Raw genomic sequence first — 144,179 nt, forward strand, 5'->3', positions numbered from 1 at the left:
TATTTATTTTTATTTATTTATTTTTGCAGTACTGGGGATGTAACCCAGGAGCATTTTTCCTCTGAACTACACCTCCAGTCCTATTTTTTAGTCTTTTTTTATTTTTTATTTTATTTTTTGGCAATACTGGTGATGGAACTCAGGGGCATTCTACCTCCAAGTACACTGCCAGCCCTATTTTTTTATTCTTTAAGTTGAAACAGGGTCTCACTGAGTTGCAAAGAGCCTTGCTAAGGAGCTGAGGCTGTCGGCAAACCATGATCCTCTGGTCTCAGCCTCACAAATGCTGGGATCACAAGCCTAAGGCACCACACCAGGCTGAATTTCTTTGTTATTTAAATTTCCAGACTTCCGGGAGATGGCGACCAAGAAAAGCGGCATTTACGAGTTGCGCTAACAATTGATCTCTATTACCACAAAATACGCACTTTTCATAGTCAGAAAACATCACCAGCAGAGAAACAAAAACTTTAAATACAAGGGACAGAAAGAAGAAAGTCTAGAAGAATAGCCAGATGCCAGAGAGGAAACCAGCCCGCATTGCGGCGGCTGGGCTGTGCTGGCACCATCTTCCCTTGCAGTGCTGGGCTCCAGAGAGGAGGGGGACTCAGAATGGAGCTCAGAACCAGAGAGGAGATATGGCAGCCTCACCACTGAGAGAGCGGCAGCAGAGCCATACTGCCGGCGGAGGCAGAAAATTCACTGGATAGCTCGAGATCAGTGCGCTCAACAACCCACCAGGCTCCAGAGAGGAGGGGTGGACAAGGATCTGAGGTGAGCATCTGCGGAACAACCGAGTGGAATTCAGCACTTTTTTCAGCACAAGGAGCATCTAAAGCTCCCAGGGCCAGGCTCAGCACGCCCTCCAGGAACTCAGAGTGAAGCTCAAAACCAGAAAAGAAATACACCAGCCTCATGGCTAAAGGCATGGCGCGCTGCCATATTGCTAGCAGTGGTGGCAGTGAATTCACTGAGTCCACAACAGCTCCAGAAGAGCGCTCTCAACAACCGTGAGTCAAATTGCAGCCCCTAAATGAGAAATCCAAGTACTGCACCCCCAGGTACTTGAACAGCTTTTATAATCTCCCTGGGTCTGACATTTTGCAGTCCAACCCAGTGAAGGAGGAGTGGGGATACAGATAACACACCCTAGTTGCAGCTCCCTGTGTAAAAACACCCAGCCTGACATGCCCATGGTCTCACGCAGCCTCAATTAACACCCTGGGTCAGAGACTTTGTGATACAAGCCAGTAAAGGAGTAGTGGTGACTGAGATACCACAGACTCAAGATCCAGAGCACCCAAAGTGAAGTCATAGTGACCCAGGGAAGAACCCAGAGAAGGCACAAACTTATGAAATCATGGAATAGAGGAACAATAATGGAGCAATGAATGCCCACAACCCCACAACATCAAAACCTGATAACATAGAAATTCAGAGATATCTAGAAGATCAAATCAGGAAAATAATTGTAGAAATAATACAGGACTTTTGAAAAGAATTTAGAGAGAGTCTAAAAGAGATAACGAATGCAATCATTGAAATAAAGTCCTCAATTCAAAGTACAAACAATCAATTAGACCACATGGAGAATAGAATCTTGCTCCTAGAAGATGCTAACTCCAAAAATGAATGCATAGTTTATAATTTAGAAAAAAAATCCAACAGCAGGAATCTGACGTTGAAAAATATTGGCCCATTTTAAGAGACTTAACCTAAGAATAATTGGAATAGAGGAGAGAAAAGAAGGTTAAACCAAAGGGATCAATAATCTCTTCAAGGAAGTAATAGCAGAAAATTTTCCAAACATAGAGCAAGAGGTCAATACACAGGTCCAAGAAACTTATAGAACTCCCTTTAGACAGGATCAGAAAAGAGGTTCCCCACACCACATAATTTTTAAAATGACTAATGTGGAAGCCAAGGAGAGAATCTTAAAGGCAACAAAAACAAAAGACTAAGTGACATTCAGAGTCAAATGAATTAGGATCACTCCAGACTTCCCAAACCAAGTCATGAAACCAGAAGGGCTTGGAGTAACATATTCCAAACTCTGAAAGAAAACAACTTCCAGCCAAAAATTTCCTACCCAGCAAAACTATCTATCAAATTAGATGGGGAAATAAGAAGCTTCCATGACAAACAGAACTGAAGGAATTTATGTCTTCAAGACCAGCGCTAGGGAAAATACTCAAGGAGATGAACTACAAAGAAGAAACTTGTAATACATGCCAGAACCAAAGAAACAAGATTTCCCATCCAGCAGACAACTAAACAAAGAAGAATAAACAGTACCTCAAACAGAAATTGAATCTTAAGATGTTAGGAATTAAAAATTATCTCTCAATAATCACACTGAGTGTAAATGGCCTCGACTCCCCAATAAAAAGACATAAAGTGGCAAAATGGATTAAAAACCAGAATCCATCCATTTACTGCTTACAAGAAACACATCTTACAAGTAAAGATAGGAACAAACTCAAAGTAAAGGGCTGGAGCAAGGTAATTCATGCTAATGGAACTCGAAGGCAAGCAGGAGAAGCAACTATGATATCAGACAAGTTAGACTTCAAACCCAAACCTACTAGAAGAGACAAAGAAGGTCATATTTTACTGGTAAAAGGAATAATCCAGCAAGAGGAAATAACAATAATCAACATCTATGCCCCAAACATAAGTGCAGCTATACTGGGAGACTTCAAAACACCTCTCACAACCCTAGACCGATCTGCCAGACAAGGTCATTAAAGATACCTCAGAACTAAAGAACACCATTAATCAAATGCACCTATTGTATACATATAGAATATTTCACCCAACAACAGCGGAGTTTACATTTTTCTCAGCTGCTCATGGAACCTTCTCCAAAATATATCACATCCTGGGACACAAAATGAGCACTAGAAAATGTAAAAAATGTTATACACTTCCCTGTGTCAATTCAGACCATAATGGAATGAAACTAGAAATCAACTATAAGAAGACCCAGAGAAACAACAGAAACATGTGGAGACCGAACATCACACTTCTGAATGAAAAATGGGTCATAGAAGATGTAAAAGGTGAAATCAAGAAATTTCTAGAAACAATAAAAATAAAGATAAAACCTATCTAAACCTCTGGGACACTTCAAAGGAAGTATTAAGAGGAACATTTATAGCACTGAGTGCTTACATAAGAAAAACAGAAAATCTTCAAATAAATAACCTCAAACCCCTTGAAAAGCAGGAACAATTGAACCCCAAAGCCAGTAGAAAACAGGAAATTATTAAAATTAGAGCAGAAATTAACAAAATAGAGAATAAATATAATACAGAAAATCAACAAAACCAAAAGCTGGTTTCTTGAAAAAATTAACAACATAGATAAACCACTAGCCAACCTAACTAAAAAAAAGAGAGAACCCCAATTATGAAGATAAGAGACGAAATAGGAGACATTACTACTGACAGTTTAGAAATCCAGAGGATTATCAGGAACTACTTTGAAAAAATATACTCCAACAAAATGGAAAATCTGGAGGAAACTGACAACTTCCTAGATAAATACCACCTTCCTAAACTGAGTCAAGAAGATATTGAACACTTAAACTTACCAATAACAATCAAAGAGATTGAAACAGCAATAAAGAGCTTACAATCAAAGAAAAGCCCAGGACCAGATGGTTTCCCAAGTGAATTCTATAAAACCTTTATAGAAGAGCTAATCCTTATACTCCTCAAACTATTTTGCGAAATAGAAAAAAACGGGACTCTCCCAAATAATTCTATGAAGCCAACATCACACCAATACTCAAACTGAATAAGGACAGTTCAAGGAAGGAAAACTACAGGCCTCTATCTCTGATGATCTTGGATGCAAAACTATTAAACAAAATACTAGCAACACGCATTCAAAACCACATCAAGAAAATCATACACCATGACCAGGTAGGGTTCATCCCAGAGATGCAAGGCTGGTTCACCATCCAAAAATCAATCCATGTAATTAACCATATAAACAGAATTAAAGACAAAAAACACATGATCATTTCAATAGACGCTGAAAGGGCATTTGATAAAATCTGACATCCATTTATGATATAAATACTGCAGAGAATTATAATAGAAGGAACATATCTCAATATCATAAAGACAATCTACAATAAGCCTACTGCCAACATCATATTAAATGGGGAAAAACTTCAAGAATTTCCCCTAAAAACAGGAATGAGGCAAGGTGTCAATTATTACCACTTCTCTTCAATATAGTACTAGAGACCCTAGCCAGAGTAATAAGCCATGAAAAGGTAATCAAAGGAGTACAAATAGGAAAAGAAGAACTCAAACTTTCACTATTTGCAGATGACATGATACTATACTTAGAAAACCCAACAAACTCAACCAAAAGGCTTATAGAACTGATCAGTAAATTCAGCAAAGTATCTGGATACAAAATCAATCTTAAAAAATCAGAAGCTTTCCTTTACACCAACCATAAATCCACTGAAAAAGAAATTTAGAAAACACTTTAACTCAGGATCTCCCACAAAAAAAAAATACTTAGGAATAAACTTAACCAAGGAGGTAAAAGATCTCTACAAAGAAAATTATAAAACATTGAAAAAAGAAATTGAAGAAGATCTTAGAAGATGGAAAGATCTTCCATGTTCATGGATTGGCAGAATAAATATCATTAAAATGGCCATCCTTCCAAAAGCGATCTACACATTTAACGCAATGCCCATTAAACTACCAAGAACATTCCTCACAGACATAGAAAAGTCAGTCCTTAAATTCTTTTTGAATAACAAAAAGTCCAGAATAGCCAAAGTAGTTCTCAGCAACAAAAACCATGCAGGAGGAATCACAATACCTGACTTTAAACTATACTACAAAGCCATTGTAATAAAAACAGCTTAGTACTGGCACAAAAACAGATACATCGACCAATGGAGCAGAATAGAAGACCCAGAAACAAGTCTATACACTTTCAGCCAATTGATTTTTGACAGAGGGGCCAAAAACATACACTGGAAAAAAGATAGCCTGTTCAACAAATGTCTTGGCAAAACCAGTTAACTATATGCAGAAAATTGGAAATTAATCCCACTTTCTCACCCTGTACAAAAGTCAATTCAAGATGGATCAAAGACTTGGAAATCAAACCAAAGAGACCTTGAAGCTCCTTGAAGAAGGCATCGGTCCAACACTGCAACACATAGGCACAGATAAACACTTTCTCAACAAGACTCCAAAGGCACAAAAAATTAAAAGGTGAATCAATACATGAGATTGCATGAAACTGAAGAGCTTCTGTTCAGCAAAGGAAACTGTCAAGAACCTCAATCAAGAGCCAACAGAATGGGAGAAGATTTTTGCGACCTACACCACTGATAGAGGACTAATATCTAGAATATACAGAGAACTCAAGAAACTCAACACTAAGAAAACAAAGCATCCAATAACAAAATGGGCAAGTGAACTAAATAGACACTTCACAAAAGAAAAAATTCAAATGGCTAATAAATGCATGAAAAAATGCTCAACATCATTGGCAATCAGAGAGATGCAAATCAAAACTACCCTGAGATTTCACCTAACTCCAACTAGAATGCCAACCATTCAAAACACAAATAACAACTGATGCTGGCAAGGATGTGGAGAAGTGGAAAGTCTAAAACATTGTTGGTGGGATTGCAAATTAGTGCAACCACTTTGGAAAACAGTATGGAGAATCCTCAGAAGAATGGGAACAAATCTACCATTTGATCCAGCAATACCACTTCTGGGTATCTACCCAAAAGTTTGGAAACCAAGCTACCAAACTAATGCATGTGTATCTATGTTCATAGCTGCACAATTCACCATAGCCAAACTATGGAACCAGCCAAGATGTCCATCAACAGATGAATGGATTACAAAACTGTGGGATATCTACACAATGGAATTTTACTCAGCCATTAAAAAAACCTCAGTTATATAATTTTCAGGAAAATGGATGGAACTGGAGGACATTATGCTAAGTGAGATTAGTCAGTCACAAAAAATAAGAAATCAGAAGCTTTCTCTAATATGTGAAAGCTAAGGAGAAAAGGGTCATAGGGGTACTTTAGATGAAAAATAAAATCCTACAGAGGAGCAAACAAGACAATCTAAAGGAGGAGAAAGGAGGAGGAAAAAGGAAAATCTTTAAAACACACAATGTAGTTAAACATATCGAAGTCAACCACTAAGCCAAGCAAGGGAGGGAGGGATGGGGAGGGAATGGGGTGGGAATTGAGTAGGGGTTAAATCAGTGATGTACACACAAGTTTTTTACCCAATATAATGTATGAATGTAATGCACCAATAAAAAATTTAAAAATAAATAAATAAATAAATAAATAAATTTTCAATTGTTTGTTGTAGAATACTGACATAAATATAGTATAAAGGTTCTGTTATCTGTTTACTGTTATTCATATTTAAATCACAAAAATATTGGGGGTTTGGTTTCTATATTTGTGTGTGTTTGTGTGTTTGTGTGTGTGTATGTGTGTCTCTTTCTAGACATAAACTGGCTTATTTTCCAAAGTAAAGACATAGGCACCAGAAAAGCTAAGTAGCGTCCCCCAAGACTCCGACCCGCAGGGGCTTAGAGAACGACACAGACACCTTTTCAGCTGAAATATGGATCCTTAACATGTCTCTTAATATGTCTCTTCTAATATGTCTGACAATGCGTACAACAAGCACAATTTATATCAGCATCATAATCCCTCCTTCTATTCCCTACCAACCCCAAGCTTCCACAGCTAGGGCATGCACACTTCTGACTTTCTCATAGGCAGGCTGGTGGTAGGCGTCACTGATCATTCTGCAGGCACGTAGCATGGCACACTGCGCATGCTCAAGGAGACGTCCATCTTGTGAGTCTCATGACTTGGCTGCAAGCCTAGGCGCCATCTTGAATCCACGCTGGCAACAAGCCTGGGTGCCATCTCGGTCCAGCCGAGTGGGCCCCGACAGCTAAGAAAATCTTGCTAAAGAAAAATAAAGTTGGAAGAATCACTGCATAGCTACAGATATAAAGACTGTTGGATTGGCAAAATGATAGACACATAGGCCAATGAAGCAAAATAACAAATCCAGTAATAAAATCATACAAATGTACTCTACCAATTTTTGACAGTGGTATAAAGTCAGTTCAATAAAGGAAGAAAAACTTTTTCAAAAATTGATTTTTGAAGCAAAATAATGAACTTGAAGACAAATTTCATAAATTATTTAAAATTAATTCAAAATAAATCATGAACTTAATCACAAATTATAAAATTCTGGAACTTCTAGAAAAATACAGTAAGTATAGATAATCTGAGTCTTAAAACATTCTTAGTCTTAACACTAAAAAGCACTATCTATAAAATGAAAACTTGAACTCCACAGTAATTTATAACTTTTCCTCTAAGTCATCATAAAGAGAATGAAAAGACAAGCCACAGATGTGGAGAAGGTATTTGCAAACCACATAAGTAGGTTAAATAATGCCCCCCAAGAGTTTTTAAAAATCAATTTTAGCAATCTATTAATGTTACCTTATATAGCAAAAGGAAATTAGAAGATGTGGTAAAATTAAAGATCTTAACTTATGGAGGAGGGTTTTTAGGGGTAACTTAATCAAAGGTTTTTATTAAAAGAGGACAGGAAGACCAGACTGTAGGTAGAGAGTTTGATAATGGTGGTAGACATTGGAATGATGCAGCCACTGTGAAGTGTCAATTAACACAATTTTAAGACCCTACTATACATCGATCAAAATTCTTTCAAAGTAACATTTTCAAATGCTGTCAACTAGGTGCAGAAAATAGGTCACTCATATAATACTGGTGCAAATGTATAATTTCCACTCTAGTAAACATTTTGACAGTTTTTTTTATAAGGATAAACATGCAATTATCCAATAACCAAGCAATTTTATCTGTGGGCATTTGTATCAGAGAAAACATGGTTGAAGACAAAATCTATACATGAATATTTATGGCAAGTTCATATGTATTAGATAAAATCTGGAATTAGTCTAAATGTTCTTTAACCAATGAAATAATAAGCAATTTTTATGCATACATACAATTAAATATTACTTAGAAATAAAAATGAATTAACTATTGATACATGCTACAATTTGGATGCATCTTCAGGCAATTAACCTAAGTAAAATAAAGGATAACATACTGTATCATTTCATATATATGTATATTACATATACATATAAATTACATACATATATATACATTTCATATATATATTTTGGGTTTTTTTGGTGGTACTGGGGTTCCTGGAAACCCTTCTACTCCCAGGCTACACTCCCAGACCTATTTTTTTGTGTGTGTGAAGATTTAAAGAAGTTTATTAGAAAGATAGAAATAGAGAAAATAGAAATACAGCCCCATGCCAAAATGGCATAGGGGGGTGACTCGAAATGAATACACCCCAGGCCTATTTTTATACTTTTTTATTTGGAAACAGGATCTGCGTGATCCTCCTGTCTCTGCCTGCCAAGTGCAGGGATTACAAGCGTGAGCCACCACACCCGGCCATATATATTGTTTATATATAATTTTTGAAATGGCTACATTTTAAAAATGAAAGAGAAATTAGTAGTTGCCAATGGCTGGTGCCAATGGCTGGACAGAGGCAAAAAGTTAGCCATGACTGAAAAGGCAATCCAAATTATCCATGTGGTAATGGAACTGTTGAGTATCTTTACTGTGGTAGTAACAGAATGGTATGTATATATGCACAAAGACACATGAGAAAAAGAAAACTGGGGAACTCTTAAGATCATTCGATTGTATCAACATCAGTACCTGGTTGTTATGCTATAGGTTCCAAGAGAATCTATTTGAGGAACTAAGACCAATTGGCATATACACGAATCTGCTCTGTAATCTTTCATATAAATATGTGTGAGTCTGTAACAGAAATTTAAATTAAACATACTATGATAGTTTTAATGAATCCATGTGAGCTTCTTTGATATACTTCTTTAGGAATTATCATCTTTAATGAGAGTCCCACAATTTCAATTCCAAAACTTCAAGAAATACATCTTTTCTTATAAAAGTTGTAAATATTGTAATTTCAATTTTTAGCTTTTAGTGTGTGCTTATCTAGTTTACTCTTGTAAAGGATGTCTGTTTAATAAAATTTTGCTAGTGATTGTAAATATATTGTTTTTGGAAGGATAGAAAATGTATATGCTGATTGAGAATAAATTGGTACAAAATATTTAAATCATAGTGACCTAAACTTGGAATCAATCTTATGTTTAAGTCATTTATTCTTGCCATAGTAACATATATCTTGAGGATAAGCCATAATTAAGATCATTTCAATATCACATACTGCTGGGCACAATCCATGCAATCTTTGATGATAATAAATTATGAAATATGTATTTACTATTCAGGGGTTAATTAATCTGTCATATAAACTGCATGGTCATTAAAATATTGTGGGGGAGTTGAACACATAATTAAGCATTCCTTACAGACCATTTTATAAATTGCTATCTCAAAATTTCTGTCACAAAACAAGCTGCACATAAGGTATATGTGATATCAAAGGATGAAATAAGCCAAAGACATTTGAAGTACAGTTAAAATCAGTTAAACTACAACAAAATATCAAAAGCCCCCCTCCCTTAATATACAATTTTAAACTCAAAGTAAATGAATTATGCCATCCTATCAGTTTTATGATGATAGATGCAGTGCTTTATAAGAACACAATCCTTTCTTTTTCAGTGTAAATCATCATATTCATATTCATTTCTTAGATTCTGATTCAAAAATTTTAGGTATGATTTAAAGAAACATTGCACAATAATTGTACTTCATAGATATTACTCCAATCTGCTGGCCTGTATATTGTTATTAAATAGAAATAAACTTGACAATTTACTTCATATTTGTTTTCTGACTTGAATTATCTGAATAAATAAAACTGCTTAAATTCAGGTATATGTGCGTGTGAAAAATACCTATGTAAATTTCAATGTCCACATTAAAAAAGGGTATATTTGATCTGAAGGCCTAGTATAAATAAGGATTGCAATTACTGAACAGTCATTCTGCTTTCCTTTTTGTTGTTATCCTAATAATATTTTACCTTCATTACTGTAAATGCACATTATCTCACTTTCATACACATTTACAGATAGGAAATATTTTTAAATACTTGGATATATTATATATTGTTCTTGATATAAAAACAAGTCACTTGACAAAGAAGAATAGTAGGAGAGAGGCAAAAGTCTGTGTGTCTAAGTGGGAAAGAATTGCCAAAGCTGACCTGGCAGAACAGGTGGATACAGAGATCTCAAGGGTGCTGTGATTGTTAATATTAGTTACATCCAAAGATAGACTTAATCACTAAGCAAAATCTACTTTATTTTACATTGTTTCTTTATAAGCAGTAAGAAAGTAAAAGAAAAAGAAAAAAATGGTTATAGAATTATTTACAAATTTATTTATTTCCAAATCTATGGGTTAGTGAAACAATCATTTCACAAGGTAAAAATCTACTTTATATAGATCCTCACAACATGCAATATAGTAAACATGGAAAAAAGTACAAAAGAATATCATTTAGCTCAACTTGATTTCAAACTATAAGGTAATTATAGTTTTAGTGAATGCTTCTTCCTGGAAATAGAAAATATTTAGTAATTGTATTAATAAGAAATATTATGAAAATGATGTATGGCAGTTTGAGAAATACTATGAGGAAGGAAAGGAAATTCTTAATTATCAAAAAATATGATCATTTGTGATCAACAGTCTAATTAATAATTATTTATGGGTTCTGGGCTCATACCTACTGTATTCATATCCCAATTCACCACTTACTACCTGTGTGAACCTGCACAGGTACATGGCTATGATGTGTCTCAGTTTATTTCTTATAAAATAGAAATAACAATTTTAACACTTAGTTCATCAAATTGGTATGAGGATCATGCAAGATAATTTACACTAAGAAATTTAGAATAATGTGGTACTGAGTAGACTCACTAAGTGGTAGCTGCTATAACAAGTTAGTATTTGACAACAATATAAGGAAACAGAATTAAAAGGTAAAATTTTTTTAAAGATTTACCAAATATTGGAGAGGTAAACATATAAATAATAGACCAAAAACTAGTGCTAGGGAATGATTTGGAAGGAGCAAATCCTAATAAGATTGCTAAGGAAGGAAGATTTTAAAGAGCATATTTTAACCTCAAACTTAAAAGTTTAATAAGGTTTCAATATAAAAAATGTGGAAGATGAAAAATATTTCTAAGACAAGACAGACCTATCTCAGTAAATTGTGTTCCTGGGGGTGGGGGGAAAATAATGTAGTTAATGGAGCTTAAAGCTTATAAAGGGTGGGAATTGAAGCTATAAAATGAGACTGAGGAAATCTTGCTTTGAGATGGTTACTGTGCAGTTTTGTTGGTTGTGGAAGAAGTATCTATTTTGTAGTCACATTCTATATTATAGAGATAATTTAAGTATGGAAACTATATTTTTGCTGAACTTCACCTAAATGGGGCCATGGAACTAGTTCCTAACAATGGAATGATATTTGTACATCACTTCTGGTTCAACGATTACCAAGAGATGTTTTCTCCACTGTTATCTTCTGGAAAGAACTTTGAAGACCTAGAGGAAGCTGGTACCGAAGACAGAAGGACCCTGTGTTCCTGCTGGCCACTGAAACATGCATGTGTTAAATAGATCATGTTATCTTATCTAATAATAAAAATGTTTTATTTTATTGTTATAGTCCTCTGAATGTGTTCTAGGAAGGCAATTCAAATAACATCACTGGAGAAAGCTTATTCTGGTGTAAGGGGCTGACTATAGAGTCAAGTAGTTAAACATAGGGAGAGTCCTCAGGAACTATTCAACTAATTCTAAAAGAGTTGGGAAGTGTGAAATTGAGGAGGCAGTATAAGAATGAATCAAATTGAACTGTGGGAAGAAGGACTGACAGTATTTAGTGATGGGGGAGGGAGAGTCAATGAGAAACAAGAGTGGAAGCAACAAAAGAGATTCTTTTTTTCTATGACCAGATTTAAAAAGTCACAATATAGAAAACTGTTAGCAAAATACATGATGTTAAGTTATAAGTGCTATTAAGAATTGATGGGAAGCCCCAAGAACTGGGGAAAAAATGGCAAAGGAGCATTTTCTAAGCCTATTATAAAGGCTTTTTTTTTTCATAAGGAGTGGATTCTTGCAAAAATCTAATTTCTTAAAATTCAAATATTTCATAATTTGCCAATGATGTTAGCTATTAATTATGACATCTCAATATTTTGTAAGAAAAAATGAAGGCATGTTTCAAAGAAAAGTATTTATAGATAAATAGATCCTTTGTATTACTTTTGAAATATAGATTCTACTATAAAATGTTTGGAATTATATAAGAACTAAAAATATTCCAAATGACATTTAGCATTATTTGTATAATCTAATTAATAAAATGTTCTTATAAAGATATACAATTATAAATCTTAGATAAGGCATACATATTTTGTGCTACTTGTTTCTGAAATGATTATAGGTATGTTTTGCATTTTCGATTAAACGGACAGGTAGCATCTTTTTAATGTAACTTTCAATATTCCAAATTTAAGACAATATTTCTCCTTGCATGCTCTTCCCTACTCTTCCCAGGATCTTTGATTTCCCCTCCTGTGATATTTCATCTGATGCTGAACAGCATCGTCTCCACATCGGGAGCATTGGCAACTGCGTGAGTCTATGCATTGCTGTTTCTGAGTGCTTATTCCGTGTCCACTGCTGATTTGCATAGAGTCAGCTGTCACTTTGTGCTTCCTCTGTGGTTTCTGTGCGTTCTTGACAGCTGCTTCAATAGCACTTTACCACTGGATTGGCTGTGAGGAGGAGAATTTGTGACATGCTCAGATTCTGATGACACAGCAAACTGCAAATTACCCATTGGCAAAATGAAGTCTGTTGCTGGCAAATAGTCTCTGGAATTCTGTAATAGGCAATCTGGGCATTGCGGTACTCCAGCACGGCAGATGCTGTTGTGTAAAACAGTCCCATATTCTAGTAGTCAGAGTGGTAATCAGCCATAGCAAGGTATTAATGACTGCCCCCGTAAACACACACAGCCTTCCCTTCCTCCAAGTGACTCTGTGGGTCAGGAGCAAGCTAGCAGAGAGGCTGGTTTAAGGCTTGAGGCATTGTCATTATCCTTGCATATTCCTTGTTTATGTTCCTCTGATTACAGAGTTTCTCTAGTCTTGAGTATATATATATATATATAGTTATACCAGTTTTGAGCTAATGAAAGTGCTGATTTAATGAAATAAAATTAATATTATATAATTTCACTATTAAAATATAGTATAACTTAAGATGAAAGTGAGAAATATAGTCTTATACCCTAGCATGAAAGCTCTAAAGGCACGATAGAAATAGATGAAAGGTGCTTAAATCAAAATAAGTAAATTTTACTATGTCATTGACAATGTCTGTTGTAAGCTTCTTGAAGGCAAGAGAAGTGTCTTTCTCTATTTACTCAGCATACCATATCAAATATGCATATAATACAAAGCAAAGAATATTGATCTTACATAAAAATAAATTTTACAAAGAGTGCTTTCTTTTGTACTATAACATGTCCTGACCCTAGACAATTGTCCATTTCTAAACCTGAGAAAAATGCTTCTAAATGTGTAGGTTAAACAACATATAGGCTTCTTTCATGCTTATTCTTCCTTAAAATTAACTCAGATAAGAATAGCATCAGTTAAAAGCACTTTACAGATTCAGAAAACCAACAAAATTTTTTTGTTTATGCAACAGAGTTTAAAATTTAAAGGGCCAAGTAGTTGAGAGCATGGGTGACATTTTTTCACCAAAAGTAGCCTATTTAACATAATTGTGAACATTGAATAGGTTTATATTGAACTACACTTTAAAATTATTTATTCTATTTTAAGGTGTGTGTTTCCTTCTCACATGCCCTGACATCCAAAATGATAGTTATTTCAGCAATCCAAATTGTGGCTACTATACTGTAACCATTAATTAAAATTCACAAACAAGTTTGAAAAGAAACTTTTTTCTTGTTTTTCTTCACAACATATGCAAAGAGAAAAATGTATTGTGTACTGTGTGGTATTTATAAATAGATTGGTTGGAAATAAGTAAGTCTATATTAGAAAATAAACTGATAAATGTGTCGTTAACTAATTGGTCAATGAATCAATTTATCATTACAATCAAGTTTTAAAAATAGGATATAAAACTAAGGAAGTCCAAAGGAGAAAATACATTTCATTTTTCTTTTTCTTTTTTTTATTCTTCCTTTTTTTTTTTTTTTTTGGTAGTACTGGGGATGGAATCAGCAGCATTCTACCTCTAAACTACACCTCCTCAGCTATTTTTTTATTATTTATTTTGAAATAGGGTCTCAATGAGTTGCAAAGGGCCTCACTAAGTAGCTGAGGCTGGATGAGAATCTGTAAATCCTACTAGTTCAGCCTCCCAATTATTGGGATTACATGCATTCACCACCATGCCCAGCAACATTTCATTTTTCTTTAGTGAAATACAAACTCCTTAGACCAAAAATTCCAAAAAGATTAGAGCAGTAAATTTGCCTTTTTATACTTATTTACTTATTTTTTATTTTACTTACTGGCATGATTTTTTTATTGTTTTTGGGATTGTGTGTTTAGTGAATAAATTAATCAATCAAAGTGTTACAGCCAGGCATGGTGGTGCATGCTTATAATCCTCACACTTGGGAGGTTGAGACAGGAGGATTGCACAGGTTCGAAGCCAGCCTCAGCTACTTAGTGAAGCTCTCTGCAACTTAGTGAGACTGTTTCAAATAAAAAATATAAAATAGGTCTAGGAGTATAGCCCAGAGGTAGAAAGCCCTTGGGTTCCACACCAAGTACCACCAAAAAAAAAAAAAAGTGTTACATTAGGTTAATCATGTTACTTTAGAAATATCAGGTTAGTCTTTGTTACTGCATACATTAAATAAAAGAGATTTCAGTTAAATATCTGAATATATTGGAAGCTCTCAGAAATGAACCCCAGGATATCAAGAAGATAACATGAGAAGAAAAGGTAGTTGTCTCTGGTATTTGTAGGCAATGTGCACAGTTAAAGGATTATGCTGGGTTATGAGAAAATTGTATATAAGGAAAAACTTGAAGATAATGAAATGTTATATAATGTTGCATTAAAGTAGATAATAGGACAAAAAGTTTTATTTACTCAGTAATTTTTACTCAAGTTCATTTTTATTTAGAATTTTATATAGGTTTTAGTTCTATTAAATTTGAATGCCAGAGATCTTCTGCTTTCATGAAACATGAAAATCTAAAGATAAATAATAAATAAATAAGATGAATTATAACATACAGAAACAACATAAAATATTTATTTAAATTTTATACAATTATAGAAACATGAAACCAACTAAAACCATCATTCTTAAGACTGGGCTATATTATTCTTAAAAAAAAAACATGTTAGAAGTGTTGTTAATAAATGACTGTATTTTCCAGACTCACTGTGGGTACAGCTGGTTAACTGCTTTAGCTGAAATAAAATAAAAGTGAACAACAACAAACACTGCAGCAGAATGGGAGTCCTTTAGTCTGTTAAAGAAGTACAAGTCAGTAATCACTTGGGCATGTGAAGAAAGTACTCTATGTCTTGCAACTCTCATCCTTTTGCCATTAAAAAAATACCCTTTGAAAGCAAAGGCTGTATTTCTAAATGTGCTAAAATCTTTCAGATACTAATTGTGAAATGAAGAAGTTATAATAATCATTCTTCAAATTATAGCATCACAAATTCTAGCTGAGGAAAAATAAACATTCTTATAATGGAAACTCCTTGGAGTTCCAGAGCTGTAGTCTTATTAGTATACTGTAAACTTCAAATATTTATTAAAATGTATTTATAATTATAAAGTATATGAAATTGTGAAGTTAAGAGACAAAGACATGGATTCAAAATTCTTTCTGCAATATATTACCTGTGTGACTGTAAATTTTAAACCAGAGCTTTCTAAATTCATAGTAGAAACAATTATAGAACTTGTATTTTAGAACTATTTGGAACACTAAATTATATAATATAAAGCATCCAGCACACACCAATACACAAAAAAACTATTAAAAACAAAACATCAAAATTTTCTAAAGTGAATCAAAACTATGGCTAGACAAATAAAATGTGTAGCCATATTATATTTTTATATTGTTTTCACATAAATAATACAGATATTTTTGTATTTTGTATATATGATGTTTATAACTATATTCAAATTTTAGTATTTCAACATTTATTCTTTTTTTGTTGCTTCTGGAGGTCAAACCCAGGGCCTTACTCATGCTGAGCATCCTGTTTACCACTAAGCAATCCTCCAGCCCCATATAACATTTCAATCTTATGCTTAAAGTATATGTCTAAAACTATAGTAAATATTTCATTCCCTTGAAATCACTATTAACACCAAGTCTGTTAGATTAACCATTTTGATCTCATGAGAAAATCTCCTGTGCCTCTTACTTATAGAAACATTCCAGAAACAGAGATTATGAAAGAAACTCAGTGTATTTTACCAGTGGGGCTGTCTTTAGACTGCTCTTACTTTGTCAATATTTTTTTTGCAAATACTTTTTAAATTTGTCTTGAGGACTTGCAGGAAGATGGCAGCTGAGGAAAGTAGCATTATTCCAGCTCTGCTGACACCCAATCTACACTGCCTAAAAACAGCATTATAGGCAGGCATGGTGGCACATGCTGGTAATCACAGTACTCAGGAGGCTGAGACAGGAGGATCACGATTTTTAGACAGTCTCAGCTATTTAGTGAGGCCCTTTGCAACTCAATGAGACCCTGTTTCAAAATAAAGAATACAAAACCAGGCCTGGGGTATAGCTCAGAGGTATAATGCCCCTGTGTCCCATCCCCAGTTATACACACATACACACACATACACACACACACACACACACACACACAGCATTCTACAAAGCCAGAAAATACTATGAATAGAGGAATAAAATGATAGGTACAAGGCTGCAGGGGGAAAAAAAAATGGTTAGAAGACCAATCAGAGAGCAGAAAAGAAACCTGCCTGCCTTGCAGACACTGGAACCACAGTGGTGCTATCTTACCTCAGTGCACCTGACCAAAGACAACCAGGAAAACCTGAAGTGAGCAAACACAGACCCTAGGGAGTTGTAAGCCATCAGTTTTTCCTGTACAAATATTGGCTACAACTTCCAGCAGTGGCTGCTAGGCTCACTACACACTCCAGAGATCCAGAGCAGTGCTCAACACCAGAGAATAAACCATCCTGCCTTTTGGACATGTGTGCCACAACAGCACCATCTTGCCTCACTGTACCCAATTCCAAAGATGAACAGGTAAACAACCAAGGAGCTTAAGTAAGCAGCTACAGATCATCAGTATTGTAAGCCATCAGTTCCTCCTATGCAAACTTCTGCTACAACTTCCAGAAGTGTTGGCCAAGGTCACCATGCCCTCCAGAGGTTCAGACCAAGGCTCAACAAGACCTTAAGTGAAGCCATAGTCCCCATAGTAGAACTCCCAGCCAGCACAGCACGGCAAACCCAGAGACTCATGCAGCCGTGATAAACTTTCTGGGACACTTGGCTATTCAAACTGGAGAAGGTTGGGGTAGAGTCTGCTATTGAACATAGCACAGGCTCAGACAGACTCTGGCTCTGCATCAGTGGAAAGTGTGGGGGGAGACCTATGCTTAACACTAGACCCTACTAGTAAGATCTCCAGGATCACCACAGACAACTCAATCATGATGAATGGGGAGAGGTCAGACCATACCAGCCCTAGCTGTGAAAAAGAGACTCTAATATTGAGTTTGGTCTCGGAGGCATCTGCCACCTATGGAGGCAGGGAGAGATCTAGATTCCACATCTATGGGAAGCATAGACAGTTACCTGAGCTTAGCACTAGATCCAGCCCCATCAATACCAGCCATCTGCATAGACTGAGAAAGATTCAGAGAACTGGGCTTGCAGCAGGAATGGTGAAGGTGGCACTCAGTGTCTACACAGAGAAAGACTGCAGAGGCCCAGTTTGCTGAGTATTTGTATATTTGTAGAGTTGCATTAAGTTGTTGTTTTGTTTTGTTTATTTTGTTCTTTGTGTGTGTGTGTGTGTGTGTGTGTTTGCCTGTTCTTTTACACTCTCCCCAAACCATCTCACAAGCTTCTTCCATTATACATCCCTACTCTCTTCTCTCCATCTTTTATATTCTTTTCTCTCTCTTTTCTCTTTGTTGTCTCTTTTCTCTTTGTTGATATGAAGTAGATTTAACAAATAAATCTACTTCATATCACTGTATTAAAACCCTGCATTTGTTACTAGAATACGACTACATATTCACTATCTCTAATTTCTACTCTATACTACTTTACCAAACTCATAATTTTATTCTATTTGATCCTATCTATGGCTTTAGCTTATTCTTGCATTCACTCATCACTCAATCTTCACTATACAATACAACACAACTTGCCCTTGGAGATAACAGCTGACATATAGAGACTGAGAAAAACCCATCAAAAGCAACAGATACAAACTTCTGAAATCATGCGAAAGAGGAATAACAAGGAAGCAATGAGCTTCCACAACAACACAAGAACAGAACCTGACAACACAGAATTGCAGGAATCTCCAGAAGGTCAAATCAGGAATGTAACTATAGAGATAATACAGGACTTCTGAAAAGAATTTAGAGAGAGTCTGAAGGAAATAAAGGATGCAATCATTGAAATGAAGGCATCAATTCAAACTATAAACAATCAATTAGACCATATGGAGGAATAGAATCTCGCTCCTAGAAGATGATCAGTTAAAAAATGAACACATAGTATATAACTTAGAAAAAACAATTTGGCAACAGGAATTGGACATTGAAGAAATATGGGCCCATTTTAAGAAAGCTAACCAAAGAATAATTGGCGTAGAGGAGGGAAAAGAAGGTGAAAACAAAGGGATTAACAATCTCTTCAACAAAGTAATGGCAGAAAATTTTCCAAACATAGAGCAAGAGGTCAATACACAGGTACAGAAAACTTATACAACCGCTTTTACACAAGATCATATAAAAAGAACACCACACCACATAATAGTCAAACTTACCAATGTAGTAGCCAAAGAGAGGATCTTAAAGGCAACAAAAACAAAAGACCAAGTGACATTCAGAGGCAAACCAATTAGAATCACTCCAGACTTCCCAAACCAAGTCATGAAAGCCAGAAGAGCCCAGAGTAGCATATTTCGAACTATGAAAAAAACATCTTAAATCCAAAAATTTTGTACCCAGCAAAACTATTTCTCAAATTAGATGGAGATATAAAAATATTCCATGACAAACAGAAACTGAAGGAATTTCTGTCTTTCAAACCAGCACAAGAGAACATACTAAAAGAGATTAACTGCAAAGAAAAATAAGTAATACACATCGGAACTAGAGAAACAAGAATTTTCATCTATCAGTTAATTAAGCAAAAAAGAACAAACACTACCTCAAACAGAAATTATATCTCAATATGTTACCTGCTACAACATCTCATGCAGACCTTGAGAAAGCTCAGTCAGGGGACTCGCTAGGGCGTAAATCCCTCATGAAGTATGTCTAGCATTTCCTTCTTCAAAAATTATTTTAGGATCATTTGGATTAATATGTATAATTGGAATTTTATGTATAAGCATTATAACTAACATTGATGGGCAGCAGCTTGTGAGAGACTCAGGCAGCAAAGATTTTTTTTCCCAAGGATAAAGTTTGGGCCAAATATATAAGATTAAGTTCAAGCTGGCCTTGTGATGAGACAAAGCATACTTTCTATGATTATTTAAATGTCTGGCACTCTGCCATGAAGTCTGTTAAAGACTTTTTTTTGTTGTCCTTGAAGTTCCTGTTTGCATGACTATAAAGATTGTAACAAATCCTGAAAGGTAGTAGTAAGTACATAGTAAGAAGAGAAGTAAGAGAGAAGCTGGAGAAGCTTCCATCAGAATAAAGTTCGAGAAGCTGCCATCTGGTCTCGTGTTTCAGTGTCTTTCTCATGACCTTGACTCTCCTCTCACCAACACACGAACCTTGACTCTTGCTAGGGCTGGACCCCGGCAGTTACCAATTAAAAATAATCTCTCAATAATCACACTGAGCATAAATGGCCTCAACTCCTCAATAAAAAAGACATAAAGTGGCAAAATGGATTAAAAAACAGAATCCATCTATATGCTGCCTGCAAGAAACACACCTTACAAGTGAAGATAGTAACAAATGTAAGGTTAAGGGCTGGAGCAAGGTAATCCATGTCAACAGAAATCAAAGACAAGCAGGAGTAGCAAATATGCTATCAGACAAGTTAGACTTCAATTGCAAGCTTATTAAAAGAGACAAATCAGGTAATTATTTCATGGTAAAAGAAACAATAGAGCAAGATGAGATAATGATAGTGAATATTTATGCACCAAATATAGGTGCAGCTACTTTTATAAAACAAACTCTTTATGACATTAAGTCACACAGAAATCCCAATACAAAAATACTTGGAGACTTCAACACCCCTCTTATATCATTAGACTGATCTTTTGGACAAAAGGTCAGTAAAGATGCCTCAGACTTAAAGAACACTATTAACCAAATGGACCTATTAGACATATATAAATATCCCACCCAACTACAATAGAGTTTTCATTTTTCTCAGCTGCTCATGAAAGCTTCTCCAAAATAGATAAGGCCACAGAGTGAGCACCAACAAATTCAAAAAATGGGACATACTTCCCTGTGTCTTTTTAGACTGTAAAGAAATGAAACTAGAAATCAACTATAAGAAGACACAGATAAACCACATAAACATGAGGAGACTGACCACCACACTGCTGAATGAAGAATGGGTCATAGAAGAAGTAAGGGGTGGAATCAAGAAATTTCAAGAAACAAATGAAAATAGAAATGCAACATATCAAAACCTCTGACACTTTGAAGGTAGTATTAAGAGGAAAATTCATAACACTGAGTGCTCACATAATAACAGAAAATCACCAAATAAATGACCTAATGACACACCTTTGAAAAGCAGGAAGTCCTTCTTTGGTCTTGTGCATTTAATTAAGTAAAGAGCAAATGCATGGATATGGAAAATAAAGTCTCCTTTAGAATTATAATTCTAATAGGAGTTATGGACAAGAAGACAACTATAATGGAAAAATTTACTGGTCAAATTCATGGTGGTCTACAACCCAGACTGTAGGTATAGAGAGTAGGTAGTGAGTTAATGTTACCTAAAGAATGTAAAAATGACTATTCAAGCAAAGACATGAAGGATGACCTCACTGAGGATAAAGAGGGTTTAACCAACACTTAACATTTATTTATTTATTTATTTATTTATTTATTTATTTATTTGTGGTACTGGGGTTCCTGGAAACCCTTCTACCTCCAGGGTACATTCCCAGACCTATTTTATATATATTTTTTGAAACAGAGTCTCTTAAGCCAGCGAGGCTGGCTTTGAACCAGTGTGATCCTCCTGTCTCCACCTCCCAAGCATGGGGATTACAAGCGTGCGCCACCACGCCTGGCAACACTTAACATTTAAACTAACAGAAGTAATAACATTTAAACTAACAGAAGTAATGAAAATATGAGCAGGTTAGGTATGACTGGAATGAAGGGAACGCACATATATGGAAAAGAAAAGGCTGGTAGAGTGAACTGAGCTCTGGTTCTCCATCCACAGCTGCTGTAATAAAAGCTCCTTGCCCCACATTTTAGGTACCAGACATGGATGGCAATTTTCTAATTCTCAATGATTTTCAATTTTTTGAATTATACACTTTGGCCACAGTTACACAACTCTATTTGGTATAATCTACTAATCCATTGGTCCATCTATCTCTCTATATATATATCCATCTATCTATCTTTTGTGGATTGAATTGTGTCGCCAAAATTCTTAGGTTGAAGCCCTAGTCCCCAGTGCTGAGGATTTAGGTATTGGGTACACAATGAGGAAACTAGACTTACATCTCAGGATGTAAGAATTAAGAAAACAAAATCCAGGCTCCCTCCCCTTAAGAAGGAAGGTGGCCCCATGTTGTTCTTCAGACCTAAACATGAACAATTAAATATGGAGGAGTAGAGCCTATGTGTCAGGAACCAAAGATCTATGTCACCCACCTTAGAATCATGGACTATTTAGAATAGAGAATAAAATTGCAAAACAGTCTCATGACTTCAGAGAATAAAAGGCCATAGATGAATAAAATCAAGAAAAACAAAATGAAAAGCATGAACTTTCTTCATTGGTTAATGTCTATACAAAGGGGCTTCTAATATATATAAGCCCTATACTCAGCATTATTATCATCTACCCTCTGAGGAACCTTCCCCGGTGTGGGAGCTTTAATCCTGCTTCTCTTTGGAGGATCCAGTGGATTTGGGGGAAAGGCATTGTGTAATTGACAGTGTGTGGCCCAGACTAGACTGGAACAGTGCCAGAAGGCCCTGCTGGACTTTGGAGTTGGCCAAGGTCCCTAAGGTTGGTTTGCTTCTCTGCTTGCTTGCTTCTTCAAAAGAAAATTTTTACTTTCACTTTCCTGGTGTCTGTGGATTTCATTTTTTCACTCTAAAAGAAAAGAACCCAATAAGAAACTCAGTATAAGCACCTCACAATGCAGCTGTACCTTTAAAGAGTTGATTAAGTTACATTGAGACCTTAAGGTATAAATGGCATCATTCAATCTGATTGTATTCCTATAAGAAGAGATTAGGCCACATACACATCAGGATGTGCATGTACAGAGGAAAGATCATGTTAGGACACACCGAGAAGATAGCCATCTATGAGGGAAGGAGAGAAGTCTCAGAAGAAACCAAGCCTGCCAACATCTTGATCTTGCACTTTCAGAATCAAGAACTATGAGAAAATAAACTTAAGTACTTTAATCCACCCAGGCTAGAGTATTTTTTTGACATCCCTAGCAAACTGATACAATATATTTGCATGTATACATATGCATATATGTTTATATATATTTAACATATATTTTGTTCCCTACACTATTATGTGGACTAAGGATATAAAGAAAAGATGCATTATTTTAAATTCTGAGAATTCAAGAGGCAAAGGTGAGCTATACAGTACTAGTAAAAAAAATCACAAGATGAGTACATAAAATAAGGGAACTACAGGGAATTCAAGTAACACAAATAATGAGGAACTTTCTTGAAAGTAGTGATACTTCGACAAAATCTTAATTTAGCAACATGAAGCCTTGATTTAGCAGAAAAAATTGATTTGGCAAAATGAAAGGGCTAGTTCTTGGTAAAAAAAAATAGTCTTGGCGTTCATACATATCAAAGAGTGTAGGGGAGCATAAAAGACTTCATAACTTGCAATAGCATGATACTGCTGGCACAGGGGTGTGTGTGTGTGTGTGTGTGTGCGTGTGTGTGTGTGTGTGTCTGTGCGTGCGCGTGGGCATGTGCTTGGAGTGGCAGGCAGGAGCCTCTTCAGTGAGCATGGAGCAAATTCTAATTACCCCCCCTTCTATCCAGGGCTTCACTTCCATGAAAATACTTTTTATTATTTTCAGTAAAAGAATTGTTTTCCTTTGTGAAAGGAAGCAAGTTAGCAATTAATTAATCTTATTTATCTCTGTTATTAATTTAATAGACCATGACTCTAACAGATCTTGGGCTCTATTTTTAATTTTAAAAGCATATTTTTAAATATAGCAATAAATGTGTGTGTGTGTGTGTGTGTGTGTGTGTGTGTGTGTGTGTGTGTGTGTGAGTGCTTTCGTTTTCTCCCCCACCTTCCCTTCCCTTAGTTTACTGGTCTTAAATGCTATGTCCATATATAAAGGTATCACTACAGATCTCACAAATATGTACAAGGAAGGGTTATACAGTAGGGCGGGATCTGAAGGAATATTCACCAAGCATTTTGTGCATGTATCTCTCTATTACTTTGAACTTTACTATGATGTATAATTACTATGCACCTTAATAAAAGTATATAAAATGTAATCATAAAATATGGTAATATTTTCTGGATTCAGGCTTTTGTCCTGACCATCAGGTTATGCTGAGTTTTTTTCCTCTCAGCTTTTAACTTATTTTAATCCAGTGTAAGTTAATGATTAATGCCTCCACCAGCTGTTACACACCATCAGTACACACAGTAGCAGAGAAACCCTCACTAGCCTTTATTCTTAACACTGTGGGATATTTACTTACCTTTCTTGCCATCCCTCGTGAATGTTTTATCTTTTGGATCAATTCCTCTATGCTAGGTTTTAGCTTTTACCCCTTGGTTTAATTGTCCTGAATGAAGGTGGGTTTTTAAATTAAATTTATTTTTAACTGTTACATAAAAGGTCAATTGTTTTTAAATTTTAGTATCAAAATCATCAGCAACTTACTGTGAGAAAAGTAGATTCTCTGTCAAATGTTGAAATTCTAACTATTGAAATGAGACTTTGTTTTAGTGACTGACTCATCTCTGGAATGTTTATTAATAATACTTAGCAACAGATATATATATATATATATATATATATATATATATATATATATATATATTCAGATCTTCTAATGTGAACACTGTGGTGGCATGGTAATTTTTTTCCTGTGATATTGACCCCATTCCTCATAATCAGAGTGGCAGGGCTCCATTTGCAGACTGACAAACATCTTTTCATTGGAATCTAATCCAATTACCTTTATTATTATCACTGGCATGGATGTCTGCCCTTTGTGCTCTCTAAGAACCATTCATTTCTCTCACCAATTGTGGTATTGAAATATTAGGTTCCTTTAGCCTCTCTGAATCGACCATCTGGTTCCCAAGACCCTTCAGATGCTCATCTCAAATTGTGAAGGGTTTGACCTCTATTAGTAGGTGTTGCTTGGTCCTACTTTCTGTGTTTCACTGATGACTCAGTACAGTTTCCACTTTTCTCTGATGATTTAGATTTGTGTCCCAGTTTCTGCTTGCATATATTTCTTCCAGTTTGGGCATGGACAATCTCAGATACCTACGTAACTTCTCATCTGCTTCTTCCATGTGAAGTTTTATATCCTGAGCCTCTCCAGCTCCTGATTATGCACTTCTAGAAGTGGAGTGATGGATGAACACAATAATATTTGGCTCAAATCACACACTTTAAATATTTAATATGGCCAAGAAGAGAGCCCTCATCCTTCACATAACTTAGTCTTGTGACTCCTTTTTTTGTGTTTTTGAGCCCCACTTCACTGGACCCGATTGTCTTAGTAGAACATCAGGCTTTATCTAGATGACCTCTTCAGGACGTCAGATTTGTACGAGAAGGAGGATGAATGGTGGAAATTGAAGTTATTCTCCCACAGTCTCATAATTGTTGACTTTGCCCCAGTTCACCTAGTCTTTTCACAGTGAGAGCCAGCTTTCTAACAGGGTACAGTCTATTAAACTCCTTACACATGGTCATAGTGCTGCAGTCATTTCTGTTCTGCTAGTGTCTGCATTTCCACCCTGTGTAGAGATTTTTCAGTGCAGGGTATCACCCTCTCTATTGGCAGCATCTTCTGCTGTTCCTAAAAATCTTAAAGACAGGAGTCTCTGGGGTACAATATTTTTGAACACTCCCAAATAAACTGCAGTTTTTCTAATCATTATGGTTTAATCAGTAGATGGGCCATATCTGTGACCTATCTTACTGTAGCAATTTGATGTATACCAGTAACAAATTGATGAGATCTATTTATCTCAATTTCTTTGGAGTCTGAGCTTTTAAGAAACCTCAATTTAGATACCAGATTCATGCTCTCATTCTCATTATTCAAATTCCACTCAAATTTCAAAATTTCTTTCCAGCTCTACTCTGTTTTTCTGTCTTTATTCCTAAATCTAATAATGTTATATCACTCTTCTATTCTTGCAAGTTATACTTACTAACAAGGATAATTTGATAGACTTTTCAGCTTTCTCCAGCAGGCTGTATCTTAGCTGAATTTCACTGGAAAGAGTACAAGTGACTATGTGTACTCCAGGATAACTTCATCAAGAATATCTTTCTAAATTGGGCACGGTGGCACAAGCTTATAGTTCCAGTACTTGGGAGGTTGAGATAGAAAGATTTCAGGTTTGAAACCAGCCTCAGCAACTTAATGAGGCTCTCAGAAACTTAGTGAAACCCTTTCCAAATAAAATATAAAATGTCTAGAAGTGAATACCAGAAGTAGAAAGCTTCTGGGTTCCATCCCCTGTAACACACACACACACACACACACACACACACACACACACACACACTACTTTCTTTCTCTTCTCTGCAAAAGACATTAAAGGTTTGGGGCTGTTTTCATCTTTCCAGGTGTCAAAATTTACATATTTCTCATCTTATCTCAGTCCTATGAAATATCTACTCAAAAGCTAACAATATACCTTGAAGCATTTGCAGCTTTTGAAAATACACATACTCATATAATTTCTAAGCCTCTTCCTTTTGTTCTTCCCTGAGATCTCTTTCTCTAAAATCTTATGGATATATTACTAGTAAAACTCATAAGTCTTTCCCTTCCCTGTGTTTCGGGACTGCCACTCCCATCTCACTAGAGTCCCAGCCACAAATGACATGAGGCAGGAGCTATTGACTATTCTAAACAGGTATCCCTCCTGGCTGTGTCCCTTCCACAAAGTACTCAAATTCCAACTGACTCATAAGGATTGTCCTCTTCCTCATACTTTATAAAGGAACTGTAGTGAATTTACAATATTGCACACATCTGCATTTCCAGATGTAATCCTTGTTTCATATCTCAGGCTTTGAAAGTGCCTGGTTGAGCTTTTGAGTGGCTTCTAAAACTTCTTTCTCATTCTGAATGATGTTCCCAGTACTCCACAGACAGCACAAGTCAATTTGGACTTTCAATTATTCTGCTCCATGAATTAACCCTTTGGCAGCTCCTGACTATTGTAGTTTATTTAGTCCAATCTGCACTGTTTGTTTTGCTTACAGATAATCCTGGGGGTAAAGAAAATCAACCTGTAAAATAAAATCTCAAATATACTGGAGCTGTCTGCTTCCAAAGATATAAGAATACCTGGAGGCTCTTGTTAAATCTTATAGACTGTCCTCAAATTTCTACTAAGCTTGTGTGGATTCTAGCTTCTTCTCAGTGTTTTTAGATTCTACTGAATTTGTTGACTTAGCATTTATAATATCATTGGGCAGTGAGTATTGTCACCAATTATACTATCCTGACTTACATGTTTTTCAGCCCTTTTTCTTGATCACATAGAACACTCAGACAATATCATCAAGTAAGAAGCTTACTGAAATTTTGAGTAAACCACTCTTTGCCTGAATACTAAATTTATTATACAACTACACTCCCAGACCTTTTTTTTTATATTTTTATTTGGAAACAGATCTCTTAAGCCAGCAAGGCTGGCTTCGGACTTGCGTGACCCTCCTGTCTCCAGCTCCCAAGCATGGGGACTAACAAGCGTGCGTCACCACGCCTGGCCCACATATTCCAATTTCTAAAAGCTCTAACATCCATTGTTCAAATGCTCCGAGGAAAGAAGAAAACATCGTGGCAATTTTCACTGATATAAATTGTGTTACTATTAGAAGTGCTTAGGACTACAGATACTATTTGTTTAAAAAAAAAAAAACTGGACTGGACACTAACTTGTCTCCCCACCTTTCACCTTCCTTGATGATTTCTCCTTCCTTTTATATTTTTTCTTTTCTTTTCTACCTCTTTCTTTCTTCCTTTCTTTCTTTCTTTCTTTCTTCCTTTTTGCTTTCTTTTTTCTTTTTGTAGAGAGGAGGCATCTTTCTTCTTTTCTTCTTTGTCTCATTATAATCATGTTTCACTTAATGGCAGGAATATGTCCTAGGAAATGTGGCCTTGGGCAATTTTACATTGTGGGAATAAGACTAGAGATAGACAGATGGGGATGTATCTCAAAATTAGAAGGTTCCTGGGTTCAATCTCCAGTATAAAATCAAAAGAACCAAGTAAAAACAAGATGAAATAGGAAATCACTCAATATGGCCTTTTGACAAAAATAAGAGATGTAAATACAAGACATGAGGCTATTGTCAGCAATACTGCAAAACACTGTTTACAGTGAACTATATATTTTTTTCAAGTAAGTAGAAAGATTGCATACTAAAATAACTTTAAAAAGCATAGTATAGTAAAGATAAAAACCAACCCAGAGTAGTGGCACACACTTGTAATCCCAGCATTTGGGAGGCTGGGACCAGAGGATCACAAATTGTGGAGCCTCAGCTACTTAGTGAGGCCCTCTGCAACTTAGTGAGACCCTGTTTCAAAATTTAAAAAAAAGTACAAAATAGGGCAGGGGTGTAGCTTGGAAGTCAAATGCCCCTGGTTCTATTCCTAGACCTGATTATATATATATAACAAAAAAGATATAAATCAATAACATGATTGCTTGTTATCCAGTAGTATACACTGTATGTAGTTCTAGAAACTATACTTTTATATAGACTGCAATGCAGTAGCTTTACACCAGTATCATTATAAACGCACATTCAACACACATTCCTGTGGTGTAACAATGGTCACACTGTCACTAGGTGATGTGGGTTTTCAGCATACTACAAAACACTGTAATCTCACAGGACTGTCATCATATATGCAGCCCAATCATTGACCAAATTGTCACAATATGTTGCATGATTGTACTTCCCTCCATTTCTACAATCTCTGAATCTGACTTTCTTCCTCTCTCTTCCCTTCTTCATCCTTCTTTCTTTCTCATTTATCCTCTTTCTGCCTCTCCTTACTAAGTTTATATAAGGTAAAAAAAAAAAAAAGATTTACTTCTGGCCGGTTAATTACTATTATCTTTTTGAAGATAAGATATTCATCATATAAACACGTAAGTTGACAGTTCTGCTAGTAATGGTACAAATTTATATTATTATCCTCACATTTTTCGCAGATTATAATTTAAGTTGCTTCTTCCTTTGGATAGGATAAGACTGTTAAATCTCAAATGTTTCTAGCAAAAGTTGGGTTTGAGGTGGGAATAGCTTCTTGTCACCCTCATGAATTCCAGGATAAAACTGTCACATAAAGATTTCCACTCCTTAAGTGATCTGCTAGGTCAGAATCCTTCATCAAATTTGTCAATGTGAGTAGATCTTTACTACAGTTATCAGCTTAAATTCCAGCCCTTTCATCACCATTTAACATTTCTCTGGCATGATTTAAATGGATTTTGACGGTATTCCAATATCAGAGAGCATATTCTGCCAGTCTAAAACATGTTCAGTAGCTATAATCACAAAACATCTAAATTTATCCAATTTCATTTCTTGGATGATTTTTTCTCCTCATTGCACATGCCAAACTAACCCATTTTTCCTGCCTAGTGGCACAAACAGGCCCAGAAGTATCCAGCATGAAAATGTTGAGATTGATTCAACACTTTCAACTTTTTTCCCATTATTCTTGTAACCCTACACCCACAAAGTATTCAAGGTAATATTTCACTGAAATTTGTTTATTAGTTATAAAGAAAATACTTTAAAATATTATAGAAGTGAATAATGACCAGTTCCCACTCGCAGTCTTACATATGGAGAAATATGATGTAGATAAGGTAAAAGTTTTATCTCAAATCATAGTTCTAGGGTAGTCAAGCTGGCTGCATACATACCTGCAGGCTCCAATTAGTGAGTGCAATTTAGGATACTTTATATTATATCCTAATTGCTTTTAAGAAATAGATATGGACCATATGTTGGATATTTTAAATGCTTGTAGGTCACTTTTTAACTAAAACAAAGGCTTCTTTATAAATATATATTTTGATGCTATAAAGTCTATTCAACTGCCACATATTATAAGCAATTGTTATACATATCACTGATATATTAGACATATATCATTTTGAGGTTGTCCCAATATTAAGTTGAACATATGTCAATAAACTATATATTTTTTTGTGGTAGAGGGTTGGACTTAGCGACATTCTACCTGAAAGCTACACTCCAAGCCCTATTTTTTTTTTATTTTGCTTTTAAACAAGGTCCTGCTAGGTTGATGAGAATATCACTACTCTTTTATTTTCTTTAACCTGAAATCCTCCTTTCTCAGCTTCCCAAGTATAAGGATTACATTCCCAGCCAAAACATTATATTTTTTTAAATAAAAAGCTTCAAGTTAACATTATTTAACCTAATACTTTGATGGCATATTAAACAACTTTTAAAATGAAAATGCCAAAATCTGTGGCTTTTTTATTTCCCTGGTTTTAAAGTGGAGTTACAGCAGGAGTAGGTAGAGGCAAATATGAAATTTGACTAATTGGAAAGAAAAAGATAATCCATACAGAACATTTCTTATATAAATCTTCAAAAGGGCATTGCATATGAGAGAAAATATATGATCCTTCACTTTCTGTGACTGGCAAATTGCCATTGCCTTCTCTAGTTTCATCAATTTGCCTGCAAATGGCATAATTCTGTTCTTTAGAATGAAGTAAAATTATATCGTGTGTATATACTGTACATTTATAATCTTCATTCCTATATGCTGAGAACATCAGATATATGAAGAGAGACACAAGTATAATGTGGACATTGATTTTGGGAGAGGAGTGGGAAGGAATAAAAGGATACTTGATGAAGAAAACAGCTTGAAAAATACTACATTTATATATGAAATTATTAATACCAATCTTATTCACATATCCAGGGAGAGCAAGGGAGAGTGTGGTAGGAAGGATCTGAAGGGAAACACACCAAGTGCTGTGTGAATGTATGTTTTTATCACTGTGAACCTCATTATGATGTTAGTTACAATGCATCAATAAAAGTTAATTTTAAAAGGATATTACAGCCAATGGAGAATAGGAAAGAATAAAACATAAACATAGTAAATACTTCATAATACCTCTTTAATAGCTTCAGATTGACTTTAGTGTGAATATTTTTGCCTTATTCAATCCTCATGTATCCATAGCCTACTGACTCTAGTTCTTGTTACTATAGCATGTGGGAACTGGCTCCATAATCTTTAGTTACCAGGACTTTAAGATATCTAATAAACATTGCAACCAGGAAGCCAAGTACATAATTGCAGCCAGTTGGTGAAAGTCTTGTTGTGTATTACAGTGAATTTTGCTTTCATTTTGAACGGAGACTTTGGAACCTATTCTTCCTATGTAATGTCGCTTAGAGTTTTGGAGCCATTCATCTAAAATATATCATCTTAACCACGGTTTTTCTGTCTGCAGCCACAAACAGGGAACATAAGTCAATTAGAGGCAACGCTTCATGCTACTAAATATAAAATAATTGAAATTTTTACATGAGATATGACCACTTCATATTTATAAATTGTAACTTCCTCCATTATTATAAATTATATAGCAGAAGGATGATGTGAAGGGTGTGCGGGATGGAAAAACGAAAGCAGATTAAGGTTCTTAGATCTACCCCCAAACCTCCAATGCTATATGTTGTTTTTAATTTGGGTGAAAAAATGTTTCAAGTTATCCATTGTGGTTGAAATGTTTATATTACACTGATTGACTATTTATTGCCTGAATTTATACCAAAACCTTTTTGACGACTCTACTTTGGTTGGAACTTGGGTGGGATACTGAAATAGGGCTAAAATAATTTAATGTAGTGATATGACAATTGGAAATTATACATTGAAACACAATGAATAAACATTTTTAAGCTGATCATATAAATTAAATATAGGATGCTGAAAAACTGTACAATTTAGGAGAGAAAAAATGAAGAGTATATTTACAGTTAATGAAGGTACATTTAAAATACTATTTTCCTTCAGTTTTTGTAAGTAGCTGGAAATTATAATGGGTTAGGGACTTTATTAAAGGTTCAAAGTGAAAATCAGAGGACATACATTCCTGATTTTCAATCCAGTGTTCTTATACTATACACAAGAGTTGTAAAACGCTCAAGTCAAAATTTCTTTGAATTCACTGAAAGCACAGATAGACACTTGTTATTCATCATCTACACAGATGAATTAAGGTTAAAATAGGCATGCCTTGGTACTGGCACAATAACAGATATACTGACCAGTGGATTAGAATAGAAGATACAGAAACAAACCCACACATCTTTAGTCAATTAATCTTTGACAAAGGGGCCAAATACATACGCTGGAGAAAAGACAGCCTTTTCAACAAGTGGTGCTGGGAGAACTGGCTATCCATTTGTAAAAAGATGAATCTAAACCCCTATATCTCACCATGCACAGGAATCAACTCAAGATGGATCAAAGACTTAGAAATTAGACCTGAGACTGTGAAGTTAGTAGAGGAGAGCATAGGTTCAACACTACAACATATTGGCATAGGCAGTAACTTTCTCAACAAAACCTCCAAAGCTCAGGAAATTAAAGCAAGAATAAACAAGTGGGATAACATCAAACTAAAAAGTTTCTTCTCATCAAAGGAAACTATCAATAACCTAAAGAGGAAGCCGAGAGAATGGGAAAGGATCTTTACCAGCCACCATTCTGATAGGGGGCTAATATCCAGAATATACAAAGAGCTCAAAGACTCTACACTAGCAAAACAAACAACCCAATCAAGAAATGGGCAAATGAACTAAACAGACACTTCACAAAAGAAGAGATACAAAGAGCCAATAGATACATGAAAAGATATTCTTCTGCACTGGCCATCAGGGAGATGCAAATCAAAACTACACTGAGATTCCACCTAATCCCAGTCAGAGTGGCAAGCATAAAGAAATCAAACAACAACAAATGCTGGCAAGGATGTGGAAAAACAGGAACTCTTTTACACTGTTGGTGGGAATGCAAACTAGTTCAACCACTATGGAGATCTGTGTGGAGATTCCTAAGAAAGGTGGGAATAGATCCACCATATGATCCAGCTATACCACTTCTGGGTATCTTTCCAAAGGGGTTGAATTCAGAGAAATACAGCAACATATGCATACCTATGTTCATAGCAGCACAATTTGTAATAGCCAAAATATGGAACCAACCCAGATCACCATCAACAGATGAATGGATAGCAAAACTGTGGGAAATACACACAATGGAATTCTATTCAGCCATAAAGAAGAACAAAATTATATCATTTGCAAGAAGATGGAAAACCCTGGAGAACATTATGTTAAGTGAGATCAGCCAAGCACAGAAGGAGAAGATACATATGTTTCCTCTAATATGCCCAAACTAGGAAACACAGAGGATACCAGTGGGACTCCAGATAATGGAGGGGAAATACAAGCAAAGTTTGAATGGAAAGATAGGAGAGGAGGAAGGCTGATCTTGATTAATGAGGGTCTACATCTGAACATGTGTAAAATTATGAATAAGACATGTTTAACCTGGACAACCATTGGTGGGAGGGGGGAAGGGAAAATGGGGGTGGGGGGAGAGGGCACCAAATATAGTTTAAATGTATATTATTTATGTTCAACAAAAAAATTGTTAAAAGAAAAAAAATAATAAAAATAAAAATAAATAAATAAAATAAAATAGGCATGCTTGTAATTCTAGAGATTTCAGGAGGCCTAGGGAGAAGGATTGTAAATTTGAGGCCAGCCTAGGCAATATAGGAAAAGTTTTTCTCAATTTAATAAAAGGTTCTGAAATATAGCTTTATGGCAGAATGCTACTTAGTTGGATTCCCAACACCCCCCTACACACACACACACACACACACACACACACACACACACACACACAGATTAAAGCTGGAGATAACTGGTTTTTGCAGTGGAAAAACATGGGTGTTCTAATACATTTTTCATTGAAGGTCCCCAAACAGAATGCAATTGGAGAAATCTCAACTAATAAGTGACAATGTGTCAATAATAGGCATGATGTCAGGATTTATGATCCATAGAAATGAGGGCAATATACTTTTCTGTGGTGTGTTTGATAGCTTAAAGAATGTAACAGGGAACACATGATATTATACTAAGGGAGATTAGTCACTCTCAGAAAGTGAAAGGTCACATTTGGAGGCTAGAGAGAAATTGGAAGACAAAAAGGACTTCAGATAAATTAGGAGGGATACCAGTAGAGTGGTGGAAATGGATATAGAGGAAGGAGGTGGGAAGGTGAAAGAGATTTCAAATAATGCCAAATACATACATGACTTTATCAATACCAATCTCAATCATATGTATGGGGAGGGAAAGGGATGTGTCAAGTACTGTGTCCATGTATTTCTATCACTCTGAACCTCATTGTAATGTATAATTACAATGCCAATTAAAGTAAATTTTAAAAATAACATGTGATAGTTTGCTGCAGGGCTGAACGAGTACACAAAGACTTTCTTCTTCACTGGTGTCATAAAAACCAGTATGTTTTTTAAGGAAACAAATGACCAGTATGCAACAATGGTGGGAAGCTAGCTTAATAAGCAATTTCTCCACCTATCAATGACATAAGTTTTAGTTGGTAAGATTACTCCTAGCACTAATTTGACTTAAAATGTGGAATAAAATAAAAAAGCATATATTGCAGAGCTAGGAATAATACATTTGGAAGAGAGAGAGAGGAGAGAGGAGAGAGGAGAGAGAGAGAGAGAGAGAGAGAGAGAGAGAGAGAGAGAGAGAGAGGATTAATCCAGATATACAACTTTCAAGAAAGAATAGCAACAATAATGAGGTAAAATTTAAGATTATCTTTGTAAACAAGAAAGATATCATCCTAGTATGAAAGTAGCACTTTGAGTTGAAGTAATCTAAGTGAAAGCCTGTAATGTAAGTAAAGACATACCAAAATAGATGAAAAATATTATTTAAAAATAAATTATTTGTGTGGACACATGATGACTACAGGGATTTAAAATGTGACAGATAACAGAAATCTGAAGACTGATTTCCAAAAGATATTTAAATATTTATAAGGTCTATTGAGTGTATAATATGATAAGAATGAAGCTCTAATTTAGGTTGACCAGAGGTCTAAATCACCTACCTGCTAGACTGTATTTCTATCCAAACATGCTACAGTGAACAGAAAGTACCTGGTAATTCCACTAAAGGTATGTGCATACTTTTGCAGTAAAACACAAAAGAATTTAAAGTTAACCCTTTTCCAAGAAGCAAGTTAGTAGCATTATTTGAACTGTTTTCTTCAAGTCTCCTCCCCACTCTTTCTCCTAAGCCCCCTTCATTATTCCACTGGAAATTTTTTCCTTTATCAAAAGTCTCTTTTGTTACTCATTTACTCTCTAGCTTCCATCTATGAGAGAACACACAATAGCTTACTTTCTGAGATTGGAAAATCTCAACATAATATTTTCTAGTTTTATCATTTTCCTGCAAATTAAAGAACTTTGTTCTTTATTGCTGAGTGAAATTTCATTGTATGCACAGTTTTGTACATTATATATATATATATATATATATATATATATATATATATATAATCTGAAATTATCAATGGCAATCCAAATACATGTACAGGATAGGGAAAGTGAAGTGTGATCCAAAGTTAAACACATTGCTGTTTGCATGTATATCCCTATTATTCTGAACCTTATTATGGTGTATAATTACAATATACCAATAAAATATATTTTTAAAAAGAAGTGAGTTAGTGTATTTTCCTAATTTACATCTTAAAATATGTACAGAATTGTTAGAACAAATATGGCAAAACTGTCTTTTAAGAGATGCATTGGGTTTTGTTTTGGGGGGTTTTTTTGTTTGTTTGTTTTTTTGGTGGTACTGGGGGTGGAACCCAGAGACTTTCTACTTCTGGACTATACTTCAAGGTCTATTTTATATTTTATTTAAAAACAAGGTCTCACTAAGTTGCTGAGAGCCTTGCTAAGTAGCTGAGGCTGGCTTTGAACCTGTGCGATCCCCCTGTCTCAGCCTCCCAAGCGCGAGTATTACAAGCATGCGCCACCACACCTGGGCAGGTACACAGTTTTCACATCTAATGTCATGCAAATTTTGTTGAACTTTATGAAATATGAAAAGAACAATTTTCCAGTAAGGAGTATTTAGAAATTGATTTTTAAGTTACCATTAGATGTTTGCCAATAAGAACCATGAGTGGATTATGCAAAAACTCTGATAGCTACAATTGTTCCATAATCTCAGACTAGAATTACTGAAATTGGGTTCCACAAACACTTATCTTGGGTAATAGAATTTGAGGGTAGTAAGTAGCAGTGGAGGTTTTATGTGAATTTCCAAGTCTGCAAAATGCCAGGAATATGGAAAAAAAGATGACTTCTCAGAGCTTGAAAATGATTAAGATGTACTCTGGGAATCTCAAAGGGTTAATTATATGATTTGTATTTCCAAATAAAATCACACTATGACACTTTCTATTTAACAGAACGTTTGTTAAAATAATAGAGGAATTTATTTGAGAAAAAACAATTTTAGACCTTCTTAGGACAAAAATCACCTCTGACTAGGAAGTTTTTCCATGAATTGTTTTTACATGAAAAAGTTACTTTCCTCCCTCCCTCCCTCCCTCCCTCCCTTCCTTCCTTCCTTCCTTCCTTCCTTCCTTCCTTCCTTCCTTCCTTCCTTCTTTCCTTCCTTCCTTCTTACACTAGGGATTGAACCCAGGGGCATTCTGCCTCTGTGGTTTACCCCAGCCCTATTGTTTTTTATTGCTGTTTTGAAACAAAGTCTTGCTAAGTTGCTAAGGGTCCCGCTAAATTGCCATGTTTCCCTCTGAAGGCTGTGCTTGCCTCTAAGGTTATAAAGAACAACCTGCTTCTTGCCTCACTTAGCTTCTGGCGACATCTAACAATCCTTAGTGTGCCCTGTTCTATAGTGCTATTCTTTCAATTTCTAATTACATGTTCACTTGACCTCAGTGCGTGTGTGTGTGTGTGTGTGTGTGTGTGTGTGTGTGTGAGTGTGTGTGTGTGTGTTGTGTGTGTTCATATAATATTTTATGTGCTTGTCTATTTCTGAATTTTTCTTTTCTTATAAGGACACCAGTAATATGGAACTTAAAACTCAGTCTACTCTAGTATGACCCTATGTTGAATCTATTTTCAAATTAGATCACATTCACAAATCTCAGGCAGACATGAATTGGGAGGATTCTCATTTCAATATAAGTTTGACCAAAAGTGTCAATGAAAAAGCAGAAAATTAGCAGGAATAATTTGGGTCAATATAATGATGTTTCTTAAAATCACTGTATCCAAGCTGGACATGGTGGTGCACACTTGTAATCCCAGCATTTGGGAGGCTGAAAAAGGAGGATAGCAGTTTGTGGACAGGTTCAGCTACTTATTGAGGCCCTTTGCAACTCAGTGAGACCCTGTTTTAAAATAAAGAATAAAAAACAGGGCTGGAGATGTAGCTCAGAAGTATAATGTCCCTGGGTTTCATTCTCACTGTCACAAAAATAGAAAAAAAAATCACTTTATCCACAGTTTGACTTACAACTTGTTTATATTTAAAATTCCACTATAGTTCTAGAATTGAAGCTTTATGACAGTAACAATATTTTTTTCTTTCACAAACAAAAATTCAGACATATTATTGAAGATGGTAATGGAGTAAGATCCAAAGGTGAGCTTGTCTCTAATTTGTCTCAGGGAGCTCTGAGTTCAGCACCATCCTACATCCCAAACTACCTTCATGGAAGGTGGGAACTAAAGAGAGAAACTCAAGAATTACTACATGGACACTTTTTTTTTTTTTGATAGTACTGGGGATGGAACCCTTCTCCAGGCTACACTCCCAGACCTATTTTAATATTTTAATTTGGAAACAGGGTCTCTTAAGCCAATGAGGCTGGTTTCAAACCTGCGCTATGCTCTTGTTTCTACCCGCAAGCACAGGGATTATAAGCGTGGGTCACCATGCCTGGCCTACATGGACACTTTTAAACACCAAGGCTGAAAAAGAAAAAAGAAGCATTCCATCCATTTCCCTGCAAATGACATAATTGTGTTTTTTTCTATGGCTGTGTAAAATTCCATTGTGTACATATCCCATAGTTTTGTAATCCATTCATTTGTATATGGATATCTTTCTTGGCTGTTTACATAGTTTGGCAATGGTGAATTGTGCAATGCTGAACACAGATAACCATGCATTAGTTTGATAGTTTGGTTTCCATTCTTTGGGGTAGATACCGAGAAGTGGTATTGCTGGATCATAGGGTAAGTTCATTCCCATTCTTCTGAGGATCCTTCATACCGTTTTCCAAAGTGGTTGCACTAATTTGCAATCCCACCAATAATGTATTAGAGTTCCCACTTCTCCACATTCTTAAAAGAATTTATTGTTGTTTGTGTTTTAAATGATTGCCATTCTAGCTGGAATTAGGTGGAATCTCAGGGTAGTTTTGATTTGCATCTCTCTGATTGCTAATGATGTTGAGCATTTTTCATTAATTTATTGGCCATTTGAATTTCTTCCTTTGTGAAGTGTCTATTTAGTTCACTTGCCCATTTTTCATTGGGTTATTTGTTTTCTTAGTGCTGAGTTTCTTGAGTTCTCTATATAGTCTAGATATTACTCCTCTATCAGAGAAGTTGGCAAAAATCTCTCATTCCATTGGCTCTCGGTTGATATTCTTGATAGTTTCCTTTGCTGTATAGAAGCTCTTCAGTTTAATGCAATCCCACATATTGATTTGCCTTTTAGTTTCTTGTGCCTTAGGGGTCTTGTTGAGAAAGTTTTTATCTGTGCCTACTCATTGCAGTATTTGACCTCTGCCCTCTTCAAGGAGCCTCAAGGTCTCTGGTCTAATTTACAAGTCTTTGATCCATCTTGAATTGAGTCTTGTGCAAGGTGAAAAAGTGAGATTTATTTCCATTTTTCTGCATGTGGTTAACCAGTTTTGCCAATACCATTTGTTGAACAAGCTATTTTTTTCCAGTGGATGTTTTTGGCCCCTTTGTCAAAAATTAATTGGCTATGTACGGATTTTTTTCTAAGTCCCTTATTTTGCTCCATTCATCTATGTATCTGTTTCTGTGCCAGTACCATGCTATTTTTACTACTATATCTTTGTGGTATAGTTTGAAGTCAGGTATTGTAGTTCCTCCTGCATGGGTTTTGTTGCTGAGAACTACTTTGGCTATTCTGGAGGGGGCAGGTTTGTTCCAAACAAACTTATGGAATGATTTTTCTGTCTCTGTGAGGAGTGATCTTGGTAATTTAATTGAATTGAATCTATAGATAACATTTGGAAGTATGGTCATTTTGATGATAGTCTGCCTATCCATGAACATGGAAGGTCTTTCCATCTTCTAAGGTCTCCTTTGATTTCTTTTCTCAGTGTGTTGTAATTTTCTTTGTAGAAGTCTTTTACCTCCTTGGTTAAGTTTATTTCTAAGTATTTTTTTGTGGGAAATCCTGAGTGGAAGTGTTTTCTGGATTTTTTTCCAGTGGATTTATGGTTGGCATACAGAAAAGCTTCCAAATTTTTAAGATTGATTTTGTATCCAGACACTGCTGAATTTGTTGATTAGTTCTATAAGACTTTTGGTTGAGTTTTAGGTCTTTTAAGTATAGTATCATGTCATCTGCAAATAGTGAAAGTTTGAGGTTTTTTTCTATTTGTATACCTTTGATTTACCTTTCTTGCCTTACTGCTCTGGCTAGAGTCTCAAGTATTATATTGAAGAGAAGTGCTCAAGACTTGGACCCAAACTGGTGTTGATACAGACAAAATAAGTAGCAAAAGCATAAGAAGTATCCATCATGGGAAAGAGGAAGAGCACTGCCCTGTGTAGTGCTGGAGCTCAACACAGCTTGCCCACCCCTCCCTCAAGTCTATACTGTAGCTTCTCCATAAATACTAACAGGAACAGCATTCAGGTAGTACAGTGTTTATTACAAAATAAAAGCTTCTATGTGGATATTGCAATGATATATATTAAATATTTATTCAAATTTTGCAGAGCTTTTAGAATTTCTGATTGTGAAAAGTGTTAAAAATGCAAAGTAATATCGAAAGTTATAGAAACAGAAATTGAACTTGAAGGTCATAGTGTAAAATGGAAAAAGAGTACTATCTTCATATGAAACTTCAGGTGAACTAATTATTAGATATAAAGGCTATTTAAAAATTAATTTTCTTTGCAATTAAAATATAGCAATAGAATGTATAAAGAGACAATTTCAATTATATGTACATCATAAAGACATTTTATGCTTCCTGTACAACCTCCAAAAGTTATAAGAAATGTCAAAGGAAACATAAAAATGTCATGACATGTTTACATTTACTAAATTAAAATTACATGAAATTGATTTGTAGGAAGATTTGAATCATCATAGAAAATTCTTTTGAGAATCAGCTTGAGATATACTAAAAATTACATTTTGAAATAACATCAGAAATTATCCTAGTATTTTAATGGGCAGAGGAAAGACTCTTAAAAGTTTTAGAAACAGAGATACCAGAATAAAATCTTGCTGAAAATTAATAATTATCAAAATGTATTTGTGAGTTTGAACTTTACCAAGAGCACTTTATGTCACTTTCCATTATATTGATTGAAAATGAAGTTATTCAAAACTGATCAAACACCTAAATGTAAAACCTGTAACTCTGAAACTAGTAGAAGAAAACATAGGGGAAACACTTAAAGACATTAGTATATAAAATGATTTTTATACTTTTATTGCTGTATAACAGTCTTACACCATAATGTAGTTCCATAATGATAGTGATATACATGCACACAGCATGTATGCAGGCCCTCAAAACCACAGAAAACAAAAGCAAAAATTAACACATGGGATTACATCAATTTACAAAGCTTCTCTGTACAGCAAATAAAATGATCAATATCTTGAAGTGACAACCTATGATTTTGGAGAAATTATTTGCCAACTATTTTTTAACAGAGAAATAATATCCAGATTACATAAAAAGTAAAATAACAATAAAAATAAATTTTCTACTTAAAAAATGGACAAATAATCTTAACAGACACTTTTTGAAAAGAAAACACAAATGACCAACAATGTATGAAAACATAATCAATATCAGTAGCCATCATAGATATGTAAGTCAAAACTATAATGAGATTGCACTTAATCACATTTAGAATGACAATTATTAAAAAATAATATATTTTGGTAAGGTTTTTGAGAAAAAATTTGTAAACTGTTAGAGTTGAAATCAGAACAGCTATTATGGAAAACCATAAGGAAGATTTTGAAAAATAGTTCTTATATATAATCCATTTATCTAATTTCTGAATATATATCGAAAAAAATCTCAAATCAACATACCAAAAATATACTGCATACCCATATTTATTGTGGCACTATTTACCATAGCTAAGATGTAAAATCAACCTAGCTGCCAATCAACAGATGAATGGATAAGTAAAATATGATAAGATACTATGGAGAATTATTCAGCTATAAGAAAAATGAAATCCTGTCATTTGCAGCAAAGTGGAAGGAACTGGAAGATTCAATAAAATAATTCATACAAAGAAAGACAAGTACTGTGTGATCTCTCTTATATGTGAAATCTAAAAAAGTTAATCTCAAATTAGAGCAGTGATTGATAAAGATAAAGCGTATACGTGGAATTAAAAAGAGAGGTTGGACTTGAACATTGATGCTGTGGGCATGTATAAAAACACCACACTGGAGATGTGGCAGCAGCGCCATACTGCCGGTGGCACCGGCGAATTCACGGGACGGCTACAGCAAGCCGAGGTGAGCCACTGCGGAACAGCCAGGTGGGATTTCTCCGCGCAGAGAGCATCTAAAGCTCCCAGTGGCCAAGCTCAGCACACGCTGCAGGGATTCAGAGTGGAAATCAAAACCAAGAAGAAAAACACCAGCCCCACAGCTGAGGACGTAGCAGCGGCGCCATATTGCCACCGGCGGCAGCAGCACCGAATTCAGCGAGGCCAGTACAGCTACATCTGCGTACTCAAGAACAGTGAGTCAAACTGCGGGCCACAGAGGAGAAATCCCAGTACTGTACTCCCTGGGACTTGACCCAGTGGGGGAGGGGCGGTGGCAGAAATATCACACCATAGGAGAACGTGCAACCTGGCACCCCCCACAGTCTAAAGCAGCCTCTATCGACTCTCTGGGTCGGAGACTCTGTGATAAAACCCAGTAAGGGAGTAGTGGGGTCTAAGATACTACTGACTCGAGATCCAGAACACCTTAAGGGAAGTCATAGTGACCCAAAAGAAGAACCCAGAGAAGGCACAAACATCCAAAATCATGGGAAAGAGGAATAATACTAGAGCAATAAATGCCCACAACCCCACAACATCAGAACCCAATAAAACTGAAAATCAGAGATTTCTAGAAGATCAAATCAGGAAAATAACTGTAGAAATAATAGAGGTGCTTCAAAAAGAACTCAGAGAGAGCCAGAAAGAGATAAAGGATGCAATTAATGAAGTAAAGGCCTCAATTCAAAGCACAAACAACCGATTAGAACACATGGAGAACAGAATCTCGCTCTTAGAGGATGAGCAATCCAAAAATGAACTCATAGTTTCTAATCTAGAAAAAAATATCCGACAGCAGGAATCTGACATTGAAGAAATATGGGCCCATTTTAAGAGAGCTAACCTAAGAATAATTGGAATAGAGGAGGGAAAAGAAAGTGAAACCAAAGGGATCAACAATCTCTTCAAGGAAGTAATAGCAGAAAATTTTCCAGACATAGAGCAAGAGGTCGATACACAGGTCCAGGAAACTTATAGAACTCTCTTTAGACAGGATCGAAGAAGAGGATCCCCACGCCACATAATTGTCAAAATGACCAATGTGGAAGCCAAGCAGAGAATCTTAAAGGCAACAAAAGCAAAGGGCCAAGTGACATTCAGAGGCAAACCAATTAGAATCACTCCAAACTTCCCAAACCAAGTTATGAGAGCCAGAAGGGTTTGGAGTAACATATTCCAAACTCTGAAAGAAAACAACTTCCAGCCAAAAATTTCCTACCCAGCAAAACTTTCTATCAAATTAGATGGAGAAATGAGAAGCTTCCATGACAAACAGAAACTGAAGGAATGTATGTCTTCAAAACCAGCACTAGAGAAAATACTCAAAGAGATTAACTACAAAGAAGAAATAGGTAACACACTCCAGAACTAGAGAAACAAGATTTTCCATCCAACAGACAACTAAGATTGGTTATCTGTGGAGATTCATTATTTATGTTAGTCTTTTACCTATCTCTAAATGGTATTGTTTGTGTTTATTGTTGTTAATTTCTAGGATTTCTAGTTGGAATATTAATATACCTTCAGATATAGCATTTGGAAATATTTTATCCCATTCTGTTAGTAACTGTTAACTCTGTTTACATTGTCTTTGGATATACAATATTTTTTTATTTTTTAGGGAGTTTGTATACTCTTCTGTTGCCTGTGCGATTGAAATCATAACCAAGAAATCACTGCCAATTTCAATGTTGTGAGGTTTAATGACCCAGATTTTCTCCTAAAAGTTTATAGTCTTAAGATTTATATTTAGGTCTATTATCTATTTTGAGTTAATATTTGTATATGGGATTAGGTAAGGGTCCAATTTTATTCTTTTCCATGTAATTATTATTTTTCAACAATATTTAGTTAAAAGATTATTATTTGCACCACCAAATGTTCGTGGAAACCTTGTCAAAAATAACTTGACAATATAGGGAAGAATTTAGCTCTAGGCTTTTATTTAACTCCAATGGTTTATATATCTGCCTTTAGAATAGTACTACACTGTTTCAATTATTGTAGCTTTATATGGTTTGAAATCAGAAAATATATATCTTCTAGCTTTGTTCTTTTTCAAGATCGTTTTGGGTACCTAGAGTCCATATTCCATATTAGGATAGATTTTTTTCTGAAAAATAAATATATAAATATATGATAGTTTCACCTAAAAAAATAGAAAAAAATATTCTCTGGTAAGAAAGAAAGCAAAAAGAAATATTGAAATGTTATCTTTAAGTCATCAAAAGCTTGGTATCAGACAAATGAAACTGTTATGTGAGATTATCATTTTTAATTTTAGATAAATTGCTATAATACTAGATGTCAACCACTAAGCCAAGCATGGGAGGGAGGGATAGGGATAGAATGGGGTGGGGATTGGGTGGGGGCTGACTGGGAAAAGTGTGCATGTATGTCTACAAAAGTATGTATCCTACTATGATGTATGAATACATTGCACCAATAAAAAAAAAAACACCACACTGAACTCCATGAATATGTGCAATTGGTATGTGTTAATTTTTATAAAATATTTAAGGGGTCAGAAGTCAACTATTTATAAATTTAAAGACATAAATAATTATTATAATATAGCATAATATATACACATACTTATAATTTTAATATAGTAAACAATATTGCAAGGATCTCTTCTTAGAATCCTGATTTTTAGGTCACTTTAGAGCTAGGTAACTGCCATTTGTTTTTAAGTCAGTGGGAAAATAAACTTGCTTAGATTCTCACTAAATTATGTAAGGTAGTATGCAGTGTTACTTTAGAAACCATCCATAATATTATTTTATTTTCATTATAGGATATAACTGTTGCATTTAATGTGCAAAATAATAATAAATGTTTAATTAGTTTTGTGAAATAATTTAAGAATAAAAATTGGAGGTATTAAACTTACAGAAATTAAGAATTTTTTGAAAGATAAAAAGCTATACAAGTAAACAACAAATATAGGAAAATGTTCAACATCATTAGCAACCAAGGAAATGTAAAAATAAAAACTACATGAAATTCCATCTAGCTCCAGTTAGAATGGCAATCATCAAGAATACAAATAATAATAATAATAAACACTGGTGAGAATGTGGAAAAATAGAAATTAATATACTATGGAGATCAGTATGGAGGTTCCTAAAAAAACTAGGAATGGAACCACTATATGATCCAGCTATACCACTCCTCAGTATCTTCCCCAAAATATTAAAGTCAGAATACTATAGTGATACTTGCATATTTATGTTGATAACAGCATAATTCATAATAGTCAAATTATGGAAGCAACTTTTATGTGCCCATCAAAAAATAAAGAAAATATGGTTTATGCACACAATGGAATTTTTACTCTGCCATAAAGAAAAAATTATGTCATTTTCAGGAAAATAACTGGTACTAGAGAATAGCATGATAAGTGAGATGATCCAGTCTTAGAAAGTAAAAGATTGTGTGCTTTCTTTCATATAAGGAAGCTAGAGAGAAAATAGGGAAACAAAGAAGACCAGATAAATAGGAAAGAGAAGAAAGGAATACTGGAGTAGGACTGGGGGAGGGAGTTGGAAAGTAGAAAACAAGAAGAATTAATGAAGGGAAATAGTACAAATAATGCTCTGCCCACATATAAAGATCTCACTGCTTATCTCACTAACACTTATGGAGGGGAATAGGATAGGACACAGAGAGAAACACACCAAATTCTGAGTGGATGCATGTTTATTTCAATTTGAACCTCAATATGATGTATAATCATAACACACCAAAACAAGTACATTAAAGGCAGGCATGGTAATACAACCTTGTGATCTCAGTACTTGGGCAAGGAGATAGGAAGATTTGAGGTTTGAAACTAGCCTCAGCAATTTAGTAAGTCTCCCAGCAATCTAACAAGACCCTGTTTCAAAGCAGAAAAAGAAAAAAAGGACTAGGGGTAGTAGAGCTCAGAGGTAGAATGCCCCTGAATTCAGTCCCCAGAACCCTCCCACATGCACAAAAAAGTATCTTAAAAATAAATTATTTGAAGAAAAAATATTGATTATGAAAAATTATTCTCATTCATGATAATATAGAGATGAAAGTAAGCATTTGAAGAGATAGTCAACATCACATATTAGACAATTAAAAATTAAAAATAATAATAACGTAACACTATGCATTTATTAGAATAAATAAAATGCAAAAGAAAGTCAACACCAAATGCCAGAAAGTATGCAGAAACTCTCATTTATTACATGTATATACAAAATGGTACAACCACTTTGGAAGACCATTCTGTAGGTTTTTAATCCATATAAACCTATAAGATTCTTCCATAAGATCTTTCCATACATGTAAAGCTGTACACATGGTTAGAGTAGCTTTGTTCATAATTGCTCAATCTTGAAGGAAACCAAGATATTTCTTTAATAGGTGGATGAGAATCAAACTATGAAACATTTAGAAAATGGAATATTATTCTATGACAAAAATAAATGAACTATGAAACCATGAAAAATCAGAGGAAGCCTTAATGCATATTACAAAGTAAAAAAATATCAGGAAAGACTATATGCTTTTTAATTTTAAGGATGACACTCATAAAGACAAAATTATGGAGATAGTAAAGATTCACTAGAGAGTGATATTGCTAGGGAGTCAGGAGGATGGGGAAGGGGTTACTAGGTAATCAATGAAACTATGCTGTATAATAGTGTAATATTGGATACACAACATTGTACACTGATGAGAAAAATGCAAAAAACTATACAGCACAGAATGAACCTTAACATAATATTAATATAATATAGGAATAAAAGTTAACAATAGTTTATCAACAATGGGGCACAATAAAACGTACTAAAATAATACAATATGTCAAAAATAGGAGAAAGTGTATTAGGGATTGTGAGAGTTATACAGAAACTCTGTAATTTCTTCTCATTGTTTTATGTAAACCTAAAACTTGCCCTAAAAATTAATATTCATTATTAATGACAAAAAGTTGTTGCGATATACCTAAATAGACATTTCTCAAAAGAGGACATATGGTCAACATATATATATATATAAATATTCCACTTTACTAGTGACCAAGAAAATGCAAATAAAAACCACAATGCCATATGACATACCTCAGTAAGAATTTTTTTTTATCAAAGAAATATAGAAAAGGCTGATGAGGATGTGAAGAAGATGAAAACTTTTACACTGTTGGTTAGAATGTAAGTTATTACAATCATGTGGAAAACCATATGGATGGTCCTCAAAAAGTAAAAAAAATAGAATTCTCATATGACCCAATAATCTCACTAGTGAATATATATCCAAAAGAAATAAAACCCCATATTCATTGCAACACTATTCAATATAGCCAAGAAATGAAATCAACCTGTGTCCATTCACTTATGAGCAAATAAAGAAAATGTGGTACACATATACAACCAAATGCAATTAAGCCATGAAGAGAATTAAATATTATTATTTGTGGAAACATGTAAGGAGCTGGAGATTATTATATTAAGTGAAATACGCCTGGACCAGAAATACAGGAACCACATGATCTTACCCTTACATGGAATCTAAAAATGTTGATATTATAGAAATTGAGATTAGAATTGTGATTAGTAGTGGTTGAGGAGAATGGAGAGAGTGTGGTTGGGACAGGCTGAGCAGTGTATACTAAGTTACAGTTAAATCAGAACAAGAAGTTCCTGTATGCTATTGCATATTAGACTAACTATAGATAACAAAAATGTACTATACATTTTAAAAAGCTAAAAGAAAGGATTTTGCATGTTTTCACCATAAAAATGATGTTTAGAGAGTTATTTAAAGTATTTAAAAGTTTTGCAATGCTCAGTGAGACCCTGGGGTTCCATCCCCAGTACTGCAAAATAAAAAACAAAACAAAACAAAAATTTGTGCAATGTATATATGTATTAAAATATCACAAAGTACTCTATGAATATATACAATTTTATGTTATGTCCGTTAAAAGTTAATTTAAATTTTAAAATCTTTACTCTTTATGTACTTTTATTGGTCCATTGTAGTCTCACATCATAATGTGATTCAGAGTGATAGTGACACATGCACACAGCACTCCGTGAGCTTTGCCCATGCTCCCCCACATTCCTTTTCCTTCTTCATGCAGGATGTGGTATTGCCATTGATATCCTCATATATTCATTGCTAATGTTAATAAAACTACCAAGTTTGTGATACTAATTTTTTTTTTTTTTTTTGTGGTACTGGGGGTGGAACCCAGGGGCATTCTACTTCCATGCTACACTCTCAGACCTACTTTTAATTCTTTTTTTTTGAAACGGGGTCCCACTGAGTTGCAAAGGGCATTAGTTTGCGGATGGAACCTAGGGGCATTCGACCTCCGAGCTACACCCCCTGCACTATTTTTATTATTATTATTATTATTATTATTATTATTATTATTATTTATTTTGAAACCGAGTCTCACTGAGTTGCAGAGGGCCTCCCTAAGTAGCCGAGGCTGTCTGCGAACCTCGATCCTCCAGAATGCTGCCTCCCGAATGCTAGGATTACAAGCGTGCGCCACCACACCCGACTTCTTCAATTTAATTTTAGGGTTTTTTTCTATTATTTTAAGATATAAAACTAGGTATAGTTTTGCTATTCTTTTCTTTCTTTCTTTTTTTTTTTTTATTTTGCGGGTCTGGGGATGGAACCCAGAGGCATTTGATATTTGAGCTACACCCTCTGCCCGATATTTTATTCTTTATTATTATTTTTTTAGGGGGGGTGGTACTGGGGTTCCTGGAAGCCCTTCCTCGGGGCTACACTCCCAGACCTATTTTTTTTTAATATATATTTTTGAGACAGGGTCTCCTACACCAGCGCAACTGGCTTCAAACCTGAGTGATCCTCCTGTCTCCGCCTCCCAAGTGCGGGGATTACAAGTGTGCGCCATCACGCCGGGCTTTTATTCTTTATTTTGAAACAGGGTCTCACTGAGTTGTGAAGGTCTCTCTAAGTAGCTGAGGCTGTCCGCGATCCTCCAATCTCAGCCTCCCAAATGCTGGGATTACAAGCATGCGCCACCATGCCCAGATATTATTTTCTAATAAAAGACCAGCCAAGCACAGAAAAAGAAGGGATATATGTTTTCTCTAATATGCCTAAATTAGGGACTATTAGGAATACCTGAGGGACTCCAGATAATGGAGGGGAAACCTCAGCAAAGCAGAAATGGAGGTAGGAGATGAAGAAGGCTGAAGTTGATTAATGGAGGAGCTACATGCAGGTATGTGTAAAAGTATGAATGTAGCATGGTCAACCCGGACACTCATTGTTGGGAGCGAGGGAAGGGGAAGTGGGGAGGGAAGAGGGCACCAAGCACAGTCTGAATGTATGCCATTTTCAATATGATCCACATAAAAATAAATAAGTAAATAAATGTATATATTTTCTCATCTGGTAACAACCACCTATCTCAAGCTAATAGAGCTAAGCAATTGCTTCTCACCTGTTTTTTTATCTTAAAGAATCTTCTTTAACTAGTAAGGCTGATAGATGTGGATTTCACCCAAAACTCCAAATAGAAACCTGGCCAATGCTCACAAATTTCCAGTCCTAACACAAACACAACTCTAAGTGGGGAGCGGTAGAGCAGCCCTAAGCCAGAATGGCACAGGCTCCCACTGCTCTTCTCTGAAAGTTCAGCATCTTTTTCAAGCATAAAAGCTTCTCGAATTAGTCTATGCTTTTGATTAAATTTTAGAACAGTGGAATAGCATGTCTTTTTTTTAATTTTGTTCCCATTTCAGTTGTTTTCTTCAGGAAATAATTTGCAACTCTCCCAAGCCATAGCCAGGAGTCTTACATAATTTCAAATTTATGCATATGTTGCAATAAAATAAAAACCACAGAAAATCAAATATTTCCTCATGAATAAAGTGGGTGCTTGTGAAGACATTCAGAATTATTTATATAGTATAGTATTTTTGTTGTACCAACATGAAGGTAAATATTAAGTTCTAGATACCCAATGCATAAAAAAATGTGAGTGAAAAACTCACTGAAAATTCATGAGAAAACAAAAAGAAAAATTGCTGTATAAAAGAATATAAGAAAAAAGAAGGGATGGTTGAAAGTAAAAGCTAAAAAGTGAAAGATTGAATCCAGGTAACTTATGTACAAAGAAATGTTGAAGATTGTCTATTCTCATAAAAATAAATATTTATACATTAAAATACAATGTTAATGCCAGCATGCTTGTAATACCAGTGCTTGGGAGGCTGAGACAGGAGGATCGCACAGGTTCAAAGCCAGCCTCAGCTACTTAGAGAGGCTTTCAGCAACTTAGTGAGAAAGACCCTGTTTCCAAATAAAATATAAAATAGGTCTGGGAATATAGCCCAGAGGTAGAAAAGCCCCTGGGTTCCCCTCCCCCCAGTACCACCACCACCACCACCACCACACACACACACACACACACACACACACACACACACAATGGTATTATAAAAATCACTGGGAGATTATGGGAAATGGGCAAAGAAAAAAAATGTGGAATTTATACTCAATAAGACACTAGGAATTGTGAATATATATGCTTTGAAAAGAATTGACAGTATTTTTAAGAAAAAATACCATCAAAAGCATACACAACCGTGTTTGATTTTGATTGTGCCATAATGAGAGAATTTAACAGATAGTTGACAATGACTGGGAAAGGTTAGAAAGGAAGGATTTATTTTAATCCAGTGCTCTCCACAAAGAATAAATGGCATTGCCCCCAAAGACTCTAAGATAGCAGCTATATTGAAACAAATAAATGTATAAAGTGTTCAGAAACAGAAATGAATTAAGAAAAGTTTTATATTTATTATATTTCTTAGAAACTGCCTGAGACAAACTAAAATATACTTTTTTTAATTTTCTAAAGGGAATCGATGTAAAATATGCATAACAATTTTAAATTGTCATAACAAAATAAAAGATCTGTAAAATGCCCATTTCGAAGTGAAGATAAAATACTTTTTTAGTTAAATTTGAATATGCATGCAAGGAAATAAAATGATATGGTTTTGAAGGGTTCCATCTACTATTATGAATATTATATGCATAGAGATCATTAAAGTTCTTGAGTGTTCTGTACTTTTGCAATGACACAATACATATTTGTATACTATTTTCAATAATATACCTATTTGTGTAGTGTACTTTACATTATGTGAATCATGCTAGTTACACACTGAAGATAGCGGGAATGAGGGATTAACAGTCTTACAAAGGATTATTGAAAAATCTGGAAAGAAAAATCCTTAGACTTATAACTACATAGGAATAGATTTGTGGATTATATCAACTAAAGAATAATTATAGACTATAACATGGATATTGCATAAATATCTTTAAAACTCCATATTAGCAAAACAAATATCAGTAAAGGTAAGATGTGGGTTTTCCTAGACTCTGCATATTGTCATTAGTACTTATTATGTCCTGTAAATGACCACAGGCCATTATGAAACTCTCTTTCCAATCTGAACTAAAAGACTATTCAGTGGGAATGGAATTCCAGAAGAACTGCTAAGTGATAATGGAGCCCAATTTACATCACTGAAGCTCCAAACCTTTCTTAGCTCAAATGGAGTGAAATACATTCATTTTCCACTACACAAGCTAGTCGCTAATGGCCTCATTCAGCACTTTGGGCCGTTGTTCATGTAAGCACTTTTTCTTGAACACGAGGAGACTATCCACTGCAAGGGCAGCTGCCTAATGCTCACTTGTCCTTCTGCTGTGCTGAGGGTGTTCACTTACCATTAGATGCGCTCCCCACTCTGCTACTTCTGGTCAAAGGCAAGCACTCCATTTTTTGATCTCAGAGAACCAGAAAGACCAACAGGCTCTGTCAGAGCAAAGTGATTTAGAGGAAAAAGCATTAGGAAGTGAGACATGGAAACACGTTTTTTTTCTTTTTACTTTTTTCTTTTTTTTTCTTTTTTTTCTTTTTTTCCTTTTTTGCGGTACCGGGGATGGAATCCAGGGGAAATTCTACTTCTGAGCGACACTCCCAGCCCTATTTTTTTATTCCTTATTTTGAAACAGGGTCTCACTGAGTTGCTAAGGGCCTCACTAAGTATCTGAGGCTGTCCTTGAATTGCAATCCTCCTGTCTCTGCCTCCCAAAAGCTGTGAGTGCAAGCATGTGCCACTAGGCCTGGCTGGAAACACATTTTTTAACACATTTTTGCATATTTGTCTTTCCTAATGCGTAGAGAAAGATATGGCTATGTTTTTGGATGATAAAAAGTAAATGAGAGATAAGTGAATACATGCAAAAAAAAAAAAAACCCAAAACATGCTTTTGTTGTTTTGAATTCCCACTCCTACTTACTTATCTGGGTTTTTATTAGATATTAATAAACTGTGAGTAGTTTGTATTGTGACACATCTTAATTTGACATGAGATGTTGGGTAATAATCCAAATGAGACTGATGAAGCTTGACTGGTACCTGCATATAACTTTTTTTTTTTTTTTTTTTTTGCGGTACTGGAGATGGAACTCAGGGGCATCCTACCTTTGAGCTACACTGCCAGCCCTATTTTTTATTCTTTATTTTGAGACACGGTCACTAAGAAGTGAGGAACTGTGATCCTCCTTTCTCAGCCTCCCAAATGCTGAGGTTACACACATGCATCACCACACCAGGCTAACATATTACTTTTAAATAAGTAAATGCCACAAATATGGGGGTAAATATTGAATTAGATATTACTTATAAGGGTATGAAAAAATTTAAGATTATTAGTCCAGTAGAATAAGTCCAAATGCCATCACTGCCTTTGTTTATTCAATAATCTTAAACTCATTATTGAATTGTGCCTTAACTGCTTTATTTATAAAGCAAAGCTAATAACGTATTTTCTTTTCTTGTTTTCTCACATTCTTGCTATTATAAAAGAATAATGGTATAAATCATGAAAGTTTCAAAAGTTATGAGAAATACAAAATATATATGTACATTAATTTTGAATGTATTTTCTATTTGTAGGATGCTGCACTAATTGCATTTGTCTATGAGTGCCTAATTTATTCTTTTTGGTTTTTGAAAATGAATAAGTATTTTGATGAACATAAATGATTTAGAATACAATGTCAGACATAAAGACCTTATGACTCAAAGCAAGACAAATGAGAGGTTCATTCTAACTGATAAAGGAAGCTTACATACTTAAGGTGACCACGCAGAGGATGCCAGTTTCAAAATGAAGCTCAGAGGAGGCAGATTGACAAAGAAAATAATTAATAGAAAGAAGTATTTCAGAGGAATGTTCTGCCCTCATGGTTTTTGGTAAAGTGAATGCTTTTGATAAAGCGAATGTTCTTCTAATCAGGATAAGGTGAATTAGGCCTTTCAGGTATTTTTTTTTTCCAGTATTGGGGATGGAACCCAGGGCATCCTACCTCTGAGCTACACCCCCAGCCCTATTTTTTATTCTTTATTTTGAAACAGGATCTCACTAAGTGGCAGAGAGCCTCACTAAGTAGATGAGGCTGTCCGCGAACCGCGATGCTCTGGTCTCAGCCTCCCAAAAGCTGGGACTTCTTGGCTCTTACCAGCTTCTGAATAGTAACAAGATGAGCAGGTGGATCTTACAGGAAGAGTCTACTTTTGCCTTAGGGTTTCTTGTGTGCTTGGTTTAGCATTAGTTGGTTGATCATAAGTTTATTATTGAGAAAAATGATAAACATGACTTCATCTCTTTGTAAATAACATTTTTTGGTGGCACTGGGGGTGGAACCCAGAGGCTTTCTACCTCCAGGTTATACTCCCAAACCTATTTTATACTTTAATTGGAAACGGTCTCACTAAGTTGCTGAGAGCCTCACTAAATAGCTGAGGCTGGCTTCGAACCTGTGTGATCCTCCTGTCTCAGCCTCCCAAGCGCTGGGATTACAAGTGTGTGCCACCAAACCCAGCTTGGAAATAACATTTGAGTATAAAACAAATGAATGCTAATTTTGAACTGTTAAGAGTTATATAATTCCAAAAGGGTGGGGTTATTTCTCAGTAAAAAGGAGAAAGTCTTAACCTAAAAAGGACAATTTACAAACCCTATTAGAATGTGTCCACAGCCTTTACCAACACAGGCAACTCACAGTTTTCATAAATTTAAAACAAAAAAATTATTTCTTTGAATTTAAAAAAGTTAAAAATTATTAATTATTTACATTATCACTGACTTTTAGAACATTAAGATTTAATTGAGTGTCAACTATGCTTAAGGTAATGACTCAGAATATGATTACATAGAATTTCAGTTATAAAAAGAGCCTGGCATCTGAGTTTTCTTTCTTTTCCTCTGCTTTATGATACTTTATATTGCCCTAGGATTGGTTACTTGAAATTTTTATTGCTAATATGTATACACATACACACAAAGACACTCTCCATGTAATGAATAAATCAACCTAATATATTCATAAGTATTCTGCAGTACTTATTTTTGTGGTGATATTTTAAACTTATTTTTGAAGCAATTTAAAAATATTTATTATTACTAACCATAGTTAACAATGCTATTCAATAGTTCTCAAGAAATTCTAACTGAAATTTTGAACTCTTTGACCCATTCCCATTAACCTTAGCCTCTGATAACTACCATTTTAACTCTGTTTCAGAGTACAATTGTTTCATATTCCAAATATAAATAAGGTCATTCCATATTTATTCTTTGGTGTCTGACTTATTGCGCTTAGTATAATAAAATTTAAAATAATTTGTACTTAAAAATTGTATGGCCTTAGGCATAAATTTGATGATATGTACCTATTTGTTTTATTATTATAATTGAATGTATATATAGAGAGTTAACTATAATTGATCATTAAATATGTTCTAAAGTCTCAGTACCCAAAAAAGGATGAAGTCAGTATAGTTGGAAACAAGTTTTTAAAAATCTCTTAAATCTGTGAAATTAGAGATATGTCAAAATATAATGAGAGCCGGGCGTGGTGGTGCATGCTTGTAATCACTGCTTAGGAGGTGGAGACAGGAGGATCACGCAGGATCACGCAGGTTCGAAGCCAGCCGCACTGGCTTAAGAGACCGTTTCCAAATAAAAGTATTTTAAAAAACAGGTCTGGGAGTGTATGTAACCCGGAGGTAGAAGGGTTTCCAGAAACCCCAGTACCACCACCAAAAGAGAGAGAGAGAGAGAGAGAGAGAGAGAGAGAGAGAGAGAGAGAGAGAGAGAGAGAGGGAACTTTAGAGATGCGTGAAATATAGCTGCAAACTCTCTAGTGAACATAACCAATTTGGGATTTAAAACCAGAAAATTGAATAGTTCATTGCTTTAGCAAGGACAAGTATTAATTATATAAAACTTGAGGCTACAAAACTATCTTATGAGAAATTTTTAATTGCAGAAATGAAGGTACTGATTTCAAACTAATATTCCTATAGTTTCAATCTATAAACAGTTGTTGACTATTGCTAATAGTTTTCACCAACATTCTTTCCTCTTCTCTTCTAGATAAATATGCATTATGAATAAGTGAATGACCACCAGCTATGACATTTTTAGACTATATTCATTTTTTTTGTAGTACCAGAGAATGAACCCAGGAGCATTCTACCTCTGAGTTACACCTCAGCCCTACTTTTTTCTTTTTTTGGTGGTACTGGGGTTTCTGGAAGCCCTTCTACCTCTGGCTACACTCCCAGACCTATTTTATATTTTTTTATTTTTTGAAACAGGGTCTCTTAAGCCAGCACGGCTGGCTTCGAACCTGCGCAATCCTCCTGTCTCCGCCTCCCAAGCGCAGGGATTACAAGCGTGAGCCAGCACGCCTGGCCCCAGCCCTATTTTTTATTCTTTATTTTGAAACAGGTCCTCACTAAGTAGCTGAGGCTGGCTGCAAACCTGTGATCTTCCTGTCTCAGCATCCCAAGTACTGGGATTACAAGCGTGGGCCAACACCACTCCTGGCTTAGACTACATTCTTGACAAGTAAAGTAATATAACCAATTCTAGCCAATAGTATATAAGAAGAATTAAAATGTACAACCTCCAAGTCATGCCTTTAAATGAAAAGGGACATTCAATTTATTTCTCCTTTCACCCTTTCTATAGGCTGTGCATAGGTACTGATTTTTCGGAGGCTGAGACAGTTAGATCACACATTTGAGGCCAGCCTTAGTAACTTAGCAAGACCCTCAGGAACTCAATGAGATCCTGTGCCAAAATAGGGCTGAAGTATAGCTTAAACACATAGGTAGAATATCCCCGAGTTTAAACTCCAGTACAAAAATGAAACAACAAAAAAAACTGTTCAAGGATAAGGCCCCAGTAACCTATTTCCTTCTACATCCTCCAACTAGGCCTATCTCCTAAAGTTTCCATCACCAATAGACTGTTATGCTATGGGCTCATTATGGATTAGTTTACTAATGAGGTTAAGCCCTTAAGATTTAATTTTCTCCCAAGGTCCCACCTCTGAGCACTGCTGAATTGAGAACCAAGCCTTCAACACATAAGATTTTAAGGAATATCTTATATCTAAATCCTAACACATGCTGCCAATATTTTTCATGCTTATTCAAAAATATTATCGATTGATTACATCAGATCGTACTGTTTAAAATTGCGTTAATTTGAGTCAGCTTTCTGGCATTCTTCCACCTTATACTTTCTTATATTCCTACCAACAACTCACTGGGAATTTTTACCATGTATTTAGACATTTAGAAAATAAGAATTTTTGATAGCATAGGAATTTCAGACTTGCCTAACAGTGTAATTTAAAGGCCTTTTCAGGATGCATAAGCTTCCTAATGAAAATGCAAGTTTTACCCATTGTTGTTGTATACCAGATGTGAAGCAGAGCTGGGATGGGATCATGTGTTTGTGCTTCATTATCATAAAGTAAAACATAGGGTATGCTATGATTTTAATGCATTTGAATATGAAACAATTTACTTTGCTTCTGCTTTGATATTTTAAGTTCCTATAACGGTGTGATCTACGATTATTTTCCCTACCCTTTTTATTTTTTAGAGTCTCCTTCAAGTTAAGATTGTCAAGTCTACTATTAAATGAGAAATATACAGCAGAATTAGAAATAGTCACTGTTATCTTTGTGAGTCTCCTTATTCGAATTTTATTTGTATTGTGACTTTCCTTTGAAGCTGTCTCTAATTTCTAGATGATCTCAGTTTATTTGGGAAAATTAAAACAAACAGATAAAAAATTTTAAAAGCACACCTAGACTAAGAGTTTCTCTGTTTCTTTGCTTATTTATTTTTAATAGATTAATATTTGGGTGGCTTTTGAGAACGTGATTCAAGTTCCTAGTTACTAAAATTCCTCTAAGATTCACATTCACTTTCCTTTTAGATCTTCCACTGGTACATGTGATGCAACATAATACAAGAATTTGGGGTTGGATTTATGATGGGTTAGATTGTATTGAAGAGTGACAGGGACAGGTATGTTCCCTGGACACACTTCTAATAGGGTACAGACTCTGCAGCCAGTGTGAGCATATCACCAGGGGGCTGCCCCCTGGTGGAATTCAAGCAGAGAATTTCTTATCATATCTATTATTTCAAAAATAGATCTCTTTCTTCACTCTCTAATGTTTGTCAAATTTGGATTCTGATGTGTTCCAGGCTGAAAATATTAATAGCAATTTACAGTATTGGGTCTGGTCCAGAAAACTAGGAGTTAATTCCAAAGTCCCTGACCAGAAAGGAGAAAGGATTTAGCCAGAAAAAAAAATATTTTCTTCACAAGAGTGAAAAAAAATAGCAGAAGAATTAACATAATCTAGCCAAAATTATACCTGCCTGGACCTCGGTGTGTTTTGGGTAAGCAATCAGCTGGTATCATAAAAGGTTTCTCAACGGAAGTGCTGCGAATCACATCATACATAAGCAAGCTAGCTAATTCCCCATGGCTCAAAACATCCTCTCATTGATTTATGATGATTCTGCGGCATAGCCCACTAAATTGCTGAGGATGTGCAGTGAACTCTGAGAGCTTAAAGAAGCCTGCCTCATGGACAAACCTAATTTTTTTCATAAAAATATTTTTCCCACTCAAAATTCTATCTTTTTCTTCCTACTCAATATTAAAATATGTGCCCAAGAGTTGCAGGTATCCTTGCCATTTCCATCATTCATTATGCACTTTCATTTTCAGCAGCATCAATATTTAGAGAAATTATTAATTTTCAGGATGATTTCTTTGAGAAGAGTTATTTTCTCCTTCTGTCTCCTACCTCTTTTGATTTTTTTCTCTTCTACCCTTCCCCCAACATGTCTCTCTTTTCACTTAAAAAAATTTGTTCTCCTTAAGGAGCTAGACTAATTGCACTCTAATTTTATATGAAAGTGCTTTGCTCTTGCCTGGCCTGGTTTTCTGTATGCTTGTAAATACCTGAAGGTAGCAGTATTGAAAATCTGTGACTGCTGTTATAGCATGTCATACTTCTAGCCTGTAACTTGTCCTCAAATCTGTTGGATATACACTATTTTGAAACAGTTCTATCAAATTAATTTCCTTATTTTTTTTTCCATTCAGGTCTTGAGAAACCTTGCATTTAACTTAAAAAATAGTATAAATCATTAATGAGTTTAGGGCATTTCAAGCATCTGTTTACATGAAATAAAAACATTGACTGAAGAAAAATAGCAGTTTGGTGATTTTTTTTTACTAAATTTGTACAAATTTTGTATTTTTGTCTTTATAGAAATATTAACATTTTAGCAGGTCTTTTCTGTCTCCACTATTATTCAGTAGGCAAATAGAGTACATCTAGCTTTTTAATTCTTTGTGATATATTTTATTAGTTCAAACGATTATTGCCAAAATAATTACAACTAAAATTTCAGCCCATGGAACATCGTTCAGCCCAGTATTTAAAAGTCCTGGCTGCTCATTGCCCTGCCCCAGCCCCACTTAGCTTTGCTCTTTGAATGACATCTATGTGGATTTGAAAGCATTATTTTTGCCTTTACAAAACCCTGAAACCTTCCCTTGCAATCACAGGATGCGTGCACTCTCTAAATAATTCCCTGTTTTCTAAAGGAGATATTGCTTCAGGCTGTAGGGATCTTCATATTGAACAAGGCACAAAGAGAAATGGACCCTACATCTAGGCCGTTCTATTCAATCATTCATTTTCAGGAAGGACAGACAAGACAGGCAGGAGAGGAGTGAGCACAGAAGTGAGCAGGGTCCATGGATCTCACTTTCTATTTAGAAAATGCAGACGGGATCGCTTTCATAAAAACAAATCTGTCCATGGCATAATATTTAAGCTCCCTAACAGTAAAAGGATGGGACAAAATATGAATCTTTTATTTGCCAAATATCACAATTAGTGTAGCTTCCAGAAATATAAAAATATATAACCCAGCAGGAAAAATAATCAATTTTTCAACATTCAATATCATATGTGTGAATAACATTTGTGGAGTTTTGTCCAATTTCTAGTGTCCTTTATATGCTAAGACACCAAAATTTTTCATAATATTTTAAAGAGATTGTTATAATTGTCGGGCTTGATGGTGCACGCTTGTAATCCCCCTGCTTGGGAGGCGGAGACAGGAAGATCACGCACGTTCGAAGCCAGCAGTGCTTTCTTAAGAGACCCTGTTTCCAAACAAAAAATATAAAATAGGTCTGGGAGTGTAGTACTGGGGTTTCCAGAAACCCCAGTACCACCAAAAGAAAAATTGTTATAATTTAAAAAGTACCCCAGAGGATTCCAGAATATTTACTTACTTGGACAGGAAACACAAAAGCTAGTGAATGAAAAGAAGTTGAAAGGTCAGAGCAAAGTCACATAAAGTCAAGTAAAGTTCATGTTAAATCTTTGATTTCTTAAACCAGGCATAAGTACTGCAAAAAAAAAAAAAATCTTATTTCTTTTTTTTTTTCTATTGGTACTGAAGTCAAACTAAGGGAATTCTACCTCTGAGCTATAACTTCATCCATTTATTTTATTTTATTATTTTATTTTTTCCTTGCAGTACTGGGAATGGAACCCAGGGTCATTCTAACTTCAAGCTACATCCCAGCCCTCTTTTTTAGTTCTTTTTATGTTTGAAACAGGGTCTCACTAAGTAGTAGCTGAGGCTGTCCATAAACCTGGATCCTCCTGTCTCAGCCTCCTTAATGCTGGGATTACAAGCATGTGCCACCACATCCAGCCCACTTTTTATTTTGAAAAGGTGTCTCACTAAATTTCTGAGGGTCTCACTAAATATATAAGTTTGGCCTAAGACCTGCAATCCTCCTGTATTAGTACTAGGATTGCAGGCATACACCACCATGCATGGCTTCATTATAATCTTTGAAATGTGAATATCAGTTATCCTACCTATTATTATAATACGCATCATATATGTCAACTAAACAGGAAAAATTATTTCTATCAACATCTATCAGTGATATATTAATAATTATGAATATAATACAATTAATTCTGCCTTTAGTTTCTTATAAATTATAAGTCCAAAATGCCCAAAATAAAATGGTTTTCCAATATTTTACATATTTTTACTATCAAATTAATATATCTATGCCTTTATATGATTCCCATGTGAATTGTTATTCAAATTCTATGTGATTGAATAAGATATAGTTCTCATTCAATGTAATTCCATTCAGGTAAAAGATAAAATAAAGCCCACTCCCCAATATTGATTATTATTATTTATACAACTACTCCCGTTTAGAGGATTTCTAAATTATGTCAAATACTGATCAAGATATACAGTTTCACCTTGATGTGTTGGACATTTACCATGAAAATTACTAATAAAATGTATAGTTGAAGTTTTGATTTGGGGAAAGGCTATATGGAAATATGAAACACTAAAATACAAAAAAAGCTGTATTTCCTCAAAATAATGTCAGTTAAATTCACTTTAAATAACAAAACATTAAATTATACTTATTTTAAAAGCCAAGATCTCTTAATATTTAAAGAATGATACAGTATTTGAAGAATATTTGAATACCATTCTTCAGAACTGTGTCCACAAAGGCGTGTTAAGAAACTACATGTCATATTTTTGATGGCTATCCTAATTAATATCATGCTCACATATGGGCTTCTACTAGAAACTAAAGAAACATTAAAATTCTTTTCAGCAAGCCGGGCGTGGTGGCACACGCTTGTAATCCCAGCATTCAGGAGGCTGAGACTGGAGGATAGAGGTCCGCGGACAGCCTTAGCTAGTTAGTGAGACCCTCTACAACTCAGTGAGACCCGGTTTCAAAATAAAGAATAAAAAATAGGGCAGTGGGTGTAGCTTGGAGGTTGAATGCCCCTGGGTTCCATCCCCAGATTCGCAAAAAAATTCTTTTCAGCATATTAATGATTAAAATGTGGTAGTCTGAAAATATTATCAAGTAGCAAGTAAAGCAATCTTGGATGCCCTGTGCATTAAGAGTAGGGTTTGCACTATATAGAAAAGGGAGAAGATGAGGGTAGGGCAGCAGTCAGACCAATCTGCCTTCAGATGGGTAGGAGAAGGCAAAGGAAGGGAAGGCAAGAAAAGCTCATCATTGGAGAATAGCTCCAAGGGATTCCCAATGTCCTAGAAGAAGATTCTTGATAGCTGCAAAGGTGACAAGGTAGCCTCTGTTTCAATCTTCTCCTGGAATAAGTGATCATACAAGTTTGCCTTTCATACTTGTTCCACTCTTGGTCATACTAATTTAGTTCCATCACACTTGTCTTGGTGATTTGCCTTAAATATGTCTAAATACATGATTTTCCTTGAATATGTCTAAATTTTAGGATCTACAACCTACCTTACTTTTCTACCTTCCATCCTAAGTTTCATGTGTTCAGTATTCTAACATTAAAATACCTAGATTGACATTTACTTTAGACCACTATTCAAAGAAAGGAACTCAATCTACTTTTCTGTCAGAAAAAGCCAGGACCCGTATGAAATGCATATTAGAAGTAAGGCAATAGACAATGGAAAGACACAGATCTCTGACCCATTAAAAGCAATCAAGATGAGATCTAAGTGTCTCAGGTTAATACTTTGGGAAGTTTCCAGGCCACGGCACAAGGAAGAACTGAGGTGGAACCCAGAACCCACCCTGGGTTTAGGACGTGGATCTCATATTCTAGGTAGAACAAAGTGCCGAGAGTTTGTAGGACACAATACTGGAGAGCAGAACTGCACACAGAAGGAGGTCTAGAGATCTTCAGAGGTAGTCAGCAGTGTGCTTAAGTAGTCAGCAGTGTGCTTATCTGTAAGTTTGAGGAAACAACCTCAAGCCAAGGAGAGAATATCTAGAAAGCATTAGATTTAATGATGCACCTCTCAGCACCCAGGGAGGCCTGTTGCCATTAGTCAAGCTGGAAAATCTCAAAGTATATGGGTCAAGGCACAAAGTCTTATCTCAGAAGTGGAGAATAGGCCTACACTGAGCCCTGATGCACTCTATTAAGAAAGAGTAAAAGCAAGATCTTGAAAAGAATCAAACCGTTTTTATTTCTAATTCTACTATGACTGCCTCTCGGAACAAAAGTCAAGAATATTTATACAATACAACATATCCAGCACCCTCCAAGGTAAAATTAACAATGCTTGGTCTTCAGTCAAAGAATATCAGGCATACAAATGGCAGGAAAATATGACCCGTGATAAGGTAAAAAATCAATTAATTGAAACTGCCCAAGAGCTAACAGATATGAAAATTACCAAAGGCATAGAAAACTTGTAACTCTATCCCATATGTTCAAAAGTTGAAGTAGAAACATTAAAGATATAAAAAACACACAAATAGAAATTTTAGAGCTGTCTAAAATGTCTGAGATGAAAAAAATATGAAGCCAGATTTTGAAAACCTAAATTAGATTTCTGCTCTAATATTCATAAGCTTTAACAACGTGTGTGTGTGTGTGTGTGTGTGTGTGTGTGTGTGAGTGTGTGTGTGTTGTTTAGAATTGGACTCAGAGCCTTGTGCATGCTAAGCAAGCACTGTACCACTGAGCTACACACCCAGCCCCATAACACCATTTTTTTTAACCTTAGTTTACAAATAAAACCTAGTTAAAGGTAAAGATTAAGCTGTGATTGATAGAATAAGATGATAAGGTAAAACAACATCATTTCTGGCATACTATGCCCTTCTGGGAAATGATTTAGAATTTATTGTATTGCCTCATTCTCAGATTCATTTATGGTTTCTCAAAAATTGATGAATAAAATCTAAACATTCTGGTTTTATATTCAAGAGCTAGACAATCTGGCCATTCTTTTGTCCAGTCTATATTCTTATGTAAATTTTTGTAATATATTATAGTAAAACTAAAGTTCACCATTTTTTCATATACCTCATAATTCTAGCGTTGCTGTCTGCTATATTCTGAATTGTGACCATTCCAAATTCATATTAACATCATGACCTCCAATTCCTCACAGTGTGATGGAGTGTGGAGGTAATTGTGTTACAATAGGATCATGAAAATGGAGCCTATCCCATTGCGACTGGTGTTCCTATAAGAAGAGGAAAGTTAAACCTGGACACATATGGAGAAAGGACAATCTGATGACAACTGTCTACAAGTCAAGGACAGAGGTTGGAACAGATTACTCCCTCAAAAGAAACCAGTTCTGACAACACCTTACCTCAGAATTTTAGCCTCCAGAACCTGGAAATGGATGTTTATTGTGTAAATCTCCTCAACTATAGTCTTTGTTATGGCCCCTGCAGAAAAAGTAATACACTCTCTACTCATTCACATGTCTCCTTCTGTGTGCTCTTGTCCCATGGTTAATCTCTGAACTTTTATTCAATATCTAGATCAGCTGCCAATTTCTTTATTAGGATTTACAACCAAATGGATTCTCATTTTTCCTCAGGAAATATATTTTATAACCTACATTCTTTTTTGGAAATTATTTATATATTGTTATTGTTTTTAGTTATATGCCCTATCACTCTCATTAAATGAACATATTATAGAAAGTAGAATCTAATTCTGACCTATTCTTCTATTCCTCCCAGAATCTAGCTGTTCCAAGGACAGAGTAAAGTTTCTATTAAGATATTCTCTTTTTGTTTGTGGTACTGGGGATAGAACCTAGAGGCATTGTACCTCCAAGCTACGCTCCCAACCCTATTTTTTTAGTCCTTTTATTTTTAAAATAGAGTCTTACCTAACTGTGAAGTGCCTCAGTGCCTCACTAAGTAGCTGAGGCTGTCAGCGAACCATGGTTCCCAAATGCATCATTTCCCAAATGCTGAGATTACAAGTGTGTGCAACCATTCCTGGCTGTCTATTAAGATATTCTTGTTTAAAAATATCCTTTATAAAAGATCATATAATTATACATCTGTGAAGCATGTATATGTATAATTTTCTAGTGTAGCACTTTTACTATGCAGTTCATAATAAACTTTGTGAACTCAAGGGGCTATCTGATAAAAGTATTGACTTGGCTTTTGAAAAGCCCATATTCATCTTATACAATAATGGGTTGTTTTCTTATATGTGTTTTGTATATTTTTTTAAATTTGGAAACAGGGTCTCTTAAGCCAGTGCAACTGGCTTTGAACCTGCGCAATCCTCCTGTCTCCACCTCCCAAGCGCGGGGATTACAAGCATGGGCCACCACGCCCAGCCCTTATGTGTATTTTGTACTAATTTCTTCTTCCTCCTCTTCCTCTTTTTTCTCCTACCTCTTCTCCTCTCCTTTTTTCCTCCTCTTCCTCCTTCTTCTTTGTTATCTTGTTAGTATTACATTTTGTTTTTAATGTTACTGTTTTATTGTTGTTGTCATTGTTCTTTATTAAAAAATCCAAACTCAGGTTGCATCAGGTTGAATTTTTCAAACATAGATCTACTGTTCTTAGTGTTGGATGTTAGAAAATAAAAGTTCATTTTTAAGGGCTCCATGGCCTCCGCTCTCTCAGTGAATCGCACTAATGCTCATCAGAGTTCCCTGCCTTACACCTTGGCCTCCAGTTGAAGGAACATTTTTGTGGTTCACCCAAACCTCAATTGTCTCCAGAAGTGGTTTCTCACCTTTCAGTTTACAGCCTGGGGTTTTATAGGGGTTTCAAAGTACAAATAAAGTATCCCCAAGGGATTTGACATTCTAGGATCAACCTTCCCTATATAATTAAATGTTCTGTATTGTGTAATATATTATAGGTAATTGAACATATAAATTGGTGTCTTTTCTATAAGGAGGTCACCATGATCAAGTTTCTGAAGAGAAAGATGCCATCCTCCCTGGGAACTAGTGACTACAGGATTGAGGAATTTGGGCCTAGAACCAAGCTGATCAGAAGGATTTAGTCTGCTAGACTAAACATGATGCATAATTATGCTCTGAAATATATGAATTTTTTCTTGGACTGGGGATGGAACTCAGGGGCTTTCTACCTTTGGGCTACACTCCAGGACCTATTTTATATTTTATTTGGAAACAGGGTCTCACTAAAGTTTCTGAGAGCCTCACTTAGTAGCTGAGGCTGGCTTCAAATCTATGCAATCCTCCTATCTCAGCCTCCCAAGCATGGGGATTACAAGTGTGTGCCACCACACCCAGTTTAAGATATGGATTTTAAACACAAAAAATAGTTCAAAAATATCAGTCCAATTAGAAACACTCCAGGAAGAATGAAATATATTAGGAAAGATCTAAACATCAAGAAACAAGTGTATTTTCATAGTGTGTGCAAGAATTGGAGGCACAGCTAGTGCCAGAACATCGGGTAATTCTGTGACCAGTTGCCTGGACATAATAGGGGTATGGTTCGGGCATAAAACTCTTGACTATGGCTTTAAGCTTAAAGTAAGACCAACAATCAAATATTCCTTTATTGCTAAAGTGGCTACTGTCACTTTTCTATAATTTTCTTTTGTTACCTTTATTTGATGTACCATTGCTCAAAATGAAAAACTAATACATAGGTTGATCTTGCAAGCCTCGGGAAATGCAGAGATTAGCTGCTAGAGTAAAATGAATGCATGGGAGACAGCGCAAAAATTTTGATTGAAGCTTACCAACTCGACTCGCTTTTGATAGTGACTGTTGCTGCTTGTCCTTGATTCTTTTTAGAGGGCCAAGGCATCTATCACCTATACACAGTAATAGATGTAATAGCTATCAATAGTTGTACCAATAGGTACAACTGCAAACCTCTGCAGAAAATTGTGTTGGGCTGACAAAAGTTGCCTCATCAGGAGATGCCTGAGAACTTAAGCACTTTCTGGAGAAAATGCAACATCCTATGACTGGCTGATATGAGGATACAAATTCTCAGCCACCAACCCACTTACTTCAAGACAAGACAACTCTGGGTTGTCATTCACATTCTGGAGAGCCTCAGAGGACCAGGCTCCATCTAGACTTGGTGGAAACCACATTGGTGCTTAGTTCCTTCCCCTGCCTCATCCTGCTTCTGTTTATTTCCTTACATTTTTCTCCAGGAGCCTTAGTTTTTTCACTGCTGTGACCAAAATACCTGACAACACAAGTTAAGAAGAAAGGGTTTATTTGGGTTTATGGTTTCAGAGGTTTAGCCCATAGTTGGCTCACTCCAAGGCAGAGGCATCCTGGTGACAGAGCATGGCAGAGAAAGGGTCTCAACTCACAGAGGTCCAAAGCAGAGAGAGTAAGGCAAGAATCAATCAGAGACAAAGATAGTCCTGAAGGTCATGACCCCGGTGGCCCACTGCTCCAGCGGTGCCTCACCTCGGAATTTTGCTGCATTGTCAACACATGAGCCGTTCTGGAGATATTCCATATACAACAGATATACTTGCACAAAATTATTTATCTCATTCTCTACCTCTCAGAAGCTGACTTGACTGATGTTTATTTTAAAAAAATTTTTTAATTAAATATACAGAGCTTTCTGAACTCAGAGAGGGATGAGATGAGCCTTATTTTCCCTGACACTGATGTGTTGACCTCCCTAAGCCTGTTTCTTCATCACTACACCAACATAGAAATAAGAATATTAAGTTTCCTTAAAAGTTTTGGAATTGTGAATTTATCTTTAAGTTAATGATAATAGTTTGCATTCATGTATTAAAACCCACTTTTCGCAGGGCGTGATGGCACACCATTGTAATCCCCGCACTTGGGAGGCGGACACAGGAGGATCGCACAGGTTCGAAGCCAGCCTTGCTGGCTTAAGAAACCATTTCCAAATAAAAATATAAAATATGTCTGGGAGTGTAGCCTGGAGGTAGAAGGGTTTCCAGGAACCCCAGTACCACCAAAAAAATAAAAATAAAAAAACCCTCTTTCATATATTTTATTCATTCACTCATAGACTTTTATTAAGTTCCTTTCATATGTTAGCCACCATGCTAAATTTTGGAATATAATGATGAAAAATAGACCAAAAATAATTATTCTTATGAAATATTAACTGAGGATACTACTCAAAATGAGAAGAAATATATACAGCAATTTAGATAAATGCCTTATAAATATAATTCTGGAAATGGATGTCCACATGACAACCCTATATACTTTTTTCTGATGAGAACACTGAGTGTTAGAGAAACTCACTAAGCTATGAAATATCAGATCGTTTATCAGTCATAAAAGAAAATGCAAATACAGAGTTAGCTGACCTAATGGCTAAGCTGTCTCACCTCACAGCATATGATAACTGCAACCTATGGTAATAATGATATTTAATAAATAAATAACAAATAACTCCTTCTTCTACTGAATTCCCAGGCCATCTGATTTAAGAAAGAAAATTCAGTTTATTCTTCAGTTTTTTTATTCAGGATTGCATAAGTAATCTTAGCTAAAAATGTTAACCTACTAACCACCGAAAAGGGAAAGAAATAAGACCTGAAGATCTGGGGATTAGTGAACATAATTTCAGCCTGGAATTAAAGGGATTTTAAAAAAGAGAGTTTGAGAAGCATGTAGAAAAGAAGAAAACATCCAGCATTCATAAGAGAAAATGCCTAAATTGCCAGTCCAGGTTAAGATACATGAGGAATCATCTCAGCTTTGTGTCAATGGGAAAGTGGTAGAAACAGTAGTAAATCTGACTATGTAGGGATGGTGACTTTCTGGCTGGGATGCCTGTCTGCTGTCCAGGAAGTTGAATTGGAGTAAGGAAAGCATAATTGCAGCATGTGAATGCTTATCTATTTCTGAGTCTTCAGTTTATCTAATTCAAATGGAGCATCCATAAGTGATCTGAGCTATATAAAACCAATTATAAAATAGTATAGAGAATTGTGGATTACTTTTTCTGTAAATTTAGAAATTTTCAATATACTTAAGAAATATGGATGCCCAAGTTTTTATATGTATGGAAGACTGGTATATCCAACCTCTGTCCTGCCTCATCCTAACCCTTTTTTGTATCCTCACAAATTATTTAAGACAAAAATTGGTAGTACTGGTTTACAGATGGGTAAAACAAATCTCAGAAAGATTACATGATTTGCTCGTGTCTCAGTGTGTGGAGTCAAATAAGAAATAGTATGCTTTCCCTAATATGTGAAAGCTAAGGAGAAATGGGTCATAGGAGGAACTCTAGATGAAAAAGGAAATCCTATAGAGGAGAAAATAAGACAACCTAACTTTGGGGATGGGAGGAGAGAAGAAGGAAACTCTCTAAAGCACACATTGTACTTAAATATATCAAAGTCAACCGCTAAGCTAAGCATGGGAAGGATGGATGGGGAGGGAATGGGGTGGGGATTGGGTGATATGTGCATGTATGTCTACACAATTTTTTACCCCATTATGATGTATGCATACAATGCACCAATAAAAAATTAAAATAAATAAAATTATTTTTATAATGTATTACTTTCTTATTATTAATAAAGTTATATTTTAATAGACTATATGTAAATAAACACATAGTATAGTGTCCAGATATGACATACATAAAATTGATATTTTATTTTCTCTTCCTTCCTAAAGCAAATTCCAGTTATACCTATGTAACTGGAATTTCTGGCTTAGTGACAGAGGAATGAAAAATGACCATGTATAGAATACTAAATACTAGAAATTTATTTTGGAAAGTTTAAGACCATGGGCCAAATATGGCTACACATGTGTCACCCATGCCTTATAACAATCATGAAAATTCTTTGATGCAACTAGCAATGATGCCATCTACACTTACAATACAAAAATATTATTCTTCATTCAAATAAAACAAGGCAAGGGCACATCAGGTTAAACAGGTGTTTCAGTTCTCACTACTGTAACTAAAACACCTGACCACCACAATTTAGATTTCTTTGCTTATAGTGCTGGATATTTCAGAGATTCAGTCCATGTCAGGCAGGGTGAATTCTTCAGAGCTAAGGGCATGGTAGCAAGAGGAAGAGGGAGAGAAGAGAGAGAGAGAGAGAGAGAGAGAGAGAGAGAGAGAGAGAGAGAGAGAGAGAGAGAACTCTGCTCTCACATCACACATCATGAAGGCTGGAGCAAGAAACTGAGAGAATTAGCAAGAGAAAGAAGGAACATATATAATCCCCAAGGCCATATCCCCAAAGACCCTTCCTTTACAACTAAGCCTCACCTCCAATATGGCCGACTTGTCTATGTGGTGAGGTTGTGGGTAGCATTCTAAATCCAAATTATAATGTGTATGCAAGTTTGATTATTTAATGACACTTCAGAAATAAATTTGAATTAGGAATCTAAACAGGTCAGAAATAAGGAAAACAGGTATTTGTCCTCAAATGATTTGAACAAGGGTATATTTTTTTTCACAGAGCATTTTGTGGAACATTTCACAGAACAAGAACTGGCTTGGGGAAATGCTGTTATATTTACCTTTTGCTCTAAGGTAACATAGAGAAAGATAGTTACATTCTTTTCAGGAAACAAGTTACCACATATTGAGTGGTTGGACAGCATTTAGTCCAAGATAAAAATGGCAGCCAGGCATGGTGGCACATGCATGTAATCTAAGTACTTGAAAGCTGAGATTGGAGGATCACAGGTTCAAAGAAAAACTCAGCAATGTGGTGAAACACTCAGGAATCTATTAAGACCCTGTTTAAAAAAAAAAAAAATGTGCTGAGGGTGAAGTGTAGCTCAGAAGTAGAATGCACCTGTGTTCAGTTCCTACTACCACAAGGGAAAAAAGTGGACTGCCTACTTCTGTGTAAGAAAGTTGAAGATTCATATACAAGTACTTTTTGTTTCAAGTAGGAAAAATATTCAAAGGGATTCCACATTAACAGGAAACGCACATCGAGATTGGCTAGATAACTTAGCAACTGCCTACAGACATAGACATGCTGAACATACATGTTTTCCTTCTCAGTGCCAAGGGTTAAGACTGGCCCCAGAGTCTGTTAGGTTTCTTACAGGTGAGAATTAGGCAGGTCTATGTGCCAGGCATAGAGGAGCACATTGGTTGAGAAGTGGTCCAGACTATTGACCCACAAATATTATTGATAAAGAAGAGTACTGATCAAGTAGAACACCATTTTTAACTATTAATGTTAATGCTATTGTGGAAGCAGAGGAGATTCAGTTTGATCTCACAGGACACTACCCTGTAACTGAATCCCCCTCTTCCTGTTTCCATAGGTAAATATAAAGTTTAACCTCACTTCTCTAGGAATGACTATGCTACTCCCAGCAGGGGGGAGACTACTCCCTTCCCCAACACCTTATCTCTACCTAAAATTCCTGTGTGGTATCCCTCCCCCAACACCTCCTAACCGCGAATTCAGCTTCTGTAAGCCGCTTGCCTACCCCTTATAAGCCCCCTACCCCGGCGGCCAGTCGATGTACCCTTCTAGTCGGATTTTAGACTGAGGGCTCCGCTGCTGGCCAGCTAATAAAGGCTTCAACTGGCACATTTCCCTTGGACTCTCGAGTTTCTCATTTCTCGCAAACTCTGCATACAACACTATATCATTTATTGACTTGCCTCCTTGAGATATTAAAATCAGAAACTATAAGACGAGCTTTTAGAGAATTGAAATACTGCCGGGCGTGGTGGCGCACGCTTGTAATCCCCGTGCTTGGGAGGCGGAGACAGGAGGAATGCGCTGGTTCGAAGCCAGCCTCTCTGGCGTGAGACCCTGTTTCAAAAATATAAAATAGGTCTGGGAGTGTAGCCCGGAGGTAGAAGGGCTTCCAGGAACCCCAGTACCACCAAAAAAAAAAAAAAAAAAGAGAGAGAGAGAATTGAAATACTAAGTCTCAAGGAACTATAAGAATTGGTAGAAACTTAAATGTAAATAACCATTATGAATAAGTGGAAAAATACAAGATATTCCTTACTTGGAGAAGTACACTGTGCGTGAAATCAAGATTCAAGGGCTGGACTGATGTCTCAGTAGAAGACTACACGGTTTTCTTCCTTTTGCGCTAAGAAGTTTGGACCAAATTATATAAAAAGATGTTTTTTTACCTACAATATTTACCACTATACATGATGTTATCTGTAGTACAGGCGCAGAAATTATCTTTTTGGGTATTAAAAAACTATAGGTTACATAATTCATTAGATTACACATTTTCTCAGTATTTTTCTCTTAACATGCCAATATTCTCAGATAATTTATTAATCCATTAATCAAAAATTATTTCTTAAGATATAAGTAAGAATTTATTTCCCAGATCATTCTAAAGTAGCAGCAATTTTCCAGAGGACAGACACTATTGGGATGAAGGAAGATGGGAAAAGTGGAAAGAAAACGGTGCTGCCCAGGGAAAACTTACCTGCATGAAGCATCAGAACAATTAGGTGGAAACTGAGTGTCTGGAGGGTGGTAAATGTGAGAATAAAAAGGGAACTATGAAAAATTAAGAATATTGAGGTTTGCTTACTCTACAATTCAATTAAAATTATAGTTATTCAGAAAAATTCATTTTGTGAATTGAGAAGTCTCTAATGTAATTATACAGCCGTCTTAAATAAAATCCGATGAAATGTTCTAGAAAAAACAGAGAATTTGGTGAGACTACTATTTGATTTTAGAGATTATCAGACTCTATACTTGTATCCCTTAGTGAAAATAGTCTTAGAAAAAAAGTCTCTTTTATTAGAAAAAGACTGAAAGATGTTAGAATAACTGATTAAAGACATATAAAGTAAAATATGTAATATGATGCAGTTAAATGACGATAGGATTTATATTTTGCCACTCCCAGGTTTGGATAGTGAGTCTTATATTTTAGAAGCCATTTCATGTTGCTCTCGGTACTTTAAATCTCAAAGCCTCAGAATGCTATGGGACTGAGTTAATACTCAGTTACTTAAAGTACACTTAAATCGTCATTCTCTAGATCAGTTGTATGTTTTTCTTCAAATACTGGGGAACATTTCATTTCGAATCTTTTTCTGAAACCTGACAAAATTCAGGAAAAATCAGTAGAGTGGGTTTATTAAGAACAATAAGGAGGTGGTACCCACATTGTGGTATACTGTTTCCCTCCAATTCCCATGGTGCCCTGTGCTTAGAGGATTATTCTTTGCGATAATTTGTCCACTGATGAAATACTTCTCTTTCGAGAGAATTATTTATCATATTTAGTTAATAATTATTCCATTACAGTGGAAATATTCTTTACCTTCATGCAGTTGGAGAGACACTAGAAAATTTTCCTTATTTCCTATCACTCTAAGCAAGATTTTCAGCCACCAGAATATTCAGCTTCAGTATATAGAAATACTTTTTCTGAGATAATTAATAACATAAATAAGGAACAAATAATATTATACATAAGAAAAATAAAGAAGGAAGAATTATATACATTGAGTCTAACTTTACTCAAAAGTACTTTGGCATCTTTACTTGACAGAATTCTATCATGGTTTTGATTATGTTTCCTTACTATAATAGAAATTATGTTCATTGTAATTTCCTATTGCTAAAAAAGAAAGAAGATTTTAACTCCTTTTTAAAACAAATATATGTTTTTTGACTGTTGAATTCAGTAATTACCCATGCAGATTAGATTGATTTACAGAAAAAAAAAACATAGAACCCAAAATTCAGAAACAAATTACTTTCACATATCTTTAACAGATACTTAAAAAAATAGCAGATAAAAAAATTTATAGCCAGGCGTGGTGCCGCAGGCTTGTAATCCCAGCACTTGGGAGGCTGAGACAGGAGGATTTCACAGGTTCAAAGCCACCCTCAGCTACTTAGTGAGGCTCTCAGCAACTTAGTGAGACCCTGTTTTCAAATAAAGTATAAAATAGGTCTGAGAGTATAACCCGGAAGTAGAAAAGCCCCTGGGTTCCACCCCAGTACCACAAACAAACAAACAAACAAAAAATGCATAGTGCCTGGGTTTGGTAGAGCACACTTGTAATCCTAGTACTTGAAAAGCTAAATTAGGACAATTACAGATGGGTGGCCAGCCTCAGCTACTTAGTGAGATCTAATTTCCAAATAAAAAATTTAAAAAAAATAGAGATGGGGGTGTAACTTGGAGGTAGATTCCTTTGGGTTCAATCCCTAGTACTACAAAAAAGAAGAAAGGAGAGGAGAGGAGAGGAGAGGAGAGGAGAGGAGAGGAGAGGAGAGGAGAGGAGAGGAAAGGAAAGGAAAGGAAAGGAAAGGAAAGGAAGAAGAAGAGAGAGAAAGAAAGAAAAAGAAAGAAAGAAAGAAAGAAAGAAAGAAAGAAGGAAAGAAAGAAAGAGAGAGAGATACTCTATGGCAGGCAATACTTCATTATCTTTATTTTATTTAAAAAAACATTCTAAATAATTATGGATTAATGGAAGTAGATCATGTCGTTTATCAAATAAGAGTAGTATGGGAAATCCTAAAGAAGGATCTGAAATAATCTTATTTCAGTTATATATTTCTTTGTAACGCATTGCCTGAAACTTAACATCTTGAAACAATAAACACATGTTATCACTGTAAGTCAGGAATTCAGTTATGGCTTGGAATCTCTCACAAGGCTGCAATCCTGGTGTTACCTGAGGTTGCCACGGTCATCTAACATTGAAGTTCTCTCAAGTGGATGTCGCACAGATCCCTGGTCCTCACTAACTGATGGCTGGGGGTGTCACCTCCTTACCACCTCACCTTCTCCATGGGTAGCACTCAACAACACAACAGTTGACTTTCTCCTAAAAGCAGATTCAGAGAAAAAGGGTCCAAGACAGAAACTTATTTTTTCAGTATTTCATCTTTGAGTTGGTATCACTTCACATTTTGCTGTATTAAATTTATTTGAAGTGAGTCATCCAAAACAGGCACGTTCAAGGCAAAAGATTATAAAACTGTGTGAATGTGAGGAATCAGGGGTCCTTGGGATTAGCCTTAGACTCTGCCTACCAGATACCAACTATTTAGGAGTAGTGGTAACTGGTATATCTCCCTTTGCCTTTAAACATTTGAAAGCAGCTGATTTTCTTCTCAAGTATTTGAGCACAATCAGTGAATTAAAAACAGTGAAGCCTAAAGGGAGAGGATGAGTAACTCTAATATTATGTTTACATTCCAAACCTCAGTAGACTGAGTAGGACATATCCATGTCATCTCACACTGCATGTATTTCTTAATATATAAAAACAATATGCATATATTTATCACATTTTTCCAGATATGTATACAGTTTAGTGGGATTTTTCTTTTGTTTTCCTTCAATTTTATATTAATTTGATTCTTTACTCATTGACTTTCATTAGAGGTCACTTATAAATATTCTGGCTAATTGGGCAAATGAAAGCCTTACAAAAGTTCTTGCTGTTCTCTGCTAGACTTATGCCTTATGGGGCAAAAATAGGATTCATTCTTTATCTGCATTTAATTTTTGCTTCTTAGTTTATCTAAAAAAAGTGTGTGTGTGTGTGTGTGTGTGTGTGTGTGTGTGCGCACCCGCTCACGTGTGCACACGCACGTTTGTAAGAGGTCATTAAAATGTAAAGATTAAACTTCTGTACTTGTAATCTATGTAGACATACTTCAGAAAATAAATTTAGCAACAGTACAACCTAATGTTATTAAAAGATTAACATATGTATTTTGTATTTTATTTAGGAGATGTGGCTCTTCCAGTGAACTAAGAGTAGGTTAACACTGGGATGTGATTCTTACCTTTTATATAGCATTTAAATTAAAATCCTAGTGAATAAAGAGTATAAGTATACAAACGAAATTTTAAAGGTTTAAATAAAGTTGAAGCCAAGAAGTGTTAGGTTCAATAGTTAGATACAATTATTTTTAGGTCTCATTCTGTTTAATGTATCTAATTTTTCAAATGCAGTTTATAATTATACTAAAGAGAATTAAAAATGTAGAACTTAAAAGGCTTATCTTATTTAATAATTCTATTTTTTACTCTAAAACATCAAGTTCAACTTGTAATCACATTTTCTTCCTTTATTGACCTTCATTAAATTCTGAAACTCCTACACCAATTGTGAAAATACAATGATATAGCAAACCAGTAGCCAAGTTTAATGGAATTCAGTTCTAAAGACCCTTGCCCCATTCAGCTCTTTCTTAGGTATCTGAAATGTATGTTTAATTTAGAAAGAAAAATTACAGTGAGGCTACAATCTTGCATTTCAGAGAAGAGGGATCCAGAGATCATTTGCAGGTTATTGAAAGGTAATGTTTACACTTTGGATTTCCTGACCTTACCAATTTTAACCTTGGAGCTTAACTTTCTTTGATTCCAAGAAGAATTAGATCCAACCCACATTTTGGATATTTTCTGTACTTTAGAGGTGAATTTTGGGTATGAATGAGAAATATACAGGCCACAAGCTCAGTCCTCAGAGCTGAAAATCAAAACAGTATATGAGAGAGATGAATATGGTACAGATTTAGCTTTTCTCAGAGCCAGGGGTAGAGAGCTAATTTCTGCTTTAATTTAACCCTTGAAATGTATTTATATGCACAGAGAAATCTGGACTCTAAGAAGATTCTATTGCATTTGCCATTTCCAGACTGAAAATAAAATGTGGAATGCTACACAAGAATACATCTTTGTTTTTTCATTGTAAAATATGGTAAGTAAAGCTGGTAAACTTGAATGAAAAATATTCATACATATATACATAACATTTTTGTGTATGATTGCATATAAAATGTGAAGCATAGTTTATTTACTCATTTGCTAAGATGTAGGATAATACATATTAAGTTAATATATTTTGCTTTCTAAAATTAAATGCTTTCTTTCTTTCTTTCTTTCTTTCTTTCTTTCTTTCTTTCTTTCTTTCTTTCTTTTTGCTGTACTGCTGATAGAACCCAGAGACACTCTACCTCTGAGCTACATTCCCAGCCCGATTTTTATTCTTTATTTTGAAACAGGTCTTACTGTGTTGCAAATGGCCTCACTAAGTAGCTGAGGCTGGGTGGGAATGGAGATCCTTCTGTCTCAGCCTCCCAAATGCTGGGATTACAAGTGTATGACAACACACCCAGCTATCATTCCTTATTTAAAGGAACAGTTGAGAACATTAACTCATGTCCAATAATCTACTTTCAACAGTACTGTCTTAAGGCTTTCTGTATCAGAACTGACTAGACTAACATAGCACACCTAGGAAATTATCTATAAATAAAGTGACTAAATGAAAAATGAAAGAAATAAAGAAGGAAGAAAGAGAGAGACGTTGAGAGGTTAAGAGACAGAGCAAGGGTAGGAAGAGAGGCAAGCAAGGATGAAGAAAGGAAGACAAGTGATAAGTTGGGTCTCTCCCCCATGTGATCTCACAGCGAGAACAGGAAGCAGACCCCAGAAGCCAGAAACAGATATCGTGTGACTCCAGGTGCCTCGAGACTTCAAACATCACGAGACTACAGATGTCGCGAGAGAATCTGCATGCCTATAAGACACTGGTGCCTCCAATCCACCATGTGGCTCAGCCGGCCGGTCAGGACTATGCCCAACTCTTCAGACACATGGCCCATCGGTCCCTTCCCCCACGGCTGGCTGACTCTCCGGAGGGGCCGGGTCCAAATAAAACAGCAGTCTCTGATAACCCAGTTGGTGTTTTTACCTTCCTCCTAAACCCCCTAACTCTATTTTCAACCTTACAAGAAGAAAGGCAGGGAGGAAGAAATAGCATGACATAAATGACACATGAAAACATTTTATCCACAGCACATCAAATCTTGAGACACTTTCTTCACTTGATTTCCAGAAACACTATTTCTCTTTTTCCTCCTGTTTCACTGGACGTCCCTATGCAGAATCTTATAATGTTTTCTTCTGTTGCTGTAATTTCTAAATACTGGAGAGCATTAGGACTTAATCCTAAAGTGCTGCTGCTTCTGTATCTACAGCCAGTTCTCTAGTAATCTCTTGAAGTTCCATGACTTTACTTTATCAATGATCCCACACACCCATACAGTATATTTCTAAACTTAAGTGCTCTTCTAAATTCTGAATCGACATTATAACATTCTACTTGACCCTCCACATAGATATCAAATAAACATGGCAATATCAACTTCCACCAAGCAGCACTCTGGATTCACAATTCCTTCCCTTAAATCTTTTTTTTTCTTTAGTCTTCCTCTATCTATCAATGATATTGCCTTTATCCAGTTTTGCAAACTAAATTTCAAAGACTTGTCCATGTATCTTCTTCTATCATACAAGTCATTCAGTCCTTTAATGTGTTCTGCTAGTTCTAAATCCAAGAGACTTCAAATCTTAGCACCTTTCACTTTGCCGATCTCTGGCACATGACCAAGATACCATTTTCTTTTACCTAGATTACATAATAGTTTCCTGATAGTGTCTCTGCTTCAACTTGTGTACCATATCTCAGTTAAAGTCCAATTAGAGCAATAAAAATGTCACTCTGGAGGTTCTCTTATGCATAGCTGAGAGGTTTGATGACAGGAGAGGTAACCACAGTCCACAGTATACTTGTTGATGACGTCCAGTGGAAATGGAACCACCCTAAGCATCTCAGGCTCATAATCAGTGATAAGCAAAGATAAGGAAAGTAAATGAATGACCTGGCTTCTTATTTCCTTTCAACTGCCAATATTCTGCTATTTCATAAGGCAATCTGGGAGTTACCAAGTGTCTATTTTCTCTCCCTAGTGTTATAGAATAGAACTTAAGAAAGGAGAGAAATGGATATGAAAGCAAAAGAGACAAGGACAATATGCTCCACCCTCTCATTCTACCCTCTCTATAGCTTATCATCTCCAACAAGAAAAAAGAAGCCTCATGGAATACAATAGGTATCATGCCTAGTCACAACTTTCCAATGGCCTTATACTATCCTCTAGTGGAATAAGACCTACAATGTCTTGTGTGAACTAGCTACTAATTACCACTCTAATTTCTTTTGAATACCATTTCCTCACTTCTTTTCAGTATATTGTTTTTCCAGTATTTCTTTGAATATGCTCAATAAAATTTCTGTCCTAATCTTTCTCATTCATCTGTTAAACCACTGCCCCTGTTATAATAGGGTTTGTTTTCTAGTTTCACTCAGGCCTGTTCTCAGATGTTGCCTCCCCATAAAGGACTCATTGACCATATACCTAAAAGGCTATTTTCCTTTATCCTGTGTTCTTTTTCCTTTTATCCCTGTCCCCCCTCACAATATGTGGCATTCATATTAGCCTTTTAAGGGTAACACTGTACTGCTGTGCCACATTTAACAAAAATTTGTTTTTCTGTGTTAAATCAGTGTAACTGTTGAGTCATTCCTTTGTTCCAAAAGCCCAAGAAACCCAAAAGCCCAGGAAAATCAAAAAGCTCACAAATCCAGTGCTCCCTGCTTCCAGAAAAGGAAACATTCTCTGTGATTGATAAGTTTAAAATTACTCTGCAAATTCTTGTTTCTGTACCTGGCAAACTCTACATAGAGGTCTGTGAGCTGACACAATTTGCTGTCATAGATTTCTGCCTAGCTCAGAGGATGGCAGCCACTGTGCGGCTAATTAAAGCCTCTCACCTTAATCTTTTGGAGTCTTAATTTCTTTGTTCAACATTGGTGGTATAACAACACCTTCACTTATTTACTAAATTATCTCTAATATCAGCACCTAACACATAATAGGAAAACAGTACGTATGTGTTCCGTTAAAGAAATAGAATAAAATTTTCTTAGTATTGATACATCATTTTTTTTTTCTTTTCTGGTACTGGGGTTCCTGGAAGCCCTTCTACCTCCGAGCTACACTCCCAGACCTATTTTATATATTTTTTATTTGGAAACAGGGTCTCTTAAGCCAGCGAGGCTGGCTCCGAACCAGCGCGATCCTCCTGTCTATGCCTCCCAAGCCTGAACCACCACCCCCCACCCCCCCCACCCCGGCTGCTACATGAATTTTAAGTTTCAGGTTTCCAAAGTGATTGTTGCCGGGTATGGTGGCTCACACTTCTAATCCCAGCATTTGGGAGGCTGAGACAGGAGGATTGAAGTTCACGGACAGCCTCCGCTACTTAGTGAGGCCCCTTGCAACTCAGTGAGACCCCGTTTTAAAATAAAGAATAAAAAACAGGGCTGAGGGCATAGCTCAGAAGTAGAATGCCCCTGGATCACAAAAAAAGTCATTGTTTCATAAATGTTTAATTTTATATCTACTTTTATTAAAGCATTGTAATTATACATCATAGATTTATTAAAGTGAATTCTTTTAAACCAGAACACTTTTTTTTCGGAGATAGAGAAGTTTATTAAGGAAAAGTGAGGATACACGTTCAAGGGAGATCATGGGCCAGCTTGAGAGTGTAAAAGGCCTTGTGGGTCTTTGGGATCCTTTCTTTATAGTGGTCCTGGTGGGGGTTGACTAGGGGCACAGGACTGTGGGGAAGGTCTGGTCTTTCACCACCAGAATTGATGGGTGATGCCTAGGTGGTATCTGACTGACCTTGTCCCTCCTAATGGATCCTTTGTTTACTAGCCCTCTCGGGAATCTCAGGTGGGGAAAGGGGACCTTAATTAGCAAGAGTGTGGGCTCACTGAGGCTTCTGCCTAAAACAGAACACATTCTACAGTTTGCAGTTAGAGATTATAACTTTCCAGATTTTAAAACTATATTTTTCTTTCCTTCCCAACTTGTCTTCTTTCTACCTGATATTTTATTTCTTATATCCTACCTCATCCCCCTACTCCAAGACTTTGGTCCCTTAAATCTTAAGGGTTGATGAAGGATAAAGTGTCTTCTATAGCTTCTTCTGAGCTGACAACACATTTTCTAAAATAACTCTATTGATGGTAAGATGGTGGAAATCTTTTCAGACTATTTACATGAAATGTACTATAATATGTAATCAATTAAAATTAAGTGAAAAAATTAACAATTATATTATTGGTATTTAAAATTATATAATTTTATCGCTGGGCATGGTAGCACACACTTGTAATCCCCGCACTTGGGAGGCAGAGACAGGAGCATCTGGCAGGTTCAAAGGCAGCCTCGCTAGCTTAAGAGACCCTGTTTCCAAATAAAAATATAAAATAGGTCTGGGAGTGTAGCTCAGAGGTAGAAGGATTTCCCGGAATCCCAGTACCACCAAAATAAATAAATAAATAAATAAATAAATAAATAAATAAATAAATTTATACAATTTTATTAAAAGTATATTTAATTTAAGAAAATATAAGAGGTTGAAATGAGGAGTAATCTTATCTATTACCTGGTCAAAATTTTAATTCAAAGCACAAATTTCCATTTGAAACAAACTTGTCAAAATGTCACCAAAAATATATGTAAACATTTTCACTGAAAAAAAAATTAACTGCTTTGTAAGGCACAATCTTTAATACAAACACCCTCTTCTTCATACTCTCCAAATTGACAGTGTTCAGTGCTGGATTTCTTACCAATTACTTACTGGGGCAAAAAACCAGATCAATACTCAGTGGCTTAAAAGAACAATAGTTCTTAGCACTCATGAGTTTTTGTGTCAGATGGTCACTCAGGTCTCAGCTGTGATTCCTGTTATATCTCTGAACAACTGTATTTCAAGAAGACAGTTCCAGTGATGTCAGCAGGGCTCCTTCACACATTTCAATGCACACTTGCTGCAGGCAAGTTTAGAAGACTCATTTGGTACAATTGGATGCTTTTCTTCTGGATGTTCTTAATCTCAGTCTAGCTTAGGCTTGCACTGAATAGTGAGAATGAAAAGCAGCAAAGACATTTGAGTCCTAAATTCAGGACTGGCACCATGCCATTCTACTATATTTGATTTGCCAACACTTATCAACAGGCTAGCCCAATTTCAAAGAAGGAAGAAAATTGCTTTCATGTTGAAGAAAAAGCTTCCATGTTGCATTGCAGAAGTGTTGGGTATATGGAGAAGAAAAATGACAATTTTCAAATCATTGCCTATAACTTTCAATACGTAGAATCTAAGTATGTACTTAGTGTACTATAAAAATACAAACATCAAGAAGAAAAAGCATAGAGATAATTCAAAATAACTTGATATATATTTTCATTTACTAAAATAATTATCCAGAAAATCATTCAAATTTAGTTGGGTATGTTATACTAATTTTAAAGATTATAATTTATATTCACCTTCAATAATATAGGGAAGAGAAGGCTATCAGAAAAAGTTTTTCAATGACACTGAATAAGTAATTTTAGCTTTTTTTCTTAAAATGAAACATTAAAAATTTACCTAGATCTTTATTTAAAAAAATAACATACTGAGCCGGGCATGGTGGCGCACGCTTGTAATCCCCGCGCTTGGGAGGCGGAGACAGGAGGATCGCGCAGGTTCGAAGCCAGCCGCGCGCGCTGGTTTAGGAGACTCTGTTTCCAAAAATGAAAATGTAAAAATAGGTCTGGGAGTGTAGCCCGGAGGTAGAAGGGCTTCCAGGAACCCCAGTACCACCAAAAAATAAAAATAAAAAAAATAACATACTGAAAGGATCACGAGAGCATCTCTGAGGATTTTTTAAAAATCTATGTTACTGGTTACTTAGGTGGACTGTATGTTAATCAGTTAGAGCTCATGCAAGGAAACAGGATCCCTAAGAATTATGCAAATATATAAAGGGATAAAATTATGGGATTTGGTGAAATGTCCGTGACAGACAGCTGCCTTTGGTAGCAAGTGAGTGGGAGAGTGACAGAGCCAATATGAAAGAGGAGACACCAGATGTGAAGTGGGAGAGGGCTAAATAAACCTCAGGATAGAAAATTAACAAATAGGAATCCATTTTTTTCTCACCATTTTTAACTTCATTGACTTGAGTAATCTGCAGAAGTTGATGCCCTTACCATTAAATTGAACAATCACTTGGCCCAAGAGCTAATTGTGAAAGGTTTACTGGTAACTCACAGATCTAGAGGCCCTACTCCAAGGAGACACAGACAACTCCACTCAAAGGTGCAGCACTGCCTGTTGCCACACTTTAATCTTCAGAGTAGACTGAATGGCTGCTTTTTATTTCCACCTTCTTCCACCTCTCATACAATTTTTTCTAATCAATATCTCTAATCTGAAATCATAAAGAGAAGAGGATATTCTAGGAAATGTAGTTGAGTTTAGCTTATTTAACAAAGGAAGGAATCAAACCTGTCTACTCTGTCAACTTAAGATACACATCTTTTAACCATACTTAACCCCCTCCCAAAAATCAAAGCAAAACTATGGTTCTATGAAACAGTGTAGCTGAACTTCATAAAACCCTAACCACTTGAACCCTCCTTTTGTCTTAGTTGGCTTGTATTGCTATAATAAAAAATAGCATCAACTTGTGGTGTAAGCAACAGACACTTATTTCTCAGAGTTACAGAGGCTGAAAAGTCCAAGATAAAAGTGACAGATGACTTGGCTCTTATGGGGGATTCTCTTCCTGGCTTATAGATGCTTGTCATCCATAAGGATGCCATCCATGACAGACATCCATAAACCTCTCTTCCCATTAAAACAGCATAATCCCACCAAGAAGGCCCCACTTGTATGACTTCTTCTAAACCTGATTGTGTCACAAAGGACTCCTGCCAATTACCATCATATTGGGGTTAGGGTTCCAACATATTGATTTAAGGGAACACATTTTAGGCCATAGAACCCTCAAAAAAGGTTAAAAATCTCAAACTTACTTTATATTTTTGTTGGAATTTTATTATTGTTTTTACCATGAGTGCATTCACCATTATGAAGATTCTTTTTTTAAGTACAATAAATCATAAAGATTCTAAAGCAGCAAAGCTATAGTCTCAATTTCTAGTTTAATAAGAGAAACAAAAGAGTTACATTGTGAGATGATAATATGTTATTGTGCTTCACTACAGTAAATATTCTGCTGTCTATAGATATTTCATGATATTACGGTAACCTCAAATATACACAATAAAATTTATCTTAAAATAAACTTAACAAAATCAAAACAATATCATTCCTTGGTGGAAGAGTTCATTCCTAGGGTTTCTATGGCATTTATCTCCTTGGTTCTGATATACATATATAATCAATGTGCTAGACAAATTATTTCTCCTTCTCACTATGCTCAGTGAGAATATTATTAAGTGTATGGTTTAATGATGTTCTGAAATAGGTCATGAAAATAACTATAAACAAGATTATGATATTGAGCTAGAAAGCTGATATTGTCCCAGTATAGAATAATGATAGTATATTTCTGGCCCTTCTAAGTAAAAGCAAACATCCAAACATAGAGCTAGCAGATAAAAATCAAAATGACATTATTTGGTGTGTGCCAGGTGCTGGGGAATTTGCTTATTTGATCCAGTATCAAAATCACATCTGAAGTGGTAGTTATAATTAAAGTCACACTTGATTAAGTTTTTAATAATCCATCGCCATTCTACAGGATCCACCCATCTTCTGTGAGGGCCAAAAAGGTGAGTTGAGTCAGGATATAATGAGATTCACTACAGTGCACATCTTTCAAATAGTTGACGATGGCTCTGGTCTCTGCACAACTTCCAAGATGTGGTGTTCTTATGGTTTTCTATATGGTAGATAAAAGAAGTTCTAGTGCCTTCCATTTGACATTTTCTAATATATCAGCCTCATGCTTGTGTGTGTGTGTGTGTGTGTGTGTGTGTGTGTGTGTGTGTGTGTGTGGTACTGGGATTCCTGGACACCCTTCTACCTTTGAGCTACACTCCCAGACATATTTTATATTTTTTATTTGGAAACAGGGTCTCTTAAGCCAGTGAGGTTGGCTTCAAACCAGCACGATCCTCCTGTCTCCACCTCCCAAGTGCGGGAATTACAAGCGTGCACCCCCACGCCCGGCAGCCTCATGCTTTTTTAAGAAGAAATGAAACTATTTCATAAATTTCCAACCTGTGGAAAGGAGGCGCTGGGAGAATCCAAGAGACCAGGAGAGTGGTTATAGCCTTGGGAATAATTGGGGGCACTGAATAAAAATAAGGGGATGGAACCACCACGGGTATTTTCTGAAAAGGGGGTGGTAAGCCAATAAGTCTGAGAATCTATGCATGAAATACGACAACTTTAACATTAATGTGTGTTCATTTTAGATATCTTTGTCTCTTCCTTCTTTGTTCTGGCCTTTGTTTTCTTCAACCTTTGTTTTTCTGAATAATAATTTGGTCTTCATATATGCTTTTCTACTGTAAACTCTTCCTCTAAACTTTAAATTTTGATTTTTAAATTGTATTTGTATACATAATTTAAATGCTTTATCTATCATTTTTCATAGCTTCTAGTTCTCTGCAAAAATTCCAAATATATTTAACCAGATAGACACAGCATATTTGTTTTAGTCTTTATCTGTATTTATTATCAGAATACCTTGTGAATTTGTCCTTTCTCAATGTTTTATTTATTTGATTTAAATTGTGATCTTGTTATCTTGAATTTTTGTATGCCTGTTTATTTTTGGTTTGGGTAACTTTCATTGAATATCTAAAATGTAGAAATAGTTTGAGTCTTAGGTACATATTATTTTCTTTCAAAGAATATTTGGGATTTATCCTGGTAAATGGCTATGAGTACTAGCAATTACAGATCAATTAAATAGATGATCCCAATTGAAATGAATTATACTAGGGCTTTACTCCCTTTGAGGGCTCTTCTGAATCCGGTGGTTCTTCGTACCAAGAATACAGACTTTTATGGTCGCATCTCAAGGTGTAGGTACTTTACCAGGGTTACTTTTCATCACTGGACCTTTATGTAGTAAAGAATTTAGCCTTGTTCCAAAATAGATCAGGATTTTGACCTTGGCTTCTGGAAGGTACCATATAAAATATTTCATAGGAATCTCTTTGCTTATGTCAAAGACAACAGATCTCAGGGAGAAGATGACAACTTCCAGTGCAGATGCCCCAAGAAAACCCAGCATAAATTAAGAATACCAAGTTTAAAATGTGTCTAATACACCTAACCATCATTATAGCTTAACAACACAATACACTACTTAGTATCAATTGCTTACTCATAAGATCCTGTGGCTGACTAGGAGTCAAGTTCCACTGCCACTGCCTAGAATCTACAGAGAGTGTCTCAATGCATACTGTTAACCCAGAAAATTATCAAAATTCAAAAATCTTTAGGTATTTTTCTACTGAATGTGAATTGTTTTCACATCATCCCAAAGTTTAAAAGTCACAAGCCAATATAATATAAGTCAGGAGCAACATTAGTTTTAAAATGGGGCTAGACATGCTAGAATCATCATGTGATTTAAAGTGTGGCTTTGGGTCACATGTTATCAATCAGCCTAGACATACCATTTAATCCTGAGGGATATTAGTCAATGAATCTTACCTACTTAATCAATTCACAACAAAAATTCTGACTACTGAAGTTCAGGTGAATGCCCTTGCTCATCAATATTCCATATTTTTGGATGTTGGTGTCAAAAAAGAAACATGGCCTAACTCTGCTGTAGAGGGAAAAAAACCCTGGGCTCTGTTTATGCAATTCTTATTTGGCTAACTTTAAACTGTGCCCTTTTACTGTAATAAACCATAACCATGGGTACAACAGCTTTCCACAAGTTGTGAGTCCTTTAGAGAATTCTCAAATTTGAGTGTGATTTTTGAATCCCTGAGAACCTGTAGTTGACATCAGAAGGGAGAGTGATCCCATAGAGGACAATGCTCCAAACTTTTACAGTTTGGATAATTCTATGTTGGTCCTAAATTTCACCTGTTGTCATTTTCTCCTGACTTGGAAAACTTACCTTTCAACTTTGTATTCATTTCAGGAATTAACAGAGGCACCAAGTGAGGAAACTGCCCCTCATGTCAGAATTCCCCCTGACCCAGCTAATCCTGGCCCTTTCACTCTTCACTGTCACAGTGACCTTACAGTGTTTTAGAGCAGATGGTTGAATACTTTTAACTTTACTAATGGTTCTCAAACAGGCATTTCAGAACATATTACCATTGACCATCATTAGAAACCAAACCAAAACAAAACAAAACACAAAAAACTTCCAATATTTATTATTTTATATAAAATGTTACAGTTGCATAGTTAAAATACCATTAATAATCAGAAGTTATAGAGTATAATGATCGCAAAGGACTAATAAAAAATAGCTAGCATCACAAAAGATTTATATGTAAAAATTTAAAATTGACTAAACCAACAATCCTATAGAACACAGGCAAAATACACTCGGTACAGTGGCACACATATGTAATCACAGATACTTGGGAGGCTAAAGCAGGAGGATAACGAGTTCTAGGCCAGCCTCAGCAATTTAATAAAACCCTGTCTCAAATATTTTTTCTTTTTTTTTTTTTTTTTTTTTTTGGTGGTACTGGGGATGGAACCCAGGGGCCTTCTACCTCCAGACCTATTTTATATTTTATTTGGAAACAGGGTCCCTTAAGCCATCTGAGGCTGCCTTCGAACCTGCATGATCCTCCTGTCTCAGCCTCCCACGCACGGGGATTACAAACATTTGCCGCAATGCTGGGCCTGTCTCAAAATTTTTAAAAAATAATAATAAACAGGCAAAACATATAAACATACTAATAGAAAAATATCTACAAATAATCCTGAAACATAGAAAAAAATTCAACCTTTATCAAAATAGAAAAGATCCAATAAAGTACATTCAAATACCATTACTATCTACTACTACATTGGAAAAAATGAAATATCATTGTGAATTTATAAATATTTTCTCTGAAAAACAAATATTTCTCACTTTGTTTCTAAAACCTGAATAGGGATGGAAATCTCTACTGTTTGTAATTTAATCTCTAAATACAATGTCTCTAGAAAGAACCAGGAATCTTGGAGAAGTCTTTGGTTCCAGGTCTATAGCAGTAAATGTAAATGATGAACCTGGAATATCTTATTATTCCAGAAAGTAAAGGAATTCTCAAAGATTAATGTGATCTTGTCAAAAATGTCAACTAGAATCAGCTTCCATTGACATCAGATGGAATAATTTAAGTATCATAAAGCAAGCAGCTACAAAGGTTTTGAACCATATCAAATATGTAAAAGTCCAAGAACTTATTGTAACAAAAACACTCTCACTAGCCAACACTGTATGCTACTGGGGCACCAAAATATCACTCAAAAAATTTATCAGTATGGAAAAAATATATGCAGCATTATTTCTACATAAACTATATTAAAAGCCAATTGTTGATATTTTTAAAAATATTCTTGCTATCAAATAAAGTGAAAAAAAGATTAGAAATCTACTATTCATAAAGTCTAGTGAAATTATTTTTTAAAATTTATTATACTTAAATCATTAGGATATAGTATAGAGAAATAGAAGAAAAAATAAAAAATAATTTCTAAGTTAATGAACAGAGGTATGTATCTTAAAGTCACGTAATAGAAAGTACATATGATCATCTTTAGAACAGTATCAGCCTCCTAAAATTATCTTAAATTTCTTAAACGCTGATAAAACTACTTTAAAGAAACTATGTGCCATATTTACCAGATAGCTATAAAATGGAGGATAATGTATAGAACAAAAACAAATAAGTACAAAAAAAGGAAAAAAATAATACAAAGAAAAACTGTTTAAAGACAAAAAAGAGAAAAGGTGAGGTTATTTTACTGGAATAATCTGAACACAACTGACAAATGAGTTTTATTTAGGAGTCATAGGGAATTTTATTTGTATAATTTAATTGGTGGTATACTTATTAATATGTAAGATAACTGACTATTATTACAAATTATTTTTGCAAATTAAATCACTATGTCTGATATGGACTTATTTTATGCATAGAATTTTTTAATATACCTAATTAATTTGAAATTTTATTGTGCCTAAAATTTTAATTTCAAATTTCTCTATTTTTATTTTTCAATTCTGTTGCCTTTATAAAAGTATATATACATAACAAAGGCCAATATTAAAATAATAAATTATATTTTTAAAGAAAATATGTTTATAAGATAATATAAATAAAAATTATATTTCTAACTTGTGAGTTTGTGTTAGAATGCAAATACCAATGAAAAGCACAACTGGAATTTTTAGTTATTTTTTATCCTCAATGGAAACAGAAACTTCAAAACCAGAAAGTTCAGTGGAGAGAATTTTATATGGCTATATAGAGAATAAAGAACAACAACAAAAAAAAAAAAAACCTCTTACAGCATTTCTAAAATCACCTGAGATTCTCTTGAATCTTTATTTCACTGAGATGAAATTCAGGACATTATTAGGTCTTGCACTATGTGATGTTTAAATGTTCATTCACTTTGTTTCTTCCAGTAACCCTTTAAAAGCCCTTAGTTTTCACTGTATAAAACCACCCATGATAAGGAACATTTTTAGATTCTCATTCCAAGGCAAGAGCATATACACTAAACATGCCAGATAAAATACTCATTTTTTGTAGCCTGAGGTTTTAAAGAAATTATTATTCCCTAAATCGGAAAGTCAGGTGATAGGTTTAAAGTAAACATTATACATCATCTTTTGTCTCTTTGTATATTTATCTCTGCATGAAATCTTTCTTGGTAAAATATTTGTTAAGTAACTATACTAGCTAAGAAGATTTTTATTTATGTATTCATTTAATTGTTTGCCTAAAGATTAAAAAAAACAGGAGAAAGAGGGTGAATAAAAATGAGAAGGGAAGGGTTGAGTTCTTCAAAATTACATTAATCTTCTGTTTATTAGTTTGTTTTAATTGGGATAAAATTATACATATTTATAATATATGTGGTGATGTTTCATTACATGTACATTATGTAATGTTCAAATCAGAGTAAATACACATCTCCTGAAATATGTATTCATATTCTATGTATGTATGTATTTTGCAGGAAAAATATGTAATTTCTTGTAGCTTTTTGAAATATACAGTACATTATTATTATCTACAGTCACTCTACAGAAGTTTTTACTTTCAAGTAACATAATACCATTTCTTTTCTTAAAGCCATATGAAGAGAAAAGAAACAAAACTATTCTTTCTCTTGGAAAAAAAAAAGCAATGCAAATTATGGAAAATTGGAGAGTGGAGTCAATTTTAGCTGAAAAATAATTTCTGATAGCCTGAACATGAGGAAAATCTATTCAGAGGTTGTACATGCCAACCTCTTGTATTCAAGTGAACTCTGAACATGTAAGACATGGGGAAGGATGAATGCTTTATCCATCACCAGTGATTAGAGGGCTCCAAGGTTAAATATGGCCTACACACCTCCATTGTGACTGACTACATCGGAAGACAGCTGCTGCCCTGGTTGTACTGCTGTGAAAGACTTCTCTGAATACTGTTTGCTTTTGCTTAGAACCTTCTAATCTGCATTGTAATTTAGTGTGCTTTCTGCCACAGTCACTGTCCCATGATCGCAGACATTATATAAGAAAAATTAATTTTAACATGTCAAAGTTTGGCACCCAACTAAAGAGTGCCTCTTATTTCATATTCATGAATCTTTATTTTGAGACTTTCTAGAAAATGATTGCAATATTTCTTTGTTCCACTCTTTCAAAACACAACAATGATATAGCCAAACAATATTTTTAAGCTGATATTTATAGTAGATGACCACTCCATGTTGCTTCCAAGCTTATAAAATGTGTTCCTATTCCACTGATGTCTTTTCAGTTCAAAAGTATAGATATGAGAAAACATTAGTATTCCAAGATTTTCACAATGAAACAGTTTCAGACTTAAGAAAACTATTGAATTATTCAGAAGCAAACAGCTGGCCTGGCCTTGGTTGTAACACTCATCTCCAAACAAACTATATTCCAGAGCAAGCAAGTGGGGACTAAAAGACAATTTGACCACATACTTATGAGGAGAGTTTTGAGGGTTTATTGTATACCAGAAACATTGCTAACCACTTTACATGTCTCCTTTTACCTCACACATGCAACAACCACATGGGTAAGATGCTATTTCTATATCTACCTCAGAGATGAGAAAATTTAAGTTGAAAGTCCAAAACTCGTGAGGCAAAAGTACAGTGATAACTCAGTCAAAAAGCAATTTTAAAAATCTCAATCTCTTAAAAGAAAGTTTATAAATACTTTAACCAACTTATTTTGATTATATTTTCTTGTTATATTTACTCAAAACTGTTACTTTTGCAAAAATGTTTAATCGTAAAATAACTTTCAATAGAGACAAATACAAGTTTTAAGTAATTTGAAGGTATTTTATTTCAGATTAATGTCAACATCATTTTTTCTTAGCAGTATATATAATACAAGAATATCTCATAATTTATGAATTTTATTTTCAATAAATTTCACTTCTAATCTATTAAACTCTTAGTATTTTAACAAATTTAACATCACCATAGAGAAAAATGGATTCAAAAGGAAAAATTAGACTATTGACATCTGTTTTTTTTTATTTCTTCTTATCTCAAGGATAGGAGGATGGCCAGATGAATATGTCTATAAAATCTAATATTTGAATCGCTGAAGAATGTCAGTTTATAAACAGCTCAAAAGAGAAGAAATGTGTTCCTTGTTGACAAAGGCCATCACTTGACTCTATTCTCCAAAAGCACTAGAAACTCTATGAATGCCTGGGATATGTTCTGTGAGGTTATGTGCTCGAGTCCCAGGGTTGATGAACATCTTTCAACTAACTGAATATAAAATCCAAGAGTCACCAGAGTTTCACACCATCTTGTCCCAATATTCTTACTTTGTAGTTTGCAAATGTTTATATTTTCATTTGTAAAATATTATTTGATTTTTGTGTTTGTGATGTCTAATACTGCTGTCAAATCATAAATCTGGAAGCAGAAGATTATTATATGTTTAAGACCTAGAATAATGCCAAGTATATAGTAATGATTTCATCGATATTTGTAGAATTGAAGAAAATACTACTTTTTAAATTATTTATCTAGATATAGAGGAGGGGCAAGATGGCGGCGGCCATGGCTGCAGTGGTGACCACAGCCGCAGAATAGGACATGCATTCCTCAGAAAAGCCTTGGACACCAGATTTTGGTTTAATATCTGATTGGGACAACTTAACGGGGCATTTCCAGCCATGACTTCCTATCTAGAAAACAGGAGAGAGAGTAGATATTAGAAGCAAGATGACAACGAGGTGCCCGCCATGCAAGAAAAGTGATTTTTGAAAGAACATCCCAGAAGAAGATTAGAGAAAAGACTGCTTCAGCCGCTCATGCTGGGGAACTCTTAACAACATACTTTGTAAGAAAAATGATCCGGGTGTAGTGGAGAGAGCCCAGCAGTGCCGAGCAGGAAGCCCAGTTTCGCGTCCTGGGGAGCTCAGTGCGCCTGGCTGCTGCGCTCCTCTGTGCTGCACTGGGGGCCGTGGTGTGCTCAGAACAGCAGATCCTGCTCTACACAGTTAGGCTGTGGCCTTCACTCTTGGAGGGGAGATAAAATCCATTGCTGCTGAGTGCTCAATCTCACAACCTCTTCAAAACACACATACTGCCTTCTTCTATTAAAAATATTGGAGAAGGGCCAAGATGGTGGCAGTGGCAGCCAGTATTCAGGAGATGCAGACAAATCCTATCCAATCCACCTTGAACTTTTGGAAAAAAATCTCTGCGAAGGGGAGCTGCTCCTGCCACACATGTTTAGGAATTCTGGACATCATACCATTTAAGGAAGGTGCTCAGGGGAGAACCAGGGGGGCAGCGATGGAGGCAGGGGCAGCAGCGGCAGCCAGTATTTGGGAAAGGCAGGGATCCAATCCAATCCACCTTAAACTTTTGGAGAAGTTGCCCCAAAGGTAGACTGTTACTGCTGTGCATGCACGGGAATTCTGAACAATATGCTGTGCGGGTAAGTTGTTTGGGAGAAGAACCAAGACAGCAGCAGTGGCCAGTAGTTGGGAAAGGCAGAGATCTGATCCAATTCATCTTAAACTTTGGAAGAAATCTTCCCAAAGGTAGGCTGCTACCCCCACGCATGCTCAGGAATTCCGGACAACATGCTGTGTGGGAAAAGTGGGAGAGAACTGAGATAGTGATAGTGGTGGCAGAGGTTGCCAGTAATTGGGAGAGGCAGAGATCTGATCCAATCCACCTTGATCTTTTGAAGAAATCTCCCAAAGGTAGACTGCTACCACCAGTCAAGCTCAGGAATTTTCAACAACATGCTGTGTGAGAAAAGTGTGTGAGAGAGAACTGAGGTGGGAATAGCAGCGGCAGTGGCAGTGGCCAGTAATTGGGAGAGGCAGAGATCTGATCTAATTAACCTTGATCTTTTGGAGAAATCTCCCCAAAGGTAGACTGCTACCACTGCAAATCCTCAGGAATCTGGACAATATTCTGTGTGGGAAAGTTCTTTGGGAGAGAACCAAGACTGCAGTGGCAGCCAGTAGTTGGGAGAGGCAGAGATCCGATCAAATTCACCTTGAACTTTGGAAGAAATCTCCCCAAAAGTTGGCTGCTACCACTGCACATGCTCAGGAATTCCAGACAATCTGCGGTGTGGGAAAAGTGTGTGTGAGAGAACTGAGATGGTGATAGTGGCAGCAGAGGCCGCCAGTAATTGAGAGAGGCAGAGATCTGATCCAATCCACCTCGATCTTTTGAAGAAATCTCCCCAAAGGTAGAATGCTACCACTGCACATGCTCAGGAATTTGGGACAACATGCTGTGTGAAAAAGGTGCTTGAAAGAGAACTGAGATGGCCGTGGCAGTGGCAGCTATTTCCAGTATTGGGGAGAGGCAGAGATCCAATCCAATCCACCTTAAACTTTTGAAGAAATCACCCCAAAGGTAGACTGTGACTCCCGCACATACTTGGGAATTCTGGAAATCATGCTGTGTGGGTAAAGTGTTCAGGAGAGAACTGAGATGGTGATGGCGGTGGTGGTGGCAGCAGCAGTGACCAGTGTTTGGAGAGACAGACAGATCCAGTCCAATCCACCTTGAACTTTTAAGAAAATCTCCCCAAAAGTAGACTGCTCTCACCCCATATGTGGGGTAATTCTGGACAACATGCTAAGTGGTAAAAGTGTTTGGGGTGTATCAAAGGGAACCCTGCATAGCTGGGTTGGGCCACCATGCTGCATGTTCTGGGAGACATCAACCCTCATGGCCACCGCGCTCCTCTGAGCAGTGTAGGAGGCCAGGGTCCACAAGCAGCAGCAGGGCCTGCCTGCTCTCTGTAGTAAAGCTGTGGACCTCTGCCTTTGGAGGGAAGACAAAATGCATTGCCACGAGGTATTCAAGCTCCCAGTTTTTGCAAAAGACATGTACTGCTTTCTCATATTAAAAAAAAGGAAGAAAAAAGGGAACATCTGTAGATGACATGATCACAGTGACAGAGACCAGAGTCCACAGCACAGTGAAGCTGGTGCTGGGTCTCTGAGGCCAGGATAGAAGCCTGCCAGGAGACAAGGCCAGTGCCGGGGCCAGCAAAGCCTGGATAGGGGACTGTGGTGCCGCAAGGCCAGTGCCAGGGCCAGGGCAAGGAGGCCAGGATTGGAGCCTGCTGGGCAGTGAAGTCAGGGTCAGGGCCTGTGAGGCTGGGATCTGAGCCTGCTGTGCAGTGAGTCCAGTGCCGGGGTCTGCGATGCTGGGATTAATCGGAGCCTGCTTTGTGGCAAGGCTGGTGCTGGGCCAGCGAGACTGGATCGGAGCCTGCCATAAGGCAAGGCCAGTGCTGGGGCCAGTAAGGCCAGGATAGGAGCCTGCCATAAGGTGAGGCTGGTGTGGGGCCAGGGAGGCCAGGATTGGAGCCTGGCATACAGAGAGGCTGGTGCCAGGGCCAGTGAGGCTGGCATTAGAGTCTGCCATGAACCAATGCCAGTGCTGGGGACTCTGAAGCCGGGATCATTGGAGCCTCCCATGTGGCGAGGCCGGTACTGAGCCCAGTGAGCCTGGGATCAGAGCCTGCTGTGAGGCAAGGCCAGTGCAAGGGCCTGCCAGGCTGAGATTGGAGCCTGCCATGAGGCAAAGCCACTGCTGGGGCCTCAGAGCCTGCCATGCAGTGAGGCCGGTGCTTGGGTCAGCAAGGCCAGGATAGGAGCCTGTCATAAGGCAAGGCCGGTGCTGGGGTCTCCAAGGCCAGGATAGGAGACTGCCATGCGGTGAGGCCGGTGCCGGCGCTAGCAAGGCCGGGATTGGAGCCTGCCATGTTGTGAGGCTGGTGCTGGGGCCAGTGAGGCCAGCATTGGAGCCTGCCATGATGTAAGGCCAGTGTTGGGGCCTCCGAGGCTGGGATCAGAGCCTGCCATGCAGTGAGGCCGGTGCCAGGGCCAGTGCGGCCAGCATAGGAGCCTGCCATAAGGCAAGGCTGGTGCTGGGGCCTCCGAGGCTGGGATAAGAGCCTGCCATGCAGTGAGGCCAGTGTTGGGGCCAGCGAGGCCAAGATAGGAGCCTGCTGTAAGGCAAGGCCGGTGCTGGGCCTCTGAGGCTGGGATTGGAGCCTGCTGTGTGGCGAGGCCGGTACCAGGGCCTGCGAGACTGGGATAGGAGACTGCCATAAGGCAAGGCCGGTGCTGGAGCCTCCAAGGCTGGGTTTGGAGCCTGTCAGGCAGCGAGAGCAGTGCTAGGGCCAGTGAGGCTGGAATCGGAGTCTGCTATGAGGTGAGGCCAGTGCCGGGACCTTTGAGAGTGGGATTGGAGCCTGCAATGCAGCATCCACAAGGAAATATCACAGAAAATAAAAAATCAAATGTTTCTCCCAATATGTAAAACCTAGGAAGAAATGAGCAATAGGAGAAAATCTGGTTGAAGAAAAGGCCCTATGGAGAAGCAATTAAGGGGACCTATCAGAGGGGATGGAAGGGGAGAAGATGATGTATTTAAAAAAATATACCAAAGTCAATCAATAAATCAAGCATGGGATTGAAGAAGGGGGATGGAATGGGATGGGGATTGGATAAAGGCTAATTAGGTGATGTGTGCTTGTATATCCTTACAAATCTTGTTTCCATTGAGATGTTTGACTACAATGCACCAAAAAAATATATTAAAAGAAAAAAAAATTGCTTATCTAGTTACAGACCACCTTTCACAGATTTAGATTTGCTGATCTAAAACTGTAGAATAATCTTAGACACCACACATGGTAGGTGGCATTGTAGAGGCCTGAAGACCAATGGGTTCAGAGGTTCAGAGTCTTGTTGCTCCCTAACTGGAAAAAATTTTGGCAATGACACTCTTTCTAAGCTTCATTTTAACCTCTATAAAATAGAGACAATAAAAATAATCATCTCAAATTTTTTTAAAAGATTCATTTAAGTAGCATATATTTAGCATGCATCTTACATAAAATAGGGCATGTTATAATCATTCTATAAACTTTGCCTACTATTATTATTGTTATTGTTAGAGTCCCAAAAGAAAATGAATTAAAATAAAATGGTTCAAGCTAAGAGACATTCATGACAGATAAGAAACAGCTTTGGGCACAATCAGGAAGTCAACAGGAGCTATTGGAGTAAGCAGCAAGTATCCTATGGAAGAAAATATGGGTCCTGGACTCCAGTGATAGGAAGCCAAGAGAGGAGTTTGATAGTCAGAAACTATAATCTAGAAAGAATGCAAGCACCAAAGAGAAGGGAGGCTCCAAAGACAGAAAGGAGCTGGTAGGCAATCTCTTTCTCCATCCATTCTCCAATATCTTGTCAGTGCTGCCCATTATTTGAACAGAACTGGTGTTGCAATTGAGTTAACCCTTTGGGAAATTAAGCAAAGTAGACACAAAAAAGATTAAGTTTAAAGGACAGGGGTAGCCGGGCGTGGTGGTGCACGCTTGTAATCCCCGCGCTTGGGAGGCAGAGACAGGAGGATCGCGCAGGTTCGAAGCCAGCCGCGCGCGCTGGCTTAGGAGACCCTGTTTCCAAATAAAAAAAATGTAAAAATAGGTCTGGGAGTGTAGCCCGGAGGTAGAAGGGCTTCCAGGAACCCCAGTACCACCAAAATAAATAAATAAATAAATAAAGGACAGGGGTAATAAATAAATACACTGTCACACCCATGTTAGGATATAATAGAAAATTATTTTTTCTGCAAACCTCTCTCTCCTGAAGTTCACCAGTTCCTATGTAAATTAGCATAGTTTTTAGGGCTGTGGAGCTCAGGCCCCTGAGGTTGCCAAACCCCCCTCACTCTCTACTTCCCCCCGGTTGCAGCCACCTGGCACTTGTTCCGGCCCATTAACACCGAAGACAAGGAGCTGCAGCCAACGGAGATCTAGTTGCTCTGCATGAACTGTTACTGCAAAGGCATGATATGCCTCCTGCTAACCAAGATCCCTTCTTCAGAGAAATAATAGTGAGCTCCTTCTCCTGTGAACACTGTGGCTGGAACAATACTGAGATCCAGTGCAGGGTCCAGAACCAGGGAGTGTGCTACACTTTGACTGTGAGGGGCCTGGAGGACATGAACAGAGAAATGATGAAGACTGACTCTGCCAGCACCAGGATACTTGAACTGCATTTTGAAATTGCAGCTTTTAGCCAAAAGGGAGCTCTGAACACTGTAAGGATTTCTCAGCAGTGATTTACTGGCTTGGGACAAGATCAGCCTACAAGAAGGGTGAACGAAGAAGCTGTAGCCGAAAGAATTGATGAGTTCATTGTCAAACTGAAAAAGTTAAAGAGGCATCTTCTTTTACTCTGATCATTGATGATCCCTAAAAAATAGCTTTGTAGAAAATCCACATGCTCCCCCAGAAAGATTACGCCCTGGTGATCACACACTGCAATTGGACCCAGCAGCAGCAAGAGATGCTGGGGCTCCAAGCTGAAAGACCAGAAGAGAAGCTGGAAGTGGAAGATCTCAGAAATGAAGTGCTCCAGTTTAACACAAACTGCCCAGAATGCAATGCTCTTGCTCAGACCAACATGAAACTAGGTTATTTTTGTTCCCCTGGAAGCAAATTTCATTAGCTCCATCTTCCAGAAATCCTTCACTTTAAGGAGGCTATCATCAAGGCCACCAACTGTGAAATCCAGAGGAGCAGTAGATCCCTTGGGCACCGGGATCGCCCTTCACATTAGAGACCCCTCAGATATGACCAGAGACCTCCTGAAGTCTAAGACCAGTAATGTGGAAATCCCAGAGCTGGAAATTAAACTGGAAATGGTGCCCTCAGGGGAAAGTTCACCAGTTAAAATGGCTACTAAAGAAGATCCAGGAACTGGTAACCATGAACCCTTTCACACTGGGCAACAGTTCTAATCCTGCCCAATCGGAGAAACTGCAGTTCAGCCAGAAGTTGGACCAGATCATTGCGGGTACCATGAAGATCCACTTCATTATGAATGATCCAGCAGGAAATGGTTACTTTCAGAATGTGTATGCACCTGAAGAGGACCTGGAGATGAAGGTGGAACATTACAAGTGTACCTTTGACCAAAACGAGGAGCTTGAGCTCAATGACATGAAGACAGAAAGCTATGAGGCAGGCCTGGCCCCACAGCAATGGCAGTGGGTGACTCATAGGCCAGCTCAGCGCTGCTCATACTGCAGTTATTACTGACAGGTTGGGTCCCTCCCTGCAGGGGCGGGACCTTAGAAAAGGAGGAGACTCTGCTGGGCAATATTGTGAGACAGGCAATATCACGAGAGGGGCAGTGTTTCCACGCGTAGCCCCACCCACAAGACGTAAACCTTAAAATGAAGGGCATTTTCCTTTCCAGTGTAGGAGGAGCTCGGAGGTCTCCAGGAGCGGTCCAGCCCCTATCCCCGAGAGAAGACCACATTAAAATTCTTTTCTACAGGTCTCTCTGGCCTTTTTATTGCGCCTAAAAAAAACTAATAATTACTGTGTGAAGGAAGCTGGGAGTGCCTTCCTTCAGCCCTTGTTGAAGCTGGGAGGACACCTGGTCTGTGTCAGAGATCTAGCTACACTTTCTAAACAGCTGGTGATGCATATGTAAACCCGTTGTGTTATCAGCCTTATTTTAGAGGTTTTAAATGAGCCTGGGAAGAAACCCAGGGACCCTGGAACTGTTGTGATCACTTTTTTCCTGTTAGGTCTTTACCCTCCCTCCACACAGTGCTCTGTCCTCTAGGGTTGAACTCTGAGGGTGGCAAAGACCTAGCTGGGATAGGGAAGTTGGTTTTGCCCATGAAAAGTGCTGGCTTTCAACAGGAAGTCTTCTTGGGGGTGTCAGCAGAGGTGAAAGAGCTTGTCATTAAAATAATGGTTTTCAGCCGGGTGTGTTGGCACACTTATCGCGCAGGTTTGAAGCCAGCCTCAGCTACTGAGTGAGGCTCTCAGCAACTTAGTGAGACCCTGTTTCCAAATAAATTATAAAATAGGTATGGGAGTATAGTCCGGAGATAGAAAAGCCCCTGGGTTCCACCCCCAGTACCACCAATACACAAACAAGCAAACAAACAAATAAATAAAATCATGGTTTTCAGACAAAAATAAATAAATTTACATGGTTTGCATGATAATAAATTAATTTCCCCACTAATAATATTTGTACAAATTACCTAGAGAAATCAAGTTTGAGTTTAATTTGAATCTGCAAAAAATGTAACTTAAAAAGCCTTCTTGTGACTATTTCAGCTCAGCTTGGAGAATTATTTGACTTTCTCTAAGACTGGCCCTTTTTGAAAGAAAAATGAACTACAATCCAAATAGATGACCAGTGTGTGTATATGGGTTAAACCACACAAAAAACACAAAATCCCTGAACACTTTTTCTTGGGACTCTTTTTTGGCACTCTAAAGCTATCTGAGGTCCTGCACACAGCAGTACTGCCTCGGAGAAGCATGATTGGCAGTTTTAGTTAGTGAGATGCTGTCATTTGGAATTCCAGCTAAATAATCTCCTTTAGAGCCTTAGATTGGGCAAGTACCTAGATATATCACTAGGACATTACAATTCACAAGCCCTCAAGAAAGGGAAACATCTAATTAAAACACATAAATATCTCTACATTAAAATTACTATCATATGTCCTCAAAATTGCATATCATATTGGATTTTGCCCACTTTTTTCTCCCTACCCATTTATTATTTCTGTATCACCAATGCATTTATTCTGACAGTTGTCACTGTGAACTCCTTCTAGGCCATCATATGCTTTTACTTTGGAATTCCATTAATGTAACCAAAAGAGACCAAAAAAAAGTTGACATTACTTTGTGAGACAATGACTGTGATCAATTATCTGGACATATCCATATTATTTTTATAAATAAATCACTACTTCATTGTACAACATTTTATTGTTCATTTTTGGCTTTCTTTGGTATACTTCTTAATTTAATTACTGAAGATCAAAGCATGAAACAATAGCCTTTTAAAGATTTAGGAATTAATCAAAATGCTAATGACCAAATAACTGACCTAGTCATTTCTTCTTTCCATACCTATCTATGTCATATAATGTGCCATATAGTGGTCAGCCAGGATTGTGTCCAAATATGAAAGCAATTGATTTATTAGTGAGTCGCTATTCTAGGTTTCTAATTAATAAATTTTCTGTGTGTAATACAATCTTATGCACTAAAAGTAACTCCTGATTAATAAGAAAGAGTTTATTAACTATCTCAAGTCCATATTCATGTAAAAACTTAAAGTTTTTCCAGATTTCAACATAGAACAGAAGAGAGCTCTTGAGGTTACATCTAACTAAATAACTAATCATATCAGTAACTCCCATTAACATTAGTAAATGATCTTTTCAGTAACAACTGTGTTTAAACCTTTATTTCCTATATCTCCAAAATATAAACCTATAGATAATAAAGAAAACTAGAGTCAATTTCATGCATGTCCCCTGTAGGTCCAGATCTGGTACATGTGTTTTTATCTGAATTATTAAGTTGACATAAGCTCTTCTACTAACTGAAAGATGTATGGGATTGGATTTCTTCCTATTCTTTGGATTTGCCTCAATCAGGAGGGAAATAATAAAATAAACACATGTGCCATTTAAAGTCTCCCAAGAAGAGGAGGTGTTGATTCATTTTAGCAAATATCTGTTGAGTTTAAGGATTGTAATTCCTATGGATTACACTTCAGACACATTTATAAACATTTGCACAATCCTACCTGGTACATAAATTATAAATATGCTTTTTACTCACCTAGATCACCTAGATTGTTTTTTCTACAAAATGTGTCTTGCTTTATTTCTTCATTTAGTGAGAAAAATTATTTAACACTCCAATTACAAATTATGTTAAAGAAACCAAGACCAGAGAGCCAGAAGAATGAGAGTGTACACACATGTAGACACACACATACCCACCCAGAGACAGAATTTGAATGAAGGCCTTAAATTGTTAACAAAGATGTGATTAGTATGATTAGTACTCTATGCCTCCCTACTGCCACTCCAGCCATCTAAACATGTTCTACCTGTATGGCCCTGCTATTTTTATAGGCAGTTTTTTCAGATGAGAAATTAACCTGATAAAACCTTAAGCTAGAAGTAGCATGTTTTGGACAAGTTTCTCAAATCCAAAAATGTGTATTTTTTTTCCTTTTTAAAGAAATAATTACTAAAGAAATAAACATTGAGATCTAACTTTACACATACTCTATTGTGCTAAAAGTCCTCATAGTTTTCTAAATATTTATTAGTAGTCCTTAGAAAACTAATAAAATATTAGTGGAACTTGGTCATTGGAAAGAGGACATACTCTGACCTTTTTGGTGCATAAACTAGTCAATTAGTTGTAATAGTTGCTGTTGGGAAATGACCACCATGGGTAGGTAGTTACTGCTTTCCTAAGCTTATTAGTCTTAATTTGGAAGTCTTTTGAATTGAAGTGTCTCTTTCTGACTGCCCTCCTGCTCACTACTAGTGAAACCACACAGGAGTCTTTGCTTTAATTAATTAGGGTATAATTAAACAGCAGGTACCTAAGCAGAAGCCAGAGAGCTGGTTCCATCTGTTCTGCAGGGTGTCAAGATGGCAACAAGACAGTTCCCTCAACGTATTTTACCTTAAGCATTTTTTGTATTTTAATTTCCAACTACCTCCTTTATAAATTGCTCTTATGATTTCACTGGATAATTTAACACTTCCAAATTGGAGTCCCTTCAGCATTTACCCTGAAAACATAGAGAGGATTATGAAGGGGAGGAGAGAAAGTGTTCCATAAAATTCAAATCGGCAAACACAATTAAAAGAATATTTCATGCTCTTATTAATGTAAAGCAGTAGGCAGACACCATTCCATGCAAGCCATCAATTTTAATTTGAAGATAGAGGTAATTTGAAGACACAGAGAAGATTGACAATGTTCCACAAAGCAGAGGGTGGGATTAGCTTGAATACAGGCTTATGTTATACCTTATTTCTAATTTGGAAGAATCCTTGAAATTTCAAAGCTGGGAATATATATTTTTCTGCAAGAATATTTCTAAAAATACAGAGTAAAAATAGGAATACCTTGTACTCAGATATTAGTACACCTGCTATTCTTTATTATGATTTCTGAAAACCATTCTAACTGCTTTAACAAAATGTAAGTTTCTTGAGGAAAGGGTATATATTGGATTCATTTATCAATTTCCACAGGATAACTGGAATGTTCAACTTCTATTTGATCAACGAGTATAATCCAATCAGCTACTTTTTCCTTGCCTTTTTTTATAAATTCCACCTTGCTCCTTGGTAGAAGCATATTAAAATCTAGAGAAGACTAAGGTTTTGAATGATTTTCAAGGTCATAGTTTTGTACTCTTAAAAATAAAACTGGTGCCTGGCGGTGGCTCAGGCTTGTAATCCCCGCGCTTGGGAGGCGGAGACAGGAGGATCGCGCTGGTTCGAAGCCAGCCGCGCTGGCTTAAGAGACCCTGTTTCCAAATAAAAATATAAAATAGATCTGGGAGTGTAGCCCAGGGGTAGAAGGGCTTCCAGGAACCCCAGTACCACCAAAATAAATAAATAAATAAATAAATAAATAAATAAATAAATAAATAAACAAACTGGTGTATTCAAGCTATGTTTTCAGGTTGCTCAACTCTTAAATAGAATTGTTTCAGTGAATATCATGCAACATGGGATATTAAGGAAGATAATAAAAATAAATCATGGGTTTGAATTCGTGATGGATTCTTATTTTGTCTGGATATTAGAAAAATTGTTATAAGTTTAAACCATTTTCTATTTAACTTTAACTTTGTCATTACAGGATTCAAATTAGAACAATATTAGCCATGATGATGTAATTATTGAACTAAACCACCATCCTTTGATTCAATGAATATGTATTAATTTTATATGGGAATAAACACATAATAATTCCTATACGCATGGACTTATAAAATATTTTGGGTGCAGTTATACTGCAGAAGAAGAAACCAGTATATTAGAGGCATTTCACCAAGTCAAGGAGGCCAGGAAATGACCTTTGTGTTGAGATGAAAACAGTGAGTTGAACTCAATCAGGTGAAAAAGAAAAGTTTCCAAGAATAGGAAATAGGATTTGCAAAAGCTGTTGGCAAGTGTAGGTGGAACAATGACAACATATTGCAGTAGTCCAAATGAGCGATTATGGTTAGATGCCAGTAATATAGATTGATTAAATAGATTCCAGGGAAATATGCAAGCATTTTTTCAGGACATTATGATGTTTTTTAGACTACTATGTGTTTCATCAGTCTTAAAGTACCCACAGAACCTGACTTGCAAAGGGCAAATAGAGTTTATTTTGAATAAGATTTTATACGATGCACGTGTAACAATAACTTCTGTCACATACAGTTTTCTTGTCAGTAAATGTCAATGATATAGATTTCCTGCAAAGGAAGAATCAGCAATCTCTGGGTTACCAGCAGGTGAACAGGATAAGCTTTATAACAATTAAAGCATAGCCAATGAAGTTATTGAGGTCAATAGAGTTAATATATATGTGTGGTCAATAATAATATAATAATCTGATTAAATGGGCATGTTAATATTGAAGACCTTACACATCTTTATAGCAATATTCTTATGCAACTAAATCTGCAAATATATAAAATATCATTTGTCCAATTGAAAGTGTAATAGAAATGATTGACATTGCTGCTTTAACATAGTCTAAAAGATGTACAATTATAGGACATGAAAGTGTACATTTTAGAAACAGGTCATTAAAGGTCACTAATAGTATTCAGTTGAGATCAGAATTAAACAGAAAATTTCACCAGAAAATTTAAAATTAATATGCTAAAAACAAACTACAAAAATTATTTCAACTACTCTTAATGTACCATATCCATTATATATGATAAAGATACAGTCTAATTTTTTTCTGAAGTCACCCATCCTATATATACAAAAAGTTCATTATAGTAAATATAGAAATATATATATATATATATATGCATGTATATATACATAGTATATTTTTGTAATGTCTACATGGCACCAAATATAGTTATATTAATAAATTTTTTAAAATATCATTATATATTCTATACCTGTATTTATACACATGATTTTTGAGATCATAATCTGAAAAGTATTGCAGTTATCAAAATTTATCTATTGGCTTATATTGAAAATCACTTGGTATAAAGACATGTTAAAAATGAACAACTTAACAAATTTATTAGTTTTTATATGGTATATAATTTCAATATAGCTGTGGAGGATGTTCACATTTAATATCACTCATCTCTATCCCTATTTTGGCTTTTCAGAAATCCTTGGCACTTCTGTTCATTTTTATTTTTTTTTAATTGGTGCATTGTATTCATACATCATAATGGGATAAAAAAAAAAACTTGTGTAGACATACATGCACATATCACCCAGTCAGCCCCCATCCAATCCCCACCTCATTCCCTCCCCAACCCTTCCTCCTATGCTTGGCTTAGTGGTTGATACCGATATGTTTTTCTAAGTACATCATGTGCTTTAGAGAGCTTTTTCCCTCCTCCAATCCCCTCAGTTAGGTTGCCTTATTTGCTCTTCTATAGGATCTCCTTTTTCACCTGGAGCTCCTCTTATGACCCATTTTACTTTAGCTGTCACATATTAGAGAAAGCATTCTTACTTTTTGCGACTAATTTCGCTTAGCATGATGTCCTCCAGTTCCATCCATTTCCCTGAAAATGATGTAATTGTATTTTTTTAATGGATGAGTAAAATTTCATTGTGTACATATCCCATAGTTTTGTAATCCAATCATCTGTTGATGGACATCCTGGCTGGTTCCATAGTTTGGCAATGGTGAATTGTGCAGCTATGAACATAGATATGCATGCATTAGTTTGGTAGTTTGGTTTGCTTTCTTTTTGGTAGATACCCAGAAGTGGTATTGCTGGGTCAAATGGTGAATTTGTTCCCATTCTTCTGAGGATCTTCCATACTGTTTTCCAAAGTGGTTGCACTAATTTACAATCTCACCAACATTGTTTTAGAGTCCCCCCTTCTTCACATCCTTGCCAGAATTTGTTATTGTTTGTGTTTTGAATGATTGCCATTCTAGTTGGAGTTAGGTGAAATCTCAGGGTAGTTTTGACTTACATCTCTCTGATTGCCAATGATGTTGAGCATTTTTTCATGCTTTTATTGGGTATTTGAATTTCTTCTTTCGTGAAGTGTCTATTAAGTTCACTTGCCCATTTTTAATTGGATTATTTGTTTTTTGGTGTTAATAGTGTGTTGACATTATTTATTGATTTATCATGATTGGCTACTGTCTATTGACTTCCGGCTAATGTAGAGAAGGACTTGGCTCTTCTGCATCTTTGAACCTTTCCTCACATTCCCTCTATACTATCATCCAATGGTGCTATTTGACTCAGTAGCCAGATTTTGTATTGTTATGTAAATGTTGTTCAGCATTAAATCAAGCAGTGTTTATGTTATGTTTCATTTGAGAATATTTTTCTCTAGGAGCTACTAATTGTTTATGTTTCATCTGCTTTCATGTGTATATTTTGATTGCAATTTTTTCCAGTCTACTTCACCAGATTTTTTCAAATATCTGTTGGAAATATTTCATATTTTTAAGTGTCTCAATAACTCTCTTAGTTCCACAGGCTTTGCCATTGAGCTATCAGAAACAGTGACCTAATACATATCAGCTTTTTTTATTACTATTTTAAATTGGCAGTGTTATTGTTTGAATCTGGATCATATGTTGGAAGTGAATTCCCAATGCAGCAATATTCAGAGGTGAGGATATGGGGAAATGACTGGATCCCTCATCAGTGGATTAAAAATTTGAAGGCATTATTGATAGCTATAGGAGGTGAGACTTAATTGGAGGAGTGAGTCCTTGGAAACATACCCTTAGGGGATGTATCTGTTCTCCAGTCCCTTCCCATCAATCTCTCTCTACCTCCTGGGTGACATGAGCTGAGCAGCTTCCCTGTGCCATGCCTTTCTGCCATGTTCTGCTTCTCCTCTGGTCCAAAGCAATAGGACAGACAACTGCAGGCTGAAACCACTGGAGCCAAGAAGCACAATGAATTGTTCTTCCTTTTAGTAGTTTATGTCAGGTATTCAGGTCACTGTGACAAGAAGCTGACTAACACAACACATTACATTTATATGTACTTATGGAATACACTAAAATTTTGATACAACTAAACAATGTTTAATGATCAAATCAGGGTAATTATCACGTATTTCTCCTAAAACATTCATCATTTATTGTTTTAGGAACTTTCAGATTCTTCTATCTATTTTGAGAAGATGGAATGAATTTTTGTAGACTATAGTTACCATACTGTGCTTACAACATTAGAAATAATTCCTCCTGTCTAACTCTGTTATTGTGTTTGTTGTCTAATGTCTCTGTCTCCTCCCCTCCACCCTTCCTAGGTACTAGTGACCACTATTCTCTCTTCTTCTATGAGATCAACTGAGATCAACTTTTTTTAGCTTCCACACATGAGTTTAAAATGAGAACATTATTTTTTTTTAATGAACAGTTACATTTTCCCCACTAAATAGCCTTTTTTTTTTCCTGTAACCACTCTTACCCCTGTTTCAATCTGAATTCTCTGCTGCTTCAAAGCCATTGGCCTGGGGTTGCCTTTCATCACTTTCATTACTTCAGTATCCTGGAATTTTATTTGCTAAAGTCAGAAACTGTAGTAATAAGTGCTACTCTCTTTCTCCAAGGCTAGTCAGTTACATCAGATAATTCTTCAGACATTTCACTGGCAAATAAACAACTGTGTCAGTTTTCTTATTGCTAGATAGTGATGGAGGCCTTCTCATCTCAATATTCAGTTTGTATTTTACATAAACCTTGTATTTCAGTCCTTCTACTTATCACTTACTCTCTGCTATATATGATAACCAAAATCCTAAATCTTATCAAGACTGGTTCCCCCAAAGAACAAATATGGAGATGAGGGAAGTTTTCTGATTGTGCAAGGTAAGGAAGGTTTATCAGTTCAACATATAGATTTCATTGATCAAAGCTAGAGTAGGTTTTGCTACAATAACAAACACCTTTAAATCTTCAATCTTAAAACAACAAAGGATCATTTCTCTTTTTTTATTTTTTACTTTCTCTTTACTTTTGGTACTGGGAATTGAAACAGGAGACATTGTACCTGCAAGTTATACCTCCAGTCCTATTTTTATATTTTATTTTGAAATGGGGTCTCATTAGGCTGCTGAGACTGGCCTCAATTCTGTGATACTTCTAGCTCAACCTTCCAAGTATTGAGATTATAGTCATTTGCCCCCACACCTGGTTTAAAAGTTTACTTTTTAATTATGTTTTATGTTTATCATGGATAAGTTTCATTTCTGCCTATCACTTGAAATCTCATGAAGATTATAATGGAGACATAATCATGGCACAATGTTTTACTCACCTGTTTGTGGTGATGGTGTGAATGGACCTAATGCATTGCCAGTACTATAAGCTTACAGCCTATAATAGCCCTTGATAAGAATACTAAACAACTGTTGCTGCTTACTGTATTTACTATGCCATGTATTTTGTTATTATTTTACAGTACAGTCCTTCTACTCATAAAAATGTGCATTGTAAAACAGTATGCTGTGTTACATGAACACCAACCTCATGCACTTATATGTTACCATGTGTTTACTAATTTTTTAGAATGTGTCTTTTTTTTTCTTGTGCTTTCTTTGTTTAATTTCATAATGTAATGTTCAGGATGGCCATAAGAACAAGAATACATTATACCAATCTGTGTGTGTGTGTGTTTGTGTGTGTGTTGTGTGTGTGTGTGTGTGTGTGTGTGTGTGTGTGAGAGAGAGAGAGAGAGGGAGAGAGAGAGAGAGAGAGAGAGGGAGACTACTTTAGCCTAGTGTATAGTTGGCTATACCATCTAGATCCATGTGTGCACACTCTATTGTTTCTTTGACCACTAAATTGAACCTTATATTCTCATAATCTGTCCCCATTGTTAACAAAGGGGACAGATTATACTTTTCATTCTCCATTTGGTCTAGGGAAGTCTAGGAAGTCTTTCTTATAAGTTTTATTATTCTGGGTTCTTATTCCAGATTTTACTATCCTTTCTCTATCACCATGTTATAGCTCCATTTCTTGAAACTGTTACTGGCTCATATGTTATAAATCTATATTCTAAAGAGGATCAGACTCTATCCAGTTTGGCGCAAATATGATTCTCCAATATTTCAGATTTTTCTCCACTTTTCTAACTGACCTCACTTCTTTTAGTCAACCTGCCCCTCTGCCTTTCACACCCCTCAACCTTAATTTCATTATCTCAAAACCATATTCCTATTTGACACTCAACACAAATGATACATCTTTATGACTTGCTTACCTGATCTCCACGTGGAAGTAGTTGAAACATAATAAACTGTCCACATCAGTTAAAAATATTTGTAATGCAAGTCTTTTTTCTTGTGTTATCTTCTATGATAAGAGGGCAAGTATTATTATGTTATTGAATCAATAAAAAATACCTAACAAGAGTACCTGTAAGAAAAAGGATCCTTATTTGGTTCACTTACATTTTTACTACATTCACCACCAATAAGAGATGTTCTCATGAATATCTTCAAAAGCCCTCAAATCTCAGGATTAAGTCAATCAATACAACCTTTTGGTGATGTTCTCTTCTGTTATATCTTAGAGTAAGGCTGGTGGCTGTCCTGTGTAATTGGATGTGCCAAAAGATTCAGTTGTTCTGATTCTCCATGGACAAGCTAGACAGATGGTCAACTGGCAAGCACCCAGAAATGCTGGTTCTACCTATTAAGTACTATCAAAACAACTAAATCTTATAGATGCTGACAAAACTATTACATTTTTATTGTGCTGATAGTTGTAATTGCATGCAAATAGCTAATTAAGGAAATTTATTTAAATCAATTATGGTATTTTAGAACTTGAATTTTAAGAATCAAGTTATGTTTTTTTTATTAAGTTTCTTACCTTTGATTTATAACTTGTACTCTGTAATTTAGAGTTAAGTACTTCATTATGTGGGGGGCACTATTATCTTGAAATGTTTCAATTTAGTCTTGATTTTTAAAATACTAAATTCAAAATTGCAATAAAGGATATATATATATATATATATATATATATATATATATATATATATATATCATACCAAAGTTAAAATAACTCACTCAGTCAGAAAATCAGTGCCCAAGTCCCAGAGGCAGGTAATATAAGAATCCAAAATGAATTCTATTCTCAGAGGTGACAGAGCACTGATTCTTCAGCATGCTTGCAGGAGGCCCTGAGGTTAGATCAACTTGGATGGAATTTCCTGTTTTGCTGCATGAAATTTCCATGAAGAAAATGGAGGATGGGCAAGAGAGAGGAGAGAGAGAGAGAGAGAGAGAGAGAGAGAGAGAGAGAGAGACTAACAAAAAGATTGAATGGCATGCAAAGTTTTACATTAAAATAAGGGAATCTCCATTAACTATGAGTTTAAATTTGGGTTTTATTTTTACTATAGTGAACATATTTAAATGTGCAAGGAGAAATAACTGAAAAAGAATCTGATTAAAATGACTATTTCTAAGTAAAAGAGTTTAAGATAAAGAATATTAAATTCTGAAATGTGCTTATTCTGATTACACATATTCAATTTATCATGTAAAGAGCAATAATTCTGGTGGCTCTAGTACTCTGTTCAGAAGCAATTATAATATATATATATATATATATATATATATAGAGAGAGAGAGAGAGAGGGATGTATATATAGATGTATATTATATATTTTGATTCAGTCTTTTTGCTTTTCACTTGACTCGTGAAGGCAGGCCCTTTTTTGTTTCACTAGGTCTGGAAGTTTTCTTAAACTAAACTTTGAATGAGACTGAGTATAATTTTTTATTTCAGCACCATGGCAGTAAGTCCACAGATTCACAATTTACATAAAAATGTGTGTGTTTTAGTATTAAATTCTTATAAATTTAATAGTTCAAATATCTATCACATATTTAAGTTTATTTCAAAATGATGTAATTATGCAGAGCAACTATTTGATATCAGTGTCTTAAATTAACATTAAACAAGTAAATAAAATTATCAGAAAACTATTTTTATATATACAATGATTTTTATTAGAAATTATACAGAATAGAAGGAAAAACAATATCAGAAAAGAAAAAGGCAGAATATCAGATATTCCCATATCAGATTAACAATAAAAAATAAAACACTAATGGCTTTAAAGCCACGAAGGTTTTATTCTTTAAAATATAAATCAGAATTACTATTAGGACAATATACATTAAAATTATCATTAAATACAGTTTTAAACAGGGCATTTTTTGAGGAATGGAACCTAACAATACTTAGTATTTGAAGATTAAAAGAAAAAAGGTAGCTTTACATTTTTTCACCATTGAATATATCTCCGAACTAGAATAAGATGTGTGAATTTTCTTGCTTACTTTCTTCTCTCTGGATGAACAATTAATGAGTAGTAAAAATCATTTGCCACTTTCTTGTGAGCTCTGGCTATGCATTCCAGGTATCAACATTTTTTTCAAATTTTATGATTGGTGCCTATATTTCTCTCAGTGTAATATGTGCACATGCTTATTAAAAATAGTGTAGCACCATATGTAAGTTCAAATGCTTTTCCGTATCATGTGCAAACAACCTGGAGATGAAACAATTTCAAAAGTTAAAGAACTTGCAGGAGGGTTCAGAAGGGGTAGTAGGACCAACAAAGAAAAGCTTTTGGTGAAAACATTCCCAGTGTGGTTGATTTTGCTAAATTAAAGTATGAAGTAACCACTTTGGCACACTCTGGCCCAGCTTCTATTAGAGTTGCATGTACAATAGTTAAGTTAACCATCCCGTGTCCTGGACTGATCCTCAAAAATGACAAAGTAAAATTTTCCACTGTGTTGCAAGAGACTGTTTGCTTGGTCAAATAGAGTCGCAGCAAGACAGCTGTGGGAATGTTAATTACAGATACAAGCAAGAAGCAAGGAGAGGCATGCGGCAAACCCCTGCAGGAGAAGCAGTCTCATTTCCCACCGAGCTCTACAGCACACACAGACGTTCTCTTGCTCACTGAGCACAGGCGGAGTCGTTGTCCTGCTGCTTTATGTTAATTAGAGAATAAATAAGTGGCCAACTGTAGTCTGTGGGCATATGTTGGTCAACTGTCTCTGTCTAATTATGTTGTAAGCCCACTGGGCAGAGGCCTCGTTTAAATCTATGTTCTGGAAAGTATTTAGTGCCTTCATTGAGGTCTGGTGAATGTGAGAGACTAGGACAAATGGCTGAGGTTTAATAAGAAAGAAAACAATTTAGGAATGTATGTGGAGGGGTATCTTGCAAATTTCTAACTAAGTATTTTGGATGAAATGTATCAATTTTGATAGAGTAATGCCCTGTATGCTACTCTATGCAGCACAACACATATGATTTATAATAAAACATGTATATAATTTAATAAAAGAAATGTATATTCATTTCTTCTAAGTTAATACGTAGAATTTGCAACGGAATAAGCATAGATCTCAAAAGGAATAGATATGAGTTTGAGAGAGCATTTGTACACATACTGTAGTTTGCGTGTATGTGATTGCATCGTGGAAAGAAATGAAACCAACTAAATGAGAAAAGCTATGGCTGCTTGTTGTTTACTTGCTGTAGCAAGGCAAACGGGAACAGGGCAGCTTTAGAGTGGAAAAAAATCAAAGTCATTATGTAGGCCCTGACGGGAGACTAGGCTTTGGCAAGTTGTAGACAGGTTAACCAGGACAGAGATGTTCTGCGTGACTGACTAAGGGTATATATTTGGCTTTTCATGCTTTGTCCGAAGGTGGAGATAGTGAAAAAAATTAAGGAGCTGCCAATTACTACTCAGGTTCTGGATATGTTGTGCTGGTTGCTATAAAAATTATTGTTTAGCTTTCTGGATCATCACTGGGATAACAATCTGTCTTCCTACAAATCGGGCTTATAGCAGTTGGCTTCCTCAGTTATTTACAGTGATTAAGGGCTTGGTTTCCTGGGCAGGTTGCTGCAGGCTGTGGGTCAAAGTTGTGTGTGTGTGTGTGTGTGTGTGTGTGTGTGTGTGTGTGTGTGTTGAAACAAGGCAATTTAAGTGTGCTTTTAACTTTGCACATAAGTATTCAGGTATCCATCAAAAGTTTCTAAGTAGTAGATGGCACCTCTTTTGGAAGTGCACATGTGTGTGGTTCAGGCAAATTTCTTCTTGTCACTTTTTCTATTCTCTGATGCCCAGCCCCCTGTCATGTCTGTTTTTCTTTGTCTAAGAGTAGTGGGAAGGAGTTCTAGAAGCAAATAGCAAGAAAGTAGAAATTTAAATATTCACATTTACATATGTTTACGTGACTTTTTGTGTTTTTATGTTTTTTGTTTTGTTTTGTTATGTTTTTTGCTATTCTGGGGAATGAAACCCAGGGGCATTCTACCTCTGAGCTACACCCCCAGCCCTATTTTTATTCTTTATTTTGAAACAGGGTCTCACTGAGTTGAAAAAGACCTCACTAAGTAGCTGAGACTGTCTGTGAACCTCAATCCTCCTGTCTCAGCCTCCCAAATGCTGGAAGTACATGTGTGTGCCATCAAGCCCAGCTCTAACTTTTGGTGTGTAATGAATTTTTTTTCTGTGTAGAGTCAACCATTCACTTATTTGAATTCCTATAGTATGAAATTACATACTATCATTTACATGTATGTATGTATGTATGTGTGCACGAAGGTATCTGTGCTATTATTTTTCCTCAAGAAGCTGTAAGATTTTCAAGGACACAGACCTTGTCAGATGCATTGCAACATGCCTGTGATAGCCGTATTTGGAAGGCTGAGAATGGATGATCGCAGGTTCATGGCTAGTGTGCCGTAACTTAGGGAGATGCTGTTTCAAAGTAGAAATTTTTTGAAAGGGCTTGAGGTACAACTCTGTAGTGGAACTTCCATGGGTATAATGCCCAACCCAGTACCACAACAAACAAAAGACCAAACCAAATGTTACTTTATGTCTTTAAAGTGGGAATGTTAGCCAAAGAATACTTGATGGTCAAATAAAGTATATTTATTTTACTACATGTTTTAAATCTCTGTGTTAAGAAAACTTGGGTAAATGAATGGATACTTAAATTACATTATAACTTAGTTAATTATCAAATATTAGTATGTACACTATTGATAAAAATAAGATAGTAACTAGATTGGCTAAAAGTAGTTTGTTTAAAGTATATGTTTCTTCATCTTAGAATGTAGATAATTAATGTCCTCACAACACTGATATTATGAGAAATATGTTGTCTAAAACACCTATTTTTCATATTTTCTCCCTACATTTAAAGGAAACTTTTAAATCAACATTGTAGAATAAATTGGAAATATATGTTGGTCATAAGTCAAATTTTATTTTCTTCCATGGATCTCTTATGCCACTCAATGGAAGCCTCATACAGATGTAAAACAAGCATTTATGGATACAGGAGATCTAGGGCAAAGATGTCCTATGATTTGGCTACTGTCCTCTTTTATATTTATAGAGAATAGAGATTTAAAAATTATTATTAATTTAATACTTAGTGATTTTGAAGTACTAAACTCCATGTGTCAAGTTTGCTTGATAATATAGTCAGACACTGCATATCCTTTGTGCCATCCAAATGCTTTTTGTAAGAGTCATTCCAGTATTCCTCTCTGCTTTAAGTCCTTCTTTCTATCTGTGAGAAACAACTGCACTCAGTCCAAAGACTGAGCCTTCAGCAAGAGTTCTATGAAAAAAGATCAAATACTCTAAATAATCCTTAGAATCTCCAAAGTAAATCAAATCCCCAAAATAAACCCCAGCCTCATTTCTTTGTGTCTACTTTTGTTGGTATGTTATAATTTATACATCCTGAGATGCAAAGTGAGGCAAACATATATGCACACATCAATTGGTGTGTTTTCCTCCATAACCTACCATGATCCCCCTTCTCACTCCCCATACATGTCGGTGAGATTGGTAGTGATACCTTCATGTAGGTATGGAGGTTCCTCAAAACACTAAGACTGGAACCACCTTATGATCCAGTCATACCATTCCTTGATATCCTTTCACAAGAATAAAAGTTAAAATATTATAATGATACAAGCACACCCATGTTTATAGGAGCAAAATTCACATTGGCCAAATTATGGAATTAAACTATGTGTTCACCAAAAGGTGAATGGATAAAGAATATATTATATATACACACAATGGAATTTTACTCAGCCAGAAAGAACAAAATTATATCATCTGTAGGAAAATGGATAAAACTTGAGAATGTCGTTCTACATGAGATTAACCAGAATCTGAGAGTCAAAATTCACATGCTTTCTCTCATATTTCTTAGCTAAAGAAAAACTTCAAAGTAAAAGTGACAAGATAACCAGGCGTGGTGGCGCATGCTTGTAATCCTAGCACATGGGAGGCTGAGACAAGAGGATCACACAGGTTCAAAGCCAGCCTCAGCTACTTAGTGAGGCTCTCAGCAACTTAGTAAAATAAAGTATAAAATAGGTCTGGGAGTATAGACCGAAGGTAGAAAAGCCCCTGGGTTCCACTCCCAATACCACACACAAAAAAAATATTTTAAGATATATGAAGGGAAAGCCGGATGTGGTGGTGCACGCTGGTAATCCCAGCATTTGGGAGGCTGAGACTGGAAGATCGCGGTTCACGGACAGCCTCAGCTATTTAGTGAGGCCCTTCTTAATTTAGTGAGACCCTGTTTCAAAATGAAGAATAAAAAATAGGGCATGAGTTGTAGCTTGGAGATCGAATGCCCCCTGGGTTCTATCCCCAGACCCGCAAATAGTTGATAGATGATAGATAGATAGATGATAGATAGATAGATGATAGATAGATAGATAGATAGATAGATAGATAGATAGATAGATAGATGATAGATGGATGATAGATAGATAGATGATAGATAGATAGATAGATAAATAGATAGATAGATAGATAGATAGATAGATAGATAGATAGATAGATAGATAGATAGATAGATACTCCCTTCTGTACTGGGCTGATCTCACTTAACATAGTGCTCTTCAGATATTTCCATCTTCTTACAAATGACATGATGTTGTTCTTCTTTATTGCCAAGTAGAATTCCATTGTGTATATTTCCCATAATTTTGCAATCCATTTATCTGTTGATGGAGACCTAGGTTGGTTCCATATTTTGACTATTGCGAATTGTGCTGCTATGAACATGGATGTGCATATGTTTACTGGAGTATACTTGAGAAATTCACTAAGAATCTTTTTAAAAGAATAAATGAAGCTATGCAGATATCTTTTATTACACTCTGAAGATTGAATAAGGACATACAACTCTGAAGTAAAATTGTAAGATTTGTATTTTTTAGAAAAGCAATTTGAGAACACTAAATATCTTCCCATGAATCTTCTGGGTTTTTTTTTTAACATTCTATTGAGAGAACTAGATTCTTAAAATTATTTTTTATCATTCTGAGTTTTAATCCAATATAAGCAATTATATCAGTAAAGTCGATTGTAACGTGCATTTAATGATGGTATAGTCTTTTGATGAAAGAGTTGTTATTCTAAAAATATGGATTTAAAAAGACATCACTATAAATCTTAAATACCACATTTGTGTTTAACAAGAAATAATTTTCCAGTGATTTGCTTAGTAAAAAATAAAATAATGTAAACTGTCAAAAAATAAAGCAATAACAGTTCCACTGGGACACAAAAATGACTTCCTTTTCTAATTACTAAAGCGATATCCATACAATATCAAATACATAGAATAGGCTAATCAGACAGATGTTATAATAGGACTAGAAAAGCATGTTTTTCTTCTTTCAAAATCTTAGTTAAGTTAAACATGGAAGGGAATGAGGTAATAAAGATACAAAGGGTCAAACTGTCTTTTCATCACCTTTTCATTTCCTTTTAGAAATATTTTATTTTGTGATATTTAGAATATCTAAGAAAACACTGTAGATATTTATTAAGCATAATAATAAATCAAATACTTGCAATCAGTTTCTGATTTTCAAAGTGCAACATGTACAGAGATATGGATGCTATTTTTCTGGGATTCCATTTTCTTTCCTTTTCTTTTTTTATTTTGTGTGTGCATGTGTGTATGTGCGTATGTGTGTATGTATTTGTGTGTGATGGCATTTTAGCGTTGAGGACAGGTAATTGATTTTCTTTAAGAAGAATCTTTTCTTCTTGGGTAACTGATCCAACAAGTACTACATCAAAGGGAGTGAGCTCTGTGCTACCAGATGCAAGCAGGAGTGATGGAGAAGTTTTTGAAAATCATTTATTAAATAATTTTAAATTTCTGAATAGCCCAAGATTAAGACACAGTTATGACAAATTTCATTGTTTTTTGTTGGTTTACTTTAAAAAAGGTTCTCAGAACCAAATTTATTCTAAACATAAATGTTAAATGAATTGTTTTCATATGTCAGGCACTGTTGTAAGTTGTCAGTATATAAACTTAATAAATCTGATTGACAAAGCCTCTATTCTCCTATTGCTGACATTCAAGTAAAGTAAAGCAATTGAATACTTAAGGTCTCTAAGGAGAGACAATATTTAAAAGAAAATAAACAATGATACAATATGTTTTCATATCAGTAGAGTTAATAAAATATCACACAAAGCCATATTAAATTGAATTAAATTGAAAATTCCCCTGGCCACTTCTTGATCTTTCTCTTTTTCTACATGCATATTAGTTCTTTCATATTTACTAATAAGAACAAATTTGATATGCTTTACAGATGCAAGAAACTTTTTTCTTATAGATAAATTATATAACCTGTAAATAAACACAAAGTCCTGCAAATATTTGTTACCAGTAAATAGAATCCAAATATCATAACTCATTTACATTGAATTTCAGAAAAGTTAGTAAAATTTCCTAAATGTTAATAATATTTTAAATAACTTGCATAGACTTTCTAGAGAAAAATAAAGTCTCACTTACTCACGAATGATAATGAATTAATTTATCCCTGAGGCAATGATATTGGTATGTCCGCTCCATAAATCTTCCTGGGTGATTTGATACATTGATAGATAGATGATAGATAGATTGATAGAGATATATAGTTATAGATATGTAGTATATAGAGATATAGATAAGTATAGTTTTATATATTTTCCTTATTGATTATAGTAGGCTATATTAAAATCAGAATTTTTAGTCAATTGTTTAAATCAATAAAAAATAATGGGAAGCATACTAAAGCACTGGCTCTCTTAAAAGAAAAAAAAATCAAAGGGAAAGCTGGTCTTCATCAGCTGCTTTTTTTTTTTTTTTTTTTTTAATAGTTTCAGTGCCTGGTGAAGAATGGAATCATTAGGCCATCTGCTGGCAGGAGGCAGACAGGCAGCCTTTACATGTCTAGACCGGATGAGAATCATCTAGATGGTACTTAAGGGTCTCAGAGACTTGATTAACTGAGAGGAGTAGATTTTTTTTTCCTTGTCAATATTAATTGGTAATCTTTCATTTTAAATATTTTGATCACAGCATTTTAATTTTGAAACTTTAAACAATTTTAATGGAGGCAGGACCTATGCTTGTAGGTAATTATAACTCAACTGCCTGCATATTCATGAGTTCACAAATATTTATGGTGATCTGCTACATACAGAGAAAAGTTTTAAACATTATGGGCACAGCAATACATATGGCACTTTCCTTACTCTCTCAGAATTAATATCCTGGATAGGCAGGTATTCAGAAGTTAAAATAACAAGTAAAATCTTAATTTTAAAAGATATTTTTCTTAAGAATAAAAAGAATGTAACTAAAGAGTTTTATAGTTTATAGTTGAATAGTATGTTTCAACTTGATTTATAGAGGGAAAGACAAGGATTCTTGAACTTTTGTTCTGGAAAGTATTAACTCATCATTCTCCAGTGAATGTCAACCAAATTAAATAAATAGTGATGAAATGCATTTCTGAGGATTCTTAGTCCTTATAAATTTGACTCTAATTTCAGGGATCTTTGAAAATTGCAGTGATATTTGGAAATGACGAATCCCTGTAAATCAGGATTTTAAAGGAGGATTTCCTTGAAACCTCAATGACTCTCCCTTCATTGTGAAGGGCAAAGCAGGCCTTTTCAGGCTTGGGGCTATCCACATTAAGTCATCCAGAGTATAATTCAATGATGAACCTGTTCTCCAGTTACACTGAGGCCTAACACTACTGAACCTGTTCTCCAGGTAAATTGATGCCATCAGTGTTCCAAGGACTTCAGTTTGGCATCATTCCCAGGATAACACACACAAGCACACACACACACACACACACACACACACACACACACACCATATCTTGAAAGTTCATTTCTAGTTCACATATAATTCACAGGATTCTGCAGCAAAAACAAATTATCTAATTAATACCCACATTGCCTAATTAATACCCAAATCACCCACTTAATATCATTCCTGAAACAATTTCATTTTGTTGCTGTCAACATCTTTCTTCATGAAATCCTTTACACTCTGTTCCTCTTCCCATTTTTCCCTCTATATATTTCATTTACAAACTATTCACATTTTGGACATGTACGTTAATAAATCTTTTTTAGTCATTCATTTAAGTGGCACTAAACTCACTGTGAATCCTTATTGTTTGATTGCAATGAGCTTGACTCTTTGGGTTTCTGAAGCCACCACAACATTCCTACTGAGGAGAAGAATCCCCCAGGGAAGTGTATCCTTCTAGTCACATGTATGTATTTAAAGGAGAAATATTTTTTTAAAGATATGAACTTTAAATACATTGTAGAATGGGCCTGAAATCAAGAAATTAAAACTATGGGGCTTTTATTTTTAGCAAGAGAAATGTTAAAGCAGAAAAGGTATCAGCCATCATAGTAATCTGCCTAAAACAGAAATATAGAACTTCCAATGTATTTACATTACCTGTAAAAATTCAATCAACCTTCTGTGGAAGTTGCACCAGCCTATCCATCCTCCTAGCTAGTTCAAGACAGAGAAAAATGACCCCCCCTCCACCCAGAAGGACCCTGTATCCGGGCCCCTGGCCCTGACCCTGGGCAGGTGGGCAGGTGTTGGCGGGGCACCCCTAGGTGAACCCCTTTCCACCCGGAAGGACCCTGTAAAAAAGAAAAAGAAAAAAGGAAAATATCAGAGAGGGGTCAAGGAGGTGGCAGATGCCAGGATAGTGGAGATGCAGACAAAACTTATCCAAATGAACTGGAATTATTGGAAAAATTCCCTGCTAAGGAGGACTGCTTCTTCTCTACATTGTTAAGAATCTTGGACATCACCTGTAAGGAGAGAGACTTTAGTGGAGACCAAGGAGAAAGGCGGTGCTGAAAGCGGTCTCCACGTTGGCGGTGGAGACTTGTATTCAGGAGAAGCAGAAATTGGAGCCTACCAACCTTTTTTTTTTTTTTTTGGAGAAATTACACCAAAGGTTGAATGCTACCATCGTGCATGCTTAGGAAGACTGGACAACATTCAGAGTGGAAAAAGAGCTTGGGAAAGATTTGAAATGCTGGAGGCAGTGGCAATGGCAGTGGCCAGTACTCAGGGGAGGCAGTGATCTGATGCATTACACCTGGAACCTTTAAAGTAATGACCCCAGAGGCAGAATGCTACCACCACCATGCACCCTCAAGAATGTGGGACAAATAGTTGGGCCAAGAGGGTGCTCAGATTAAAGCCTGCCAAGGGGTGAGGCCAGCAACGGACACAGCAAAGCTGGGATAGGAGCCTGCCATGAGGCAAGGCTGGTGCTGGGGCCTCTGAGGCCGGGATCGGAGCCTGCTGAGGGGTTAGGCCGGTGCCGGGGCCACTGGCTGGCATCGGAGCCTTCCGTGAGGCAAGGCCGCTATTGAGGCCTCTGAGGCTGGGATCGGAGCCTGCCGTGAGGCAAGGCCAGTTCTGGGGCCTCCGAGGCCGGGATGGGAGCCTGCCGAGGGGTTAGGCCGGTGCTAGGGCCAACAGCCGGCATCGGAGCCTTCCATGAGGCAAGGCCACTATTGAGGCCTCTGAGGCCGGGATCGGAGCCTGCCGAGGGGTTAGGCCGGTGCTGGGGCCAGCGAGGCTGGGATCGGAGCCTGCCACGAGTCAGGGCCAGTGCCGGGGTCTCGGAGGCTGGTATCGGAGCCTGCCTAAGGGTTAGGCCAGTGCCGGGGCCAGCACCCGGCATTGGAGCCTTCCATGAAGCAAGGCCGCTACTGAGGCCTCCAAGGCCTGGATCGGAGCCTGCTGAGGGGTTAGGCCGATGCCGGGGGCCATTGGCTAACATCGGAGCCTGCCGTGAGGAAGGCTGGTGCTGGGGCCTCCGAGGCCGGGATCGGAGCCAGCTGAGGGGTTAGGCCAGTGTCGGGGCCAGCGAGGCCAGAATCGGGGCCTCCCATGAGGCAAGGCCGCTGCTTGAGCCAGCGAGGTCTGGATCAGTCCACCGGGTAGCTAGGCCACAACTGGGGCCGTCAAGAGTGGGATCGGTATTTGCAACACGGCATGCACAGAGAAATATCGCAGAAAATTAAAACCAGATGCTTCCCCTAATCAGCAATAAGTAGGAGGAAAGGGGCAACAGGAAGTGGTCAAGCTATAGAAAGGGCCCTATAGTGAAGCAATTAAGGTGACCAATCAGAGGGTATGGAATAGGGGAGGATGGAGCCTCTTTAAAAAGCAGGAGGTGCATAAACATATGTATCAAAGTTAATCACCAAACAAGCATGGGATTGAGGGAGGGGGAGGGAATGGGATGGAGACTGGATGAGGGCTAATTGGATGATGTGTGCTTGTATATCCTCTCAAGTCTTATATTCCAATGTGATGTATGATTACAATGCACCAATAAAAATAAATTTTAAAAAAAAGAAGACAGAGAAAAAAGAATGGCAAGTCATCACAGCAAATACCTTGGGCTCAAAATCAGATCTGAAGTCTAATTCCCAAGCACTAGCATTTGTCTCATTATTATGGCAATAATTATGGAGAAAGGTTTGGGGAAAAGCTTGCATTGTGGAAGACAAGAGCTGCACTTCAACACAACTGCGGAGCTCTCAAGATGGTATTACCAGGAGCCACCCAATTAATGTCCTGCAGCATTCCAGGACAGCAAAGAGGACAGTGCTGACAGAGTTGCTCTGGGGTATCAACTGAATAGTCACCATGGGTAAGATTCAGCTTCTGTGGGCCTTGAGAAGCTGGTCATTTTAACTATGGAAAGAGGAGACAGATTGGCTGAGTGCTGTAGACTATATTTTACAGATTTTTCAATGTTTTACATTATTCTTTCTTTTTGTGGTAGTGGGGATGGAACCCAGGAACATTCTACCTCCTAACTACAACCTCAGCCCTAGGTTTTAGTCCTTTTATTTTTGAAACAGGGTCTCTCTGAGTTGCAAAGGGCCTCATTAAGTAGCTGAGGCTGTCCATGAACTGTGATACTCCAGTCTCTGCCTCTTGAATGCTGGGATTACAAGCATGCACCACCACGCCCATTTTTACATTATTCTTGACACAATCGTATACTGTTTTAAAACATTGTATGAGGCCAGGCGTGGTGGCGCACGCTTGTAATCCCCGCGCTTGGGAGGCGGAGACAGGAATATCGCGTAGGTTCGAAGCCAGCCGCGCTGGCGTAAGAGACCCTGTTTCAAAAAATATAAAATAGGTCTGGGAGTGTAGCCCGGAGGTAGAAGGGCTTCCAGGAACCCCAGTACCACCAAAAAAAAAATAATAATAATAAAAATAAATAAATAAAACATTGTATGACTTTGAGTAAAACTCTGCCTGTCCTCTTTTTTGCATTATGCATAGATAATGACAACACCTATTTTTTGGAGTGGTTTTGAGACTAAGGTGAAATAATGCATGTGAATATAACTCATGTTCACTAAAACATTATTTAAAGTAGAGCATTAAGTTTTACTTAATAAAAAAGCTGTTTTGTATTGCTAGATCATAATGTACCTTAATGCTAACATTAATGACAAAAATAGAGAATAGAGTGCTAATTATCATAACTTACAAGTATATAGATATATAGTTTACCCCCACAAAACTCAGATCTACTCTTAGTTGTAATTGAAAAAATAAAGTGCGATGTTCAAAAATTTTGATTTTTTTTTCCCACTGTAAAAAAGTCATTTAGCACTTAGCTATAAAAATAAGTTGAAATCTATTAATGAGTCATAAAAGATAGTTATAATTTAACTTACATATTCAGTTTCATCTTGCTAAATTACCCTCTCCATCTTTTAATATATTCCCTTCTATTATAGTCTCCTAGTTTTTATCCAACCTGGTATATCATTCTTCTGTGCCCTTTAACATGCCAATTTATAGTTTGAATTTCTTACCCCATCCTTGTATCTGTTTTGTGAAAAAATTATCCTTGTCCTTCAAGGTTCAATTCATATCACTTTCTCAGTGAAACTACCCCTAAATTCCCTTTCAGAATTGGTACAAATTCATCCCCTTCTGTCCCTACTAAATATTAACCATGATTTTATAAAAAATTGCTAACATGAACATCCTTACTTAATCTCTTTAGAAGTAAAAATATTTTATATACCTGTGCCTGCCTAATGTCCAGCATATAGCCCACTGCAAAATGTTGCAGTGATTAATAATTAAATACATATTACATTTTCTCTTAACGCATTGAAAATTTCAATGAACCTCAAGTTTACCTTTTCTTTTTTGTGTAGTTGTGGAAAAAACAGGCAGAAAAAAAGCTAAGAAGAAAGATGCTATGGTTGCCTGGTTTATAACCTTTCCCTTAAAATTCTTGCAATAGCAAAATAAATATCCTTCCACACTGTACAAAGTAGGATTGCTAAAACCTAAGGAATAGGTGAAATTGATGGGATGTCATAGCTACAGTGATTATCAGTATCCTTGAAGCTAGTGGTCAATCTATATGGAGTGGTCAAGACCAGGGAGAATCAATAAAGTTACTGATAATGGTGACTATGCTTTTAAGATGGGATACTTTAAGAAACAAAGGTGCTGAAAACATGTGGTAAGTGAGGGCACAGTGATGAGAAGAAAATGCTGTACATAGCCCAGAATGGAGGAAAAGAAGGCTGAGCCATTGATTATTTTTCTATATGGAATCTGACAAATTCTTGCATTCCAGTAAAAAAAAAAAGAATGTACAAAATATCCGGGTGTCCAAGGAAGGGATGAGGAGGGGGCAACAAAGCAACATTTGAAATTTATAAAAGTAAGTAAACTTCAGTAACCAAAATCAATATTTAGCTAAAATATTTATTACATTTGGATATTAAAATACTTTTCTATAAAGACTTGTCCTAAAATCATCAATATTACAGAAAGAAAAATGATGTTTACATAGATTAAAACTAAACTTCTAAATATCCATATCTAGATTATTTTACAAAAGCTGAATATAAAGATACTTGCAGTCAGATCAATGCCAGCTTGTATCCATGTGGTAATTTGTTACTGTTAATGCTAGTTAACTATTTGGCACAATTATATGGCATTTATTCATAAAGTATATAGGTTGTTTTTAAAAAATATTTGTCCCAATTGAAGTTTCCACATTGCAAAAAAACACTTTCTTTTTTTAATAAGCAAAAAGCACACTTAGATATTATGTTGACTACAAATAAACTACCTTAAATTTTTTCTGAAATGATACTGTTACCTAGCAATCAGTACATACCTGACACAAAGCCAGATAAAATTGACCTGCTTTGAGTCCACCAGGACTGCAAAATACAATGACTAGAATTCTGGCACTGGGACTCTAGGCTTTAAATAAGATTGTAAAAATACAGAATATTATTCTAGATCATATTTTCTAGAGGTAAAGCCTGAGTCTGGAGCTCATATGCATAGTTTATGGAAAAGGGACTCTACAGAAAATAGGATGAAGGATTTTACTTAATGTAGGAAGAAAAGGGGCTAAGCAAGTTGCAATCCCACATAAAGTCTAGACTTGGCCTGATCCACTGGGAGAGAAGAAAATTTACAGTATGAATTGTAATTTGCACAACAGGAATGCCTTTTCTTGAAAAAGGAAAGCACCTGGAGAACTTTTCTACCTAATCTTCCCCCATATACGTCAGTCATGGGTCTTGTGGTGGAGAACTATTGCTGCAATCTCCCAAACATATCAAGGTCGACACCTTGTCTGTGTGGATGGAAGCCCTTTGAAGCACATTCAGAGCACCTATGTTATGAGGGCTATTGCCCAGTGTAAAGAATCTGGACTGAGTTGCCCAAATCTACTACCAAAAACAAATGTATGCATATAAAATTTAAAGCTACACAGTTCACAATTGCCAGACTATGGAACCATCTAAGATGTCCATCAAGAGATGAATGAATTGCAAAACTATGGGATATATACAAAATAAAATTTTATTCAACCATTAAAAAGAACAAAATTATGCCAATTGCAGGGAAATAGATGGAACTGGAGAACATTATGCTAAGCAGGATTAGTCAGTAACCAAAAGTGAAAAGTTGGATGTTCTCCCTAAAATTCAGAAGCAACGAAGAAAATGGAGTATTGGAGGAACTCTAGATGAAGGAGAAACCTTAGATAAGTGAAAAAGGTGACCTAACTGAGGGAAAAGGGATAGGGGGGAGAGGAAAGCACCCCAATGCCTATGATGTACATTCACAAAAATCAAAGTCAGTCACCGAGCAGAACATGATAAGGAGGGAAGAGAAAAGGCATGAGTCAATAACTGGGGAAGGGCTAAATGAGTGAGTGTGCATGCTTGCCTCCACCATCTTGTATCTCATCAAGATAAATGGTTACAATGCAACAGTGAATTTTTTTTTTTGTGTGTGTGTGTGTGGTCCTAGGGATGGAGCCCAGGGGCATTCTACCTTTGAGTTACACCCTCAGCCTATTTTTTATCTTTTTATTTTGAAACAGGATCTCATTAGGTTGCAGAGGGCCTCACTAAATAGCTGAGGCTATCCATAAACCATGATCCTCCTGTCTCAGCCTCCCAAATGGTGGGATTACAAGCATGCACCACAATACATGGCTGAATTTTTATCTTTTTTTAAAATTTTGTATTGGTGCATTATAGTCATACAAATTAATGGATTACAAGATGATAGAGGCATACATGCACACATCACTCATTTAGCCCTTTCCCAATTTCCATCCCAATCCCTTCCCCCTTCCTTCTACTCATGTTTGGCTTACTAATTGACTTTTAAAAATTATTTACATTTGTAGCTAGGCGTGGTGGCTCATGCTTGTAATCCCCGTGCTTGGGAGGCAGAGACAGAAGGATCGCGCAGGTTCGAAGCCAGCTGCGTGCACTGGCTTAGGAGACCTTGTTTCCAAATAAAAAAATGTAAAAATAGGTCTGACAGTATAGCCCGGAAGTAGAAGAGCTTCCAGAAACCCCAGTACCACCAAAAAATAAAAAATAATAAAAAAATAAAAATAAATAAAAATTGTTTACATTTGTATATACTAGTTTTCACTTCCATTAGTCTTATAATTTTCTTAATGTGAGTCTTATAATATTCAGTTATTATACACATATTATAATATCTGTTCTGGATGTAAGTGGGTTATTGGGAATATTCTATTGATTAAGTTATGTTGTTAACAATTTTATGACCTAGTTCTCACCTTAACTAAATTGTTACTTCTTATTATACTATTGTAATTTTGTGGCCTTGATTTATATGTTTTCTTTCATTTTGTAATATTGGGATAACTGTACCTAAAAAAGACAAAGAGAACAGAACATAAACTATAAAATATGGCCTATTTTAAAAGGACAAAAATATATTTTATAGCTAAGGGGGGATGTCGTTCACCTCTGGGTTCTCTTTCCACCATCACATGCGCACACACACACACACACACACACACACACACACACATATGCAAAGTAAACATCAGCAAGATGTTTAACTTTGATAATTGTTATCTACTATTATTATCACTAAGTGTCAAATTGTGAAATAAATTTTCTGCTACAGTGACCTTGAATATTCCCAAAAGGAAACTGTAAACACATGTTGAAAGCTCAGTTTCTACCCTGTAGTGCTGGAAGTGGTGGGAGCTTTAGGATATGGGGCCTGGTAGAAGGAAGTTAGGTCACTGGGGGCATGCTGCTGAAGGGGCAATTAGGACACCAGTCCCTTCTGTTTACTCTCTGATTTCTGGTTGACATGAAGTGAACAGGTTTTCTTCACCATACTTTCACCATGATGTACCGTGCTGCCACAGATGCCTAGAAACAAGACCAAGCAACATAAACTGATCTCTGAAAACATGAGCCAAAATGAACCTTTCCTCTTCCTGAATTTGTTATTTGGTGTTCTGTTAATATTAATGGAAATCTGACTAACATAATGACTTTTATTTTAATCTAGTTCTTCATACTAAGAGAATCTGTGATCACTGTTAGGATTTGAAGGACCTATATGCAATAAAAAGGTAATTCATCATCACTGTTTATTTCCTTTGACCAAAGTAAACTCTAGAAACTATATTTCCATTTTCTTGGTATAGAAAATTCAAAGTTAATTATCAGAGAAACTATTTTACCAGGTTTGGTGATTTGTGATTTTATATTCTAACTTAGTTGAGTTCTGTTATAACTGTATTTTTGAAGGAACTTGAAAAATCATACTTTGGAAGTAGTCAAGTATAAATTATAAATAAGTTATCACAAGATAGAATGAGGCCAGCTGAAGATTTATACCCTTTATTCTTTGACATCTGTGAAACTAAAAAATACCAGATTCCCACTCTGGAAACTAAATATTCTAAATATCTTCTGTTCTTTCTAGAGTAAATGCTTACTTACTTTTCAGTCCTGTTAATTGTGTTTACTTAGATAGTCCACACAGCTCTCTGCAAAAGTAAAATGAAATGTTGGTTATAGTGAGAAGAGTAGGATAAGTTTACTTTTTTTTTTTTTTTTTTTTTTTTTTTGCGGGTCTGGGAATGGAACCCAGGGGCATTTGACCTCTGATCTACACCCCCTGCCCTATTTTTTATTCTTTATTTTGAAACCAGGTCTCACTGAGTTGCAAAGGGCCTCACTAAGTAGCTGAGGCTGTCCACAAACCACGATCCTCTGGTCTCAGCCTCCTGAATGCTGGGATTACAAGCGTGCACCACCACACCTGACTAGATATGTTTACTTCTAATTACTTTCTGATTTTAGTTTAAGGAAGATTCTGGCAAAATAACCACTTGTCACTGGAAATAAATTAGTCACATATTCACCTCACAGAGAGAGAGAGGAGAGAGAGAGTGAGAGAGAGTGAGAATATTCTTTCAAGTTTTATAGTATACATGCCTCAGTGAGATAAACAAACTTTTAAAAATTATAAGAATTTATCAGAGATTTCTGGGAAGATGGCGACCAAGGGAAACAGCACATATCAGTCTTGCTGACACTTGATCTTTAGCACCATGAAAACAGGGTCTTGACAAAAGAAAATAAACAGCATATATATGAACAGAGCACCAAGAATTTAAAGGTGACAGAAAGCTAGAAGGCAGAAGAGAAAGTAGAAAAGTACCCCCACCAGCCTCTAATAACTGCAGCTGTGGGAGCTGCAGAGCCATCTTGCTTCACTTCACTAGGGCTGCTGGCACTGTACCGTAAGTAGTGAACCAGCTGTCCCTGGGGAAGACCGCCCAGAACAACTACAAGGATTCAAGTAGCAAGCAATAAACTCACAGGGTCTGAGATTTTGTGGCTTACCTGATGAAGGTGGAGGAGGAGTCTGATACTGGACACAGCAGAGACAGAAATTAACAGACAGACCCCAGGATCAATCAATCATGCAGAAAGGCCTACAGTCCTTAGGGCTTAGAGGCCTAGTTGAGACTCTGGAGATCTCCACGGACCACCCAACTGTGCCAACCCACTCCTATCTGTGGAGAACCAGAATTTCTACATATACAATGGGTCTGGTCCCAATGGCACCCACCACTTCCACAGGAGGGTAGAGATGCAGGTTCAGGGTCTGTGGAAAGTGTGGAGACATGCACTTAACATTAAATCCAGCCCCAGTGATATTGGCTGCCTGAGTAGATTGAGAAAGCCTCAGAGACAGGTCCTTTTTGAGAGCTCAGAGACCCGGGCTTGCAGCATAAAAGGTGCCATGGCACTCGGTGCCAGAAAGAGACACCAGGACAGAGGCCCAATCACTGAAGGAGACCAAAGCATGGGGGTGTAAACTGACATCATTACTATAGGTTACAGAGCAAATAAGAGTGTTTGGAACATGCTTGAGAACCTATTATATTATGTGAACCTTAAATAGCTGAAAGAATCCACACAGATCCAGGAGGACTGTAGAGGCCAAGTCTGCTCAGTATTCCTATATTTTAGGGCTGTATTATTTTTTCTTTGTTTTGTTTTTTGTTACCTGTGTGCGTTACGTGTTTTTTTATTTGCTTTCTTACCCACCCGTTTTACAGGCTTCTTCCCTCTTTCATATATACTCTCTTTTCTCTGTCTTTTTCTTCCTTTTCTTTGTCTTGTATTAAATCACTTCATATCACTATACTAAATACTTCACATTAGTTACTAGAATCCTACTACATACTTGCTATCTTTAATCTTTACTATATATTATCTTACTAAACTCAAATTATTTTTATTAAATCCTATCTGCTACTATACCCTATTCTTGCATTTACTACTTCATCACGTCCTCCTCACTCAACCTTCACCACTGAATACAACACAACTTGCCCTTTTATATACCAGCTGACACCTACAGAGTTAGAGAAAGCTTTCAAAGGCAACAAAGATACAAACTTAAGAAACCTGAAAGCATGAGAAGGAGGAAGAGAAAGAAATCAATGAGCTCCCACAACCCCTCGATCATAGAATCCAATAAAACAGAATTGCAGAGATTTCCAGAAGGACAAATCAGAAATTAAACAGTAGAAATGATACCGGATTTCTGAAAAGAATTTAGAGACTGAAAGAAATAAAGGAATAAATAAAGAATCTGACACTCTGAACAGGAATCAGAAAGAAGCTCTGAAGGAAGTGAAGGATGCAATCATTGAAGTGAAGGCATAAATACAAACTAAACAGTAGACTAGACCACATGAAAAATAAAATCTTGCTCTTAGAAGATTATTATTGGGAGCATGGTTAGTTATCTGCTTTGAGGTTATCTTGTTCCTGCTTTGGAGGGGCACAAACTGCCTACTCAGTTGGGTACTGTTTGCACACAGACAAGTTTCCAAGGACAAAATGAGACCAATAACCAGGGACCCTGACCAATAAGCACAGATTCTGACAGTTTTCTTGTTTAACCTTTCCTTGCCTGATTCATCTGTGACTACATGGGTGTTATTTCCTGACTCGCCCCATGATTGATTTGTTATTTCTTGTGATTAATAATATTATATCATGTTTTGGGTAGAACCTTCAATGAAAGCAAGATGCTAGTGGAAGGATGGCCAGGAGTAGACACATCTCTTCTTTCTGGCATCCCCAGCTGCCATGCTGATGCAGATGTCATTCATGTGAGAGACTACTTTTTATCAATCAATCAACATCAACACCATCCACTACAGATGATCCCTCCAAAAATGATATGTAGTACATAATTTAAAGAAAAATTCAACAGATGAATAGGACACCGAAAAGATATGGGTCCATCTTAAAAGAGCTAACACCAATAAAAGCACACTCAAAAAAATAAATTGACATCTTTACCAAAAAAGATAAGCTAAGAATAATAGGCAGAGAAGAGGGAATAGAAGGTGAAACCAAAAAGATCAACAATATTTTTAAAGAAATAATTTCAGAAAATTTTCCAAACATAAACGGTCGATACACAGGTACAGAAAAATCATAGAATTCTTTTAGACAAGATCAGAGAAAATATTTACCATGCCATATAATGGTCAAATTGACTAATAAGATAGTATAGGAGAGAATCTTAAATGTAGCAAAAGAAAAAGACCAAGTGACATTTAGAGTCAAATCAATCAAAATTACTTTAGACTTCCCAGAACAAGTCATGAAAGCCAGGAGGCCTTGAGCAACATAATCCAAACTCTGAAACAAAACCTGAAGCCCTAAATTTCCTACCAATTAAAAATATCTCTAAAATTTTATGGGAACATAAAAATTTTCCATGACAAATAGAAGCTAAAATAACTTATAACTTCTAAACCAGAACTAGAGAAAAATACTCACAGAGATTAACTGTCAAGATGAAATCATCTCTCAATAATCACACAACATAAATGGCCTCAACTCCCCAATAACAAGACATAGGGATAAAAATGGATTAAGAATCAGAATTGGTGGGAGTGCAAACTAGTCCAGCTGCTACAGAGATCAGTATGGAGATTCCTTAGAAAACTGGGAATAGATCCCCCATATGATCCAGCTATACCACTTCTGGGTATTTTTCCAAAGGGGTTGAAATCCGAGAACTACAGTAACATATGCATACCTATGTTCATAGCAGCTCAATCTGTAATAGCCAAAATATGGAACCAATCTAGGCCTCCATCAACAGATGAAAGGAGAATATTTTAACATTGCACAAAAACAGAAATTTGTGGAATAATATATACTTTTAGATAAAGGCAGAGTTGTTTGGGAACGGTGGTGCATGATTATAATTCCAGTACTTGGGAGGCTGAGACAAGAGGATCATAGGTTTGTTGCCAGACTCAGCTACTTAGTGAGGCCCTCTGCAATTTAGTGAGAACTTATTTTCAAATAAAGAATAAAAAATAGAGCAGGACATGTAGCTCAGAGATAGAATGCCCCTGAGTTCAATTCCAGTGTCAAAAAAAGGTAGAGTTGAGAAGTTTTAATAGTGATCACTATTTGTACTAAGCCTTAAAATATAGAGTAAATAAGAATGGCATAATAATTAGAATGAATGAAAATATTGCAAACATCAGAAAATATCTTTGAATAATTTTATATAAGAATGATATGGGTAACCCAGAGAAAATGAAGTAATTTTCTTGAAAGATAGAATAAAGTTGTCTCTGGTAAATAAATATAAAAAAAATAATAAAGTTTTCTTTTGTTGTTGCATTGTCATCAAAATTAATTATACTTGAGTACTTTCATTTTACATGATTTAAAATTCCAGACACTGCCGGGCATGGTGGGGCATGCTTGTAATCCCAGCGCTTGGGAGGCTGAGACAGGAGGATTGCACAAGTTCGAAGCCAGCCTCAGCTACTTAGTGAGGCTCTCAGCAACTTAGTGAGACCTGTTTCAAAATAAAATAAAATAAAATAGGTCTGGGAGTATAGTCCAGAGGTAGAAAGCCTCTGGGTTCCACCCCCAGTACCACAAAAAAAAAAAAAATTTTAGACACTGTGCATGCTGGGTGTATCTTGAGTTAGATGCCCACTCTTTCATCAGGGGTAATTTAGGCATTCTTAATTGAATGTCCCTTTGAGACTGCATCCAACAAAGAGTGAAAAGATTTTCAAAGAAAATCAGATGTGCTATATCTAAAGGAACAGATAATCCATATTTAGTAATAAAAGAATATATACAAATATATATATCCAGGCCCCTGTTAGGAAAAGCCAAACTAATACACATATTTTTGTCTTATATCTTAGGAATATAAAAGAATACAGAGATAGGTAAGGTATAATTTTATCTTTGCAAAATATAGTTCACTCCTCTGAGGCATAATGATAGAAAATATAATAATAAAAATGACTGGCTTGGTCATGGAAGAGCCAGCAAAGTGTGAGTTCTACAAAAGCTTTGAGCACCATACCAGCATTGAGACCTGGAATAATACTTTCTTTCCTTTGGTTCTTTGGTGTATTGACAACAGATATGGAAGACAAGACATAATTTAACTACAATAGACCATGGAAGACATACCAAAAATGTACTGCTGTCTTTAATTTGGGTGCTGAGATTAATTTTTCATCAATACTACAATGAAATGAGTGATTGATCAAGTCAATTATTTTGCCAAGTTTTTTGCTTCTCTCTTCCCTATCATCCCCTTGAAACTTCTTCCTAACAGTTTTGTCATTTCCTGATACCTGGTAGAATGGTTTATACCCTATTTTTCTGGGTTTGCAGTGAAGGCTATAAAACAGACCCATGGTGCAGCTTTCCGTATGCACATGCCGATTGCTCCAGTGTAGGTCTGTGATCTTGCAGCTCAGTGATGCTTGCATATTTTTCCTGTTATTTCCTGAACCTATGAATGGTGGTAATTCCATAAATATTTTTATTAAATTTATAAGCACAGTGGATATTTTTAGAGTCTCCTTCAGTGTTCTTCCTTAGTCAAGGATAATATAAAACAAGACAGAACTACCAATAAGCAGTCCTAGTCTGAAGAGAACAGAAGAAAGTGGAAGACCACATATGTGGGATAACTGAAAATAGGCCAGGCATCTATAAACGAAAAACACATTAAAATGGTCCCAATCTTTGCATAGCTATTAGAAGGAACTGATCCAAATAAGTAATCAAAAAGTGTTCTTATTACGTTAAAACAAGGTGGTTCCTGTGATCTATGAAGTGAGAACAGAAAATAGAGTAATTAGTAATTAGTTTACTCACAGTGGCAAATACAAAGCAAGTGAGACCTTTGAACAAAGACACAAAGACTTCTTTATAGTCATGGACACAGTGTTTTCAGATATTTGTATTAATTATCTCTTTATTTTTCTAAAATATGCACTATACCAACTACACTGTTGTTTTATATTATTCCAAAAAAAGGAAGTCATGGCCACAAGTATTCCCATTATTTATGTTGAAAAAATCACTTCTAAAGGAGGAGCTGATCCAAATAGTATAAACATTAAATATTAATAAAGTGGAAATTGACTTGAACATCATATTGTCTATCATTTTTCCTATTTTAATAATGAAATATTTTATTACTAATATATTATTATATTAAGTACTGATTTTGCATATAATTATGTTAATCATTTGAATAATTGTGGTAAGTAAGAAGGTATAATACATTTATAATATAAAAATTAGTCACAAACAACTCCAATATAAAGCAATAAATAAACAAAAGACCAAACATGGGAATTATAAGTAACATGCTTCTAACAGCATTATCATTAGAATTATGTTCACTTTAATGTTTAATGCCAAGTCCACCATACATTTAATAGCAAGGAGACTTTTAGTAATGGGAGACTTCATCAAACTCCAATTATACTCTTCTAAATTTTCTTTCCAATGAAACCTTGATGTTGGTCTTTCTCTGTGGCCCACTTTGTTTTCTTTTAACAAGAATCCTGCTGAATCCATTAGATGAGGATTTTTTCACAATATCTGAAAAAAAAATGTTCATTCCCACCTTTGGTATCTTATCACCCTGGTTTGCCTTCAGTAAGAATTCTCTTTAATAAATCAAGTATAAATTTTCCTAATTTTAATTATTCATCATTTTAATTATCCATCTACTGATCACCACCCTTCTTCTTTGCTATAGGTCTCCATTTATACTTTTATATTTGGGGTTGAGTTGTGAAAACATGTGAGTTCTGACTGCCAATATCCATTTCCCTATTTATGATAGTAGCACTATAGTTTCCCTTGAAAAACTGTATCTTACCTAAGTTTCGGCTCATTTACTTCATGGAGAATGATTGCTTCAAGAAGAGTCATATAACAACCCACAGCCAATGAGAGAGAGATCCACTTCCACATAGTTTATATGGAAATGCTGGGAAGAGAAAATCCTCCCACTGAAAGTATGAACAATATAATGGCATATGCCATATATGACCAACAGATTTTGGAGAATAGCAGGACTCTTGATTATGCTTAAAGGGTGGGATGAGATGGAAACATGAGCTAAATGCAGTGGCACATGTCTGTAATCCTGGTATTGGGAAGCTGAGACAAGAGAATCATAGGTTCAATTCCAGCATGAATGAAGGGATATGACCACTGGCTTTCTGTGACTGGCTAATCTCACTTGGCATAATGTTCTTTAGTTCCAACAAATGGCATAATTTTGTTTTCTGTATTGGTTACTAAAATTCCAATATATCACATTTTCTTTATCCACTCATTTGTTGACAAACACCTAGTTTAGATCCATAATTTGGCTTAATGAATTATGGTACTATAAACATGGGTATGCATTTATTACTATAGTATTCTGACTTTAATTATTTTAGAATAATACTAAGAGGTGGTATAGTTATAGAAGCATTCCTATTTCCCCATATCCTTACCAGCATTGATTGTTATTTGTATTCTTGATGATTGCCATTATAATTGGAGTTAGGTGGAATTTCTGTGTAGTTTTAATTTTCATTTACCTGATTGATAATGATATTGAAAATTTTTATTTATTTATTGACCATTTATGTATTATGATTGGCTTAGTTTTAATCATAGTTCTGCCCTTGAAGTCAGGCAGGTTGTTTACCAAAGGGAGAAATGAACAGATGCAAGCTATGCTAATTCCACCCAGCCAGCAGATGCAGCCATATTGGAGAATTGCACTATTTATTGTTGAAGTATATATCATACAATATTTAACAAATTGGTAATGACCCAAAATGGCAAATACTTTGCATCTAATAGCATGTTGATAATGGTTCTGAAATAGGTTTGTAAGCAAATTTTGAAACATAAATAAAGTAATTAACAATTAGACTAAAATAATAGAATTGGGCAAAAGAGTATCAACACTGGTGCCAAACTGATTTTAAGAAACTCAACTTTGAAGAATTTATTAAGACAAATATACTTTCATTTTTTAATGAAAAAAATTCCAACTTTTTAGGCTCATGAGTTAGGAAATATAGTCAGAAGACCCAAGTGAAAAGAAAATTATACTGAAATGTGTAAAAATAGCTTTTGTATTTCTTCTTGCACATTGCTTTGCAAATTAGTGTTTAAAGATCATTGTTCCTTTAAATAAAGCAAAGAAAAGAAATAACCAGCATAGAGATTTGTCTGGCAAATAATTCTTATTATTTTTCCACAGACAAACTTTCATGTGTTACTTATGACTTTCTGCTAAATGTTTAACCTCAAAGGTGAGTGGTATATAGATTAGTAGAATAGTAAATGTGAAATGAATACAAAGGTCTCATCTATTATTCTATGTAGTTTTTCAAACAAGGTCATATGCAAAAGTAATTCATTAATCAAACAGTCATATGTCATGACTTAGGATAAAGAGGATTAAAAAAACAAGATTCAAAAGACACATTTAAAGAATATTTAAATTCAATGTGATAATAATCTAGATAAAAAGGAAGGTAGATATGGTGTAGGATGATTTTAATAACACCTGAAGACAATATCTTAATCAAACCTTTTTCATTTTATAAAGAATTTTATAAAGAATTTCCTTTTATAAAGAATTTTTATAAAAAATTTCATCTTATAAAGAATTTATAGAAACATATTTTAATCAAAATGATTGTCTCAGACTTATATAAGAAGCCCAAGGTAGTACAAAGATTATAGATTGAAAATTCAAATTTCCAAATACATGCAAGGAAGTAGTCCCACTTACCGCCATGCCAATGCTGACACTGGTTGAGGTCAAGTTTTATTTTTCTTATAGACAAAAATCAAACTTTTATTTTATGAAAAGATTTTAGTAAAGTATATAGCATTTGTAAGGAAAAGCAGAGATATTTTTAATCTCTTTGCTATAATGTATTTATTACAGAAAGCTTCATACTATCCTGACTTTTCCCCTTTCCCCAATTGATTGTTTTAGTTGGTTGTTTACATTGTCTGAGTAATTATTTTAGCTATTATCATTAATCCTGCCTCTTATGCTGCTGCTATTAAGTTATTTGAGGACTTGGTTAGCTTTTTATTCCCCACTAATGTCTTTCTACAATTTATTTCCCTAAGTTTTACAAGAAACAAATTGAATATGATGCTTTTCTATTTCAACAATTTTAATGATTCCCATTATCTATAAAAAGAAATTCAAAATCTTTTTATACTATATAACACCCACCATGATTCTACCCTATGTAAATCCCTCAATCTCATATCACACTACTTCTCTTTTAACACTTATCAACAGTATCATCCTGCTTACACTTCTCTAAATATGCATTCCCATTTCAGATCTGTGTAATATCAGAAATGAGTAAAATGGAGTGAATATTTGGAGCACTGATGGTTTATAATTTTTCAAGTATTTTGAAACACATCAAACCAGATAACTGGTTCATTATATGTCAATCAAATAAAAAATTTAACAAAAACTCAAATGGAAACAACAGAGACAAATGATAGTCAAACTACTGAATATAAAAACTAGAAAAAGCTGGACGTGGTGGCACATGCTTTTAATCATAGCATTTGGGAGGCTGAGACAGGAGGATCACAGTTCGTGGACAGCCTCTGCTATTTAGTGAGGCCCTCTGCAACTTAATGAGACCCTGTTTCAAAATAAAGAATAAAAATATAGGGCAGGGGATGTAGCTTGGAGGTCAAATGCCCCTGGGTTCCATCCCCAGACCCGGAAAAAAAAAAACTAGAAAAAAATAATAAAAGAAAAAAATACATGTGCAGGGGAGCAACAATAAGAGTAACCATTGACCTCATTCAGACAACTCAAGTGAGATTAAAATAAAAGATATTTAAGTAAATTGTTAAGAAAATGACAATAAAAATTCTGTGTAATGAAAATATTTTTCATATAGGCAGATAAAATTTATACATTTTCAAATAAACAATGTTCAAAGAATATATGCCTGTAGATTTGAATTTCAGAAAATCTTAATGGTTGTTCTGCATAGTGAAGAAAAAGACAAAATAAAATATCAAAACAATAACGAAATATGAGATGAAAGTAAAGAGCATCAAATGTAGAAATATCTTCATAAATATAAAAAAGTTGTATCTTTTATTTTGCATTTTATAAGAATACAGCTAAATGTTCAGAAATATAACAATAAAATACCCCTCATCAAAAATAAATTAGAAGAGAGAAAATTCGAAGAAAAATAAAAAAGACCTTTATAAAATATTATATATAAAATCAACAATTTTAAAATTCAGTGAATGATAGCCGGGCATGGTGGCTCATGCTTGTAATCCCAGTATTCGGTAGGCTGATACTGGAGGATCACAGTTCGCAGACAGCTGAACTGCGATCCTCCAGTATCAGTCTACTTAGTGAGGCCCTTTGCAACTCAGTGAGACCCTGTTTCAAAATAAAGAATAAAAAATAGGGCTGAGGGTGTAGCTCAGAGGTAGAATGCCCCTGGATTCCATCCTTAGACCGGCAAAAAAAAAAAAAAAAAAAAATTATTTCAAGATAAGGGCAAATATTATCCAAGTTTATTTTTATTTATTTTTATTTTTTGAGGTACTGAATATTGATCCAAGGGACATTCTTCCTCTGAGCTATAATCCAACATTGTTTATTTATTTATTTTTTAAATAGAGTCTCACTAGGTTGCTGAGAGTCTCACATCATTATTGAAGTTGTCTTTGAACTTGCAATTCTACTGTCTCAGCCTCCCAAATACAGGAACTACTGGTTGGTACCATGCCTGGTTTATCCCACTTTAAAAATGAATAATCATAAGCTGGGAGTGGTGGCACACTATTGTAATTCCAGTACTTGGGAGGCTGAGATAGGGGAATCACAGGTTCACAGCCAGCCTCGGCTACTTATTGAGGCCCTCCACAACTTAATGTGACTCTGCTTCAAAATAAAAAATAAAAAGTAGGGCTGGAGGTGTAGCTCAGAGGTAGAATGCCACTGGGTTCCACCACCAGTACCACACACACCAAAAAAATTATGATTATGTGATATTTACAAGTCTTATACTTTGTCATAAAAGTAAAAGATGTAATATATAATGCAAGCACTAATCTTAAAACTAAAGTAGCTATATTAATTTTATATAAAGTATATTCTATAAAAAGCCTTATATAATTTTATAGAAATGAGAGACATTTTACAAGAAAGAGTCATTTAATGAAGAAGATACAACCTTCAAAATGTTTATGTGCTTTTTATATTGCCATTAACTAAGTTATAATAGTAGACAACTTATGATGTTAACAAAAACTTAGCATATATAGATGCAAATTTTCACATAGAAAAATGTATAGTGAGATAGAAGGATCACAAATTGGAGGCCAACCTCAGCAATTTAGCAAGATCCTGTTTCAAAATAAAAAATAAAAAGGGCTGGAGTATGTAGCTTGGAGGTGGAATGCCCTTGTGCTCAATCCTTAGTGCAAAAAATAAAATAAAAAGGCAGAACATATTTAAGAGATATTAATGTCCTAAACAAAAATAGTGAAACATTATTATGTTGATGTACAAAAAGTTATAACATTATAAAGTTGTATAAGCAAAGAAGCAGATATAAATGCATGTAATGCTACTATTTATATTTTACTGTACATAAATATGTGCAATGACATGTGTGGAATTTTTGTCATGACAGACCAAAAAGGTCATTATTAAAACTCCAGTTATGACACCTTCATAATTTACTACTAGGAATAGTTTTTGACAAATTATTCCATGGAATAAAAAGAGATGTAATCCTTCCAATCTCTTTCTATAAGGCTAGTATCACCTTAATACAAAAATAAAGATCCTGCAAGAAAAAATTACAGATTAATATCCTTGATAAACATAGATGCAATAATTTTAAAAAGAATAGTAGTGATACACATTCAAAACCATATAAAATATTGTACACAATGACCAAGTTGATTTTATTCCAGGGACGCAGGTTGGTTAAATCTATGCAAATCAATACATGTCACTTACCACATAAAGAGAACTGAGGACAAAAATCACATGACCATCTCAATAGATGCTGAAAAAATATTTCACAAACTCTAACACCCTTCATATTAATAAAACACTGCAGAAAATCTTCATAGAAGGAACTTACTTTTGTGTGTGTGTGTGTGTGTGTGTGTGTGTGTGTGTGTGTGTGATACTGGGTTTCCTAGAAGCCCTTCTACCTCTGGGCTACACTCCCAGACCTATTTTTATACTATTTTTTAAATTTGGAAACAGGGTCTCTTAAGCCAGCACAGCTGGCTTCAAACCTGCGTGATCCTCCTGTTTCCGCCTCCAAAGCACGAGGATTACAAGCATGCGCCACAATGCCCAGCGAAGAAACTTACTTTAATATCATTTAGGCAATATGCAGTATACCCAAAGCCAGCATCATATTGAGTAGGAAAAATATGAGAATTCCCTTTAAAATTAGGAAAAAACAAGGATGCTCCCTATCACTACTCATTTTCATTTTTTAATTGGTGCATTGTAGTCATACAATTTAATGAGGTACAAGTTGGTAGAGGCATACATGGACACATTACTTATCTAGTCCTTCCTCGATTTCACCCATTCCCTTCCCTTTCCCTCCTTACCATAATTGTCATTCTAAATGAAGTTAGGAGAAATCTCAGGGTAGTTTTTATTTGCATCTTTCTGATTGCTAATGATGTTGAACATTTTTATACACTTATTGACCATTTAAATTTTTCTTTTGTGAAGGGTCTATTTAGTTCACATGCCCATTTTTAATTGGGTTGTTTTCTTAGCAGTTAGTTTCTTTAATTCTCTGTGTATTCTAGATATTAGCCTTCCTTCAGAGGAGTAGTTGGCAATATTTTTCTTCCCATTCTGTCAGCTTTCCATTGAGGTTGATGATAATTTCCTTTACTGTACAGAAACTCTTTAATTTAATGCCCTTTACTGTACAGAAACTCTTCAATTTAATGCAATCCTAGGTATTGACCATCCTTTTAGTTTCTTGTGCCTTTAGAATCTTGTTGAAAAAGATTTTACCTGTGCCTATACCACTCCTTTTTTTAATGTAGTACTCAAGACTCTAGGCAAAGCAATAAGGCAAGGGAATAAAATCAAAGAAATACAAATAGGAAAAAAAAGAACTAAAATTATCTCTATTTTCAGATAATATGATCCTATACTTATAAGACCCCAAAGTCTCAATTAAAACATTTCTTGAGCTTATCAACAAATTCAGCAAAGTATTGAGATAGAAAAATCAATCTAAAAAGCAGTAGTTTTTATATGCAAACTATGAATCTACTGAATAAGATATTCAGAGAAAAATTTCATTCAAAATATTCTCAAAAATAACAAAATACCTTGAAATAAATGTAACCAAGGAGGTCAAAGGTCTCTACAAAGAATATTATAAAACACTAAAAAAGAAAATCGAAGATCTTAAAAGATAGAAAGATCTCACATGCTCTTGAATAGGCAAAATAAATATAATCAAAATAGCCATTCTATGTAAATTGATCTACAGAATCAACAAAATCCCTATTAAAATTCTAATGTCATTCTTCTCTGAGATCGAAAAATCAGTGCTAAATTTTATATGAAAAAACAAAGACTCAAAATAGCCAAAACAATTCTCAGCAATAAGAACTTTGGAAGAGGTATCACAGTTCTAACTTCAACTTATACTAAAGACCTATAGTAATAAAAACAGCATGGTACTGGCACAAAACACAAATAGACCAATGGAACAGGGTAGATAATACAGAAGAAATCCACAAACTTACAGGCAATTGATTTTCAACAGAGGTACAAAACACATTGGTTGGAGAAAACACAGTCTTTTCAACAAATAGTGCTGGGGAAACTGGTAGAAAATAGAATTAAACTTTTACACTTCACCCTGAACAAGAATCAACTCAAATTGGATCAAAAACTTGGAGATTAGACCAGAGACTTTAAAATAAATAGGAGAAGCTATAGATCTAGCATTTTAACAGATAGGCACAGGTAAAAGCTTCCTCATTAAGACCCAAAGCTCAGGAAATTAAAACAAGAATTAATAAATGAAATGACATTAAACTAAAAAGTCTCTACATATCAAAGAAAACCATCAAGAATCTAAAGAGAGAGCCTAAGAATGGGACAAAAATTTTGCTAGCTATTCCTCTAATAAAGGAATATTATCTAGAAAACATAAAGTACTTAAAAGACTTAATTTGGATCTCCATTGCCTCAAAACCAGCATTCTACAAAGCCAGAAAATACTCAGTAGAAGAATAAAAACAATAAATACCAAGGACAGAGAAAAAGAAGATTAGAAGACTGACCACAGCACAGAAAATATCTGCCTGCCTTGCTGTGGCAGGAGCTATGGTGGTGCCATCTTGCCTCACAGCACCAAACACCAGAGATGAACAGAAAAATGAGGACCTGAAGTGAGCAACTGCAGGTCAACAGGGTTTAAGCCATCAGTTCTTGTTCAATTACCGGCTACAACTTCCAGCAGCCGAGCTCACCAAGCCCTCTAGGGATCCAGAGCAGAGTTCAACACCAGAAAAGAAACCTTCCCATCTTGTAGTAGAGAGCACAGCAGTGACACCGTTTTGCCAGAGGCGGCCTAGCTCACCACACCCACCAGAGATCCAGACCAGCAGGCACCAAAATCTTAAGTGAAACTGGTCCCTGCAGGAGAACTCCCAGTGCTGCACCGCCCAGGGACTTGCATAGCTGAGAAAAACTCCCTGGGTCTGAGATTTTGCACTTCAACCCAGTGAAGAAAGTAGTGGCAGCTGAGAATATCACATCCTCCAGAGATCCAGAGCTGTGCTCAATAACACCCTAAGTGAAGTCGTGATTACCATGGGAAACCAGCCTGGCATCCCCAGGGACTCGAACCACCACAATAAACTCCCTGTGTCTGAGACTTGTGGTTCAACCCAGTGAAGAAGTAGTGTTAGCTGAGATCACCACACCCTCCAGAGATCCAGAGCAGCACTCAATAACACCATAAGAGAAGTTGGGTTTCCTGCAAGAAAATGCCCAGCCCAGCATCCATTGCCCCCAGGGACTCACACAGCCCTGATAAACTCCCTGGTTCTGAGACTTTGTGGTTCAACCCAGAGAAGGTGGGAGTGGGTTTTCCTGATGGACATGGTAGAGGCTCAGACAGACTCAGGCTCTGATCAGTGGGAAGTGTCAGGAGAAACCTATGCTTAACACTAAACCCAACTAGTAGAATCTCTGGGATCACCACAACCTCCCAATTGTGGTGAATGGGGAGAAGTCAGACCAGAGCAGCCCTAGTTGTGGAGAACAGAGACTCCTACATTGAGTTTGGTCTCAGAAGCATATACCGCCAAAGAGAGGCAGGGAGAGACCGAGATTCCCATCTGTGAAAAGCATGGAGGGCTATCTATACAAATGCTGGCAAAAATGTGGAGGTGTTGTAACTCTAATACATTGTTAGTGGGATTTCAAATTAGTGCAACCACTTTGGAAAACAGTATGGAGGATCCTCAGAACAATGGGAACAAACTTACTATTTGATCCAGCAATAATACTTCTATGTATCTACTCAAAAGAAAGGAAACCAAACTATCAAACTAATGTATGCTTATCTATGTTCATAGCTGCACAATTCACCACAGCCATACTACGGAACCAGCTAAGATGTCCATCAACAGATGAATGGATTACAAAACTGTGGGATATGTAAAAAATGGAATTTTACTTGGCCATGAAAAAAAAAAAATAACACAATTACATCATTTACAGGGAAATGGGGGGAACTGGAGGACATTATGCTAAATGAGATTAGTCAGTCACAAAAAAATAAGAAATCAGATGCTTTCCCTAATATGTGAAAGCTATAAAGAAATGAGTAACAAGAGAAACTCTAGATGAAGAAGTAGATTCTATAGTTGAACAAATACTACCTAGCTGGGGGAAAGAGGGAAATTCTCCAAAGTACATTATGTACTTATACCAACCATATCAAAGTCAATCACTAAGCCAAGCATGGGAAAGAGAGATGGAGAGGGAATAGTACAAGAATTGGGTAAGGGCTAATTGGGTGATGTGTGTATCCATGTCTCCACCATCTTTTATTCCATTAAGATGTATGACTACAATTCACCAATAAAGAAATTTAAAAAATAAAATAAAACAAGTCTAATACATAAAAAATAAAATAAAAGACTTAACTCTTTAAAAAAAAACAAATAACCCAATCAAGAAATGGACAATTAAACTAAATAGACACTTTCAAGCAAAGAAATACAAATAGCCAATACATACGCTAAACATCATTAGTAATCAGACAGATGCAAATTAAAACTGAGATTCCATCTAATCCAATTAGAATGGCAATAATCAAGATATCAAATAACAATAAAAACTGATGCAGAGGTTGAGAAATAGGAGGTCTTCAACACTGTGGTGGGATTACAAATTCATACGGCCACTATAGAGATCAGTGTGGAGATTCTTCAAAAAACTGGGAATTGATCAACCAAATAATCCAGCTATCCATACATTTCTGAGTATCTTTCCAAAGGGACTGATATCAGATTATAATAATACATGTATATTCATGTTTGTAACAGCAGTTAATAATAGCCAAATCATGAAACCAAAACACGTGTCCATAAACAGATAAATAGATCCCCAAATTATAGGATATACACAATGGAATTTTCCTCAGTAAAAAGAACAAAATTATGTAATTTTCAGGAAAATGGATGAGCCTGAAAATATTACATTGAGTGAGATTAGCCAGTCACAGAAAGTGAAGGGTCATTTTTTATCTTATATGTGGAAGCTAGAGAGTATTTGGGATATAAGAGGGGCTTTAAACAATGGAAGAGAACCTCCAGTGGGGTGAGGGAGGTGGTCTTGGGGAGGGTGTTGAGGGAAAGGGAGATTTAATGAAGAAAAAACTTCCAATGATATTATGTGCATATGAGTGAATACCAATACCAATCTCAATATCCTGTATGGGGAAGGAGAAAGTGGAAAGGGAGCTGGCAGAAAACCCAAGTGCTCTGTGTATGTATGTCATTATAAACTACATTATGTGATACTATAATGCACAAATAAAAGTATAAAAATACACAGGAAAAAATAAAATATCTATTGAGACATTGTTTTATACTTTCTTGGAATTTCCAAATACTTCAAAAATACCTAAAGAAATAGTTTATCTTTAAAACAAAACTTTATTTTTATAACTTACAAGAATAAAGAACAATATTCATAATAAATTAATAATAAAGAACAAAAATAGTCTTTATTAAAAACATGCAGCTTTTTAATGTGAATTGGCTCCCGTACTAGGCACTATAATCAGATCTGAGTAAAATACATGAATAATGGAGCCAGTCATTTCAAAGTCTTAGGAGTAAGAATTGTGGTCCTGAAAAAAATGACTATTTTCAGTGAATCATTCATATATATCAACTAATTAATATTTACTCACTTGTGATAGCTACTGACATAGGTACTAGATACAGAATTAAGCTAGTCAACTCTCATGAACTAAAAGAGAAAGAAAATAGATAATATGCAAAGGAAGGAATAAATAAAAACTTGAAATTGTGTTAATACTTAAAAATTATACTTAAAGTTTGCATTTTTATTATGATGATGAAAGATTATGAAATTTAAATATAAGCAAAATTGAACTATGTAAATATTTGGAAAAGAACTGTCTGATAAAAACTATAATACTAAAGGCATTGATGTGGAATAACCTTAAAATTACCAAGAAATAATAATGTTGGAAAGAATGTTTGAAAGGAGTAGAAAAGAATGGCTAAAAATAATGTAAAGCACTAGAGGCTAGGCTTAGTTAGAGTTTGGGACATCATTTTTTTTCTATCCCTCCAGAAAATCTTTTTATCCTTTTAATAACATAATTCATATTTCCTCTGGAGCTGATCT

General features: G+C 35.9%; 1 pseudogene across 1 annotated transcript; it reads left to right on the top strand.

The window, feature by feature from the left end:
• The first annotated feature begins 927 nt into the window (after positions 1–927).
• LOC308264029 (zinc finger protein ZPR1-like) lies at positions 928–97,584 on the top strand (annotated as a pseudogene). Its single transcript has 4 exons — positions 928–1,010; positions 12,689–12,767; positions 96,167–96,949; positions 96,992–97,584. The product of its transcript is annotated as a zinc finger protein ZPR1-like (transcript).
• Positions 97,585–144,179: the final 46,595 nt, after the last annotated feature.

This window comes from Muscardinus avellanarius (genome assembly GCF_963383645.1).
Source record: "Muscardinus avellanarius genome assembly, chromosome: 6".
NCBI classification, from domain to species: domain Eukaryota; kingdom Metazoa; phylum Chordata; class Mammalia; order Rodentia; family Gliridae; genus Muscardinus; species Muscardinus avellanarius.